The sequence below is a fragment of the Stegodyphus dumicola genome, chromosome 4, assembly GCF_044657685.1.
Source record: "Stegodyphus dumicola isolate Sdum_Otavi_A_Nest chromosome 4, ASM4465768v1".
In the NCBI taxonomy this organism is placed as follows: domain Eukaryota; kingdom Metazoa; phylum Arthropoda; class Arachnida; order Araneae; family Eresidae; genus Stegodyphus; species Stegodyphus dumicola.
In genome coordinates, this window is record NC_140771.1 from 112,440,043 (window position 1) to 112,584,221 (window position 144,179).

Consider the following 144,179-nt stretch of genomic DNA (forward strand, 5'->3'; position numbering starts at 1 on the left):
ATTATAATTTAGTAGAATACGATTGAAGAAAGTAATCGAAAAGTGAGCAATCGAAAATAATTGAAAAGTAAGATTGTAAGAGCTCTTGATGAGGTGCAAGAAAAAGGCTCAAATTTAAACCCTTTCAAAAGCAACTGAAGTAAGCTGTACCTTACGCATCTCTCAGTGTAAGTGACCCATGTCAAATAATTGTTAGTTACCATCCTTAGAATCTGTAACAGCAACTACGGAAGACGTTCGAAAATCACTTGTTGTCTTGGGTTCTTAAGCAGACAGAAAAATTTCAGGATTGCCCTCAACACAGCAAATGATAGTATTCAGAGGAGTCATTCACCTTAAAACTTATAAGATCTTCGAATATGTGACTGTTGCAAGAATTGGGATAACTTATTTATTTTAAAAGCAATTACTTCCAACCTTTTACAGCTGACTACACAATATAGTTGTTTTCTGAAATAGTAATCAGAAAGTTTGTGTTGCCACAAATATTTTTATAATTTAATCCGCTTTGTGACAAACATTTTCGTTTCGTCATGTTTCCACCTTGCACGCAGAGTTTAAAACATTCTGTTGCATAATTTAATTCCATGTTTAATATATAGCTTTTATAGCATTTGGAAACTAATGTGAATCAAAAATTCTAAGAATTTCATGTTAAATTTTTATTTTATTTAAAGTTGAGTTTATAAAATGTATTTTATTAAAAAAAACTGTAATGTTTTCATGCATAAATTTTTTTAATATTAAAATATTCGTCAAATTTTTGATTCAGTTAGAAAATAGTGCCCATATAAAGAATTCCATCTAATTTCAAGTATACACCATTAGCCAATTTTAAAATATCATGCGCGCAAGGTGAAAACATGACGAAACATTTTCTCCCAAAGCGGATTAAATTACAAATATATTTGTGGCAACACGTACATTTTGGTTACTAGTTCCCAAAGCAGCTATATTATGTAATCAGCTGTAAAAAGTTGAAAGTAATTGCTTTTAAAATAAATAAGTTATCCCAATTCTTGCAATAGTTACATATTCGATGAACATAATGGGGTTTAAGGTGTATGAGCCCCCTTAATTGGACAAGAGACACTATGAGAAACTTATCTGATGGAATCAGGAAAAACTGAAGGCTTATCAATGCCTTTGTATTTCCGCAATACTTTTAAGTTACACACACAGTTATGTTACCTCCATCCTAGTTATATTCTTGGTCACGAAGACATCCTGATTAAAGTATGCAAAGTCAAATAAAGGTTTCTACTAATACCTTAAATATATCAATACATATCGCGAATTGTTTGCCAATTGTGTGATACACCGTTAGGAATGGAATTCGTCCGTTTGTACTAGAATTTAAAAAAGTTATCTTTTTGTATATTGTATCAGTATTTTGAATTAGGTACGTTCATTATATAATTACGAATACATCTTCTGTTTTTTATCTATGTCATTAACAATAATTAAATTAGCTAAACTCTCATTATCAAATATTGTTTCGAATTCCAAGCAGCAAGTGTTTAATGCAGCAGTATTCTATAGCAAAACAAACATTTCGTTAAAAAATATTTATTTAGGAGATATCGTAATGTAGTTACACTCCAAATTCCTTCTCCTCCGAAGCATTTTCGTTCACTGTTCGTAGTAAACTACATCAAATTACGTCCACCGTGGATATGTGTTACATTCCTACACTGCGTTCTGTTAAAAAATCCATCACACCATCTTTACGCCCTCTCACAGAAATTAGTATCCTATTTTGTATGCTCTTTTGATGCATGGAAACAAAGATTGATACTGTTGCGTGCCTACGGGTTCGTTACGAAATGAATGCACAAGTCCGATGAAAAGTGAAGAAAATTTATTATTATCACAACAAATATGATTAAATGTCCTCAAATAATCGTGCAGTATCACAATATATCACAGTAGTTATCTTCTAACTACTCAGACGTTTAAAACAGCTAAAGAAAGCTAATCCGCGAATTCGCTACAGTCAACAAGAGCAGTTTTCTAAGAAAACTTTTAAAACAACAGCAAACTAACTACAATCACTGAATAAGTGATATTTATTTTATTAAATGCACGTGCTCTTGTCTTTTAATTTTCAGGCTTAGCTTTCCTTCAATATTCGTCACGTGCTACACTGCACGGGAAATAAAACAATTTAATTTATAATTCAACTAACATTAGCTATTTAAATACCAAATCCGTAAACTGCCCCCTTCCCAAGGACTGCATGTCCCGGGCAGTACAATCCCTGTACAGGAAGGCAAACTTATAAATAAGGCATAAATACAATAATAAGCATTACATTACAATAATAAACAACATGAACAATAAATGCAATAAATAAAACAAATCAAATGCTATCAAATACAAAATACAAATCAAATACTAATTAAATACCAAATACACATTTGGAAACAAAAGGACCATGGTATTACACTATTTACAATTATTTACGCTACGTACTATGGCCATAGTAATGAGCTAACCTGTCGTAATGAACGACTTTAGGTTTAGAGTTCGAAGACTTACGCATCCGAACCACGACGACATTCAGCCTGTTTAGGACTGTGTACGGACCATCCCAAGATGACTCTAATTTCGGACAGAGTCCTATTCGTCGAATTGGGTTCCACAACCACATCTTGTCTCCTTTGTTGGATCTATGTCCAGTAGCTCTCGTGTTATATCTGGACTTCACTTTCTCCGTCGCCAGGTTGACTCGCTTTCGTGCGGAACGGTGCATCACTTTAAAACGGGCCTGGATATCTTGGATGTATTCCTCAGGCGATGAAGGCGCATCCGTATGGCGATCAAGCAGGCGGTCACAAGGCAGACGAAGGTCACTGCCAAAGAGCATTTGTGATGGGGAATAGCTGGTAGTCTTGCGTTTCTTTTCGACCCTAGTATAATTTCGGCAGCTTCCCGAGCTGGGTCTTTCGGACAAGGCGTCGGCATTTCCAGGTAAGGATCCCTTCTGAAGATGGATAGTCATGTCTTCAGATGCTGAAAGCAGTTTGTTGTTTTTGAAGCCTAAGGAAAATTATATTTCCTTAAAAATTCCAGTCCGAGTATGTATAGATCTGTAATATCCGCCACATATGCCGTGTGATGGTAGACGGCACTTCCAAACGTGATGTTCACGTTTAACTTCCCAGCTATTTCGATCTAGTCACCAGACGCAGTCTGAAGGGTAACATAGGATGGCGTCCAAATAAGTTTATCTTTAAACTGTTCAGCTAAATCTTTCCTAATGATGGTAACATTAGCTTCTGTGTCAATGATCATATTGCAAGGAATTCCATCGAGATGCCCATTGATGGACAGTCCGTTACTCTTACCACTCACTGTAGAAATCTTTAGTGCTTTAAAACACGTTTTTTCATTATTTGGCAACCTCCGTTCCTTGATATGGTCATTAATTTGTTTCCTGCGTCATTGCTGATAAATGGTCTCAATTTTCGTACCCTGGGGTGCTCTGCAATTCTTTCTTACGTGGTCTTCAGCTCCACAGTTCCAGCACTTTGGTTTCTTATCAATCATTTTCCTTCCCATGGCATTTAATTGTCTGTTTAAATCGTATGCCTTATTTTCCGTGCTCTGGGGTATTCTGTAGTTCCTTCGTAGGTGGCCTTCAACACCGCAGTTCCAGAACTTTAGGGTCGGTTTTTTTTCACCACTATTCCGTCTCAAGGCATTCACTGGTCTTATCAACTCATTCGTTTTATTATCCGTGCCATGGGATGTTCTGCAATGCCGTCGTATGTGCCCTTCAGTACCACATTTCCAACATCTCGCTCCTACTCCGTATCAAAGCATTGACTTGTCTGGGTAAATCATCTAAACGAGCCATCAATTGATCCAATGGCTCGTGGACTCGTACAGCTCTGACTGGGTAGCGATCTCTACGAGTGTCTTGCTGGGCTGCCTCGAATTTCACGGCGTACAACAGAGCACTTTTAAGATCTTTAACATCCGCCATTCGTAGAGCTCTCTGTATTTCGGGCTCCCGGATGCCATCGATGAAATATTCCAGTGACAAGATGTCTCTTGTTTCTGTCGGGCACTCCGAAAAGGCAAGATGGGACAGCCTTTCTACATCCGTGGCGAGCTCCTGTTGTGTTTCGTGGGCTTCTGTTGGCGAGATTTTAATTGAAGCCTACTGTAGACTTTCAAACATTTTCCCCCAAAGCGCAGCTCCAGTGCGCCGGACAAAGCTTCGAAGTCTAATCTCTGGTTATCGAAAGAGAGCGTGGGTTCGTACCCCACTCCTGACACCAAAAATTGTTGCGTGCGTACGGGTTTGTTACGAAATGAATGTACAAGTCCGATGAAAAGTGAAGAAAATTTATTTTTATCACAACAAATATGATTAAATGTCCTGAAATAATCGTGAAGTATCACAATATTTTCATCAGTAGTTACTAATCAGTAGTTACCTTCTAACTACTCAAACGTTCAAGAGAACTTAAAACAGCTTAAGAAAGCTAATCCGCGAATTCGCTACAGTCAACAGGAGCAGTTTTCTAAGCAAACTCTTAAAACAACAACAAACTAACTACAATCACTAAGTGAATTGAGAGGTTTTCCTTCTTTTTATAAGATTTTTAAATCGCGCGCGAGAACTTTCTGGAACTTTCTCGAAATCAAAAAGATATATTTATTTATTTATTAAATGCACGTGCTCTTGTCTTTTAATTTTCTGGCTTAGCTTTTCTTCAATATTCGTCACGTGCTACACTGCACGGGGAATAAAATAATTTAATTTATAATTCAACTAACATTAGCTATTTAAATACCAAATCCGTAACAATACATTTGTTATATCCCATATGGATGCCATAAAACTATTCTTAATGTAAAAAGCGCGTGGGTCTAAGCGAGAAGATATAGGTTATCTTCTCACCGAAAGGAAGTAGAGATTAGCTCCGCACCGAACAGTGTGTACGACTAAATTACATTCCAAAAGATCGTTCGTATCATGAATTTATTCATAAAATGTTACTAGATTTGTTATGCACATTAAACTGCAGCGAAGAAACCTTTTTTAAAATTCATATTGTCTGTGTCGTTATATTCTTCCAAATGGGCTAGAACAAACTGTGCTCAAATTTCAGCCCAAAATATTAACATCTTGAGGTTCCACACATCAAGTGGATATCTGTAAAGACATTTTTAACGAGTTTATGCTTTTTTCGTGAATTTCGTTGTTAAAAACACCATTATTGGTGAGAAAAATCACTTCCCACACCAAAATATCAAATTTAATGTCAAAATATGTTACCAGAGGGCAGAACAGGTTCTAATCTGACTATTGATTCTAGCCCATGATCCTTCTACGACATTTTATTGTTAATTAGTTTGTTGTCGATGTGTTTTCTGAAGCCTGCTTTATTGTTTATGTTGGACTAAGATTACGTCAACTGGAAGGCATTCTTTTTGTAAAGTTTTTGGAACTTCAATACCACTTAGTGGGATACTCCTTTCTGCGAATACGGAGAGAAAGGCGACACGGACCATTATTATTTCCATTGTGTACATACAAGAACCTGGCACTTGAAGAAACCAGCGGACTGTGCCTGGGCAATGTGAACGTCTAAAACACTCAGAAACAGAATAGCCCTTGATAAAATAGAGAAAATCTTAAGATACTGCCTAAGCAGAAACAGCCGTGAATAATTTTATGTTTCAAATGTTCTGAACTTAAAGCAAATAACCAGAATAACGCTTAGTGCCTGCAGTTATCAATATGTAAAAATTGTTATTAGTGTGCAATATTCAACCTTGTTACTTTGGAGTCTTCCCCGCCGTGATGGTATATAATTTCGTTTGGTTCATGTCCGTGGTCAGAAGCCATCATAGCGGTGCACTCACTCACCACTTAAAGAGTTTTACCCACTTATGCTGATGTAATGAAGCATTTCCTTAGAGTCAGAAGTGAGTTATTGTGGAAACGGAACAAATAACATCCGTCAGTCGAAGACATGACCGAAACTGTGTCCTGTGGCATTTCAAGAATTTCTGAGCAAAGCTCCCTACCTTAGTTAAGATACATTAGGTAAGCTCCTTTGGGTATGGTATCTAAAGATACTGCAGCTAAAGTTATTGACAGGGGTCAGTTGCGGAGAGAACGCCGTGAAGTGCGGTTTTAGCATCAGTCATCCGCTACACAAATAATACAGTCTTTACATAGCATCTACATTTATGGGAGGAAGGACGAAACTACAGTATATGAGAAGAAGGGAAATTCTTTTTACAAGACTACAGCTGAGGAAAAGCATCTTGTTCTCTTACCAGAACCTGGTTCTGTTTATATAGGGCGTGTAATCCGGATTCTGTGTACAGTGTAGATATTACACAAAGCATCGCCAACAGTGTTACACAGAAAATGATTGAACTTTCCAAACTGGTTGCTGTTGGTGTGATGGAATGAGTGTCAACACTGGGAAGAAACATTATGCAATTAGACGTCTTGCGAACTTTATTGGTCATAAACTGCATTGGTTTGTATGCTTGTTGCACACCAAAGAACTGCCTCTTTGTCATCGTTTCCAGGAAATACATCTGGGACAAAACAGGTTTCTGGAACAATAGGAAAATCTCTGAAAACATGTGAAACCCTTCCTGTGACAGGCTATGTCCCTATTCCAGTTGATCTGTCCGAAATTGAGGAAACCGACCTCAATACTGACCAAAAGTACCTTCTTTTTCTTGATATTTCTAAGGTAGTATCCTCGCGGTAGTGCTCTTCAGACCTAGCAAACAGGGCTCTTTAGAAGAGGGTCCACTCAAGATGGCTCACTACACCCAACAGAATGTTTCGCCTTTATGTATCAACTGCCGAATCAACGGACGACTTGAAGCTACTAGCCAAATATATTATAAAAGTTTATGTGTCATGCTAGTTTGAAATAAAGAAAATCCCAAGAGCAACACACGGAGCATGTTATGTTCACGAAATAATCGACAAAAGTCCATTCTTGCCAGAAAATTTTTAGTTCACAAAATTATTGAAAGGAAGTGTTATTTTGATCAATCTGAAATCATCCTGTTAGGAATGATGGAAGATGAACGAGCACATATTCGTGAACTTGTCTTAAAGAATTCAACTGACATTGAGACTGGAACTGGCAACTGGAATTGAGACTTGAAGAATACTGAATATCAGAAAAACTAACTGGAAGAGGAAAATACGAGAATTTTTGCTTCCCAAATTGAATTTCAATGCAAATGAATAATTTGAGATGATTCGCTGAGACAATACATTAGCACCACCGGCTACCTTGAACTCAGCGAGGAAGACATAAGACTGATTAGAGGCAGTTCTCAGTTTGAAATGCAAAAGCTCTCTTACCCATTCTCAAGTAGTAGAGAGATATGTGAGATTGGTGACAGAAGCGTCATTGGCAACATGTGGTACAAAAGCTAGGGGTAGATTCATACGCAGTCGAATCAAGTCCCGGAACGAACTTACGAACATTGACACCGAGATGAATTTCTTCAGTTTTTCTTTTGGAACCTCAAGTACTTCAACGGACTTTTGGATCTTCAACACCTCCCTAGAGACTTTTAGGCGGGACAGATTATTCTGTTCTCAAAGCCTGATAAGGATAAAAAAGGACGGCTTCGTTCAGGCTGATCTGCCTGCTCCCGGCTCTAGGGAAGGTTTACGAAAAGCTAGCGGTAATGCGCTTGAAGTATCATTAAACAATCAGTGGTACAATCTCTGAGACCCAGTTCGATTTGGAGAAATTAGATCTACGTTAAATGCCCTTGTGTCCGCCGATAACATCGTGGCAAAAACATCGCGGACGAAAACAACGCAAGGCGAAAACGTCGTGCTACAAAACATCGTGGGAGAAAACATCACAAAGAGAAAACATCGCAGTTCTAAAACATCGTCGTCGAAAATAAAGCGGTTCAAAAACTTCGCAGTTTAAAAACATCGTCGTCGAAAATATCGTGGTAAAAAATAAAGTATCTACAAATCATCGCATGACGATAACATCGCAGACATGCTTTTTTCAGATTTTAATAATTATAAATGGATATTCCCATAATGATTTGGGAGCGCAAGATGTAAAGAAGGATAATTTTTACCTTCACATTTTTTTATTAACTAATAAATTTTTGCTGAAAAAGTAAGAAGGTAACTTAAGCATATAAAATTAAATGCACTTATAGATTATACTTCTCATGAAACATTACCAGTAAAAACTTTATAAAAAATGATTTGCTAATGGTCTTTGTGAGTTAACTATGTCAGTTTAAAATTCCATTAAGTGCTATAAGTTGCATTAATTTTCTAGGCTTAAGTTTCCTTCTTATTTTCTCAGGAAAAAATTTATTAGTTAATAAAAAATATGAAAGTAAAAATGCCATGCTAAAGCTTGAATAAAGCATGTCCGAGATGTTATCGTCATGCGATGATTTGTAGATACTTTATTTTGTACCACGATATTTTCGACGACGATGTTTTTAAACTGCGAAGTTTTTGAACCGCTTTATTTTCGACGACGATGATTTGTACCACGATGTTTTAGAACTGCGATGTCTTCTCTTTGCGATGTTTTCTCCCACGATGTTTTGTAGCACGACGTTTTCGCCTTGCGCTGTTTTCTCCGCAACGTTTTCGTCCGCGATGTTTTCGGCTGTAACCAAATGCCCTAGACATTATTCAACTTGAAGTGAGAGCAATTAAAAGCAACAAATGCCATGCAGTCGTTCTTAGTCTGGATTTACAAAGGGCATTCGATTCTTTGTGGTGGCCCGCCATAATAGAGGCATTGCGTGAAGCCCGTATTCTTAATAATCTCCTGCAAGTTTTCATCAGCTACCTCAGCCATCGGATCTACGCTGTGGTCCAAAATGGAGGGATAATCACTCGAAAGCAGACTCGAGGCTGCCCACAAGGATCATGCGCTGGTTCAGAACTTTGGAATGTTACTTTCAATCCTATATTTAAAGCTCAATGGCCATCACACACACGAGCTCTTGCATTTGCTAATAACGCCATGTTTATTGTTCAAGGGCATAGCAGAGACATTCTCCAGAAAACCTGCAATGAAGTTATAGCCGTCTTCCATCTTCTCTCTTGCCAGAAACGTTTTAAAACCTCGGAAGCCAAATCCAGGCACATTATTAGACCCATTAATAAAAATGAACGGTAAACAAGTGAAACGAACCAAGGAACTCAAACTCCTGGGCCTCTTTATAGATGAAGACTTAAGTTGGATACCGCACCTTCGAGAACAGAGGACGAAAGCTTTGCGCATAGCGAATAACCTTAAAAACATAGAAGGTTCTGATTGGGGGCCTAAAACCGCATATTCTCAAAATAATTTACAATACGGTAGTGGAAAAGAATCATTACGTACGGAGCGACAATATGGGCCAACCCCATGAATACACGTAAAATCAAGATCTTACTAACTTAATGTGTGAGCGGCTGGCTAAGTAACGTCAGATGCCGATATTAGCGAGTCTTCCCTGAATATTTAAAATTCATTATAATTCAGATTAGACTAAATTATTTTATTAAGATATTCAGTTTAGAAATTTCAGACGAATACCAAATAATTCCCACTAAAAAATAATAAAATTAAGAAAGTGTGAAACTAAACATTAAGTGGGAAGAAATAAAGTCTATATGAATAAAAAATATTTAAAACAATTTCCTGAAGAAATCGTATCTGTAAAACACTTCATATAATTAGTGAAATAAAAGAGAGAACGATTATTTATCATACATTTTAAAAGGAAAAAAGATTAAATAATTCTCTTTAGAGAACTCATATACATACTTTACAGAATTTATATATCACGAATAATAGAAACGTGCAGCCCCGTTTATAAATTTGTAGAGATAATGGCTTTTACTTTTAATTATTGGTTGCATCATTAGGCATCCAGGTTATTTTATTTTTCGCCACTTAAAATCATAGATGAATTCTGAAAAGATAGTTTTTTAATCAGTTGTTCCCATTTAACTATATAATAAATAATTTTTCTCAGTTTAGTTCATCATTTATTTGATGACTTTTAAATGGAATATTATTCTCTAAGAATTATTTAAGAAAATTTGGTTTAATATGTTTAGTCTCAATGACAAGTTATAAATCAAATTATTCAATTGAGAAATCATTTTTCAACCATGAGTAACCACCGTGTTACTTCCAGAAATTCTGTTATGCCAAATGGTCAAAATAATCTACCGATTTTAATAAATTATAGGTGCTAAATTCTTCATTTAAAAGAAATTTTTCCGCTTGTTCGATGATGCAAATAATAAAAACGAGAGCTTTAGTTTGCTGATTAAACACAGTTATGCGAAAAACATAGTTTCAAACCTAACTCGAATTTGAAAAAAACGCTTTACCACGTCGTATTTCTTATTTTATAAATCTGAGAAAGTGATTTTTGTTTCGAAATGCCTGGCTGAATAATCAGTATCTTTAAATATTTGGTCATTGACAACCAAAAATAAAAATAAATATGGCTAGAAATTCATTTCGCATATAAAGCACTTTTGTGGAAAAAAGATCTGAAAATGGCAGGGGTGAATGACATGCGTAAATGCTTATTTCTAAATTTGAAGTTTATTTCTGTTGCCTGAGAAGCGGTTTAATACCATTCTAGAGGAAAGTAATGGAAATCATGTGTCATAATACTCAGTAACATAAAAGGAATAATTTATGAATGTTACAGTTTGCTTTAGTTCAGTTGCTCTTACTAAGTGTGAATAGTAGATATCTGTTTAATAGAACGGTAATTCGTTTACGAAGTTTTCCGACCAGTCAATTGATTATAGCAGTTTTATCGAAGCATTATTATTAACGTAGCCCGAATTGGATGTTCTTGCTACCCAGTACTTATTAAAGCATTGCCTCCAGGAAATGGCGGTTATGTTTCATTTGACATGACAGATGAAGAAGTTAGCTCACTAAGACTGCACTAACAGGACAGGAAGTTTATCGTTTCCTAAGAAACAATTCCTGGATAATTCAAGTTGAGTAATCAAATTTTGACGATGAGTACCAATTGAATGCTATTATGGGAAAAAATAAATGGAAGAAACATCATAATACATCTGAAAAGGAACTATGTAACACATTAATATAAACATTTATATAAATATTCTGAACTATGTTATACATTATTATGACCCTTTATATAAATGTATTAAAGTATAAATTACATATATCTATCCTTTGTATAATACGGTAGTGGAAAAATTATTAAAGTATGAATATATTTTAATACATTATATATGAATCATTTATATAAATGTATTAAAGTATGAATTACATACTTTATGTATATGATAAGCATTTATATCAGCATTCTGAGTATTGAATACTTTGTTGTAAATGTTGATAAAAATATTCTGAAACTGGATTTGAATTTTAAAGTTTTATTTTAACTAAAGAACTACCTCGTTATTTCGTCTATTATATGACTTCTACTTTCGTCAGTTTCTACCAGATAATAAATTAGTTTAGATTATAAATAAAGTATTTAGTTTAAAAATTTACCAGAGAGCGTTTGGCAACCGTTACTTTGCATAGATTTTTTGATGTTGCAAAATACCTTGCAGAAACAGGGTGCAATTACTGCGATTTCTCTGACAGCAATTGTTTCAAAATATTCTAAGATCTATAAATCGACATCAATCACTTTTAAAATGTAACTTTTGATATGTAAAATATTTACAGTTCATAGATCAAACATGGTGGTTCAGTTGACAAATAAATCTATATGCTTTCATAATCGAAAATCGAAATCAAATAGGAACCGAAGTGTTCCTAATCAAATAGTGTGCGAACCATCAGACATCCATCTATCGAGCTGCCGGTGGAGAGTCTATGGAAATTCAGAAGGCACGTCGCGTCGCGTTAACACGCAACGCTAGCGCCATCTATCAATTAATCAAAATAATTTCCATAGCAATTAATGAGAGGGAGTCAAGATTTAAATTAAGTTTTGTTCATATGGCATACATTCAGGTAACTTGAACAGGTAATGGAAGCTGTTCATCTGTGCAGAAATTCGAGGAGATTTTGTTCCTATTAATTATCTAGTTTGCGCAACTGCAAGGTCGACATAAATATAAATTTTTTTTTAATTTATCTTCATTGCGTTGCTTTTAGTTAAGAGTCAGACGGGGCTAAAATTTATCCAACAGACATTAACGGTTACTAAAACACTTAAACACGAATAGTATAATTGTATAAGATTAGAATATATACATTATTATCCTCTGGAGAGTAATTTTTAAGTTAACGTTTACATTAACCATTTAACATTATGTTTTCTATCATCGAAAAATTTATTAAAAATACAAAAAAGGCGCATTATTTTAAAAGTGCGTACATTGATGCACATGTTCTGTAAAGGTGGAATCAGTTTTCTTAAAAACATTTCTTTTAGGATCACATTTTTACACGTAATGCAGCATTACGCATAATGTTTAATCATGCATTAAAATTTAAACATGGTTTAAGTAAACATAATATACCTTAGATTTTAAGTGAGAAAAGAGAATAATTTTCTTTCGATTGTTAATGGCCAAAAAAAGGAAAAAATAAAGGATAATTTAATGTAAAAAAGTAATATAAATATTATGATTGTATACCGCACATGCAAATTTACTAAGTGTTGAGTGTTTAAAAATGAAAAAAAAGTTATTTAACATAGAAATAATTTTAGTTTATCGTGTATTTTAAAAGTGTATTTATGTGAAGCTTAGCCTAAAAAAATGTGAATCTCAAAGTACATTTTAAATTTATTATATGGAGGTGTAAACCTGAGAAATAAATGCAAGATTCATCACTCTACACGCCAACCTGACATTTCACACATTCTTAACTAGAAACGAAATATTTCTAGTTAGTTTTCTAAAATGTGTCTTTTATAAAAAGTAAATAGTCTTTATAATGCACCTTACGTGCATGCGAAAAATGACTTATTTATATATGTGATTTCTTGCTGTGAAAATGTATTAAATTTAAATCATGAAGCAGGCTCCTTATTTTCACGGAAAGATACTTCTTGCATTTACTGAAATATATGGCACTGAAATAAGAATGTAAAATGAGTTGTTACAAAACATATTAGAGAATCATCTTCATGTATGGCAAATAAAAGAAATAACAAAGCATAGTGAACTGGTATGAAATGGTGTATTTGAGGAGTTATTATAGGTTATTTTACAAATTAAATAAATGACGGGTTTAAATAAAATTTCAAATACATAAAATGCAGGAAATTCTACTTGTGAAGTACAATGTATAAAAAAAAACAAAATATTAGCCAATTAAAATGATACAAATGATCTAATAAACAGATACCTGATCCAGAACGTAAGGAATTGTAAATAAAAATTTAATAAAAGAGAAATGAAGAATAACCCAAGCAGCAGGATGACGTCCTAATGACGTAGCAATCTCCCCGCGCATTATGTTGCAAAGACGTCGCAAGACGTCCACATATCCACGAAATTCCAGGCTTCTGCGACCGTCGCAAAGACGTTGATATCACGTCATTATCTACATTTCGTTTTAAGTAAAAATATTGCTTTCACGTCTTTACATACCACATTGTCGTCACAAAAACCTAGAATGTTAGGTTTCAACGGCGTCGTATAGCAACGTTTTAGTGACACCTTATTGAATCTATATTTTTTGCGACTTTTGCGAATTAAAAAGGTAACCATTACCTTATTAATTATATAATTTAACTTTTTGAAATTGCAAAGGCTCTTTATAACGCCTTTTTGTAAATAACGTCCGTTTTATTTAGCCATTGTGTTTATAATTTAATCGTTCCATTGTGTTTCTAATTGGAACACAATACGCTAATTGTGTTACATTATTATTTATTTAATTTTTTAATTCACTGTTTTTCTAAATTCTAACTTATATCTACTTATATCTTATTCGCAACATTTGAATAAAGTGCAGGTTTAATCTAAAACTACATATTTTAGCAAATGTTTAAATAGATTGTAGGGTTTAGATTTATTTTAACTAACATTTATTTTAAGTTTAAACTATCTTTCCTGTCAAGCCTTACTTTCCCCTGGAACTGCCAATGCCAGAGTATGTAAATTTTAGTAGAACGCGCAAGGATTCAAATTATCAGCGGAAGTATTCTGAGTTAAATAGAAAGGAATCGAGTTCGAGGTGTGCTGTTCTTACTTCACGAGCGCGGATGTAGTTAGACAGAAATTGAAGAGCCCCGCGTTTCGGCCTGTGTGCTTGCTCGGAGAATTGTTAATCGTTCAACGTGATATTCAAAGTTTGCTGAATTAGTAGCGGTATTGTAAAACGCGGTGAGGTTAGTTACTTTTAAGAGAGCCTCGTAGTTAGTCTTGTTATTATTTCTTTTCAGGTTCTTATTTTTATTTTACCGCCGGGTCGGCGTAGTTTGTGAGCGTCAAGAGCACGCAATTGTAATGTCTTAAGTTGAATAAAAAGGGACTTAAACCCTTAGCAAGACTGTCTATTTTCCAGTTTCAACAGTCACCTCTTGGTTGCGTGCAGGTTGGAGGCGCGCAAATCTACATTGGCGCCCGAACTCTTATCGAACTGAAATGGCCGAAAACCGGATGGAAGCCGCGGGACAACACCAAGAAATGGCAAGCCAATTGGAAGGATTTGGATACCTGGTCCAGACTTTGAGAGCGTCAATCAAGCCAAACGTCAATTTCGATGGAAAAAATTCGGTGGCGATATTTCTAGAAGGCCTAGAAAATCACTTTCAGCTCTACCCTGTGCCTGAAAGACAAAAAGTTGCCATCGCCACATCTGCACTAAGAGGACAGGCCGCGCTATGGTGGAAGAATATAGGCAAATTTTTATTAGGGGAATTTGGAAGCCAGACATATACATTTGAAAATTTCAAAAAATCGTTATTAAAGGCTTTCCCCATAGTAAAAGATCGAGCAAAGCTAGAAGCCGAACTATATAGTTTCTATCAACGGGATATAGAAGAGTTGACGGACTTTATTTTGCGAAAAATTAAGCTGACGGATATGCTGTATGGGAAGAAACCCGACGCGGAGATTATTGAAATAATCTTACCAAGATTGTTACCTGCTGTTCAAGACTACTTCGAAATTAGAAACCCAAGCACATTGCAGGAGCTCTTCGGATTGGCGGTGAAGTTTCAAAATCGCAGAATAGCGGAAAAACCTAGAGGGGCATCGTATTCTCAAAGTACCCGAAGGAAATCTTCAAATGAGCAAACCAGAAATGCAAACCGCTCTTATGGGGGAAAGGGTATTCAAGCTAACTCATCGAACCTCGAAGGTCAAGGCCCAAAAAGAAAATTCGAAAACAAACATCCGCGTACCCAGAAGGCAGAACTTGAAAGGGAAGCTTTAAACGAGTAGAGGGGCCTGTGAAAGCGAGGGTCCAGACTCCGGAACTTTTAATAAAACCCTCAAAAAGACATTTAAATACGGTCGTCGTAAAAAACTCACATCTACCAATTATACAAGTCCTGGTTGGCGATGTACCAGTAGAAGCCCTCATCGATACAGGATCAGAAGGAAATTTTATGAGCGAAACATTCTTCAAAAAGAATTTTTATAGGGTACGATTATTTAAAACCAAAAATACCGAAACTATAGCGGCGCAAGGAAAAACCTGTCACTGCATCGGGAAATTATCATTAAACATACAGGTAAAAGAGGAAAGCCTCAAAGTATTAATTTTTGTAGTGAAGAATCTGCAAAATCCTCTTATTTTAGGTATGGAGTTTTTAAGGGCCGCGAGGGCCAAATTGAATTTTCAAGACACTTCTGTGGTGCTGGAGATGGACCAGAGGGTGGTGAAACCTGTGGAACAACCGCAAGTGGACCTTAGCCATCTGAATGACCATGAAAGTCAAGCCATCCAGCAAGTGGTGAGTAATTTTTTTTACTTGTTTTCAGAAAAGCCTGGTAGTTGTCAAATAGTTACGCATCAGATACAATTAACTGCCGAAAAAACTTGTAGGACTAAACTATATCGTTATGACAAACAAAAAGACGTAATCATCGAAGAACATATTCAGGAGATGTTAAAGAGTAAAATAATAACGCCCATAAATACGTACGCGAACGCCCATAAATAGTACGCCCATAAATAGTACGCAAGTCCAGTCGTACTATGTAGGAAAAAGAACGAGTTTCCTCGTTCGGATAAAAGGGCTTAAAGTTTGCTATCGATTACAGAAAACTAAATAGTATTACTAAATTCCCAGTTTACCTTTTGCCGGTTATAGAGGAAATTATTAGACAGATCAAATCGACAAGATACATGTCTACTTTGGACTTAACGTCTGACTACTATCAAATAGCTATGAGACCCGAAGACATTCATAAAACCGCGTTTATAACAAAATCGGGCACTTATGCATTTTCACGCATGCCCTTTGGGTTGTGTGGGGCCCCATCAACATTCCAGAGAGCTATGGACATTGTTCTAAAGCCTGTCCTAGAAAAATAAACTTTAATCTATCTAGATGATATAATTACAACGAGTAGTACGTTGGAACAACACATTAAAGATCTAGAAGAAGTTTTTAAATTATAAAAAAAGATGCCGGTCTTACAATTAACGCCTCAAAATGCAAGTTCACAACTAAAGAACTTAAATATCTCGGTTATAAAATTTCGCAAAAGGGTATAGAAACGCAAGATTCAAAAATAAAAGCAATCAAGAATTTTCGACCGCCAAGAAACTTTCTTCTTTCCTTGGGTTATGTTCTTACTATCGGTCTTTCATAAAAGATTTCGCTAATATTGTTGAACCACTCTTAGTAATTAAAAAAAGAGAAGTAAATTTACGTGGACAGCGGAAGCAAATACAGCATTTGAAAGATTAAAAGAAGCGCTCATCAATGCCCCTCTCTTGAAATTCCCGGAGGGGGACGAAAACCTGGAAATTGCAGCAGATGCATCGGACTATGCGGTGGGTGCGGTTCTTATGCAAAATAGCCATCCTCTGGCATTTTTTAGTAAAACGTTGAATCATACACAAAGGAATTATACAGCTACAAAGAGAGAAACATTAGCCGTATTAATGGCTGTACACAAATTTCGAGTTTATTTCGGCAAAGCGCCAGTAACAGTCTTTTCGGATCATGCGGCTGTTGGTAGACTTTACTCGGGGAAAAACCTAACTCCCAGGTTAATAAGATGGGCTTTAAAACTCCAAGAATGTAATCTAATAATAAAATATAAACCGGGTAAGGAAAACAATGTAGCTGACGCACTTTCTCGTATAAAACTGGACGATGAAGGAAATGAAGTTAAATGCGCTGTGTTGACTTCAAAAATTTTAGATTCTAGAGATACGATTATCACTGAACTGAAAGCTGATCCTGAATTTGGAAATATCTATGCATATTTGAAAGACCCCGAAAGCTTTGAGCACAGAGATATCGATGCGATAAAAAATAAGAACCTGAAAAGAAATAATAACAAGACTCTAACTACGAGGCTCTCTTAAAAGTAACTAACCTCACCGCGTTTTACAATACCGCTGCTAATTCAGCAAACTTTGAATATCACGTTGAACGATTAACAATTCTCCGAGGCAAGCACACAGGCCGAAACGCGGGGTTCTTCAATTTCTGGCTAACTACCTCCGCGCTCGTGAAGTAAGAACAGCACACCTCGAACTCGTTTCCTTTCTATTTAACTCAGAATACTTCCGCTGATAATTTGAATCCTTGCGCGTTCTACTAAAATTTACATACTCTGGCATTGGCAGTTCCAGGGGAAAGTAAGGCTTGACAGGAAAGATAGTTTAAACTTAAAATAAATGTTAGTTAAAATAAATATAAACCCTACAAGATAAGTATAACTTACAAAATACCGAGCAGAAATAAAAGCTTCACACATGTTCAGAGCTTTCTGCATACAACATAATTGATCTATTAGTATTATCATCATTTTGAATAGCCGTTTGTTACTTTATTTTAATTATTTATGTATATTAAAACAATTATTGAGTAAGTAATATACGTTAAGTAAATTTTCATGAGCCTTTTTCAATCAACATCTGTTAAGAAAAATTATGTAAATTAATACATTAAATTCGAAATTTTCTCAACAGAATTTATATCAATTAATTTGAATTAATTTACATAAGCTAATTTAAATTATGTAAAAAATTGTGAATTTATATAAAAATTTTCACCTTATAAGCTAAAGTACAGCAAAATATCATTATTTGTTTCTGATGAATATACATTAAATATTGATAACTTTGTTACATTTAGTATGCCAGAAGAAAATTTACAGAAGGAATTTTTAAATTTTTAAAATATAAAAATGTGTTATTAATATTCTCATAAAGTTTTATTACTTTAGGAATAATTTGATAATAAGAAGTAAAATTCATTAAAGTACAAATATATTTCATTTTTATTGCAGAAAATAATATTTTAAAACTGCCATGTGCTAATAATGAAGGCTGCCAGGATAACTTTGGTTAAATATATCCAACGAAAATGTATCGTTAGAAATAAAGAACATACATTTAAATTTTCTGTTAAAAATGTTAAGGCTTTAATAATGAAGCATAAAATACAAATTACTATTTTTCGGACAATAAGATTTTAAACACAGTTTTATTACAGCCCTAGGGAAACATTTCTCCACCAAAAGAGGAATAAATGTGATTTGATGATCTCCAGTGCACCATAGTGGAAGAGCATCAAAGATCGAAAAACCGCAATCTTGAAGATCAAATCTCCTACGAATTGGATTGTGGCTTCAAAGAGGTATACCTCTAAAAGGCAATCGATTAATGATATTCCATTTAAAAAAAGTCGCGGAATACTTTTTTACGCGGAATACTTTTCGAATTTAATGTAAAAGAAAAATTTTGAGTGGTTGATATACGCTTAGGTGCATCTCATTTTGATTCCAGTTTCCCATTGATGCAAAAATACATTCGTTGAAGAGTTCTTTTTCATAGTAGTTTCATTGTCCTACATAATGGAATAAGATTCTTTAAGAACTTTTCTTTGAAATTCTGACTGTTATAATGTTATAACAGGTTACAAAATTAGACTTTTCTTTAAGAAAATTGAAGGGCTTGGAGCAAGAAGGGCCCAGCTCCACTTTGGTAGATTTTGTGTTCATGGGTCTTTTCTGTTAAATAAAACTCATTCTTTGTATTAGACTAAAACCCGATTGCAGTAGTCGTAAAAAAATCATTTTACTGACACTTTTAATGAGGTCAAACATTTGGAACATAAGTTAAAAATGAAGTTTTGAAATTTTTTTTAATTTTCCGAGCCCTTCAATTTGAAGATGCATCAACTTATTTATTGTAAAATGCAGATAATTTCTTTCCTGATATTTTAATGAATTCTTCACAAATTGCAAAATGTATCGAGAGGTTTATTTACTCTGGAAAATTTTATTTTGTATTAAACTTTAAAATTTACTTGTAGGATGCCTAAAGAAGTTTTTTGAATGTTGAAGGTTCTGATTGTCAATAATACTTTATCTAAAATTTTATAAAAATAGATTTGAATGAGAAATAGCGTATTTGTTAATTATGTATTCCCCAACCATCAAACAGAAAGGCGCGGAGGAAGAATAGGGCTCAATATTCAGAAAGTAAGACATCTCTTGACTTCCTTTCCTAATGTTTTATGGTATCAGAAGTGTATAAAATAAAATTTTTTTAATTGAAACTTCCTCTTGCCTGATATTAGGAATAAAATTACGATTGCTATACGGGAAAAAGACTCCAGATCAACTTCTGAGAAGCGACCGAATGTTTTGTAGGAAAGGACTGAAGAAATACCATTAGTTGAACCGAATACGTTTCTAATATAACAAATTTCTATGACAAACTAATTTTCTTAGCTTATCTGTAGTGTATTTAAATTCTGGGAGACCGAAAACTTTCATCATGGCTCTAAAAACGTAACTCTCGTCAGTGTGTGTGGCAAAAATACGTCTTAATGTCTTTACTCATATTTCTAAACAGGTTTAAGCAAAATCTTGTAAATAGTATAACATACGAGGAAAATTGGTATACTGCTAGCAGTGACAGCCTCTGTTACCGTGATAGAGGATTCTACCGATGTGTTTTAATGGTGATAAAACATTGCCTCAGACAGCTTTTCCCTTTGCCAGCTCTTAACATTTCGTTTCTTAATTTTTCGTAAAGTTCGTCTACTTAGTTTTTAATTTATTGAGTATAATACTCCAAAATAATTGTTAGATTATTTTCAAGGAAAATCAGTCATCAAAAATCTTATTAGCAGAAATGTAAGCTAATAGTGCCAACTGGAGATATTTTTGTTTTCAGCAATAGAGGCATATTTTTCGGTTATTGCTCTGAGGATTGAAGTGGTGTACCCATAGATCCTACTAATATTTTGTCAAGCACATACCTACTGATCCTCATACGAATCTTGGATTGAAAATGAATCAAAATGAAATATCCACAGTCTGTACTGCACATTTTATAATCATGGTCAATCTGACGTAATGACTTTTTTTCACTTTGCCAAATAGTCTTCTGTGGTTTAAACCCTTCAATGCATGATTTTTTATATTTTTACCAAACATTATTTTTCCTTCAGGGTCATGGCTTAAATAAATATGGAAAAATATTTTACAATAATATATTTATTAAATATTAGCATAAAATACTTAATTATTTATTTTTTTAGAAGATATCTACTTTATTTAAAATTTTATTAATACTTAATTCTAATTAATCATGTTCAGACTTTATAAAAATTAAAATTCTGATGAAAATTTAAATAAAAATGATGTATCAAATATTTTGTACATGTATATTTATTGTGCAATTTGTATTGTATGGAAAATTCCGAAACAATTTCTATTCTTATTTAGACATAATTTTACAGCTCATTTTTCACATCCAATAAATGTTTCGAGTTTGCAGTTTGCCATTTTACAATGAATGCGATTTTCGTTCCATATGGGAACATGTTGAATTTTATCCTGTGTGATGCAGGTTGAAGGAATGTTTGATGCAGGACCTCTCTGTTTAGTCACATTGAAATCATTTTGTAAAAGATCGCTCGGTCTTCCACACAGGAACTGAACCCATTTTGCACAGTTCAACGGATAGCTCAATCCGAAAGGCGGCCAGGGTTAGCAAATCCTAGGGGTTAGCTCCATTCTGTAGAGACACGCTTTTGTACAGCAGCCACGCATTTATGAGCTCAAGGTCTTAGAAGTGGTAAAAAATCGCGTATGCCACTTTCTTGATGCCAGAGTTATTTTTTATCTTATCTAGCTATTCAGCAAATCTACGCCCAACCGCCGATATGCTTGTTGCATCGTTTTATAACATTTGGGCAGTCCATAGTAACTCTCTCTTTTTCTTCCTATCGAATCTAGATATCTATTTAATGGGGAGTTTCCTAGCAAACATAGACAACAGGAGCACATTTTTATTGTCTTTTCACACTAAATTACATATTTCAGCTCCACCGCAGTCTGCAACGTATTCAACGATTGTTCTTCTCGAATCTTTTCAGTTGCTCTCCTGCAAGTAGCTTGCAATCTGGAATTCTGTTCCCACGCACAGTTCCCCCCCAAAAAAAGAATGTCTTCATCAGCTGAACACTTCATTATATCAATTGAAGTATAAAAGTTGTTGAAATACAATTTAAAATTTTGATTTTGAGGAATCTTCCGATAAAGTCTAATCATAAAATTTACACTGGCGCCCAATTCCGTATCATTTGCTAAGCGATTGTGAGGTGGATTTTCTTGGCCTGATTATACATCAAACTTGTGCGCAAATATATCGAGACCATATAAAAATAGTTTGAAAACAATTACTCAGTAAATGAACATAAATTTAAACAAATTAAAGGAATTTTCAGTACAAACAAACAATATACATACTACATAATTAAAAACATAAAATTAAAATTTTATGACTCTAAATAAGAACAATGCATGCAAATATCGAGTGGCTATTGCTGATATTGAAATAAAAGGTATTTTGAAGCCTTATAATTACAAATCGACTCTAAATTTTAACCTGATTCATATATGCATCACACTGCACTCTAGAGCGAAGTCTAATCATAAATGCATAGTGATCCATATATGAATCAAACAGAAAAGTTGAAATATTTCATTTAAAAACAATTATATAGTTAAATCTTAGCATAAAATTGAAAATTATATAACTTCAGCTATATAGAATAAAATATTTAAGCCTCTATTATCGAATTTATGAATAACATAAAGCTAATTTGTCCACTGAGAAAACAGAAATGAATTCTGTGCTGTTGGCACTAATGAAATACAGAGTATAGTTTTATGTTGCCATCTACTAGGGAAAAGAATAGCTAAACATTGATATGGATATAGTAAGATAAAAATCAGCCCAGTAAACTGTCTGCTTTGTAATTTTTTTAACTTTAAATTCAGTAAAAATTGGTATGATTCATATATGCATCATCATACATTGAAGGGTTAAGTGGTTAAATAATACTATATTTTCATACAAAACTCGTCCAGTTCTTAATTCAACTGCTTGCTCAGCAACGATGAACGTTGGACGCTATCTTCTAATGGCTCACACAAGGTTTTTATGGATGACTGATTCATTATGTGTCCCAATACAAATAAATCATCTCAAAAGGAAACTCGATCTTGTCGATCTTTAGAATGTGAGTTAAAATAACTCAACGTTTGGTACTGTAAAAAGAATTAAACTATATATATTAAGTTTATCATTAATACTAGAAGATCCGTAAAAGCCGGTTTGGCACGTGTCCCAAATTTCCCTGCTTTAACTCAATATACCTCGAAACTGAATATTTCTTACAATTATTCAAAGTTTACTGTGACAAATGTTTTATTTCTTTGTTAATTATTAAAATATATAATTATAGAAATCCCCAGAAGGGCCAATAGAGGTCATTTTTACACTCATAAGAAAAATGGCTGATTTCAAGAAAACTATTTTTTTCGAATTCCTGATGGCTTATTTTTCTTTGTTTTGCATGAGAAAATGCAATTTCTATGGGTATGACCTAGAAGGAAAACGAAAACAGCAGATGGTATTGTTTCGAATATCCTAGCACATTCTTACCGCATTATTTTGCATGCAGCATTTGAACATTGAGCAATCATCTTTTTGTGTAAACGATGCATAGAGGATTAAATGTAGAGGAGCACCTTGCCCTTCTGGAACAGTTAAATTCAAATAATAGCTGTGGCGACCGCAATGGTGAAGATTTTTCATTGCTCATGTGAAATTAGAGAATATTTTGTCCTCTCAAAGCAGTGACAGCGATGTCGAGAAAAATTCTGGCAGTGTGACCTTCTCTTCCTATGCATGGACAAGAAGATGAACAAGAATGAAGCAGAAACGTGCCCTTTCATTCTGTTAAGAGAAGTAACAGGAAGTACTCATCATCCAATGCTATTATTTGGATTCTGATTAACTTCAGTAGTGCCGCTTTCCCCTCAGACCACACATCAGCTCGCAGTATAGTTACAACTGCAAATGAAACAACCCCTTCTGGTTGTCGTAACATTGGGTCAAATCCTGCCAGGGGTTTGATGGTAATTGAATCAAAGGTGAAACACATTCAAACACATGCATTTGCAGAAGCGTGAAATTGTCTTTGAGATAAGAATACCTGGGACGTTACTCCGGAGGACATGGATACATTTTCGGCCTCTTTTATGCACGTGGTATATTAGGCCATTATAAACTTTGTGCAGTTGATTTGTGGAAGAAGTGAGGAACAACTGTGTTTAAAGAAATAGTGTCACACAATCGGTTACATGAATTCATGCGGTATTTCAGATTTGGCATCTGAAACAGTAGAACTGAGCACCTGGCCAATAACAGATTTTTCTCTTTCTTTCGACAATTTATAGAAGCTGATTTGAACCTGTTAATGGACCAGAAACAAATGTTGGTGAAATGTTGCTTGCATGTTATCAACAGCTGGGAAATAAGCCGGGTAAGTTTGATATCAAGTTCTAGTTAACGACTGACATAAAATCAAAATATGTCTTGAGCGATTATGAGTATTTGGGAAAATATGAATAGCATCCAAATAATATAAAATTTGGGGAGAATATGATAATCAAAAACCTGCAAACACATCTTATTCCAATATTTTGCGAATAAAACACAAAACTGCTGTGAGGATGCGGCTGAACATGCGAGCATTACCTCCTACTGCCCGCGACACTTCAATGCCACAGTATTCATCTGCGACACTCGGAAATGAAACCAACACTTTCACTATATAGGTGACCTAGGGACTAGTTAAAACAGGGGTAAGTAGTAATACCAGCGTTAACCGATGGTTTCTAACCTTTTTGATCAGAATTTTCACGCAACATGATTCTTATGACGTTTCCTATTATATAAGTACTCCACTAATGCCAGTACCCCACTAATGTGGGTAGTGTCAGGTTATATGTACTTGTTTTTCTTAATTAATTAATAGGAAAACACTGTTTCGTAAATTTCATTTAAAGTAACTTAATTAGTTTTTAAATGGTTTCAAGTATACATTTTACCTATGTATTAAGTTTTAAAATGCTCATTTAATCCTTTTACTGATCGCAATACATTTTTTATAAATCAACAAAAATGTTCGGAACCGCAAGATGAAACAATTTGTAATATGTTACGACTTGCCCGGATATCTTGATTCATGTAGTTAAAATGTTTCTTTAAATGTTACATGCTAATTACTAAATACTATTCTATCTAGTTTTCTTTCCCAAAATAGTAAAACCGATTTTTCACCTTCGAATATTAGATGTCTCCTGAAGGCTTAAAAATATATCAAAGGCCTACGCAAAGAGAAATCTGCCTTTCTAATCTGCCTGGTGCACCTGAAACAGAAACATCAGAGAAAGAATATAAAGAGATAAGCAGTAAGAAACTAAAAATAGAAAATATAGTAATAGTTAAAGAAAGGAAAGATAATAGCTACAAAAATTCATAACGAAAATAAAGAAATAAAATGGAGAAAGGAAATGATTTTAAAAGTAAGTGTAGATTCTGAAACATAAGAAAAGTAACTTGCGGTGATGCCTACAGCGATTCTCATAAAGAAGAATGGATGCAATTCTTAATTTGAAAATTGTGTGCACGCGTTAAATGTGTGAGAGGAACTAGTCTATCATTTAGACTAGAAGAGAAACACGCTAATGTGACAATCAAAATCGTAAAAACAACCTTGTATTTAGCGTAGGTATACCTACGCTAAATACAAGGTATACCTACGCTAAATACAAGGTTGTTTTTACGATTTTGATAGTCTATCATTTGTTTGCGTTAACTGCAGTTCTGATGAAGACTGACTTTTATGTTGATTGATTAAATAATTTCATATTTGTTTTACTCTAAATATCATTGTGACTATACCAAGTAATAAATTCATCAAATTTTTTAAATGTGTCGTTGATATCGTTAATATTTGCTTTACGTCTGTTGCGAACTACGCTACGTCAGGGGCAAATTGCAACAGACAGTTTAAATAAAATACTTCTTGTGATAAAATTAACAGAAATGCCGAATGTTTGTTTTTACCATATGATGAGTAAAACACTATCTTACAAAAATCCAGCAGTAATAATCACGGAATCATAAATATGTTTTAAAATGTAATACCGTTTTCCAAAAAATGTGAAAGATTTCCAAAAATAACTAACCCTTAGCTCCCTTACAGGTGCAACAGCAAAACGGTTGTTGCAATTCTTAGCGCCATGCACACGAATGTGTCGTAAACGACAACGCAAAGAAGAAGCCGAAAACACCACTTATTACTACGGCACTGCATGCAGTGTAATCCAGCAGATCATGTGCTGATAAAAAATAAAGTACAAAATATGGAACTCACAACAGGCCAGTTTAAGCATTTTACAAAGTCGTGGACATTGCTGCACTGAATGCTTGGATACTTTTCAAGGAATCCTTTCCAAATTCACGCTAAGAATTTCTTCCTGCGTTGGTAGAAGATCTGTGTGATGATACTTTGCGTAACAGGAACACTCCGATATTTTCCATTAGAGACCACGAAACGAAAAACTGAACTTTCCAATTGTGCAAGAGGCAGAATAAGATTTCCAGCAGCCGTAAATGATGCAATAAAGCAATTTTGTTGGAAATGTATTGCTGTCACTGCCAGGCGTGCATATTGTTCAACGTGCTTTGTTGTCTAGCGAATATTAGAACATACCGTATACTCTTTCACACTTTATGCTCATGTGAACTCGCCCTTTGAAAAACAATATATACTGATCGAGAAAATAAGGAAAGCTTACCGTGCTACTCTTTGTCAAGTTGGAACAGCGCGGCACGTTTTGCGGTAATACTTCTGAAGTATGATTGGAAAAAGGTAAATAAGTCGTTTATCTTTATATACGAATTGTATCTACGGAGATTCACTTGTTGAGCCTCATCTATGTAATCGGCTCGGATTTGTTGAAGATTTCGAGAGAAATATCTGTAACACATGGAAGAAAATAGAAATATTTTCACCATCTAATATCTGTAGACAGTAACATTATTATATTTTAGATTTTAAAGAAAAATTTAAAGGTGAAATTTTAAATATCATTATCATATTATGAAACGAAAACTTTTATAAATTTAAGTACAAGTTTAAAATTATAACTCAATTGTAAAGTTTAGATACCTTCTTTGCAATCATAAACAGCAACTAAGTTTTAGGCATACGTTAAGCGAATTATCACTACGGTAACAACTGAAGCTTGAGAAGGCTGTAAAAGAACTTTTATTGCAAGCTAAGAACACAAATCGCCAATCACTAGTGGCGAGGTAACTTAAAGTGCAATAAGTTTAGATGTAAAATTTGAATTCAAATATATCAGTAGGGAAGGTTACACAAATCAAATCACGTGAAGTTGATTCAAAACTTAAGCTGCATGGATATCAGCTATCAGCAAATATAATGCAAGGCCAAAGACTACAAATCTTATTTTATCTAGCAACCTAGTAACGTGACTTCGACAGACAGGAGATCTTACAATCTGAGGACCTCACCTTAAATACATGCAAACTAAGTTTGTATGTATTTAAGGTACATACGGAAAGGAGAAGAGACAGTAAAGATACAAAACATAAAGTAACTGGTTAATTAACATAAAGAAGATTTATACAGTAACACAATAAAACGTCTTCGCATTTATGTATCATAAATTTAATAGCAGTCTAAAACATTTTATATTTAACACATTTCTTAAACAGTTAAGTATATGAATTCAGAAGTCAAACAACAAAAATCAGCGTTATATTTTCAAAATTTTCACAGGACTAGTTTCGATGGTTTTACCCAAACCACCATCCTCAGCTGCAAAACCGCAAATGAACACGATAGGAAACAATGATTAGACAAAAAGCCTGGACAAGAGTAAGCAAGTGGCGCCATTTGTTGGTGAAACCAGAACTATAACATAATTTCTTTAAAGGCCGAAGGCAAAGATGGATTGGAATTAGGATCGTTAACAAAACAGAAAGATTTTTTTTGAATGTGAAATGCCTCTAGAAAATCCAGTTCTCCAATGGAAGATGTTTCTGAATAATTTTGACAGCAGAAAAATTGAAAGTGTGATTTTCGGACCAACAATGTTGAGCAACAGAAGACTTCTGTGTTTCCTTTCTCTAACATATGCCTCATGTTCCTTGACTCGAAATTTTAAGGCTCTCTTAATTTGGCCAATGTAAATTAAACCACACTGGCAAGGAATCCTATACATACCCCAGGAATTCATATCCGGAATGGGGTCCTTGAGTATGGAACTCGGAATTTTATTGATGGGAGAATAAGCGACCCGAAAGTTAAATTTCTGCAAAATATGTGCAACTTTATAGCTAATTATGGAAAGAAGGGAATGACAACAGAATTTTTATAATCTCCTAAAACAAGAGTGTACTTTTTAGTGTGTTGAGATGAGAATTTTTTAACTGCTTGATTAATAATGCTGGGTGAAAAGCCCCTGTCAGTAGCTATTGCTTTTAAATAATTTAGTTCGTGTTACGTGCGACCAGAATGTCGAGAAACGGAAGAGAATTGCAAGTCTTAAGTTCAAAATATAATTCATTGTTGAAAGAACTTTATTTAAATCATCTTTATTACCTTCAAACAGGTTAAAAGTATTGTCTACGTAGGGGAACCATACTGGGAAGTTTAAAGTTTAAAACAATTTTGATTCATAATAATGCATGTAGATATCAGCCAGGATCGGACTGAGGGGGCTTCCCATGGCTAATCCGTCAGTTTACTTGTAATATTTATTTTGGAAAACAAAATGCGTTTGTTTCAAGCAGCGTTGAGTGAGAGAAATTAGCTCATCAATTTCGATGCAAGAGAAATGAAATTCGCGAAGTCTGGTTTCTAGACATCTTAATGCACCCTCCACTGGAACACTGGTGAATAATGATTTTACATCAAAAGAAACCATGAGTAAATTTCTAGGAGAAATGTTTTTAACCTTTTTTACAAACCCTATTGAATTATTTTATGGTGTAAAACACCATAAAAAATATTTATGGTTTTACAGCTTATGGTTGGTTTATGTTAATGTTAAAAATTATTTATGGTTTTACAGTTTATGGTTAGTTTATGATTAGTTATTATAGTAGAGTTTATGGTTTTACACCATAAAAATTCAATAGAGTTTGTAAAAAAGGTTAAAAACATTTCTGCTAGAAATTTACGCATGGTTTCTTTTGAAATAAAATCATTAAATCATTATCCACAAGCGTTCCAGTGGAGGGTGCATTAAAATGTCTAGAAACCAGACTTCGCGAATTTTATTTCTCTTGGATCGAAATTGATGAGCTAATTTCTCTCACTCAACTCTGTTTGAAACAAACACATTTTGTTTTCCAAAATAAATATTACAAGTAAACTGACGGATTAGCCATGGGAAGCCCCCTCAGTCCGATCCTGGCTGATATCTACATGCATTATTATGAATGAAAATTGTTTGAAACTTTAAATTTCTCGGTATGGTTCCGCTACGTAGACGATACTTTTACCCAGTTTGAAGGTAATAAAGATGATTTAAATAAAGTTCTTTCAACAATGAATTATATTTTGAACTTGAGACTTGCAATTCTCTTCCTTTTCTCGACATTCTGGTCGCACGTAACACGAACTAAATTATTTAAAAGCAATAGCTACTGACAGGGGCTTTTCACCCAGCATTATTAATAAAGCAGTTAAAAAATTCTCATCTCAACACACTAAAAAGCTCACTCTTGTTTTAGGAGATTAAAAAAATTCTGTTGTCATTCCCTTCTTTCCATAATTAGCTATAAAGTTGCACATATTTTGCAGAATTTTAACTTTCGGGTCGTTTATTCTCCCATCAAAAATATTCCGAGTTCCATACTCAAGGACCCCATTCCGGATATGAATTCCTGGGGTATTTATAGGATTCCTTGCCAGTATGGTTTAATTTACATTGGCCAAACTAATAGAGCCTTAAAATTCCGAGTCAACGAACATGAGGCATATGTTAACACAGAAAAATATTGTTTACACTTTCAATTTTTCTGCTGCCAAAATTATTCATAAAACATCTTCCATTGTAGAACTGGATTTTCTAGAGGCATTTCACATTCAAAAAAATCTTTCTGTTCTAGTTAACGATCCTAATTCCAATCCATCTTTGCTTTCGGCCTTTAAAGAAATTATATTTTAGTTCTGGTTTCATCAGCAGATGGCGCCACTTGCTTACTCTTATCCAGGATTTCTTATCTTATCTAATCATTATTTCCTATCTTGTTCATTTGCGGTTTTACAGCTGAGCATGGTGGTTCGGTAAAACCATCGAAACTAGTCCTGGGAAAATTTTGGAAATATAACGCTGATTCTTGTTGTTTGACTTCTGAATTAGTATTTGTTCGGGGTGTTATTGTGTCTTAATTAGTTAAGTATGTGTTTTACAGTTCTTCGTTAAATACATTATCGAAAACAGTTTGAATCTTTTTCGAAGTCATTTGTCTAAAGATTTGCCTAAGGAAAGTTAGTTGACTTATTCTCATAAATGTATATGAAAACATACAAGTAGATATGCAATGTAAAAAATATACAAATAATCAGAATTTGTTTTAGAAATCTAAGACCTTAATCAAAAAATTTTACATCACATGTTATTCAGCTACAGTAATGTGTAAATGCTATGATTACTTAAACATAAATTTAAAACTCATCTAATTATTGATTGTCTAAAACTAAAGAATAAGGTATTCATTATTTTGAAGCATTAATACAAATGTATATCTTAGGTGTTGTCATGAATATAAGACAATCCATAACACTCATTAACTTGAAAAGAGTTTTCAGTTCCTTCGCACTTAATTGAATTTACATAAATGCTACGGGAGACTTCCTACATTTCCTTACTTCAGAAGGAGTCAGTGCAATAAAATCCAGACGAGCAAATTAATGCTTTTCTTTAAATATTTGCTTACCTGAAATACAGGTTTTCGGCTTAAATTCGCTTAGTTCTCAGATAAACATCCGATTCTATAAAAGGTTAAAAAAATAGCAGATCTGCTTAGATGTCTGCATAAAATCCTTCGGTTAACAAATTGATCGAATGAAAACAATTTTAGAATTTTCATATAAATATCTCAAACCTGCATTCAGAAAAAGAGTATAAGGGAATGAGAGAAGTCGGTACCTTAATGGATAAAAGCTTTGCATCTTTCTCTAATGTAATATACATTATTTGGCTTTCCAATTTAGTTAAGTGTTACTCCTTTTACATCATTTTCTCTATAAAAAGGCAGGCAACTCTACCTTTAAAATATATGATGTTCAAGAAGACCGCAACCGGAGAATAAAAATTATTTAAAGCATTTTTTTCCCTTCCCCAAGAGGTTTTACAGGAAAAAATCTTAAACAATAAAAAAAAATTGAAAATAAAAAAGTATATATACAAAGGAGATGGTGCCTAAAAAAATCCCCGATCTAGACCTTCGATGGCGGATATAAATGCACTTAGTGCATTAGAGCTGAGCTTAGATAACTTTAGTATGTAGATTAGGCGTTTTTTCTCTTAATTTTCAGTTTTAAACTTAACTGGAAAAGTTAGCGATGGAAGCACAAGGAGAAGTAGAGGAAAAAGAAAAAAAAAATCGAGCTAAGCCGGATAGCTCATGGGAATCTTGCATCTACTGAGGTATTAAACTGTAATTTCATAAAGAAGGTAAGGTTTCCATGAATTCAAAGAAATAAAATTACATAAGGCCTTTAATATTATACCTTAAATGTTTATAAAATACATTTATAACTAATGGATGCAAATATAATAGTTTACTAGTATAAAGAAATAAAATTATACTTTTAAATTCAATCCATTTTAAATTTACGATGAAAAACTACGTAAGGAGATTAATCTTTAACATTTTGCAGTTTATTGTATGGATTTTCTTTCAAAATAAATGGCTTCAAGAATACTTCATTTTGTGGCATTAAACATAAATCACAAATAAATAGTGAATTTTCATAAATTTAAATTTGAATTGAAGAATTCTAACTCGAACGTAAATGCGAGTTTGCTTACATATTATACACATACGTAGTTTTATAAATGCATTTTTTGAGTGCCTTTTTAATCTTCTTCTGCAGCTCTTGTGCTTTTATTTTTTAGCCCAAGAGGGCTTAGTCTGGAAACAAGATTTTGCGTTTTTCCAATTTAATACGCTGTTTTACCTTTCATTCGAGTCTGTTGCATTCGGAAAAACATAAGATATTATTATTTGATATTTAATCTGACTGTTATCAATTAATAAACTAAACTATTTAAAACTAATATGTACAGTTTTTAAGAACATTAATTTATTTTCTTTTTTAATTTGACTGATTTAAATAAAAATGAATTTAATTCATGATATAGATAATTAAAACATTAACTCATTGGGTACGGATTTATTTGAGAAAATATTTGCATGTGGAACGGATATAATTTTTGGTTGCTTGGAGTAGAATGTAAAAGCAGTACATTTTACGTAAGAATTTATTTATTTCTAAAATATTGGTGACATATGAATATATTTAAGCTGTCTTCACGTAATTAGAATTGCAAAACAAAAATAAATTAATAACAATAAAATAAAACTACATGAAATAAATTCAGGCTATAACAAAAAACCAATTACTAATAATTATGCAGAGTGTGATATTTTTCAAATCAAGTAAGTAAATGGAGTGCTACTTTGCATAGTTTGCACTGCCACGTAGTCTTTTTCCTAATAACAAACACGGCACCTTTTTCCAGGGTGTTGCCTGGACTTAGTTGACGGAAAGTGTGCCCTATTTTTCGTTGCCAAACGAAATGGTTGTATCGTTACTTGACGGGCGTCCACGACGTTTATAATTTGGCAATGACATTTGCTCCAGCAATTCTTCGGCAATAGCTAAACGAAAGGAAGTAATGCCTGCCTTGGTTGTGCAGTTGATTTTAGAATATAAAACACGAGCATTATAAAAGGCCATATCTATTAGATAAAAATTTTCTTATAACACTTTATACCTTTTTTCTTAACTGGGAAGCACGCTAGCAATTGGTCTTGTTTATCAACGCCTCCCTACCTTTATTATACTCAAGCACAGATGCCGGTTTTATAATATTTTCGCTATCGCCACCTTCATTTTTTCTCCTTTTGCCTATGTTTATCAAATCAGCATTTGAATGTTTCGTGCTAAGTATGTGAATCATCCGCTCCTAGGAGAAACAAGTGAATGACGTCTCTCAGACGTCAAATGTACCCAAGAGTTTAATTTTTGGTTTGACGTCTTAGACACGTCATCCGCTCCTGGGGGGGAGTGAATGACGTGTCTCAGACGTCAGATGTACCCAAGGGGGTTAAGCATTTTGTAGAATTATATTGCATATTTCCCGCTTTTTAATACACATAAGATACTTAATGTTCTCATTTTAACCTAATCCACAGGCAGTCGAGCAGTAAAGTCGCTAGACACTGGTAGTTCGACCTGGGATCAAATAAAACAATTGCATTTGATATACGTATGTTCTTCAGGTAACGTTATATAATAGACCTTTAAATTCATCTTTGTTGCTGAAAGGACTATGCAAGGCTTTGGCAATGTTTATTGTATAAGGCATTGTTTATGTGCTTGATATCCGTAATGCAAATTCTTTGAAAATGACAATCCATTTGGAAATGGCAGTATCAAAATATTATAATGAAATTAAATTGCTAAGAAAAATTTTTCTTATTTATGATTTTCTGCTCTTTTCATTTTCCTTCATATCCTTTTTATTTAATCAAAGAAATCATGCAAATTTAAGTTACGAGACAAAAGAGCTTTCAGTAAGTTGGGTTGTTGATGTTACTTGTTATTAGGGGTTGAGGTTTTGTTTCTTAGACTTGCTCGTTGTCTGCTTTTTTTAACCTGGCTGCTATGTAAATGGTAAGAAATTTATGAATTTTGCAAGTGAAAAGTTCGATCTCTATTTCACTTACAATGCTTAGTAGATGTAGACTATTTTCAAGTGTATATTTGATCTCGATTGAACTCTTATTTTTATGTACCTGGAGATTGTCTTTATCGCAAGCAAACACGCGATTGTTTCGTTGTATTTTAATTCGTATAGAGTTTATGAAACCGCTAGCAGTGGCAAAAGTCCCAACCTGTCCTCGCAGATATTCTTCATGTTTTGTTTGGTATGGTACTTTTAAATTTATCTTAACACTATAGAAGCATCTGGAATAAAAGTTATCAGTTAAATTTGTTCCACATTATCTAATGAAATGAAGCGCAATCTCAAAAGTAGCACACATAAAATGTATTTATGATTTCGCTTATAAGTAAATCAAATGATAGAAAAAGAATATGCTGATATTTAAGAAAAGCATCTTTAAAAATTTTGATTTCATTAGATGTACACTAATAATTTAAAGTCAACGCTAAATTCCAATTTCTTTTTCTTCATTACTTTGTTCTTCGTTTTTATTCAGCTTTAATTCCTGTTAGTAAAAATTTGCTCTCGGTTTGGATTGCGATTTTAATTTAAATTTACTACAAAATATTTAAAGTTCCTTTCATTTTTGTCAGATTTGCACAATTATTGTTTGCATTAATTTATACTTATATCTTTTAATATAAATCCTTTTTATACGCTTGGTTTATACTAATTGTCATTCTGAATATATTTGAATTCGCATAAATGTTTAACTATTTCAATTTATATCTAAATATATTATATGTAGAAATCAAAAAAGATCCTTGCTGACAGGGATTTATTTTACAATGTAAATGAAAAGTGCAGATTTTTTTCTGTTTCATGCCTTGAATATTGAAATGTGGTTACTAAAGCGAAGTAATCTATTGCCATGTCTGAAAAAGTGAAGGGTGTAAAGGGATTAGGATCAAACATTCTACTTGTTATAAAAAATGGGGGGGGGGACTAAAAAGCATTTTCTTAACTTAAAGGACGTTAACCCAAAAGGCATTTTGCGTCGAACGGCGTCTCGAAACGGCATTTTGCGTCGAATCACTTTTCAAATTGTTGCCACCAAATAGAACATTTAAAGAAATTAAATAAGGAAGAAACTGCATGAATGTATGCATGTTTTTTGCATTGTGAAAAAACAACAGTAGCTATTAACGTTTGAACGGAAAACAACAGAACTATCAGATATTTAATAATGTAGTCCTCCACTCAAATATTGGCCCCTGAAAGCCCATTTTTTGAATTTTCAGTTTCTTTTATTATCTGTTTCATATTATGTAAAACTTTAAAGAAATTTTGATTAAAATTCAACGATTTCAAAGTGAGCAGTGGCAATACTATACGGAGTAACACATATTTATCTGCGGCGCGCGACACTGTCTATCGGAAATTTTAAAGATAAACTGCTTTTAAATAATTTTAGCCCAAATAGGAGTTACCCCTGTAACAGCTTTAAATATTATTAAAATCTTGTAGTTTAAATAATTTAAATAGATGAACATTGAGGTATTTGTGAATGGCAATATTTGAAACCAGACTCGAGTGCCACGTGCGACTCTCGCACGAAGAATGTAATTTATTTTAAAATGTTAGAATATGTTTTTTTTTTCTTGTTTGTATGTCGCCATTTTTTTAATGTTAAATAAAAGTTATTGCTGTGTTCCATCATTGGAGTTGCTTCATTTCGCCAAAGAAGTATTACACCCCAAATGTTGTAGAAATGTATATGTATATATAAATGAAAATTCCCTTTGGGTGCGATATAAAATCTGAAAGCTTTCAAAATTTGTTAGTACAAAAAGTTCTTGAAGGACTATTGTTTTCGTTTGCGATTTTGCGTCGGAACCCTATAAATGCGTATCACTTTTCAAACCGTTGCTACTAAATACTATCGCCCTATATTATATTTGAAGAAATTAAATAATGAAGAATCTGCGTAAATGTATGTATGTTTCCCCCATTGTGATAAAAAAACTGTACGTAGAGCCTTCCAATTTTGAATGACGTAATCCTGTTGCGAATATGGGCATCTGAAAGCCCAAATTTGAAATTTGGGATTTGTTTTATTATCGATTTCCTATTTTGTAAAACTTTAACTAATTTTTAATTAACAAACTCAACGATTTCAAAGCTAGCAATGGCAACACTACGGCGGAGAAACCTTTTTATCTCCAGCGCGCGGAACTGTGTATCGGAAATTCTAAAGATATGCTCATTTTTAAATTATTTTGCGACTTTGCTTTTGAACTGAATTTTATGGTCTAAGTGCAAAGAACATGATATTTAATAAATAAAGGTAACACGCAAAACGCTAAAAAACGCCCCTTTGGACGTAATTTAAAATCTGAAACATTTAAATTTTTTTATATTTATTTTATTTAATTTTCAGAAAAAAATATTGCTTATTTTTCCCTTTGAGTGTGGAGTTGTTAACGCGGTTACAAACCTATTTAACAACAATTTCACTGTGAGTTTGAAAATTACCAAGAACATTTTTCGACATCTCGTGCATGTTTTTTACTCTCGTCCAGATATATAGTAAATGACTCAGTTTGCTTCAGTTTATTTTTAAATGACTTGCTTTAGATTATGTGCATTCAGTCCATTTTGAAAAAATGTTTAAATTTTAATATATCCAGCATTAAAAATTCATTTATCTGTGAAAAATAGTGCATAGAGTTTTATGTAAATCAATTCTACTGTTTTACTATTTTGCCTTTACTTGCACCTTCGTCAGTTCCCACCAGAATGCAAATCATTGGTTACTGATATTGTGGCTGATCTCATTTGTCTCACCTAATCAGAGTAATCACTTGTTTGAGCTGCATATGCGAGACAGTATACTTTGACATTGCAGAGGCTTTAATTTGTTAACGTCTCCGCTTAACATGACAAAAGCACTGTCAACAGACTTTAGCGATTTACACTGTCCCCTTCATCAAAGCCTCTCTGGCTTTACTCTGTATAAGGGCGGACGTGGCCCTATATGCTAATTAACTTAATAGTAAAGGGGTGGTGGCCACATCCTCCGTCACTATCACTAAGTCTGTCGATTATTCGGACTCTTGCTGCTAGTAAGATTCTTATATAATGAGGACAAAAACTTCTGTAAATAACCATTTCTATACCCTCAACATTAATTGTCAATTCGCGTAGTTATACTGTTAATAAAGCTCCTGATAGAATTACAATAAATGTGCTTTTTCATTCAATATGCAGTTTAAACAGGAAATCAACCTGACGCTGAAGACAACCAGCACCAGTCAATAAAAATAGAGTTGGTCCACTATCTCATCAGGACCTTCAGTGCTAAAAGGGCCTACAAGAAGCACACATTGCGCACTTCGTTCCAGACATTTGCAAACTGTCATTGATGCTAAACGAGGTATTTAAGGAAGCATTTTGTGTTATTCCTGAGGAGAAAAACTTTCAACTAGAAAAGTTCAAAATTATGCCTTACGCTAATATTAGACATAAATACCTTAGTTCTGCTTACAAATAAATTGTGGAAGTATGCGAAGAAATGGCGGAAATCCAGCATTGTAATTTAATCTTTGAATGAACTATCCAGGCTGCAGAGCATTAATTCCTCAGTAGACCAGCTGTACAGCTAATCGTTAAAAAATTAATACCGTCTCTAAGCAACTATAAGAGCTTATACTAGATGTCAAGTTGCTCAAATGTTTGTCACTTCCCTTCCGAACTTTTGTTTATTAATTTGAATTTTCATGCGCAGCGCTGGAAAAGTCACAGTGTGTTTAAGTGGTTCATAAACCTAAAAAATTAACTTGTAAACCAACATTGTGTATAATTATGATCATACTGGAGTCAGTCAGTGCTGTTCAGACGGAATAGTAGCTAGTGATACTGACTGCTGTACCAAACGACCCGGGATCAAAATCCGGAGAAAGTATGGATGTTTGTAAGGAAACCCTCAAAATGCCTGATGAGACGAAATACATTGTGGAGAGGTTGGTGCTAGAGAAAGGGGGTAAGAGACTCGTACTGCACTCCAGAGTAATCTTCTTCAGAATTCCAAAGTGGGGTAGAAGCTTATCAGTTAGCTAGATATAGTAGTACCTCAATTATGTATGTTACAACAAAGGAGTTGGCCTAGCTTTTGTCTGTATTTTTTGTCAGTCAGTAATTAAATCGAATATATAATTTATAAAAATTGGTAACTCAAAGTTTTTCTGTTAATTTTATTCATATTCCAATATTTATTTAATTTTTATAACCAAATTTCACATTAAGGTAAATTGCGTTACTTTAATAGCATATATTGGAGATCAAATAAGAAGGAACGATTTATGATGTTCACCTCTAAATCCACTTCTCCAAATTTTTACTCAGTCCCCTTTTGAACTGCAAATACTCCTTTCAATTGCACGTAAATATCGCGGAAAGCGGCTAAAGAAATAACAAATGGTGATGCGATATCCGTGATATGGTCGGTTAGCGCGTTCCTACCTCACACAGTAGATGCAATCATGACATTGTAGAGATTTTTTTAACATTTTTTCTTTCTTCTTCTTTCATTTTTAGATCTCCAAACAGCGGCGTTAAGTCGCCTTTGTTGGAAAAGTGGTCGCCAATGGTCGCATTTTTCAGCACTGACTGGAGATTAGGATTTTTTGAATGCAACTACGTAGACTAACTTAGTCTCTTTTTCCTTTCGTTGGCAGAAAAAAAAGTGGAAATATATTTCTGTAATGCTTCTCTAGTATTATTTCCTTTCGCCTCTGGGCACTCGGACTTAATTCTGTCGCATTTTTTCACTGCATCTAATATGGCCTGTATATCAAAGTAATATAATGTGTCACAGAGGTTTTAGTTTTTCCGGAGGAATTTTTTAAAACTTGTTATAAATAAAGAATACGTTTATGAAAACGGCATAAGAAAGGATTTTTAAGATTTGGCACTGTGTGAAAGTTTGAAGAATTGTTTAATTTATATTTATATGAGAAAAACATACTGAAAAAATTAATTTATTACAAAACCTCAGAATATTTCAAAAATATGCAATTATGTTTATGGTAATATTATTTCTGTGATTAAAAAGTAAATAATACAAATGTAATTAAACTACAGCATTTTTTCAGTACCATAGTAATAGAATCAAAATTATAAAATCTGCTTACATATAACCGCTGTTGAAAGCTGTGTTTTCTGTTGATTAACTGAAGAACAGCAATTACGCATGTTTTCTTCAGCACTGCTTTGTTTTTCTTGTAATTATAAACTTTTACAGATGATTTATAGCACCCATATAAATTAATGTTACAATCCAAAAAGCATTTTTCCCAGTTCATCCTACTGCTACTCTTTTCGTAGTAGGACGGCAAACAAAAATGTTTTGTCATTTTATTATTAAATTCATTATGCGTGTTAACTTTAATTATTAAATATCATGTTCTTCGCACTTCCGCCGCATAAAATTCAATTCAACAGCAAAATCACAAAATATTTAAAAAACAGCATATCTTTTGAATTCCGGAAGAGTGTTAAAGGGTGCCATACACATTTTTATATTCGCTATATAATTTCTTTAGCTCAAAACATAATTATTATAAAAAAGAAAACGTGTACAATGATTTTAATTTCATAAAAAAATGAATATTACTAATTAGACATCTCATGATTTCAATGCATATTTATTTAAATCAGTGGCATTAAAAAGTAGAAAAAATATTCTTAAGAACTGTGTTTATTGCTTTTAAATCGCTTTGTTAATTACTCAGAAATCTTCCATAAATTTGAAAGTGCCTCAGGTTTTAGTTAATAGCAGCGCGCTACCGTGAGGAAAATATAAGTATTTTATTTCCAGCTTCGGAAACACATTGCTTTCATAGAGCCGAATACGTAAATTAAAATCTTACATTTTTAGTAGTAGTCTTTAGTGCTGGAGATAAAAATGTTTTGTTTCGATGAGTGTTTGTTACCACTGTTTACTTTCAATTAGTTGAGTCTGTTAATCAAAAATTCATTAAAGTCTCACAAACTATGAGAAAAACAATAAATGAATTTTAAAATGTAAAATTTGGTGCACATATGCGGGTAGAGGACTACGTTATTCAAAACTTGAAGTTTTTAGGTACCGTCGTTTCTTTCACATTGAGAGGAGCCTACATGCATACATATAGATTCTTCATTATTTAATTTCTTTAAAAATAATACCGAGAGAAATTATTTGGTGGTAACAATTCGAAATGTGATACGCCGTTTAGTGTGAACCATCGCCCAAAATCCCAATTCGAGATTAATAATTCCTTTTGGGCTGTAAACTATTTTAGAAGAATTACTCGTCTTTAAATGAATATTAAAAACACACAGATATAAAGCTTGATTTTTATTAATTAGACTTTTTAGAAGAATATAAAGAAATCACAAGTATTGAAATATATAATAAACTTAATAATTCATTAAATGAGTTAAATCAACAAGCCCTCCATTTTACACGTATGAGTATTATAGGCATCGAAAAATGTGAGCTATTGACCCGATTTAAAATTCTATAACCTCAGAAAAACAGTTATTTGATGTAATATCAAACATAAATCTATCATTTCGAAATGAACTCTAAAATTTACATATTATTTTTCGATACAGAAATACGAATACAGATTATGATTTGGCTTTTATATATTCATTAGCGGTAAAAATCTGCTGAAATTTAAAATTTTAAAATAATTATTCCAGCTAATATCAAAATAATTATTTTCTTAAAACCAGGTATTATTCGCTCATAAAAGCTCATTTTACAAAGGCAGGTTATTCATTATTCTATTCAAATAGCGTTTAAAATGAAAGGTTACTAATTTTGCTTAATAAGTACGTTAACATTTCATAAACGTTGAAAAACGTATATAAATTAACTGTCACAATATATAACAAACATACAATGCATTAAATATTTGCGAAGATTAAATTTCATTATGTTTAATGCATATTATGTTGAAGACTTTTTTTATTCTTGTAGCTTTCTTTCTTATTATTCACACATTTCATAAACATTTAAAAAAGAATCGCTTAGCAGAGAAATGGTAAGAATTCGTTCCGACACATTTATTTTCTTTGCATAAATTTGTACTATTCTGAGAGTATAAATTCTCTAATGAGCCCGTGTCACTAAAAATTGTAAATTCGAGAAGAGGGATTTTAGAAGTGGGATTATAGTGGCTTTTGAATAGAACATCATTAATTTAAATAGGATTCAATTTTTAAACAAAGTATTAAAATAGAATTCCAAGTCATGCATTTAAGCCTTTTTTGCTCCATTTTATTGATTCTCTGAATAACATCTAATTTTCTAATCTTTCCAGAAACTCCCAAGCGTGTTTACTCCAAAAATTAACTCCACATTCATTAAAGCAGAATACTTTTTGTAAAAATGGTTTAATTTCGAGGACTTTAATGCTTTTTCGGCAGAGCATAAAAATAATTACTAAACTTGAAACTAATGTTTTTTGCTGGAATGCAAACAATTTTTAACACCTAAAAGAAAGCAAATTATTATACAAAATGTGTACAGCTAAATTAAAATTGTTAAATGATCTTGTTAACATTTTTTCTTATGTTTTATTAAATAAACGATATTAAGATAAGTGAGTGAAACGCACCTGTATATGTATATAGTAAATGATGATGGTGATGAATCATACATTGCAAGTAATTTTTATGACACTTGATTCTCAAAGATGCATATGAACACTTGAAGATTGGAGATAACATTTTATTTCGTATACATAGGCAGCATTATATAAAGATATACATCGAATAAAAAAAGATTGATATGTATAATGCTCTTATCTGCATATTGCTATTATGGATTATGAATTTGCTATTCTGGTTTAGGACTTTGGGAAGTTAATGTAGTATATTTCTGCAGCAGAGATGTAATAATGTGCCATATTCTCAGTAGTTTAGAAAGAAAATGGCTGCTGTGCAAAGCCTTGCTTTCAAATGTCTTCTTAGTTTATAAATTCTCGCCTCTTTTCAGGAATACGGCTTCACAAGATAAGGAAATCTGATAATAAAGCAGAATAAAGCATAAATAAGATTTTAAAAGCCAACTTTAATTAGAAATTGAAGGTAGACGAGCATCAGAAACGTTCAGCAATAATTAGCATGCAAGAACTATCAGAAATACGATGTGAAACATGAAAGTACTGTAAGAAATATGATAGAACGCTGAATGTAAGTATTGTAAATCTACTCTGCTGAATGCATTTGTAAGAATCCTATGCAAATAAAATGGATTTGCTTTTCAACTTTAAATTTTCAAAATAAATATTTATTTGCCAATTTGAGCAATTCGCTATTAATCAAATTTGCTAGAAGATTTATGAAAGTCTGATTAAAGCACTGATTAGCCAAAATAAGCACACTCAAATTACTACAGAAGAAATGATGAATATTTATTAAAGTTTAGGAAATAGAATGAAAAGACAGAGAAATATCGGAAGATAAATATTTTTAGAAGATAAATTTCAGTCAACATCGTTGGGGACGGGTTAATTAAATTTCTGATTAAGAAGTCAATAAAGAAGCGCTGTTGTGTGTATGCTCCTCTTAATGTACCGAAATTATAGAACACCGACTGAGAATCTATAAAATGCGATTATACAAGGGCTCTTGCAAAATGCTTATCCACTCGGTCGCAGGGCATGTTATAATTAAGTGGGTTTTTGTGGAAGCCTTGGACGTCAATAGTTCACTTTCCTATCATACATCGGGCATGTGCAATTAGATTTATGTTCCTCGAATACATGTCACAGCCTTTGCTCTCTAGATCAGCCTCTTTAAACAACTAATTTATTCTCTCTGTGTTATTATTTATAAACCTAATGGCGTTAGAAGTTAACAAATATTATCTAGATATCGTCTTTGCACTTTACCTGAAACATTTATGACGATGTAGTATCAGCGCGAGTTTAAAACATCTATCATTTCCCAAATCAAAATTCTTCATGCGTTAACTCTCTGACCGGCAAGGGCATATAGTTATTCCCTAGAATACTTTTTGTGATGCCTGTGAGAACGTATATATATATGTATATCTTGAACTATGTAAACGAAATTAAAGCAATATATTAAAAGTAAATAAACTCAGGCATAAAATGCGAGGGGCATTTTAGCATTAAAATCAAGAATAGATCTGTTTCTCATCGCACTTATCAGAAATTTCGGCTTTTATAGTGAACCTTGAACCTTGTGCCCGTCGAAGGACAGCTCGCTCATGAGAAGAACGTTTTGTTAAGAGTTATTTTACAGCCAGATGACAAGTTTCGTTAATTTGACTACACTCGGAAATTAGACAAGATAATATGCTCTGTATCACTCGTCATTCTAGTCTCGATGATCGATTGCGCAATGTCTTTAAAATTCAACTTTCATTCTTCGTCTTATGAAACTCATTCTCCAAAACCAAAGCAGTACTTCTTGAAGATGACTATGAAGGGTAAGCATAAGCCACCTTTACCTATCTAGAAATGATTTTAGTAGTTCTGCGGTGTAGTGCCTCCCCAGGGATTATTTGCCTTCCTCTAGGGCAGTTTTACTTGAGTATTACCTCTGCCTTCCCCACTCTGGTACTGTTTCTTGCACTCTGGTTACTGCTATAAAAGTATTCGAACGACACTTCATAAAATACTGCTGAATATTCATGAGCTCGTTTGAGTATTAAGCAGTTTTCAAGCATTCTATTTCTCGCTAAGATGCAAAATATATTGTATTAAGTGACATGGTTGAACATTCAATAGAAGTTTTCTTCTCTTCTGAAGTAAGATAAACTGAAATGAAAATCCTTCCACACAAATTATTATAATACTCATGCAAAGGTAATGTGCAATGACCTTATAAAGTCATTACGTTTACTTCGCATAAAGAAACGAAAAAAATCAACAATTTCTTAAACAGTTTTCAAATTAAAAAACCTTCCGATTTTAGCCAAAAGTGTTTCTGATTACACTAGGAATGTACGCAGTGAGTAAGAAGAAAATTTTTCTGTTATATATCTATTATATTTCCCTCACTTAAAGAGTGAATGGGGAGGAAATGTTTTAGTAACATGTTTTCAATTTTCCTCTCGGGAAAAATGATCTTCTGCTCACTCAACGTTAAGCACCCACAGTGGCTTATATCCTAATTAGTGTATTTGAGCATGTGGGTTAAATAAGCATACCCATAGCTTAAGAACGCATTAACGGATATCCAATTGCCTGATCTAGGTGGGGATGAATTATCGTCTGCCTCCCCAGGCGCTAATTGTAAAGTAATTAGATTTATTTCCTAACAGGACTGCCTTCTCCTAGATTCGAGCTCCTGTCCTCCTGATGTTAGCCGGACATGCTTTCAAACCACACCACAAAGATATGCATTGAAAAAAGAAAATTTTTAATACACGTTTTGCAGTTTTTATGAAAGTAATGGATAGCTTAATACTTATTAAAAACTTTTTGGGTAAATCTTGTTTATTTTTTTGTACTTATTTCCGTATGTCTTATTCCAAAATTTTGTAAAACATGATTTATAAAATTTTTTATAATATGAAATGACTGTATGTTTATGTTTTTAACCTGCAATTTAAAAGTACAAGAGTAAAACTGAAAGGATTGCATTAGAAAACAGTTTTTCTAATTCAGATGGCGATAAATCTCCTTAAGACTACTCGCCCGATTTTAGAAGATTTTGATTTTCTGTGGAAATGATCACGTTAAAATATATGTCTGTCTGTGATATTCAGTGAATATATGTCTATGATATTCTTTGAGGACAGTATCACTGTAACGAAATTACTCAATATTGCATTATAATTATGATTTTGGGAGGAAAGACGAATTAACTCTAAAACAGATCTAGAAAACTAAAGCAAATTCTATAATCTTAGATGAATCAGAACAGCAAAGAGATCAAAGGCAAAAGAAACGTGGAGAATTTCTACACTGCTTTTTCTCTTTTTTTTTTTTTTTTGAAAAAAATAATTAAAGGTATTCGTGCATCATTATGCCTGAAAAATGTTCACAAAAATGAATCTTTTTACATAGTTACTTCAGAATTCAGCAGAAGATGATCATACTACAGTAAATATGCGAAAAAATAATTATTAATCATCTAGTTATTTGCAGTGTATGTTGAAAGTTAGAATTCATTATGTGGAACAAAGCTTCATTACACGAGCGTGACGGGGTCTGTTAAAAATTCATTAGCATACTAAAATGATACATGAAGTAAACTACTAATACGGCTTTCGTTCTGTAGGCTCACTTAAAGTTGTGCTAAATTGTATTCAAAAGTGTTGATGTGTGGCATTCTGAAGATTGGGACTTGTCTTTTAAGTCGTAGACGAATATCCACTTTGTTTTGCTTTCCTCAAAAATGTGACTTCGAATCAAATAATCTCCGACAAATGGAATCTTTAGATTCATTTTCAATATCATATGAGCTAAATTTTAGTAAATGTCACCGAATTCACACATTTCTATTATAGAGAGCATGCTAGCAGTCTTACAGTCATGCTTAGCTACTGTCAATATTGAATCATGACTGCAAAAGTTCATGTAAGGCATATTACGCGAATTTTTCGAGAACGTTTTGAATTGAAACAATATAAAGTAAACAAAAAACAAATAAGTGATCTTATTCTCGTAAATGTAAAAAACCCAAGAGACTAAGATAATTGTTGCTGCAGTTTAAAGTATGAGGTATGTCTAACAGCGTCACTTATGAAGTTTATGAACATTCCAATACACCTTAAAGGGGCCGAAAAGTGGTAACAAATTCCATGATTTTGTTTGTTTTAGGAAGTAGCCAAATAGCCTACAAAGTTTAGTATCAGTAAAGAAATATTGGAGTTTGAGTGGGCCGGCAATAAACGCAATAATTTCGCCAGTCTCCTATTGTTCTATCTAATAGAAGATTAAATTGGGTTTTCTAAACCTATGAAGCTTTTTTGTGATTTTTGCGTTGATCTACGTCGATAGATTCATAAGATGAGAAATTCTGATGTGGACGGCACATGACTTCTTTGTACAACCTATTAAATTACGCACATTTCTGCTGCACTGCATTTAAACTCATTTCCTCCAATTATTCCAATTTAATTAACCATTTCTTCAAAGCAAATTGAAAATGACATCAAAAATTGCGAATTTTGAAATTAAATAACCCGGGAGTAAGGAATTAAAACTTCGCATAGTTTTATTTTCCGTGATGAGTATTAAGCTTTCTCAAATATAAATATAGGAACCAGAAGACCGCCTTAAATGTTAAATTTCACTATTTTTTTAATATTATTATTTTTTACACTTGACATTGATAAAGTTTTAATATTTTATGATGTAAAATACTTTTGTACTTGGAAATGTATGACTACAATCAAAGATTGCGATAATAAAGGCCGGGTAAAGATTTCTAAGCTGGGTAAGCGGTAGTTTTACATGTATAAAATACACACACACACACACACACACATATACGTTTGGCACTGCCGATTGCAATAAGAAAATGAAGATGCACAACTAGATATTATTGCACTCCCCTACACAAAATTTTAACGTTTTAAGGGTAATTCGTTTAGAATTATGTGATGTATATATATTACGCGCTGCTTTGGAAAATATAGTCCTTTAATCTACCCCTACGTTCACATGTCAAGCAAAAAAAAAAAAAAAAAAAAAAAAAAAAAAAAAAAAAAAAAATGGTCCGAATGGATTCAGCTAAAATGCATATTTCTCTGAAATATGATACCCAAAATATTTTACGGCTACAACATTTCTTCTGCTTTTTACAAAGAATTAAAAAGCTGAAAAACTGTGAAATTGCTGACCCTGCAATTGAAACGTTCGAAGTGATTTTTTAAAGCCTACGGAAATCAATATTTAGCAAACGTTAATGTCTCTCATTTGTGCAGAAAGTATTATGTACTATGTTATTTTGATGAAATCTGGAAAGGTGAGATCTCAAGAAATTTTTATTCCACAAATCTATTAATGTTACCATTTTAAAAAAATTAAGTAGGAAAACCTTTAGTATTTTGACAGGAAAGCCTTCATTAGCTAATTATATTTTACCGCATGATAATTCCCTTTCATATAATGCAACATTTTTCAAGTAATTTCCAAGCAGATACTGAAAAGCATAATGTAATAATTTTGTTCTTTGTCCTACTCGCCACGTCTGGCTGCTATTAATAACTTTCTCGCTTCTAAAGTAAAATTTTATCTTAAAGAACTGTTCAACTAAGGAAAGTTTTTGGTGTGTGTTGGTTGGCTGCACTGAAATGTCTTAGTTTTCTTGTAGTGTAATGCAAATGGAAACCGGTTTCTCATACAAATGTCCTTCACAAAGGAAATTCCCATTTTAGGCAACTGCATCACACATACATTGACGTATTTAGTAATGTAACCAAATTCCTTTTAAGGACACAATTTTTGGAGCATTTATAAACTTATCGAAAAGGAAGAAATGAAATATACGCTGCTTGATTTCTGAAAGGGTTTCAGTTATCTATAAACATACCAAGAGTCTTAAAAGATGAGAGAGTTATATATACTTTATCTACAACGATTCACGACGTTAGATTTAAAACTTTGTAGATACTTTGTTACGACTAATATTGTTTCGAGTGATGTAGTTAAAGTTTATCCTCTTTTTAATTTTTTAAACATCATAAATTCCAAGTTTGTAAAATTTCTAGTATGTATAAAATCTCTATTTAATTCTACTAGCTCCCACATTTTCACGTAAGCTTAAAATTTGTTACTTTTGCTTCAGCTTCATGTGGTTGTAATGATAATATTTAAGTAAAACAAGTTAAAAATCTCTATGTAGTAGCTTTCAAAAATTTTCTTTTTTTTTTAGTCCAAAGGGATTTGAATCCCGAAGGACTATTAGTTTCGTTTTGGCATTTTGCGTCGGACGGATAAATGTCGGTTCACTTTTCAAACTGTTGCCATAAAATGTTAGAGTCCTGCATTATATTTGAAGAAATTAAATAATGAAAATCTGCGTAAATGTATGTATATTTCTCACATTGTCATAAAATAACGGTACATAGAGTCATCGAATTTTGAATAACGTAATCCTCTAACGAATATGAGCATATGGAAGACCAAATTTGAAATTTGAAATTTGTTTTATGATCGATTTCCTATTTTTTTTTATTTTACTCATTTGAGATCATTTTATTTGATTTTGCTCATAGAACTGATTGGGCAAATTTCAGATATAAGCTGCCTTCAAAACTCCTACTGCCTTCATTCCTTTATGTAATTAAAACTTATAAAGCGAAGTTTAAATTTGTAGAAAGAAAGTGGCTAAATTATATTCATTTGAAGCTAAGGATGTTTATACACTTACAAGCAAAATAAATGCAACAAATTGCAAATTTCTGTCATTATGCTTTTATTTGGGCTTATATTCCCATTTTTTGACATAAATTAATAGCATATTTTAAGCCTTACTCATTTTAAACTATTAACGATAAAAATAAAGCAAAAACGCATTTTAAATATCCCTGGTAATGTTTATTATTGCTTTAAAGAATTCCTGGAGTTTTTTTATTTCTGTGTCATCTGCTTATAAATTTCCGAGAAGTTATCATAATGCTTTGTCATAACATACGGTGACATTTTGGCAGCAACCCTAATTTGGATACGAAGAACAAACGGTCATATTTATAGCGCAATTACCATTTTGGCACGCTCACAAAACTGCGACATGACTGCTATCACTTCTTAATACTGTGCTTTCTTCAAAGAGGATGTATTACAGGCAAGAAAAATTTCTCTGCTGGAGTGTTATATATTGACATTAGAAGTATTTTGATAATGAAATTTTTATATTTTTGTATCAGAAGAATAAACAGTGTCGTTTATTATGATTAATAGTTTTATCATGTGAATGTTTAAAAGTAAGATATGGTTTCGTAAAGGTAGTTTAAAGTAACTAATTAAACGAGAATATTTAATACAAAGAGTAAAACGGTTTGCTTATTTATACTTGCAGATCCATTTTTGTCCAACAATGCTAGTCCACCATTGGCAAAGTGGCTATGATCACTGAACACAAACAATTATATCAGATTTTCAATCTCTGTAAACGTGTTAGCTTTATTAGCATTTTTGTTATTTCAACACATGGGTGTCTTTAATACAAACCAGTACACGTACACACACACGCACATACATATATGAGTTGGGCGCGCTGCCTACTGCGCTACCGAGGCTTCACACACACACACACACCATATACAGGGTGATTCAGAATTCATCATCAATATTTGGTGGGAAGTTAGGGAAAAGGAGGAGATTTCACATAGGAATGCATGGCCGCATATGCCATGTAGTAGGGCAAAATGACCCCAGTTCAATGATTTAAACAACACATAAGAAGTAGTAAGGAAAAAAAAACAAAACATTTATTATCTTACATGTAACATTTTTTGCATCGCTTTTACAGACTTACAAGAGGTGCTCGAACTATTGCATGGACAACTGGACCTTCTGGAATATGCCTGGCATTTACATGCATACCTGCAAGTTCATTCCAAGTATACCGGTTCAAATTAATTCTGCAAAGTCACCTAGTCGAATGACGAATGGCTGCACTCGCCAAACAGCTATGTTTATGTATGGAAGTTGTGTACACAGAGCGCCCTCTACACCACCATGCAATAGTCTGCGCCCATACTCACTTATTATCTGCTATACCAATTGTCTGCTATTATACTAATTTTTAAATGTAAACAAACATGACCGCCATCGCAAAAATAAATTAGCTTACCCGCATTTAAAGAACTTTTAAATTGTTGATAATTTTACAAATATTGCATGCAAATTTACTAAAGGCATAAAAACCTTAACCGGAAGATAAGAACAACATAATTCAATCATTTTTAAAGCAAAAAACGCACAATTTACAAACATATAAGAATAAAGAAGCGGAGATCACTGAGCCGCGTAACAGAGTGGATGCATATATACATATATTTATATACTTTTGATGTAGCCGACTGCAGGCAAAATATGAGGTGCAATCCTATATACAAAATTTCAACGTTCTGAGGTTCTCGTTTTTGAGTTATGCGAGGTACGTACAGATGTCACGCAAAATCATCGTTAAATAGCATTTGATAGCGATGAAGTTTACTTTTGTCTATACATAGTTTACTTTTGGTCTCACTCGGCAAAAAGACGCAGGAGGCGTAGAAACTGATTTAATTTGCTGTGGACGCTATCCTGAGTCAATATATGGGATAATTCCAGAATTGATTAAGCATGATTTAATTCGCAATATTAAAAGAATGCGCTATCTTTGTTGCTGCGAAGCTTATTTTCCTTAAATTGGCAACATATCCACTATTCTGCTAAGTTTCAAATGTAAACAGGTATGCCAGCTATAGTTAAAAAATAGGCTTAGACGCATTTAAACAGCTTTTAAATTGCTGATAATTATACAACTATAACATGCAGGTTGACTAAAGGCATAAAAACCTTAACCGGGAGATAAGAACAAGATAATTCAATCATTTTTCAAGCAAAAAATAGACAATTTACAAATAATAGACATAAAGAAACTTAGCACACTGAGTCGAGTAACACAGTGTATATATATATATATAGATAGATAGATAGATAGATAGATATATCTATATATCACGAAAAAATCACTTTAAAATCCATTTTAAAGAAATTTTGGGGGAAAAGTGTAATTTATTTAGTCCTTACGTGCAGACGTCACGCAAAAACATCGTTAAATTGCATCCCATAGCGGTCAAAATGAATATTTTCGTTGAAATATGAGAACCGAAATTGTTCGCAATTACAATACTTCCTTTTTACTTCGTACAAGGAAGTAAAAATGCCAAAATACGAAATTTCGTCTTATTTAAAATATTTTTTGGAAGTATATGCATGAAAGGAAGAATTGCGCAAGTAAAAATATTTGTTGATATTGTGTACATATACATATTACTTTTATGAAATATGAACTCAATAATGTACGCTTTTTAGCATACAAATCATGTCTATTGATCGACGACAATCATTTAGAAATCACTGAGTTAATCTGCCAAATAAACTTATTTATTTATTAATTCGAAATTCTTTTTCATTACACTATTAAGTAGCATTTCTGATACTGTGGCCCGTGGACTACAAATGATTTCCAAAGCCTGCTCGTGTAGTCCTCTTAGATTTTTAAAAATGCCCTTTTATTTGCCAACGGAATTAACAAGATTTTACACCATTTCTTGCTGCTGGCATGTGGATATGTTCTCTGGCGTATCTTCCAGATGTATTCTGAAACTAACGGAAATAAATCTCTGCTTACAAAGTAGTTCTTCGAATGTTTTAATATTCATAATAAATTAAAGGGAGTTAAGATGAAACACATTAGTTACTGCTCTAATTTCAATTTTAAAATAGTTTTTTATAGGAAATATTATACTTATTGGAAGAGATTGGTTATTGATATTTTATCGTTATTTATATTTTTATTGTTATATTATTGTTGTTGTTATATTATTATTATTGTTATCATTATTATAAATTATGTTTCATTTGTCGTTCAACGGCATATATTCGTTTCTCGGAAATCTGATGTCACAGTTTGATACTTATCTTCCAAATGCTAAATATAACGAAATTTTATGGGTTCATGATCCTTACTATTATGGTTTTGAAAAAACTAACAGCTGTTGAATGAAAGACAACAGTAAATTGAAATTTCTTATAAGACCATACTTCTCTTGCAAAATAAGCAAAATATATGATTAATTTTTGTAATTCATTACCAATGAAATCTGAATATACTGAATTGAAAAAGGATGACTGTAACTTCTTTATGTTGTAATTAGAATACAAATAACTCATTTTGTGTATTTTAAGTTGAGGATTTTACCGCTACCGCTAGCTTTTACCGCTACCGCTAGCTTTGCCTAAGATCTACTCCAGGTTTTGCGTACTATTGAAAGACACTTAAAATAAGTTTTAATTAATTGTTAAAATCTTGAGCCTGTTTAAGTTAACTAAGTTTGGATTCTAACGTTACCTTATTTTAATTCTCGCAAATCGCACAGTTTCATCTGTCGCACAAGCTGTGCCTTTCTGTTCATTTACGAGTTAAACAAAAAGTTTATTTTAATCTTCTTATGACTTTTGCGATTTGTTTCAGATTAAATGATAACTCGCTGTTAGTCTATAGTAATGTCTTCAAGGCTTTAACATAAGCTTCTAGGTTACAGTAGATTTTTACGTGATGGCTAACTCAATTAAAGGACCAAAATTGCTGCCAACACCCTTACTTTATGTCCAAGCTTAAGCTTACCAGGAAATATCCCATCAAAGAACAGGTATGCAAGAATCGGCAGACTCATCCATGCCATTAATAAGTGTATCAATATTTATTTAACTTTTAGTTAATAAGGTTTTCAAACTCTGATAGCCTTAAATCATTAAAAACAATCACAACTTTTCTTCTAATAATTTATTTGATTAATATCAATATAAAACTAAATGCCATTTGATTAACTGTATTTAAAAACTAATATAGGTATGAGACTGGAATACATGCTTAAAAATTGCTTTCGAGAATAAGGTGGTCCACAGAACTTTCTAATTTATCAAAAGGTGTCTCCACTTGAGAAAAAATTTTGAGGAACGCTGCTGTAAAGGATTTATGTCATTCAGTGAAAAACCACGGAACGTAAGATTCCTTTCGTATGTATTATTCAAAAAATGTGATTTCCGTTCTTAGAAATTTCAAGGAATTTTCATGCATACAGTTTTCATTTTTCGCTTTTACTACCAGATAAGCATATCCACACTTTCCCAATAGCTTCTTAAAGAAAATTTTAATTCAAGGAAAAATTTTAAAAAAATCTGAAAGGTTTCAGATTGTTAAGTTTTTTTACTCTCTCGCTAAGCTTGCAGGCTACCAGTCTATTCTTACAGTCACTACTGCTAACCCGTTGTTTTCTCTTTTTTAGCTTTATTGTATTAAGTATTTTTTTTCCTATTTACTCCACATACAGTTCAACAACAAAATCACAAACTTTTTCAACTCTACCTAACAACATATATTTAATATTTCTGAAGCAGTGTTAAGTATTGGCATGGCACTTTTATACTCTTTTCAGTTTTTTCTTAGTTTATCATATCAATATTCAGTTTTCTTAGTAAAATGGATACCAAAATATATTTTGCCATTATTAACCATTATTTGCCATTATTGCAATTTTTTGCTTACATTATTAACTTTTTATGTGTCAAATTTATTGTATCAAATATAACGTTCTTCGCACTTAAGCCGCATAAAACTCACATCAATGACAAAATCACAAAATGTTCAAATACAGCATATCTATAGAATTCACGATATAGTGTTAGAGGTTACCATACATATTTCTATATTCGCTGTATTAGTTCTTTAAAAATTATCCTCTTGTGCACCCAGTTGCCTGAAATATTTATTATAAAAAAGAAAAATCTGATGTGTACACCACATGACTTCTTTGTACAGATTATTAAATTATACCCATTTTTTTCTTGCATTTCATTTAAACTTATTGAATTGAATTAAAACTATTTCGTTCGATAGTGCATAAGCAACAATAGAATAAATCCGCTTTTTAAAATTCAGTATACTATTTACAATAGCGGTACTCTGGCCCTAGGTTCACTTAACAGTGTAATATCTCATTCATTTTATAACACAGAACGAAAATAAAAATCATCTGAAGAATTATTTAATGATTGCCATATGTTCTAATCAAATAGTATAATAAATCTAAAATGATGTGTAAAAAAATTAAACAAATAAAAACAGTTTTTCACAGATTATTCAGCGCCGATTACCTAATGCGCATGCGCTATTCGTAAGCATTCTGCTTTGTCCGAAACTGATGGCGACAGTGTTTTCGACTAATATAAAAAAAAAAAAAAAAAAAAAAAAAAATTCTCCTCGAATGACATTAGAGACGTATTTCTCATTCAATTAATTACGCTCTTACTTCGCGGCAAGATTAAAAATAATAAAAACACAAGATATTCTCATTGAAAATTTAAAGATATAGCAAAACATAAAACACCAGGTACAATTCAGAAAATTGAAAAAAAAAAAGTTTTTACAATTAAAATTACAGTTTCTACGCAAAAACAAGCAATTCGGCCAGTGGGGAAGAAGAAAGATTTTTCAGCGCACCCGACTTTTGGTATCACTCGGCAAAAAGACACTGGAGGTGTAGAAACTGATTTAATTTGTTGTAGACGCTACGCTGAGTAAATATATGGGATAATTTAATAACTTAAATGATAATTACAGAATTGATTAAGCATGATTTAATTCACAATAATAATAGAAGACATTATTTTGTTGTTCCGAAGCTTACTTTCTCTAGATGGGCAATAAATCCACTATTCTGCTAACTTTCAAACGTAAACAAACATAGCTGCTATGGTAAAGCCGCACTTTTAACAACTTTTAAAACTTTAAAACTTTTAAACTGTCTATAATTACACAACTATAACCTGCAGGTTAACTAAACGCATAAAAACCTTAACCGGAAGCTAAAAACAACTTAATTCAATCATTTTAAAACAAAACTGCACAATTTACAAACATATAAGAATAAAGCCACTGAGCTCACTGAGCCGAGTAACAGAGCAAATATATATATACATGTATCTAGTATATACTTTTGGTGCTGCCGATTGCAACTAAGAAGGGCGGTGAACATCTTCATGTCATAGCAGTCCCACATACAAAATTTCAACGTTTTTGAGACTATTCGTTTTTGAGTTATGCGAGATACATACATATATTCGTACGTGCGTACAGACGCCACGAAAAGAATCTCTTCTGAATCCATTCATTTTAAATTAGTTTTCTATTCGTTTGGGGAAAAGAGTCCTTTTATTATGTATTTGCGTACAGATTTCACGCAAAAACATAGTTAAATTGCATTCGATAGCAGTCAGAATGCATATTTTCGTTGAAATGTTGTTGCGTGCGTACGGATTCGTAAAAGATTGAATGCACATGAAAGTTAATAAAATTTATCCTTATCACAAAAAAGCAATGGATTTTTTAAAGATATTCGTACAATATCGCAATATAACACAAGATTATATAGTAGTTATATTTTAAACTACTAAAATGTTAAATATAACAGAATCCAAAGCTCAGAGAAAGCTAAATCGATCTCAAAATTACAGCAGCTAGTAAACAACAACTCAGAAAACAACTGAACTGAGATGTTTTTCTCCTTTTATAGCTTTTCAATCAGTCACGCGAAACTTCTCGTAATTTCTATTTTCTTAAGGTTTCTGGAAAGCAAAAGAATACAATTACGATATATCTATTTATTAAATGTTAAATGCGCGTGCCCCTGTATTTTTGCCTTTTTCGGCACAGCTTTCTCTTAAAACAAGTCTTGTGCTGCATTGCACGGAGATATAAAACAGTTTTACATATAATTCTACTAAAATTGCTAAATAAATACAAAATCCGTAACAATTTATGATACCCGATATTTTTCACGATTACAATACTTCCTTTTTACTTCGTACGTGGAAGTAGACCATTGTATAATAATTTTAGTCAGTCCAATTAGGGTTATTACATAAGAATGTTGAAAATTTTTATTTAGACATCTCATGATTTTAATACATATTTATTGAAATCAGTAGCATTAAAAAAATATATATATATATTGTTCTTGCTTTCAAATCGCTCAGTTTATTACTCAGTAACCTCTATATGAATTTGAAAGTATATTAGATTTTACTGAAAAGCAAAACGCTGGCACATGGACGATATAAATATTATATTATTTCCGGGCGTGGCAACACATTGCTTTCATGCAGCCTAGTTTGTTGATTAAAATTGAAATTTAAAATTTACATTTTTCCGAATGGCAACAGTCTCACGACCTGGAGATAAAAATGTTTAATTTCGAACAGTATTGCCACTGCTCGCTTTCAAATCTTTAAAATTGTTAATGAAAAACTCATTAAAGGTTTGCAAAATATGACAAAAATAACAACACAAATTCAAAATTTGGGCTTCCAGGTGCACGCGTTCGGGTGGAGCACTACAACGCTATTAAAAATTTGATGGTTCTAGTTATTTATGTTTTTTTAAGAAGAAGATGCATACATTCATGCAGATTCTTCATTACTTATTTTCTTTTATATTGTTACTGAGAGATATTTGGTGGCGATAATTTGAAGTGATACGCCGTTATAGTGAACCAAGGAAAAATTCGATTTTGAGTCTATTGGCCACATTTTGGGCTAAAACGAGAATTCTAGAAGAGGTCTTTTTAAATAAAATTCGGTAATTTTAACATTTATTTCAAATTTTAAAATAAAATTTACTCTGTCACAAGTACATGTATAGGACTAATAAAATAAACTGAATAATTGATAATTTTCTACAAAAAGCGCTTCTGAAGTAAGCAGAGCACATCTAAGTATAATAAGAGAATAGGAATTTAATACATTTCTAGAGTAGAATAAAAATCCCAAGTTTCTGAGAATAAAAATGGAAAAAAAGTAATACTCTCAGAACTATCATAATTAAAGACAAATTAAAGAAAGAAGTTCATAAAACTCATGCTTCGTGTTCGGATCCGTCTTAAGCTGTCCCTTCCACTGGTATTTTTGCGATGACAGCTCCGGGACTATTTGATGATGATGGAGAATGAAAAATTTTCTCCTACTTAATTCTTTCATTGCATCGCCAAAGAAAGTAGGAGAGAATAATAAAACATAAAAACTAAATGAAGAAAAAGTTCCAGGAAACTGCTTGGACAGCAAAATTTTCAACTCGTCGCAATCTCTTCCATATACCTTCGGGGTTTGTCTTTTTATTCCTTGTCTGCTGAGTTTAATGAAAATTTGCCGTTGGTGCTTAGCTTGAGAGGTTAGAAATCATTTGCATCGACCAAATATGTGCATTTTGCTATATCCTGGGGAAATAAAAATGATCAAGCAATCCCAAAAGAAAAAAAAGATAATAATTAATCATTTAAATTGCGTAAAATATCAAAATATGCTGATGGAATCAGAATTTAGAACATATATATGTGCTTCTTTATTTTGAAGCATTTTGTGATACTTTTTATATGTTCAACAATATTTTACTCGGAAGTAAGTGAAATCATTCTTTGAGATATGTATATTTATTGCTTAAAAGATTTATAAGCAAATACGAAACAGCAGATATAAAAGGAAATTTGTGAGGAAAAATTGCAGTTTGGATACATGAGAAGCAATGATCTGTCTGATTGCTGTTCTTCAGGCGAACGAGTTTGAAACTGCTAAGGTTGAAATTTTTTCTTGAGGATTAATTTGACAGAAATGCAGATATCTCCTCATATTTCTTTCTCTTGCTGTTAGCAATCCTTTTTCTGTTCATTCATGCACCTTACTTTGAAATCCTCAAGAGGTTAGAAATTTAATAATTATTTTAACAATAATTAGTTTTTCTAATTTTAATGTTGAAGTCGTCAAAATATTGAATAAATTCTTATCTGTTTTTTGTAATTCATGGATCGCATGATATTTCGTTGACTGACGCCATATGGATTCTACCCAACCAACCAACAAACAAATAATCTTTTTAAAGAAATATTCTGCCTATGCTAGTTCATTTTTTGCTTTGAATGCAGATTTCATGAACAAGTTTTGATTTCTTCAATTTCATTAGTGTCTACATTTCAAGAATATATTTCAATGACTTTATTGAATCTATCCTTATTATATTATGAAAGAAAATTAAAAAGAAATTTTCTTGTGTTTCTTTAAAATTCAGCATAATATGCTATGACAGTATCTATCACGTTGTATACGAAACTTCCGTTCCAAAAATTTCGGAATTTGCTTGAAACATCTCTGGACATTTTCTCGAGAAATTTCATTCTTTAATCTTTATTGCCATCGAAAACACGAAAGTTTATAAAACAGTTATATCCCAATAAAAAGATAAATTGTACCTTTTTTAAGCATAAAAGTTTTTTCATTTCACCCAACTTGTAGAATCTAGTACGCTTAGCTATCATAAAATGTGACTAGATCTGCCAAATATTGATCCTCGAGAATTCTCGCAGAGGTTTGAAGATGAAAGCAACCAAGGAAAGATTTAAAAGACCCTTTATTGAATACAAAATATTTCACATAAAGCACGGACTTACGTGCTTACACAAATCACCGACCATTTGCGGTAAGAACGGAAAACATAATGTAGCACTAATTTAAAGATAGAGCGATCCTACATAATTCAATTTAAAATAACAGGTTGACTCAGAAACCTACACTAGCAGGATACTAACTCTACGGCAAGTAAAACTTCGAAGTACAGATGTGCGCTCACAGTAGCGAAATCGCACTCTGTCTAACCTTGTCGCTCCAACAGATTAAATTCTCTTGTTAACACTACTTTATTTATATCTTGGCGAGGAAACGCGAAGGAAAATCAGAAAATTCAGAAAAGGTTCACAAAATAATACAAGTATTAGTAAATATAAACAGAACTCCACAAATTATGTAAGTGACATGTACCTTAAATCTATAATTTCAGAAAAGCTTAGAAAAGTATTGAATGATTTTGAACTGAAGTCTCAAGACAGATATTTAAACTGTTGCTCAGCTGAGTTTTATGGTTAGAGAAATTGGCTATTCTAACACTGGAATCGTTTTCGAATCTCAAACAAAACATTTGTTTTACTTGTCCTGTTCCTTATTTGACCTGTACAATGTTGGTGGCCCCCTGTTGTTTATTCTTGGCAAAGGTCTCGATTCTAAAGGACCATAGGCTTTGGCCATACCTGAGGAATGGTTTACGAATAGTGTCCGACCATCAGATTAAAAAAAATAAATTCAGCGTGTTTGATGTCAGATATAAACGGATATCTATGACGTGGCATGTTATGTGTCTAACCAGTGGCTGCTTTTAACGTCAGGAGTTTTATTCGAAAGTGCAACTGAATGCTAGCTAATAAATTCTCTATCGCAAGAAGTGTATGACTATAGAAATAGTTGAAACTGACCTGAATTCATTATCAACAGAAAGAAGTTTGAATGATTCATCGCGGTAAAATAACTTTGAATACAGTAAAAATAAATATAAGTTTTTGATTAAAACAATATGTAAACAGAAGACTTTGTAATTGTATTCAGTGTGCATTAATAAATTAATTAACACGCTTTTGGGGGTACTGAAAAATTATGTAACTATTTTTTTAAAATTTCATTACTCAAGGAAATGAAACAGTAAATTAAAAATCGTAAGACACTCAATGTTTTTACTGCCTTCATTATTCTGCCTGATTAGTTTAGCTTCATTGTGTGTCTTTTCCTTAATAAAACAGTTTTTCTTTTACAAAATACGTTTTACTGTAATAAAGGAAAGACGACCTTCTATGCATTTCCTATGTGGAATCTTAAAACGTTATAAAATAATTAACTGAGGTACTTCCAAGAGCTTGAGAAATAATTAGAGTGAATTAGATTTGGTTCGCTTAATTAAAGCACTTGACAAAACAATCATGTGCTAGCTGCACGAGAAAAGTGGATGCCCTCCTAGAGAGCTTTCTAAGGAAAACTGCTTCGTATTCACGTTGTTCTCTAAAAAACTTCGAAAAATGTTCTTCATCATATCTAACTCTATCAACGAGTTAACTAAGAAAAATCCAATAATTCACATTATGCAAATACAGCTAAATTTATCATTCAGCTGTCTGTAAACATTTAACCGAACATAGCAAATAGCGTTAAAATTGATCGTTATCGTTTGAGTATGCACTTAAACTGTTTAAGCAATGACAAGGCAAAAATGAAACAAGCTTCCCACGTTTTTTCTGTAATAGTAATCACAGCACGCAAACTTTGAAATGCAATCTATTGTTTTCGTTTAAAATATAGCACTCTTATTTAGAAGCATAATTTCCAGTTTCTGAGCACGCGAGATGTAAATTCTGCTCGGCTCTTTCGTGTTACAGAAATTAACTGACGTCTCTTATTAAAACGAGTGACAACCGCTTTCATGGAGACTGTAATGAAGAATACTAGACTTAGTCACGCAACTAAATTGTTGTTAGCAGATTAGCATAGTTAATTTCGTGTTTGTAAAAGTCATTACTTTTCTGAAGCAAAGACTTAAAATTTGCTAGGTGAGAGATGGAGTTCTTATGAATTTAATTTCATACAAAGTAAGCAATAAATGTTTATTCTGTATAGCAGTTGAGAAACAAATCAAATATTTAAAAAGCAACTGACACATTAACACATTGCAGAAAACCTGAGGTTTCGAATACTCAAGTTCCTTAGATATAGAAAATATTTTGGCAGTAATTTTAGAGATATTTGTATTTTTATCATAATCATGAAACGCCTAATTAATATTCATTAAAGGAAATACAAATTTTATTATTAACTCATTTTTACATTTAAAAGTCCAATGGGAAAAAGGGGATGAAAAAGTATTCATAATAAGTAATAATATAAATTAATCTTTCAATAGCTAAATTTGCTGCATGTAATATAGAATTATTACTAAGCGATAAATAAACAGTTGGTTTACTGGTAGCTCGAAGTGATAGTCCATTTCATGTTCTGAGTGAAAATATTTTTAATAGTACAGCAGTTTGTCAGAATTGAAAAATAATTTTTTCCGATTTATCACAAATTCAGGGAAAAAAAGTTTTATTCATATTTATGTATTTTCTTTTACTATATATACGAGTATATGGAGGAAGAGAAAGTACATGTAAAAATACAAAAAATGAATAGAGCATAGAGAGAGATTAAGAAATACATTAGATAGATATTGCATATTTTGTACGTGCTTTAAACAGATTTAGGCCACTGCTCCGCATTCGTGTTTGTACTCAGCTCCTTAAATTATGAAAGATGCAAATCATATTTGGATATTTTAAGATTATTTTCGAATGAATTAATTCTTTTATGTGTACGTTTGCTGGAAAGAGCATTAAACCTTATTTTTTCATATTATAAACGAGTCTATTTGTGTGCATGAAATTCTTATTTTGAGATAAAAAATAAGTAGCAAAAACTGTTCATGGCCAATACAATTCCCTAGAAAGTATAGCAAAGAAATACGAGACAGCGGCACATCCACAGGAGCACTATTTAGGAAAGAAAATTAACATTATAATAAGCATGAAAAAAGGAAGCAAGCGAAATGAAATTGTCCCACTTATATGGAGACCGTTCTGGCCTATAAGAAGGTAAAGGCAGCCCAATCAAAATATACTTAGACCCCAAATTCGACAGTTAAAAAAAACAATGTATTCCCAGGGGAATCAGTAGCACTTCTGAACGGAATAAAAATACAGCATCACAAACTGCCTAAAAAGCATCATAAACCTTCATAGACAGTCTTTCAGAGATGTATCGCGATCCCCCACCACAGATTAAAATTAATCCAGACTTAGAGAAAGAACTTCACAAAATCAACATTTCTTTGTTACTTGATAAAGGATAAAGAGGAGACTGACATCCCAGACAAAGAAGTAGCTGGGGTCAAAATGCGCAAAACGTATGCGTATCATATCCTGGTTCGTATTTCAAGAAACTCATAATCGACGAACCTAAAGTTGTATGCCAGAACCGTAAGATCCGTAAGATGAAATAAATCCTTTTATAAGATATCCTAACAAGAATAACCATCTCAGAAAGGGAATCATAAACATAATGAACTTCCTAGAAACATGCAACACAGGATAAAATAGCATAACAAAGGTGTTCTCTGAGCAAGAAGTGATACTGAAATAACGCCGCATTTTCAAAAATGCCACAACATTTACTGCAAGAGGAATATAATACATACAGCTGCAACATAAGAACAATATAGCTAGCAATGAGACTTTTAACAGCAGAATCCTAATGAGAATCTACTAAGTTATCAAATTCTAGAACTCTGTCAAAAAAATAGTTTTGTAGAGAAGCCTAATAATTTCATGTGAAACTATAGACTATAACCTTAAAAATCGCACCAAACCACAAAACAGTTAAATTGGGGAAAAAAAAATACCTGTGCTGTCCTCGACAGCATATAAGTGCGAAAGGCAACATTTGTGAAAACATCAGTGTAGGAAATGTAATTGTTTACTTTTTCAAGATCTGACAAACATCTGGCTAAGGAAAACGTCGCTGAGAAAGCAACGCAAGAGGAAAATGTCGTGGTACAAAACATCGTGGGAGAAAATGAAGCAAAGAGAAAACTGCGTAGTACAAAATATCGTCGTCGAAAATAAAGCGGTTCAAAATCTTCGCATTTTAAAACATCGTCGTCGAAAATATGGTGGTAAAAATAAAGTACATACAAATCATCGCATGACGATAACATCGCAGACATGCGTTTTTCAGGCTTTAATAATTGTAAAAGGATACTCGCATAATGATTTGTGAGCGCAAGATAGAAAGAAGGATAATTTTTACTTTATTGTTTTATTAACTAATAAATATTTGCTGAAAATGTAAAATGAAAACTTAAGCATAGAAAATTAATGCAACTTATAGCACTTAATAGAATTTTAAACTAACATAGTTAACTAACAAAGGTCATTAATAAATTATTTTGTTATAAAGTTTTACTGGTAATTTTTCATGAAAAGTATAATCTAAAAAAGAAGATAAAAAGAAAGATAAGTAACTGCATCACCTTATTTATTAAAAAATTGCTAAGTTAATTACGAAATTACTTTCTTCCCTTTTGTTAATCTGATACTTTTATAGTGAAAATTATTCCCTGTTTTGTTTAAATTTCTTGTTCTGATTTTTTAAAACAAGTATTATTCAATTAAAAATATGAAAGAAAAAATTATCTTTCTTTCCATCTTGCGCTCACAAATCATTATGCGAATATCTATTTACAATTATTAAAGCCTAAAAAACGCATGTCTGCGATGTTATCGTCATGCGATGATTTGTAGGTACTTTATTTTTTACCACGATATTTTCGACTACGATGTTTTTTAACTTCAAGGCTTTTGAAGCGCTTTATGTTTTACAACGATATTTTGTACCATGATGTTTTAGAACTGCGATGTTTTCTCTCTGCTTTATTTTCTCCCACGATGTTTTGTACCACGAAGTTTTCGCCTTGCGTTGTTTTCTCTGCGACGTTTTCGTCTGCGATGTTTTCAGCTGTAACCCAAGCAACGCCTATCGGGACCCATTGTGTGCCCTGTGAAATGTAGTTATCTTGAATAGTTAGTGCTGCTGGACAATACCCCCATTACTAATGGTTAAACAATGCGTGATGTGTGTGCACCCCACTTCCCCGTATCCATATGTAACAAAATAAGGAGGATCAATAAATCATTGATAAACTCATTAGATACATTTCTAGAATTAGCGAGATAATTGTATCCCTTTAAACAGTATTTAAATACAGCACTTTATATCTTATAAATTGTATCTACGATTTAGAAAGAGAAATGTTTTTGTTAGATAGTAAATTCTACTCTCTGGTATTGAAGAAATTATTGTAAGTAACATTTGTTTAAATTACTGCTGCTGTTTGAGAATGTTTTTTGTGAAATACATAAAAATATAAAAGTATATTTGTATTAAAATAAAAGACAATTTATTTTCAGGAAATGTAGACCAAGAAATAAAAATGATAGTGTTCTTTAAATGGCAGAAATCCTCATTGCAATGAGAGGCAACGTTCATCTTTGCTGAGCAATATGCGTATGTGCTCGCTATAGCGCGAGGATAAAAACTTTAAACACTAACTTTTAGCTTTATCACTTTCTAAATTTTACACTGATTACATAATAATTTGAATGCATAACACTTTTCTGTAATTAGTAGTAAGATTTTCTTAAGTAAGTAATTACGTTAGTTTTGGTTTAGTTGATTACAGCAAAGCAAAGTACGGCTAGTAAGCTGTTCTTAGGTAAGTAATTAAATTTGTTTTGGCTTAGTTGATTAAGGCAAAGTACGCTACGTATATCTGCCTAATAGGAAGAATACATTCATGAAGGACTTTGTAAAAGAAGCTGCCTGTCATACATGTTACAGATGGTGAAACCAATATTCAGCGATTTTACCTCTCCGCCGGCGGTGGCCCTGCAAGTTAGATTTTCGTAAGATAATTCAGTAAGCTTCGTAAGCAAAATAAGTAAGTAAGTTTCATAAGAAAGATTTCATTAGGTAAATAAGTAAGAGTTATTTCTTAGTTTGTGTAAGTTCTTAGGTAAATAAGATTTTTTTTTTTTTTTTTTTTTTCATTTTAGCATGTTTGGTCCCATTTGGTGTTTCTACATTTGTATGTTTGTGTCCCCATGCTAGATTAATAAACCTTATACTAAAAATACTCTGGAATACTTATAGTCTGTCAATGAATGTTTTCGCCGAGACTAATTATTGACTATCAGATTCTCACCCTATTTTGTCTGCTCACTACCGATGTCTGGCATCGACTCGTGTATGTTAAATGTTAAACATCTGAAATCTTGGGAGATATGATTTCTTTTTTTAAATGTTAAATAAAATTGTTTTTAACTGTTAGCTGAAGTTTTGCAATTCTTAGAATTTTCTGATTACCTTCTAATAGAGTCTAATGGTGATAAAACATTTCGCCACATTTGATGACCTCAAGTACGAACTATACTGGCGCACGTTGCGTTGCAGCTACATTGGTTATGAATTCGCCCATGATTTTGTACGGAATACGAATATTTTGTACGCAACTCCAGTTATAAAATCTCGTGGTTCAGAATTTATCCAAATGAAGGATGCTACAGTTTTACGTGTTGCTGGAGGAGTTTTTGAACAACCTAGATGGATTTAGTGATACCACTGCGGTCTCGCGTCAGTACGGATGATTCTAAAGAATATTTTGGCGGACGTTTTCATCAACTTGTGTGTCTGTGCTGAAACTAGAACTGCTGAAACTACTTTTTGAATCGTCGGTTTTTTGAATATAGGTAAGGGTTAATTCTTTTCCCTATGATTGCTTTTTTGGAATTTAATAGCAAGTGTTTTTTTTTTCAAATTTTGTGGATTTTTGGATGATTTTTAGAATACCTTTAAAGGATACTTTTCTATTATATTCCGGTAAATCTGGCAACCGCATCTCATTGTTTTTTCGCGGTAATTTTTTTTGTATCAAAATTCTGTTTTTGAGTGTTGTTGTTTGATCTCGCCATGCTGCTCTTTAAATTAGCATCCACTGAATAAACATTTGATAGAATATTTCCAGCAGTGTGGAGTCCTCCAAAGTAATCAAAAATGCTTAAATATTCATGTTATGAATCTATATATCAGCGATTAAAGGATTAGACGGCGATGTATTATCAATTGAGAAGATGTCAGCGTTAGAAAAGGTAACTAATTTGAAACATATCGTATCTCCTTTACATGCGTTCTCAGATTTATTTACTTATGGTCTAAAGAATTGACCTGAATTCAGTTTTGCCAAGACGAACTTGAAATTTCACATAATACTGTAGCTGATTTAAACAAATATTTACGCCAGATTTGTATAGAATATATTTTGGGATAGTAGAGGAAATCGGAGGTCCTGGACTAATTATCGAAATAGACGAGAGTCTAATATACCAAAGAAAAGAATAATGTTGGTCATGTTTTCCCCCAACAATGGGCTTCTGAAAGGAATGAAATTCTTCCTTTCAGAATGGGCTTCTGAAAGGTAGGGAGATGAGAGAAATATTTCTGTTATCGGTACCCAACTGAGGAGCACGTTGTCTTTTGCGAAGCTTCAAGGAAAATATTAATGATGGAACCACGATTTATTCAGACTGTTGGAAAGGGTATGCAAAACTCATGAACTTGAAGAAGCTGGCTATTCCCATCTAAAAAGTTAACCCCAAATATAATTTTGTAGATCGCTCATACGCAAATTGTCGAGCGTTTATTGGGATCTGCCAAACAATGAAAAAAATACAACGCGGTACCGCAAGGCAACATCTCATGCCTATCTGTCAGATTTGTATTACGAGAAAGAAGCAAAAAGCAAGTGGGAAATATTATTTTGATTCCATTATAGAGGCAATATGTAAACAGTTTCCACATGAACAATGCCTCTATGCCCGTTCTACCTTTTTCATAATAAATTTTTCTCATTGTCTTATTATTAATTATTATGTGTTAATATATCATATTGTTCTTTTTACGATTTTACGGTATTGCGGGTAGATAAAGGAAATGTTCCCTGTGTGAAGGAAAAGCGAATTAAAAAAAAATATTGCGCGTTCTTTCCATTCATTGGGGTCCGTTTTCCTTATCAATAATGTTTACAGTATATTTTTACGAGGTGAATATTTTACATTTTGCTAATATTCATGTATTTTTGATTCTCGTGTGGACCATAACGGTCATAAATGCGTGATAGGTGTCCAACCATCATATCATTATTTAATATTGATATTTGCTATTGTTTTTGCAATTATAATCATATATCTTTATATATATCTTTTCTAAATTTAATAGTCATGTCGTATAATGTAAACCATACTGATGATTTTTCTACTGAAATATATAGCAGTTACGCAAGTATTGCATGTTTCAATAAAATTACTGCCTTTCTGAAAAACAAGTGCAGCATTAGATTAGACTTATGAGATTTGTTAGACTGGAATTGCAGTTTCCCCTTTCCAGTATAACTTCGGATTTAACAATATTTAACCTTGTTATTGCTACTGTGGATTCTGATACACTTAATTCTGTTATCATTTTAACACTTCCCGCTACTGAAAAGTATGATATCCTAAAACAAAGATTGTATGCAATATATTCTGAAAATTAAGCGCCGAAAATTCGTGCTCTGTTACATGGTCTTTAGCTTGGCGACCAGTGCCTTTCTCAGTCGTGCTTTAGCAGTTGATAGCGTAGGCGAACCCTTGTTAAGATCTTTGTCGCTTTGAAGGCTGCCCAATAATACACAATATATTTTGGCTGCGCTCACTGAACATGATTTGAGTTAATTTGCTACATTCTCTGATACGATTACTGAGGACGTATCTCACTCTTATATGAATACTGCAATTGTGATCCCTAAGCCAGGTGAATCTACTACAACTCGCAACTTTAGGAACTGAAGGTTAGAGCAACTACGAAAACTCTGCACAGCCCAGGATAGGCCCTGGCCTTCTCCAGACACCTCTGCCTTTGGGAACTATATTCGATTTTCTGACCTTTAGAATGTTTAGGGCCTTTTTAACGCAATCGATCCAGCTCAACAAGCTTCTACCTCTAAGTTTGGTCCCATGATCTTTCCCAGAAGATTTTCCTACAGCACCGATTTTCATGCATTATAGCCAGATGACCAGTACATTTAATTATCTGGAGTTTGAAAACTTTCACTACATCAGTTTGTCTCTAGAGCTCTAAGTTAGATCTTCTTCGCCATGATTCCATTCACATGTACCAACCCAATTTGCAATTAAAAATTCTTTTGTTAAAAATTTCCAAAGCTTATAATCATCACGTAAAATAAGCGCTTAAGTTTCTGAATCCCATACCTGTTTAGAATACGAGATTTGAATTTGGAATTATCTTATGATATATATTTTTCAGAAAGCTTTCCAGATTTTAAAGTATTACTTCTGAATTATGAATTTTACTCATCTAATGTTGTTCCTATTAAATAAAGTCTTAAAAAACTAAAAATGAAACATTTTAGGTTATATTTTAATACTTATTTTCATTATAAATATCAGTATTATAATATATAATAGATATAAAATTCTTAAAAACTAAAAATGAAACCTTTTGGGTTATGTTTGAATACTGATTTTCATCATTAAGAACTGTTGTTGGCATTAATTAAAGTACCATTTTCGGATGTCTAAATAATTTTACTAAAATCTAATCACACTTAATATAACGGTAGGAATCTTAAACGCAGAAAATAGAAATTTTAAGAACTTCCTGTAAGCATTCTCCGAAACGTAAACATTGTCACACGGACACAGAATCTCAAACAAACATTATAGTAAAAACAGTTATAACGTGTTGTGTGGACCTGAATTCGTATTTATCCACATAAAATTCACTATCGAATATTTAGAAAGAAAATATTACCTCCTTACCTATGTATATTAGTTGCCATAAAGTAAAATAAGAAACTTAAAATCCTGGATAAATATTTAACTAGACAAGGGAAAAACGAGTGATCCGTGCTAGCTGTAATTTGAATTTAGGCAACACAGTATTTGCTTAACAGAAGACTTGGTGCTATATCACTCAGGAAGTATAAAGATGTCTCATGTTCCAGAAACTTTAATCATAGTTGGCCATTTTCTGTCATGATCACCCGGCATAAATATGTCTGTTTGTGAACCGCAGCTTTTAATTTAAAATAGGCAAACTATATATGCCTATATGTAGTTTCGTATATATTTCTGTTGAACAATAAACATTACTGACTTGAATTTTGGAGGAAGTTTAATTAAGTAGATGTAAGTTTGTAGGTAACATAACCTCTATTAGATCCTACTAAGGAACCTGGCGATTTCTCGCACAGGCGTAAAGGAAACCAGCACAGAAGAACACATAGGAAGAATAAAAATAACCCTTTATTAATTATTCAAACGATGAACAGAAAAGGCACGTACTTCGTGCTTACAATAACACCGAGAACTGGAATTTAAGAATCCTTGCATAATAAATTCAAATCAAAAGAGTAGTTAGCTAAGAGTAGGACTAACACTTTAGGTTACACCTAACTAGGTTGACTCAATAATCTACCCGGCGTGCTAAATGGCTAAAAGGCGTATCAGCAACACCGCTTAACAGCAAGGACAGACTCATAACGTGCCCTGGCTAGCGAAAACACGCTCCACGATAAATTATATAATATGCGATAATACTGAATAAACTCCACGATTCACTCGTTTAAATACTCACTTCACTTAACTTTAAATTTGCATCCTGGCGAGGAAATGGGAGGGGAAGTTGAGGAGTTTAGAAAGATAATAAAAATTTGAATAATTGGTTCATTTAACTAAGGGAATCCGCACATCTTCACTTACTCAAAAAGTCATCTAAACAAATAAGTGGAATGAGTAAAATTTCTAGATTTTAATATCTTATTTAGTCCGAAGTAACTAGAGATGTCCAACAGATTCTGCTTGATCAAATATATTACCTTCAGCATTGCTGTAATTAGATTTATGTTGAAGAATCTAGACTTTCTTGGCACTGTATTTGCAACAAATACATAATTGAAATGCATTCGTGGGCAGCATAAAACTGTTTTGAAGGCTACATGAAGTTTGCGGGCCTTCAGTTTATGGCGCCTGTTTTAAGTAATGCTTATCAAAAATGCTTCCCTATATTCATTTATGCTACAGTTGCTACTATTATCACAGTAATGGGCATTTAGGACGTCAAGCACTCCTTTTGCCTTCATTTATACATTTTTATTAAAGAAAGGAAGACAATAAATCTCTAACTACAATAGAGAGAAGTTAAAAATATCTTGATATTTTGAACTGACAGATTGGTCTTCTATGAACCAAAAGTAACTAACTTTAATACAACTATATTCTGAAAGTTTCCAGTACTTCCTTTCCGTCCTTCTTACCACTTTTTCTAGATCTTCCTGGGCCCATCTTGAAAGATTTTTCAACTGCCATCTTTTATTAATAAACTCAGAAACAAAGGCAATACCCATGGGCTGAAAACCCACTCGGCGTTTGGGCGGAGCTGAATTTCGAATTTGGGGACTGTAGTATCCCTTATAACTCCCATTCCTGTCCAGGTGGAGTAAAGAAAAAGAAAAGCGTTTAAAAGAAAACAACGAGTAGACTTTTATTTTCTTCGGTAAACTTTCGATAAATTGAGAAACGTGCTCCGTATACGAAACAACGCTCGGAAATGCCTTCAAGAAGCTTGTTAAGGATTCGGCGCCAAAAAATTGGAATAAAAGAATTGTATAAATTTCCTTATTACGTTTCTTTGTGAGAATTCAGTAAACTTCAATCAAAATATAACAGTCGAGGTTTGCTGCGACAGTTGAAATAAACAAAACTGCGAGATAGAATGTTGATTCAACATCATTTCAAATGACAAGCAACAAAACAAACTTTAAAAATTATTATTCTGAAATTGATATTCGTTGCAATGAAAGCGGGGTAATATATAAAGAATGATTTACAAGAATGCAATGCATATTCTACGTTATTAATTCTTAAGGAGTGTCAGTATTATATATTTACATTGTGAATTGTTTGAAAGCATTTAATTGAGAGATACCTTCAGACATCTTATGCAGTGTTAATCAAAATATACATATTCTAACTATACTTCTTTAAATGATCACTTATAAACAACAACATAAAGTTCGTATTTATAATATTTTATATAACTGTGATACGTAGAGTGTTTTTTACACATTTTTCTGACGAAACTAAAAAGGGTGCTTGACGTGCAGAGAGATAAATAAATGAAGAGCTGAAGGACATTTTTATAAGGTCGTAAAACTGGAATTTTAATTAACAAACAACATAAAGTTTCCAATAAATGAATTAATTAGTTGTTAAATTTCGAATATAAATTTAAATGCCTTAATTAAACTAATTAAATATTAAAATGCCTTAGAATCATTGCAGTGCTTAGTCTTATAATCTGAATTTATGTTACCGAAGTATGTATGAACCTGTTATATTTCGAGGAAATCCCACTAATTAGTTCAATTAATTAAAAATATAGTTTAAAATTTAAAATTCAGATCTTTTCCAAAAAATCAGATCCTTTCCAAAAAATGCTGTATCAGAAAAAAATTATCTTTAAATTGGGCAATTGATGCTTGTTATATACTTTGTTTTAACCTGACGAAAGAAAAAGTTTTTGCAAATTATGCATTTTGCTTCTTCTTACGCGAATTAAAATAGGTATCAAATTATTAATGTGTACAGGGTAATTGAGCCATATGGCTGCAGGCTTTGTTTTTATTATTAATAGTGAAAATGCACTTTCATTTATAACCTTTCTCACATAAAATATGTATAATTGTATAAAAATAACTTCAATCTTGTGGGCAGAAGTTTCTGTAAAGTGAAGTCTAATCTTTTATATACTCTTCACTGAACAAAAATTCCAACTGATAAAATATTTTTTGTAGCAATGAATTAATTGCAAGCATTTACAAATCGTTCTGAATAATACTTGCAGATTGTATTACTAACTAATGCTTCCATACAGTCAACTAGAAATTTAATATTTCTAGTTGACTGTATGGAACCATGAAACCCAACCATATAACAAATCCGTTTATGTGGGATCGAACCCAGCTCACACTAGGTGTATGCAGCGGTCTTCACCTAGTCACTGGTGAAGCTTAATAAGTAGAAAAGTGGAATTTATAACCGCGAATAATAGCATGATGGTTGACTTCAAGTCAGTAGCATTTCATGTCATTGTAATCGGTTTAATGTAATCATTAGGTAAACATTCAGAGCACAAATGCGGAGGGTGAGTAAATAATTTCTTTGATTCCGCTCTTTAAAAATGCATAAATTTGCACTTTTAAACTTAGCAGATAAGTAGCAGATAAATTATTGTATAAAGTTTATAAACACTTGACGTGCTAAAAATGTTTATAGGCATGATATATACCCAGTCTTCTGGTGCTTTCTTCCTGTCTAACTGCCAAAATGAATTTTTTAATACTCTAAAAGTGTGCAAAAATCGATTAATTAATGGCTGCTTCAAATTCTGGCAAACGAGCGGGCACTGCCCATGCCTCATGTAAATGTAATACAGGGCAATAATATTTGGTGGCAATAATCTGAAAAGTGAAACAACGCTTATCGTGAATCGACGCAAAATACCAAAACGAAATTAATTGTCCTTCAGAGCAAATTGCCTCTTTGTATTAATAATCTCCTTAAAAAGCTGAGGGTACAGATGGGTTGGAATTGGAAGCGTTAACTAGAACTACAAGATAAATAAAATGAATAAATTATCTTCCGTTAAAATATATATGATCCTGATTAATACTTTAAAAACAGAGAACTTACTTTAAAACGATCTTTCAAATCATACGTTATATTTATCACACCCCTTGCCCACAGTTTTGAAGCATTTTCTATAAAACTCTTAATCTTATTTTAAGAAATTTATGCGAATTAGTAATATATTCAAAATATTAAGTAGATGAAGAAATATTGTTTTAATATCTCAATATATCAAGAAAACGCAATCTGAAACTTAGTTTTGCTGAATATATATGATAAAAATTAATTTTTTCTTTAACTGATGCTGATTTTCCCCCAGAAAAATTCATAATAAAAAATAAAATACAAATTTATTTTAAAGCGTGCTAAAAGCTCAGAAATATTAAATCTGATTTAATTATTTTTTATACAGTTCAGCAAATTAATTATACCCTTTTAAGGACAATGAAGAACAATTAAATTTTGAAACGAATGTACGTGAAATAAAACTAAGAGCAGCAAATTTAATATTTATTTTGTTAAAAATTGCAGTGAACACTATAAAACTCTTGTAATGATGTGTAATATATTTTCTACTCATATTCATATTACATGTTTTTGAGATCAGTGGAATGTTGACAATGACATTGCAAAATTTATTTTCTTTTCAATTATAATAATTTCTAGAGCCGGGACAAGGGTGAGGCACTAGCCTCAGATCAATGGCTAAGAGAAGTTTTGCATTAGCTGCGGAATTCCAGAAATGCGTTTAAAAAATAAATTATGATTATTAACTTCTTGTTTTGAAATGTTCTTGTTTCTTTCTTGTTTGAAATGTATCATGTGCGTTTTCGAAGTAGCACATTTAAAGCAATAAAAGAGAGCTATATTCTTTAGCACCTGCGCACAAAATCTCCATGCTATTAATAAAGGGGTTAACCTAATGCAATACTCATGAACTGGTTAGCTGGATCAAAGATTTCGTGGTTTTGTTCCGCGTATAACGTAAATATAAGCCAGTTTTCGCTAGAACGTCCTCCACGAAGGTATTAATAATCTAGACAAATATTTCTTTTACGCTTGCTATATTTAATTAAACGCAAACCTAATAGAAGGTATATCTCTTGCTTTACAAAAAATGAGAGCAATCATTCATGTGAAATATAAAATTTCAACTCTAAAGGTAAAGGTGTCAACAGAATATGAAAAGAATGAAGACAGAGGATTAATATATTAGACAGCCAATTATCAATCGATTAAAGAGCTAATTTTTTCAGAAAATTACTTTTTCGCAGTAGCTATTAAAAATTATGCATATTTTAATTTCAAAACTAAAACATAGCTACCAAAATATAAATGGGATAACTTCCGATTTCCAGTTTCGAGCTGATGAAAAATTAAGATTGATAAATTAAGTATTTTGAAAATGAGCATCTTAATATTTAGGTATCCAAATGGTATAAATGCTCAGATATTTAAGAAATAGCTAGTTTTAGTAACCATGGAATTCCAATAATTATGATAGCTAAAGGAAACATGTCCGTCAACGATAAGTCAGGAATGCGGTTCTGTTCACTCATATCAGAATTCGGAAACTGTATTAAGACCATTTTTAATGCTGCCAATTATTAATGTGATGCTGAAAAAAGCTTCGGGAAACTTTAAAGAAAATGTACAATATCTTCTCTTAGCTTTAAGAAACTTTCAAATATCACTCTGTAGAACATAAATTAAATAATTAAGTAGATTTTGAAAATAATAATTATCGATTTTATTTCATTACAAGTAAATAGCAATTAAATTGCAAGAGCTTAATTATTAATGTAATCTTTTTTGTATTAGTTGTAGCGTAGAATCATCAGGCTAATTGGAAGCAGGGAAAGATGAAAACTATGCAACCGCCTTCCCCGGGATTCGAACCACGGGCCTCTGGAATACCGGCCTAGCATGCTACCGTTACACCACGAAGGCAGGCTAGGGAATAGGAAACTCCCCTTTTTAAAGGGCGACTAGGGTTTTAGGGGACCTAGACGCCAAATCCTGGGTGCCAAGAATCATCATCCACAACCCTTTTAGTTCGGGCGCCATTTGTAAAGTCATTAGGTTAATTGGAAGCAGGAAAGATGAAAAATATGCAACCGCCTTCGTCGGGAATCGAACCACAGACCTCTGGAATACTGGTCCAGCATGCTACCGTTACACCACGAAGGCACGCTAAGGAAGTGGAAAAAATACCTTATAGTAGTACTATTTACATTATTTAAATGCAACTTGCTATTAATGGAAAAGGTAATTTTTAATGTTGCTATCACTGAAAAAGGTAATTTTTAATGTTTTCATTTAAAAATTGCAAATCATTGCATGCATTAATTTTCTGAATGCATAACATTATGATTAAAAATAATACAAGAATTATGGTATCATTTTGTATAGTCACCTTTACTGAAGATGTACGTTAGCAGATATAATGAATTTGATTCTATATTGGGGCACCCATTTACTTCTTTCCCTCAGGAAAAAGATATCTAGGAACGGTTCAGATATGTTGTTATGTTTTTATAGCTATACATATTTTTTGAAATTGTTGAATTCAGCATTTGATACACTAATCTGAAATTCTACTGCAATTTAATTGTAGGGAAATTTATTAAAAATTTAGTTTTTACTCTCTTATCGTCAAGTTTTTATTAATTAAGAAATAATATTTGCGTTTTTTTTTGCTCACGAAACTGACATAGTGTTTCCACTAGAGTACATTGCTTTAAAATAGGCACTTCAGGCCATAACGATTCTCCTCTAATTTGCACATGTCGTCATCATCGCTCAGAGGGGATTAAGAGATTTTAGAAAATCAGAGGACTTTGCTGTGTACCCAAGTAAGGAAGACATGATCTTCAAGCGTATTCTAAAATAACGTATAAGGTAATTTCTCTCTTTCAGCATGCCTTCGTAGCTTCGAACTCGGCTTCGAACTTCGAACCTTCACACTCGGCTTGTCTTCGAGAGGTCCAAGTTAGAGTTCAGAAGAGGACATTGCTCATTGTTCACATCTCTTGCTTCAAAATAACCTAATGACTCTACAAACAGACTATAATTATCGAAGTTGTATTTGGCGTGCAGTTTTAAGTTCGTGTAGTATATAGAGAACCTCAGGGATATCAATGATTTTACATTCAATTCTTGAAAAATGTATATGCAGAATTTATCTGATAACTGTTTATGAATAATATACAACATATTTTAAAAACTCACGAGCTAACGTTAATTAGAAATGATATTTAAGTTCGAGATTATTTCATTCTTAAATTAAATGCCTTACACTCATCTGTGCAATGAAATTGTGAACAATGATGTTTATGTCACAAACACATAAATTCATCATTCATGATCTCACATCCTAACTCATCTTTGCTTAAATAATGTATTCTAGTTGCATTAGCAGCGGTGAATTCTCAGAAGGCAGCAGCAGAGTACCATAAAAATTCTAATTTACATTTTAATTTACCGCATAGAATCTCTTCACAATAAATAAACTTCAAAGCACCATGAGACTTCAATAAAGGAATTCACATAACAGTCATTCTAAGTCATTTTCAGTTCCTTTAACAACATAAAATTTAATTTCAATTTCTGTGCAGTTAGTATGTGAGTAAGTATGTAAAATTTTGTAAGAATGTTTTGTAATGTTTTGTAAGAATGTGCAGTTAGTATGTAAAATTATGTAAGAATGAACAGTTTTCTAAAACTCAAGCAAAGAGATTCAGATTCCCCAAACAAGAACATATTTTTTGTTTTTAAAATGTTTTTCATTAATATTTGTATTGCCACTTTTCATTTTAACGTTACGTATTTCTTATTAAAGGTACTTTTGAGTAAACAAGATACACCGAGAGAAACTTCTTTATAAAACCTGGTCGCCTGGAAATTGCACAACGCAAAAGTCTTGTTGTGACCGTCCTTTGTTTTGGCCTAAAACAACGTTAACGAATTGTGCAAATCTTACTCCTTACTGTGAATTGTATAATGAAAAAAAAAAAAAAAACAAAAAAAAAAACAAAAAAAAAAAAAAAGCATATTTTACATTAAACTTATAGAACTGCCTTCTAGCGCACGATAATTGATTTTTTAGAACTATCTCCTTTGCCTACACACCATACTCTCATTAATTTGTTCTTGCATTATATGCCTGAAAATTTGAGCACGTATACATTTAACTTTATTCAGTAAACCCTTCTCGGCCGCCATTTGCGAAACGCGTTCGCTTAACCCCATGAGTGAACTTTTTCCGTTCAAAAGATTTTTCGTGTCCCTTGGTATATATCAGTTTATAATTTAAATTGGTTAATATGCCAAACACTAAAATTTCATTTTTGCGCGGCAAGTTGCATAGCGTCGTTTGCGTTGTCATACAAATGCGCTCTTACAAGAGACCACTAAAGCGCAAATCTGCTGTTTTGCAAGTAATCCAACATAACATACTATATGAAACTCATAAAATTCGCATGAAAACTAGAACGAATCATCAGCCGTGAATGCTTGCTGACATAAGCCGTTGTCTAGAAGTTGTCAAGCGTTTTAAAAGTTTTCATTCGATTGAAAATGAAGCCAGTGAAATTCCATGAACTTCAGAAAAAACTAGGGGCCAAGGATTTTTTGATAGGGAAGAAGATGGAAAAGAATTAATAGAGAATAAACGATTGAGAAATAACGCATAAAGTAATTGGATGGTCACATAACAGCAATTACCAGTGCAAGCAGCGATAGTGAAGATATAGCGCCACCATCTTATAAAAAGTTAAACAAATTGTTAAAAAAGGAACAGGAACTGTAAGATTTTGCTACGGTGATTGAGCCAAATGAATAAAGAAGAGAATGCTTTACGACATGCATTGAAAAATTATGCGCTTCTTGCTGCGAAATATTTGGAGAGTTGTTTCAATCTGTTATTGTAGCAAAAATCATCAACATTAAAAAGAAAATAAACGTATCATGTACCTACTTATTAAACAGTAAACAGTCTTTTCTGTTAACTTTTGTTTCATTTCCCTTTTAATTGCAAAAATATTTAAGGTTTCTTTAAGTCATCTTACTGACTTAATTTGAAGTATGCCTTACATATTTTTAACCTACATAGATTTCTAATGTTGTTTTGCTAACCATGCTATTAGATTATGTCCTGGAACTATCTTGAAGTAAATTGTGTTTTGTAAACAAATGTCATATTCCTAAATACTGACAAACGAACAATCTGCCGCCGGCATACCAACACCCATCTTAAATCGGACCTGATCTGTTTAGAACTTAGCCACCTTTGATCTAAATTCGTGAAGCCTCAATGGTCTCGGGAAGAGTTAAACATGGTCATCAGACGATTTAATGACGATGTTAAAATCAGGGAAATAGTGGGGTCAGAAACCTGTATTGTTGAACAATCTGCGAGTTAAATCATGATTTTCTTGTCATAAATTAAATTGCTTTGATTTCCGACTTGCGGTTTGGGAAGATAGCTATCAGAAAAAGGTAACATTCTAAATGAAGGGAATTCGAATTTAAAGCAGCAAACTTTATGAAGGTCAAATATAGATTGTATGAATTAGCAATTTTGCGAATGTTACATTTGTTACCTTTTAGTAAAAGAATATATTTGTCAATTAAGAGGTAACTTGATTATATCCTGATGAATAATTAAAATTTTATCATTATCTAAAAATGTATTACGTTTCGAAAACTTCTTATTTTGCATTAACTCATGCACACTTAATTTTAATTATTTAAATTATTTCTTTTAAATTTAATTACCATGAATTTGTTTTGTTTCTCATCATGATAAAATTCGACACCTTTGCCGTGTTGAAAAGTTTTCGATTGCTTCTTGAGAAAGAGCAAAGAATTTTCAAATATTATTTATTATTTAATATTGTATGAATTTTGTTACATTATTTTACTTTTATTTCAGTTCGATTTAATAAATGAAATATTATGTATTATTTTGTCCTTTCCTGTTATTAATTTTACCACTATACAAGATATTAATTCTGTGTTATTTACCTCTTTTTTATTTAAATTAATTTAGTGGCATTTTGTGCGATAATTATTAATTACTTTACAAATTTCTAATCCATAAAGACATTAGGAGCTTTGGAGAGAATAATCTCTAGAAACTGTTTCTGCTTTGATCGGAAAGTGCATCACGATCTTTATGTTATACTGTAATAAGGTATTCCTACCTTGTTCACTGGTTACCTTTCGCTGCAAGGACTTCTTTGATTTTTCATATTTACTGCTCTGAGGTGGAAAAATTGATAGTCTTTACAATGTCACAAACACTAACTCTTGGTGGAAAATTGATACACTGCATACTAATATTACGATTTCTTACATTCCCGTAAACTTCCCGTTTGTTAAACTTCAAGAAAACACCCATTAAATCCTACGTTTTCAATTTACAGCAAGCATACTTACTCCTTTCGTAGGGAACTGTGTTTTACACTGCTGGGTATCACTCTCAAGAACCTTAAAAAATTCAAAACAACAGAAAAATATCAAAATAAAAAAAAATCCATTAGTGTTTAGAGTGTAATTATTTCCCTTCCCCAAAGCGTGTCATACTTTTTCAGCAAAGAATGTTCAGTAACACTGACGACTTAGTATTAGACAATTTTGCTGAGCACATTTATACAGTATTTATTCACACAAGAGTAAGACAGGAGAGGTGTGAATTATTTCGTAAGGGCATTGCCAAAAGTTTTCTTTGGCTCTTTATCTTAGTGCTGGATTTCAATTAAGTTGACCCATAATAATATTTTGCATTTAAATACGTCGTACAAAATGACATGAATATGTCTTAGATGAGGGATAAATAATTTTTTCTACATTGACTTTTGAACATACTGATTTTTAAAAAATGTGCAGACACTTAAAAGATAACTTTACGATTTTACCTATTTTTCGAAGAAAAACAGCCGAATGTTTATTTGATTTATTTGCATTGTAAAGTTTTCAAAGTATGTTGCAATTACGAACGAATATTCACGCTAAACGTTTTCTGAAATGGGAAGTAAAGGAGCATGCGTTCATCAGTGTGGTGCGGACGGAAGCAGTTGTAGAATCCCTTTGACTACAAGTATAATAACGGGAACGTTAGTTCCTTGGTTCTTTTAGAACGCGTCATTAAGATGCTTAACTGATGTTTCATTTTGCAAGATGAGAAGGCTAATTTTAATTAATATTCATTTTTATGTTTAAAAATTGTTGTTCTAATTTAATATTTTAACCAAATGAAAAAAATTAACTAGTTGGTATTTTTCAAACAAGTCAGAAATTGGCAGATAATTCTAAATCGCAATCCATTTTGAACCAACAGATCATTATCCCATCAGAAACTAAGCCACAAAACATTATGAATGCTGAAGAATTAAATGAAACAAACGATATATATTTTTGTAGGAAAATGTTGACAGTTTTGAAGTAAGCCTTAAACACATAATGCTATTTTTATGATAATTATTTTCTCTATTTCTTTTTCTTCATTTAACCAAATACACTGTGACAACCTAGTACATTGTTAATGTACGCTTTCCATCCAGGTGGCCTATGGATTGGAAAGTGAATTAGTGCAAGTGTACGCATAATCACTTTTAGAACCAATGTTGATTAGATTCCGTATCTTAGTAACAAGATACGTAATCTCGCCGAAATTTTGCAGATTCGTAATCTCTCGTTAATCTTGCGGAGAGCAATATTTATTGCTTGTAAATTTTAAATGTTGCATTAGAATTTCGTAGTCTTATAAAGTATCTACTATTAAAATTTAGTAAAATTTAATTTTTGTTATGAATATTAATAGCCGTAAGGAAGGTTAAGCAATTGCAATTTAATAAACATACCAGTTTCACCTTACAAAAATATCTCCTATTAATAATTAAAGAATGCTCAATTGTCTTATATTGGATTAAAAAAGTTCATAAAAACGCCTAATATCTCTTTACTACAGTTTAAAGTAATATTCGCTCACTCAAACCTTGCATACTTCATTAGTTTTATCGACTATTCACTTGTCTATTTCTCAAAAATAATTCGCTAAATAACGAACTTCTGAATTACGTTCGCGTTAAATGATTGCAATATATGTTTTCCAGTGATGATCCGTTTCCGTTCTAGCACTGCTTTTAACAGAAAATTTGATGCTAGTTATATCTGCTAGTTTTTAATGTATCTGATTTCGGTTTGGATGTATATTGGAAGAAAAGGAGTCAACGTACAAAATGGGAGAGTCATTTTTAATTAAAATCAAGAAAATATCACTTATTCATGACATTTTGAGGAACTTTGAAATTTCGGGGCTAAACTCATAACGCTCAGAGCGATAAAATAAATTTTAGATAATGTTTTAATATATTCCACATCCTCTATAGGTAGGTCTGTAATGCTCTTAACCAAACCTAACCTCAAAGTGTCTAAGCAAACTAGTTTCTTGTAAAGAAAGCCTGAGTTTGATTAATCTTGTAATATTTCGCACTTCTTATCGCGCCCCTTGGTTTAAATGAATAACACGTTCGGCTAGCAGTCGGTACGTCAGTTGTTCCAATCTCCTCACTGCACATTTTTCATGTTCCAGAATCGATAAATGCAATGACTCTACAAGTGGCTCCGAACTAAAAAGTGGTGGAGGATAAATTCGTCGCCACCAGTACTCGGTATTTGGGTCCCTCTCTCCAACTGCCATTTAGAAGGAATAGCATATAAGGTTATTTTCTTCCTCTTTACCGCTGTTACATAGCATGTCCGGCTAGCAATCGGGAGGTCAGGTATTCGAATCAAGGTGAGGGCATTGTATATTTTTTATGTTACTGCATCGAGAAACGTAATGACTCTGCAACCTGCGTCACATAACTGAACAGCACTAAAGAATTTATTTGGTGTTTAAAAAATTCTAAAAATATACTAAATAAGGTTTTCTTTCCATAAGGAAGGTCTAATTTTCTAAATTTTACAAGATTGAAATGGTCATTCTAGAATTTCGAATGATCTATCAATAGAAAACATAGGAAAAGTGAAAGTGACAAGTGACAATAAATAAATAAATGAGTAAAATACAAAAGCTTCATATAAGCCCAAATAAGAGATATGCAGAATTTAATTAAATAATGGTGGAAATAAAAAGAATGAGTTACACTGCTCATTGTATCCTTATTTTACATTTTATGAAACTAACACTTCTTAATCTGTCACAAGCACACTTTACGGTTCATCAAATTAGTAATTTTCGGCAATAATCAGATATTTGCTAAACATTTATGCACAGTTCACAACGTCTGAAAATGCATATTTTATACACTGAAAAAAAGAAGGGTCTTAAATTTTCTTTTGCTCTGAGAGCTTAAGAAACATCTATTCTAGAATCAATCAACTTCCATCTTTCTCAATAGATCGATGGTTAAGAGCGGGAACCCTAAAGGGAAAATACAAAAAATGAGCTTTTTCTATTTCCACCCCCACACAGATCAGTTTAAGAGAGAAAAATAAGATTCGATAAAGACATTCCAATTCAAGCAACTACGAACACAAACTTTTGTTTCTTTCTTTCTTCAGTATTCATAGCTTTTATCAAAAAAATTCAGAAAATCGTTCAGAAAAAGTATAAAGAGGATTAATACAAAATACCACATCATGAATTTTATAACTTATGAACACTTTGTTTTATAAATTATTTTCAAGCACTCTTAATCTGAGGATGGACAACTATTAAACGGCGTTGCTCCGCATAGTCACTTACCTGTCGCACTTAATGTTTTTTTTTTCATTTTACATCTTGTGAGCTTATGTTTATATTTGTAATATAAGAAAGAAACTATGGAGATTATGCATTTAAACGTTTTGAGAATACTTCGCAAAATTTCTTTTTCTCTTTCAATTCCGATTACAAAGATTACAAATTATTATTTACTGCTTTGTTTTTATTTATGACTAGTTAAATTTTAATTATTTTTATGCTAGGAATTTGCTTTTGGAAGTTGCGTTACTTCCAAAGAAGGCAGAAATACTTTTGTCACTTCATGTGATATTAAATATTACTTTTCTGGAAAACGAAAATGAGGTATAATTTAACAATGAAAGATACGTATGTACATTCTCTTTTTTATCAATTACATCTAGTACCTGGTTTTTGAATTCAATCGAACTAGGAATAAATAATAATGGTGATCCAGTGATACTAATATAACTTTCCAGACTTCGAAGTTCTTTCTTAAAATTTTATACCGTTTTCCCAAATCCTGCATTTCCAGTGTGATTTCAAATTTAGTAGAATTCTAATATTTCAAGTAAAAAAATAAAGATCTTTTTTAATAAAACTTGTAAGGAAACACTCTATTTAGGATCTCGGAATGAAATTAAAGCATTTGGATTTGAAGAAACAATTGATATCTTTAATGTAACTTTTGCAAAGTATCATTATAATTTGCAGAAAACCGTATTTATTAGGTTCCCGAATGTTTTGTCCCATTTCAGGCTTTATGAGATGAAGCTTTTATGAAAATCATCTGATTTCAGTCTCTCTATCCATGGAATAGGCGAATCAAAATCCCGTTTCAGACTTTCTTTTCAGGGTTCATGTTAAATCTCAAAATGTGATGGACGGTCACATAAATGTTAAATGTTTGAAATGACGCCAAATTGACGTTTTCCGTTAATCTTTGAGATTGATTAAAGGTAAGATTAAGCTCTTGTTTTCAACGGGCATTCTATTGATCCCTGGGAGTCCATGAAATTTTAAAAGGAGTCAATGATAATCAAGGGATTGACTGGGAATCGAAAAACACATATGTACTGGCAATTTTTCGACATAGATTAAAAAAAATTAAGTTGTTTTATTTCAACGAATCGGTGTCATGTAGTAAGAAAGAAAACATAAAATAAATATAAGAGAAAATACACAAAAACTAATTAATGCAGTTTAAAAAGGAATAATAATTTTTCATGCAAAACGCCAATACAAAAAATGGAAAGCTCAGGATCACAGAAAAACAATGAAAATTTCGAAGAAAGCAAGAACTGATACTAATATTTACCTGCAAAATTTAAAAGCAGATTTCAATGTTCGTTTCCAAGACACTGAACATTTAAATCTTGTAGCATAGGACCACTGAAATGGGATATACTTGAAATTACGATACAAGAAGAACTGATTGCATTGAAGTAGGATGCTCAAGCGCAAGTCCTATTCAAAAAATGCGTAAGCTAAGTTTTGGAATTTAAGAGTAATTCGAGAGAAATATCCCCCAAATAAAAGTTGTTACGGAGCAACATTTTTACTGTTCCCTCTTCTTAGCTCAAAAAATCAAACTAATAATTTTATGCCCAATACTAAAAAAAATTATATCAATACATAAAAAACACAGCTATCACGTTAATTAAAATTGAAGAATCATTGAGTTTGCTTCTAAAAATTTCTTTACACTTATAAAAACTTTAAAGTCATTTTGATACAAAGAATAATAAAACATAAGTAATAACTCATTCTCTGTCCCAAAATTTTATTTCACATTTTTCCTCTTATTATTATTTTAATGTTATTTACATTCAGTTATTTGTATTATGAGCATATTTTATGTTATATATTAGAGAGAAAAATATTTGTCCGCAATTTCGCAAAACATTCAGCTGGGAGACATGAACTGCACACCACAGAGGCATAAATGCAGTAATTAAAGGATGAGAAAAGTATAGTAGCAAAGAAAATTAAACGTATGTATACAGTACGCAAAGAATAGAAAAAGTTTTAATGACAGAATGGCGTTATTAGAAGCACTGACTGGCCAAGAGGAAGAAAAACAAACAAAAGAGACTTAGCAATGGATACTAACTCCCTGCAATGGACTCCTAACTGAAATGGTTGCCTTGTACTGATAGTCAATATTCAACACCAGACTATCTAATTGTTCTTGGAGTAATATTTCCCATTCCTCAAGGAGCATCTGTATCATTTGTCTAGTGTCTTTTGGAAGGTGCGGTCACCCCACCAGGCGTCTCCCTGAAGTACTCACATGTGTTCAATGGGATTTAAATCAGTGGAGCAAGCTGGCCATTCTATTCTGTGAATATATTCACTTTCAAGGAGCAGCCTGAGTCCTATGTGACCGTACACTGTCATCCTTGAAAACATAGCCGGGACCAATGGCACCCCCGAAAAGGCAGGTTTTGATGGTTTGTTTACTATTTGCACTATATCTATAATCCTGAGTTACATGTCCCAAATAAACAGATCCAGATTCTGACAAGAGAACAGTATGTTCTTCCTCTATCCTGTAGAAAGAATTTCCCTTCTTATCATTACACTATAGTTTTTTTCTTCCTGCCATAGTCTTTGTATACCCAGTAGATGGTATACAAAGACTGTATTATTGGTATAGCAGCTGACTGACTGAAGATGACACCATACCTTACGACGTTCTCTCCGCAGCTCACTCCGTCAATAACTTTAGCTGGAGTATCTTTAGAAACAATTCCCAATTCCTGAAGTACAGAGGATTGAGTAGCAGCAGCTGACCTATCCGATACTTTTGCTCTATCACAAACAACAGCTACATTTGGCAGAGGTATTCGCATTTGGACTGTCTTGGACTGTCTTGAGGGGAATTTGAGAATTAGTTGCTTTCAGACGTATGTCTTCTGGACTAACCTAGTCTTCATTATCATCTTGCGGGATGGCTTCTGAATCAGACACTAAGATGGCATTCGCTTCTAAGTCTCTAATCGTCACAGAACAAACACGATTTCCCTTGCTTTAGGTTCCTGAATTTCCTTTCTTTTTTGTTTTTCTCTTATGCGATGCAATTTTCGGCTTTCAGAAATATCGATCGACCCAACCGCCATTTTTCTTTTACGCCGTTGGTCTGTTAAGAAATTTCGCTCTATGCTTGAAATCTTCAAAGGATGAGATATTTGCATGCAAAGATATCAAAGTACTGTTTGCATGATCAAAGAAATCTTTCTTAATTTTATCAGCCCCCTTCCGACCCTAAGAAAATGCGTCATTGCATGAACATTCGTGGGTAAACATGTCTCTGTAAGTTATATTAGAGTTCAACAAAATTACAAAAAGATGCATTTTGAGCAAAAACAATGACTGATAAAGCAGGATTGACAAAACACACCGAAAAACCAATTAATTAACAGTAAAATGTCGTTGAAAGATCATGGAAGCCACGGGATTGCGTGTATCAAGCAAGAAAGAATAGTCAAATTGGAACCCGTTCTGTCATTTGGTAGCATAGTTTTGTATTAAGTTTGATATTATATTGTGAGAAGCAATTTTTCGCGCAATGGCGTTTCTGACAACGCAATTCATAAAAAAGCATAAAACTTCTCAGGCAATACGAATAAAGAAAAAGTTTTTTTTTTTCGCTTCACCCTAATATACATCATTTTTGCATTGAAATGCCTTTTATTGTATGTACTCATCACAAAAAGCTCTTTTCAACAGTTTCATAGTTGTATGCTGAGAAATGAATTTATTGTGTGCTTTTAGGACGTTAGTGTAGTATCAATGTTTCTGATGGTAATGCCTACTTAAATAAACCTGAAAAATCTGCTTTACTTCATTACAACACATCCAACGATTCATGAAAACCGTAAGTGATGCTACTATGACCATTTTAATACTATAAATATATTCGCATAAAACTTATGTTTCGTAATGGAAGATATTGAATCATGTATGTCGAAATGGAATTTTTGTAACCGCCTACCAAACAGAGATAGTAAACAATTTTCAAAAAGAAGATATTCCATCTTTTTCGATTTATGATAAATATTTCCCACCAACTTAAAAATCTGATCTTTCGGATTCATTTGGTTGGCATCATTTTTGATATCCTTACCACGAAAACTGTACAAGAAAGAAAATATCGAAAGTAGTTCGATTTTAGTTATCTCCTCCATAAAGCCTAAAATGGGAAAAGCTCAGGTGGAATATGAAGAATGTAATTGTGAAATACAAATATCAGGTCTGCAGAGAAAGGAACCATTGGATGGATTTAGCAAACTATCGAATCCGTTCAATATTTTTATTGATAATAAGTAGGATGAATGCATTGGCATGGATATTTAATACTATTACTATTAATATTTACGAAGTAAAATATGGTTCCGCTCGTACACAACATTCTTAGAAGAAATGGATTTAAGGTTTTGCATCTGTAGTTGTGTACAACTGTAAATATTTTCTACTTTGAGGAAAGAACTGATTTTGAATAATAGCCAAAATTCTTTTACATTACAGCGCTACATTTGATCTACTTCAAATTAACTACCATTGTTCTTACTTCTATATTTTATTTATCACGAATTATCTAAATACCTCAAAATAGTATCTTAGTTTAAACATTTTTATTTCAAATAAAGTTAAAAAATGGAGATTGAAGAATAATTATATCAAATTAGTCCTCAGCCATTTTATTAACGTATCAGAGTAATTCGTCATCTTTATAATATTGTCAAATGAACTGAAGATTCATTTTTGACAGAATATTCTTGTGCAGTCAAAACGGAGATCAAATTTATTTTCCGTATTTGAATATGATATCATTTAGGCTTTGCATGTCAATAAATGTTTCGCATTTTCCAAAATAGATTTTATGAAAAAATATGCGGGCAGTTTTTACGTACAAACGTATATTTCATTGCAAAGGTATTATAACGTAAAAATGAATAAGAAATAGCCGAGACGTTACCTTAAATCCCTGCGGAGCGAAACATGATGTAAATCCTGCAAACGTATACATTTGTTTTTTACTTTAAGTAAAGTTATCGAATGTAGAAAGCATACTTTAAACAGAAATGTTTTTGCTTCGATATTTGTAATGAACATGCGGATAGTATATGCCATAAAAATAAATTTTATATTTTGAAATATTTACAAACTTCTTCATAATTTGTAATACACAAATATTAAGCTTTACAATTTTCGTTTAGTTGTCAAGTATTTCTTAATTTTAGATCTTTCCTTAAAATATTTAGAAGAATGAGATTTTAAGTAACTACAAAATCCCTGATAAAAAAGTTCTATTTGTTAAAATCTCATAAGGGGATGTAGTCGTTTCATACTAAAAAATATTTTTTAAAAAACGTTTTACTATTTAATAGTGACATATTTTTATTTCATATTAAATATAAAAAATCATTATAATTTAAATTCTCTTTATCTCTATTTATATTTTTGAGATTTTTTCACCCTTTCATCTCTTGACTCATAACATTCATTTCAAGCTAGGATAGACCACCAGCGATCGAGCGGAAACGTCGCTAAACAATTATAGTTTGGTCCTCTGCTCGAGTGCCAACAAGCGGGCTGGTCGCATGGGCGCCCTAGTAGCTTTACCATGTGTAAAGTGTATACGATAGAGCTTCTCTAGAACGTTCTCCATGAAGGCGTTCCTTCCTTAAGACAGATAACCCTCGAGTGCTTTTCCGTAATCAAATATACAAAATTTTTCGAGTTAGGTATTTTATTTTTTCAAAACGATTTTGTAAATTCTGTAACAGATTAAATTGTGTTCATATAAATTGCAGGCTATTGGATATACTAAATCATATTAGCAAACTGTATTATGTTTCGCTCTTTATCAGAACTATTATATTCATGGATATATTCATGGGTGGACATTTTAAGGTAAAGTACTACTATTTACCTTATATACATGAGGAATATCATGAAACCGCTCCAAGCAACACATTACGGATAATATCCTGTACTTAATTATCGATTATTCATGGATTCAGTTATTCGATCACTGATTGTGTGTCTGCTGGGTACGCAATTAAATACGCAATTAAACCGAGTTACGACAAACCCCGTATATAGCGTACCTGTGATATAAAGAAAGAAATTGTTTGTTCCGATTCCATTTCTAAGTGTATAATGCTATTTTATATGGCCGTAAATAATGTTCTAAATCTCGGGTCTCATATGGTGGCCCGCGAGCCGCAAACGGCCCCTAGGTAATTTTAGGCGGACTCTGAAGACATTTCAATTCTTATTTGTTCTAAATTTGGTGATGCAAAGTTTTCAAGATTTTAGTAATTGGAAGTTCGAGTTTGTTTTCATTTCCATTAAAAACGAATATGTATAAATCACACAAAATTCTATAAATGGAGCCAATTAACTTGAAGTGTGATATAAATTTTATTCAAAGATTTGAACATGCGGATTTATTATCTTTTGTTCCCACTTGTTCAAACCTTAATCAATTCAGTTACGAAATTTACGCTAAGAATAAATACTCCGTTCGAAAGATAAGAGAACTTGAAGAATATTGAGACAGTGACCTTGATTTGGCAGATGATGAAGACCTTGTCAGTTCTATTGACTTAATCGAATTACCACCAAATACAAGTGATGATGTTTCCGGTTGTAAGATATACATGACATTGTACTGGAAGATACCATTCCACACGATGTTCCAGGTTCATTAGAAATTCACGGATGGAAGTGTAAAGAAGAGCTTATAGTCCCAAAGAAAACGAAATCTAAAAAATAAAATTCCATACCGAAGTGGAAGAGAAAGCGTGCATCATTTAACAAGCCTAGTCATCAAGAGGGAGAATACAAGCAGCGTAAAATAAAAAAGACAGAAAGAGCAAATTGTAAAACAACAGTATAAAGTTTTGAAATGTTCCTCACAGATAATCTAGTAAACCATATTGTACAGCAGAGTGCATCTTATGCAGCTCAAATTACCAGTCACCAGTTTATTTTTCTCTGAAGACAGTTTCAAAACTTTTGGGGACTTTTACTGTTAATTGGATATATGTTAATTGGGTATCACTCTTTACCTCAATAGTAGATGTACACTGGTGTGCAAAAATTAAGGACGAGACGGTTTTTTTCAATATAACTTTGTACAAAAGCTTTCCAAATCAACACATTTAATACCGTAAGATGCCCAATACGTAAGGACATGAGTAATGTAAGCAACACTTACTAAAAGAGAAATCAGAGGGATAAAAAGAAGCTTTATTGAAAAAGTAGCATGGAGCGCATTGCGACTGAAGGCCGAAACATCCCTGTGATGGGTGTCCAACAAGAAACATCCGGTCTTTAATAGGGGATATGATCTCCCCTGACTGCTAGGCAGGTTTCACAGCGTCTGCCCATGCTGAGAATGAGGGTGTCAATGAGTTGTTGAGGCATTGCTGCCCATTCGTCTTGCAGCGCCAAGCGAAGCTCCGGAATCGTCACTGGTGGTAAGGTACGAGCTGCCAAGCGTCTGCCTAGAAAATCCCATACAGACTCGATGGGATTGAGATCCGGAGATCCTGCCGGCCAATCCATACATTCAATATCCTCACTCTCTAAGAGCTGTTCGGCAGCTACTGTGCGATGACATGGTGCATTGTCGTCCATGAAAAGGAACTGCGGACCCATAGCGCCTCTAAAAAGACGCACATATGGAAGAAGAATCTCGTTACAATAACGGGTCCTGTTGACTGAACCTGCGTCGAAGATGTGAAGGTCTGTACGACTACCAAGCATGATGCCTCCCCAAACGAGAACACCGCCACCTCCATACCTGTCCCTTTCAATGATGTTCGAGGGATGATTGCGGCTTCCCCGCTCTCTTCAGATGAGTATGCGATGAGAATCGCTACTCAGACTGAATCTGCTCTCATCTGTAAAGAGTACTCGTCCCCATTCATTGTCTCTCCAATTCCGGTGTTTCCGGCACCACAGAGAACGCCTTCTCCGATGGGCAGGCGTTAGACGTACACACCGTACAGGGCGTCGTGCAAACAGACCACCACCGTGCAGTCTTCTGGCCACGGTAAAACGCAATATCGGTCGTCGAGTCGCCTGTGTCGTGTGTCTAGCGATTTCTCCCGCTGTCTGCCGCCTGTTTCTTCTGGCCTGTAAGGCAATATACCGGTCATCTGCGGGTGTGGTTTCTCGTGGACGACCACTGCTAAATCCCCGGATATCTGTTCCTGTAGTTTGAAATTGTCTCCAAAGTCGTGAAACGATGCTGTGAGCAATTCCGAACTCTGCAGCCTGACTTGTCACACTGTAGCCTTACTCCAACTTCCCAATGATTCGACCTCGGGTAAAAGCATCCAGATGTCGTCTAACAGATTGATTATTCGCCATTTCTCGCTGAGGCAGCAACTCGGTGTGATTTTAACTGCTATACGGCGTGCAATCTCTTTGCCAGAAATACTGATCTTACACCGACAACATGCTTTACACTACTCAGACACTCCCCCATCACGTCTACCTGCATATCTGCGCATGTGCTACAGTACATCACCTTACTTAATCTCCTGATTGGTCTTTCTGTCCGCTCTGCCTCTTCGTTCAGCTGATATGCTAATTTTTCGACTTCGTCCTTAATTTTTTGCACACCAGTGTATTGGTCAGAAGAAGGCATAAATATTGGAAATGTAAGAAACTAAATAGCAAGGCATTATTCTATAGGAATAAAGAGAAACTTACGTTTTGATGATATTTTGCATCAATAATAAATGGGTACAAGGACAGATTATTCAAAATAAACCAATTTTGGATAAGTAAAATACTCATACAGTTTGGAGTATTTTCGTATAATTTGAATATAGATGAACAAATGGTATGTCTCATCATTTTCTGAAGCAACTTATCAGAGGAAAGTCTCTTTTCTTTGGCTTCAAAAAATGGACGATATGTTGTAGTATGACTGGATTTTGTTACCTCCCAGAAATATATGAGGGTCAGCTAAGCTGTAGTTCAGAAAAAGGGACGGATAGATTAGCATGAGGGTAATATTAAATAAGTTTTTGGAACCATATACAAACCAGAAAAGCGCTGGTTTTGTTTCAACAATTTCACAAGTTTTGACCTTAAAATTTGTAAAAGAGAGAAGTATACCTGGGACAGGGATGGTAAGATGTAAAAGATGAATAAATGCTGTATAAAAACAGATAGGGAAATGAAAAATGAGTAGGGCTTTTGTTTAGAGGTATGAAAAAATAGATGGGATAATTGGCCTTGCTTAGAAATAACAATAATGTTAGGATGTTACCAAATCATTTAAAAGTCTTACCTTTAAGGCGTGTGCAAAAATTATCTAGAACTGAGAAAAACATTAGTGATAATTCCACAGCCTAATGCCACTGAAAATTGCGATAATAAGAATAAGAGGCAAGAAATAGTCCTTTCCTGTTTGTACTAATGCAGTGGATATGAGCCCAGTTAATGAACATACAATATATTTATTACATTACTTCTGAAAAATGCCTTTATTAAATCTCGGAACTATAGTTGAGAGGTTCTATTTGAATTTACACCCTCTGCCTGACATGAAAAATAGTGGAAAACCAACATAAAGTGTGAGTTCAAAGAAGAACGTACTGGAAGACGTCAATGTCAGCAAAAATTCTGAAGAACATTAATTAGAAAGAACATTAGATAAGAAGGTGGAGGAAATATGCGATTTGTAAATAAAAATGCTGGGAAATAGTGTATAAAGTTTGATACTGGGTTACATGTAGAAAAGTGTTACCGTATTGCGCTCTTAAAAATTTACTCTTATACAATTGTTTACATATGATAGGGCGTGATCTCCAATATGGTGGATCGGTTACTAATGAATAAAAATCCTAAATTTGTTTTCAATAATGTAAAATTTAGTGCACCGTGTTTGTTTACATGCAAAAAAGGACCTATATTTGAAAAAAAGTTAAAACAAATCTGGCAGTTAATGGATTAATATTATTTCCTCGAAGAGCAGAGAGATCAATAGATATTTGGGATGTCCTTCCAATTATAGTTTTCTAGGACAGGGGGTTCGAAAATTCATAGCTCAAATATTTTAATAAATTTTTCAGAAACAACAAAAAAATGGTAGAATTCAGCAGATTTAAAGTAGTGAAATTTGTATGTCTGAATAATTCACAAATTCAGTAATATTTAAACTGGTTCTTTGGCAGTGTCGAAAATTTAAGCTAAGAAAATATTTCAAAACAACATTCGTAATGTATTAAAAGTTTGTAAAATTTCAATTTATCCTTAAGAACTTAAGTAAATTCCATGCTTTAAAATTAAATTTAAAACATAAAAAAATATTTTAAAATTCAAATGTTATAATACATTACTGGTCCAATAAATACATTGCACGTCCTTTTATAAAGAAACTGCAAGAGAACGTGTATACTTATCGATATAATTGCGTTAAAATAATTTCATTTATTTAAATTATCCTGGAATATGACACTTTCAAATTAAAAATAATTTAAATGGCATTATTCTTTATAACACTGTTAAGCATCTACATTTAATGTGCAACCTTATATTTTCTATTAGTTAAAATTCTGAATTATTTAAATTACAATAGCATATTATTTTCACAATGTATCTGTAAACAGAGTATTGCTATTCTCAAAACCATTTTCAGAAACGCTGCGCCCGTGGAATGCAAAATGACAAGCGAAGAGCTCATTTCTAAATATATTTCTGAGACTCTCATAGCGAATAATCAATAGACAAATACAGTGAACAAACAAACCTCCTCTCACATACACAGCTGGGGTCCCCTGTTGCCCAGTCCATTCAGAATGCGGGACGAGTCGTCTTGCATTCCATTTACCGGATATTTCCTAGACAGCGATGTCGAACTACTCCACCATATCTTCTAGCCTTCTTTTGCATGCCATTTGGGTACTTTTCTCTCTCATAAATGTGTTCTCTATTTTCTTCCTCTGTATTTTTTTATTTCGACACAGTATGGAAATGTGAGAGAAGGACCCACAGATTTTGTACTTTCCAGTCTGAACTACAGAAAAAATCTAAACTCCAGATTTTGTACTTTCCAGTCTGAAATACAGAACAAGCAGTACTTATGAAACAGAAAAATTGATGCATGCACATTGAAAATAATTCGTAAAATATTTTTAAATTTCCAAGTTCAAGGAAGGATTCCATCGGAAAATATGAAATATGTTTACACATACCATATTTCCTTGAGTATTTTTTCCCTCTCTTTTAAGCACTAGGTTCTGAAAATATGTGAAATATTCGCATACTTTTCCTCTTCTTCTGTTGTGCATAGCTTCTTCTCTTTAAGGTTAAACTATTGGTAAATTGTATTCCCTTCATTAATTTTATTGTTATTCAATTTGCATTTGCATTTTGACTATTAGAATTGCATCTGTTTTATTTCACCTTACATTTATTATTTGAAACGAATTTTGTGCAGATTCTTAATTAAGTTACCTCAATCTGATAGATGTTCGCACATTTGAAAGTTTCCAAACAACTTCATGTCATTTACGTTCATGTCATTTACGTTATGTCAACTTCAGTCATTTACGTTCCAGCACATTGAAATCCAGGTCTTTTGTGTACACCCCCTTCTTCGTTTGTCTGATCTTTCTTTTGGAAAAACTCATTCATGTGAAGTACCCCTGGCGGTTTACAATGCAACTAAGCCGGACACTTCACCCTCCCAATTACCGTCAGGTATTGTAAAGTTAATATTATTATGTAGCTTTCTTTAAAAAAAATAAAATTGTTAGAGTTATCAGTAGTTTATTCATGACTACTTTTTATTTGTTTTGTCTGAAACTGCATCTTTGGAAATTAAATTACTCGCATAATTAATTCTCCCCTCTCCATTATCCGACAGTAAAATTAGTTAAAAAAAGGAAAAAACCCAGTAATACTCTTTTATTCCTTCATTCCCTTATTTTTAGGAATGATTTATCACTATCTTTAGCATTTATTCACAACATCATTAAATTTTATTAAAACTTATAGCTAGAAACTTTAGCAAAACACATAAGGAAAAAAGACAAGGTAGAAACGTCTTATCAGAAAAAAAGCAAAATACTTTTGTTTTTGTAGTACTTTCTCTTTGCAGGTTTAAGAGTAATTAATTCTCCCCTCTCCATTATCCGACAGTAAAATTAGTTAAAAAAAGGTAGCATATCCAGTAATACTCTTTTATTCCTTCATTCCCTTATTTTTAGGAATGATTTATCACTATCTTTAGCATTTATTCACAACATCATTAAATTTTATTAAAACTTATAGCTAGAAACTTTAGCAAAACACATAAGGAAAAAAGACAAGGTAGAAACGTCTTATCAGAAAAAAAGCAAAATACTTTTGTTTTTGTAGTACTTTATCTTTGCAGCTTTAAGAGTAAAACGCCTTCTTTAAAATATATTTCTATTATGACAGCAGAATTTTCGATCATTATAAAAATATCATTTTATACTAAATATTTTTACAGTCTTAGTGTTACAACACGATGTTGATAAACTTGTGAGTCTGACAAATACAAGCACGTCTGTTTTATGCATCTCAATTTTCAGTTACGTGCAATGAAAGCAACTATTTTATGAGAGTTTTTCCTAACAGGCATTTTCTCAAATAAATCAAAGTTTAACAATATGATTAAGATTTTTTTATGAATATTTTATTTGAAACTAGGTAAAAAATCCAACTAATATTTAAAAGTGAGAGCTTTATATTTAATTTTATGATGTGCTCGAACTTTACAGCAAAATAAGTGAATAAATTAAACTTAGAATCTCAATAAATAAGAAAAAATAAAAAAGAATAAAAAGAGTTACAGAATTATGTATTTGTGACAGAATCTAAGTAATTTTGTTAAATATATATAATTCGTTTTGTTTGTTTCTGCTAACGTTGATTAGCGATTAATTATAAATAGTTATAGTTTTGATATTTAAAATCCTTCACCTAAACTCGATGAGTAATTTAAAATAGTATTTTCCCATTTATAAATAAGATGTAAAGGTAAATTAAATGTATATACAAAATGTTTCGTAAAACTTCATACAAAATTTATAAAATTTCACTTTCTTGTGTCTCTAATTATGTTTCACATGTCTGATATTGGTATTAGATTTTAAGAAAAAATAAGACTTTATGCACTGATAATTTCAGTACAATCCATAAATGGAAAAGATTGAAGTATTCTGAATAGTTTTTGATCATCTTCGTAATTTTGTGAAGTACGTTGTTTCAAAATCAAGACCTTAACTAATTTTGTCTCAGTTATATGAAGAAAGGAGAGAAGACAAAAATGTGTGTACAGTTGACGCACTTCAGAAGGGTTGCCATCACACCCAACAACATCGGATGCAAATAAAATTAGCTCCTTTGGCCTTTTATCGCCCGTTTAGTGGTTTATAATTCAAGAGATGCACAATTCTGCAACTGCGCCTAATAAAATTTAAGTTCTTTTAAGTACTAGACATTATTTTCTTGTCGAAAACGCTTTTTTCTCACAACTGCAGCCTTTAATTTTTAGTTCGTCGGGGAATTACTGAAATGAGCGGAATAGATTTAGTTTTTATTTCAAGTTTCAAATCGTAAATAGGTTTAATTATGAAAAGTAGAGAAATATAAATTAATCTTTCGTAAATTGTAATGAACATTTTATGAAATTATTTTTTATATAAGTTTACGAATGGAACCAAAAACTTGTACACAATTTGCTTTCTGTTACACGTATAAAATTTTGTAAAAGTTAATTAAATTAAATTTTTAATTTTATTACAATTTAATTATTTAATTTTATTGTAAAGTGTAATATATACTATTTTTAATGTAATTACCATTTAATGAATATAATTTACATTTCAGAATTCATTAAATTTAATAAAAATTGTATTTTATAAAGATAATTTAACGTAACAGTTATAATACTTTTAATTAATTCGTTAATAACATTGTTCGCTTCTATGACCGATTGAAACTTAATTGATAGCGAATTTCAGACACTTGTTTATTGCAAGGGAAATTAATCTAAAATTTTTAAAAACGTAAAATGCCACCAAGCATACTCGAATTTCAAGAATATAAAAACGTATAAACAACAAGCAAAATTATAATTTAGATCAAAATTTAATATCTTATAATATAAAAAGAGAAAAGTACTTAGAAATCCGGATACGTTCCAAGCACAGGCGACGCCGGCAACCGTTTGAGCGCTAATTAAGTTAATTCTCTCAATTCGAAGCTAAATAAATGTATATTTCGCTTTGAATTATTTACATGCTTACCTAATGCAATATGTACTGATTGTTTAGAGTGCCAAAAGTTATCGAAATGTACCTCATGTCAAAGCTGCATGAATATTCACAGAATCTTAAGTTACTCTCTGTAACAGCTTGTAAATGTTATTAAATTTTAAATTATTTTAAAATATAGCAGTATAAAGAATTATCCAGAATTCTCTTCGGAGTTTCGATATTCGTAACGATTTCCAAAAAGAGGCAACTGCAAACAAGATAATTCGTGTATATCACATCAGATTAAAGAGGACTAACTGCCTCTGTGATACAAAAAAGACAGCTGAGACCAAAGATTGTCATGTCACATTTGCATATGCATATTTTGACGATAAGCGTAACATACGCAAAATTCTTCGAAAAGTTCTTACATAACGATATGCAACTTTATGCTGTATTTGTTATATAACTAATGTACTTCTTTTTCGAAAGCACAAAATAAATCCTGTACTATTAGTAACATCTTCAAGAAACAGCGCATTCGATAGGACAAGAATGATCCATTTAAAATATACTAGTACTTTGGATTAATTAATAAACAGTATAAAACATATTCATAGATTATTTGGTTACGTTACCTGATTATGGCAAAACACAAGAGGGCTAACTGCCTAAAGGAAAGTAATACAAGCTATTCAGCCAGCCTGTTCTTTTGGGTTCGAAACAAGTCGAGCCACCAGCATTCAAGGCTCTTAACACTCGGCCACTGGTAGGGCTTATATTCAAAGACAATTGAGTAATAATCAGTCTGTGATGTATTAAGGTATTTAAGCTAAGAAAATGATTTGTCACGTCTCGGTTATAACGCCATCCAGAACAAATATATATAGTTAATAGTTATACTGACTGCTAATCCAAAACTAAGAACGCGAGTTCGGTATCCGTGTGAGCCTTTGAAGTTTACGTACACTTCCTGTAATAATTGCTTGCAACGTTCTCAGGAATAACACAGTAGAACAACATATGGATTCGGCCGTTCTAGAAAAATGCCTTCGTGTAAGTAAGTATTTAGATTTTAGACCTGGATTCAGCTCTTTTGTGAAATTTTAAAGTGGATCAGTGATAATCATGTGGTTGATAATTGACTTCATCAGCATAATCAAGATTCCATTGGTTATGAAACATATTAATAAAACGTATTATTCAGCTTATTGAGATAACGTTTTATCATATAGAAAGTATGTGATAAAATGAATGCAAGGGGAACAAACACACAAAAAAATTAATATACTTTGAAAATCAATAATAATTTTTTTAATATAAAAATTCTTTGTGAAATAATAGCAGTATAAAAAATTAAAAGTGTAAGAACATTAAAAAATACGAAGAACGCAAAATTATAGTGGTAAACGAAAAATACATAGGAAAATTTTTCAACGATTTAATAGCAGAATTAAGTGGTCTTATAATATGTATTCAAAATTTCTACGATTTTCTGTTTGAAAATTTGTTTATATTTTTAAAAATAAAAATAAAAATAATATAAAAATTTATAAAACGTAAATTAATAAACTATTTTTTGCAATACTTTTATTCGTTTCTGAATGTAACTGATATTTTCAAGTTATTGTTTTAAAATTACCTTTATACTTGAAGAATAAAATGACGTCTTCTATATACATGACAAACATTTATTTAAACTACGAAGACGTTGAAAAGCAGAGTAGAAACATGATATTACACAGCGCTTAGCCCTTCTCTCTTACATGCAATACTCACCACTGACTTCAGGCTAACTGCCTACTAAGTATAAGTATTACGCAGCAGAGAACTTGCTTATCATGCGCATGCGCTAGGGAAATCGACGTCGGTTGCCAACATACCCCCTTTCGACGTTGATTCTCCTATTCCTGAAAAATAAAACAAAATACATATTAAACAGTATTCAATCCTACAATTGTACAACAGTTTTGATGTTTAACAGGAGTCAGGGGTTTGGTTAACACATCAGCTCCCATTTCACTGGTAGGTATGTACTTCACATCTAATTCACCGCGTTCATACACTTCACGCACAAAATGATGGCGAATGTCTATGTGCTTTGTACGGGAATGAAATACAGAGTTCTTTGTAATTTTCTGAGCTCCTTGATTGTCGCAGTATATTGTTGTTGGGTGTTCTATGTTGTAACCCAGCTCCTTCAGGAAACGACGTAGGTAGACAGTTTCTTTGGCGGCCTCAGACAGAGCCATATATTCCGCCTCCGGTGAAGATAGAGCTACACTGCGTTGTTTTCGTGATTCCCAGGTTATAGCTGAACCACTTAATATATATACAAAACCGGTGTAAGATTTTCTATCATCGACATTTGATGCCCAGTCTGCATAAACAAAGGCGATGAGTGGTTTTCCTGTTTTCGTATAAATTAGTCCTTGATCTTGTGTTCCCTTTAGATATCGAAGTACTCTTTTCGCAGCATGCCAATGTTCTTTTCCCGGATTGTTGTTAAATTTACTTAAGAAATTCACGGCGTATGTGATATCTGGCCTAGTAGCTACTGAAAGGTACATTAATGATCCGATCAGATTTCTAAATGGAACATTTTTCATGTCAGCGATTTCATTTTCGCTTTTAGGACTCATTTCTTTTGATAATTTTTTGATGTTATCTATAGGTGAAGACACAGATTTAGCATTTTGCATGTTATACCGATTTAAAATATCATCAACGTATTTCTTTTGAGAAATTTTAATTGAATTCTCATTTTGGTAAAATTCTATTCCTAAGCAATAATGTAATTTTCCCAAGTCTTTCATTTTGAAAGTAGAAGCTAAACTATCGCGAATTGTTTCATACGTTTGCTGAGAATCGGTAAAAACGATACGATCGTCTACATAAACGATTATAATAGTTTCACTGTTAGGCGTCTTTTTAATATAAACACAATTATCTGAATTAAGAGATTTAAATTTCATATATTTCAATTTTTCATCCAACTTTTTGTACCACTGACGTCCTGACTGTTTAAGACCGTATAATGATCTCTTTAAAAAAGACACTTTATCTGAAGTAGTTTCATCGCGAAAACCTTCGGGAATTTCCATGTAGATTTCTTCATCTAAATTTCCATTTACATAGGCCATTACAAAATCTAATTGGTAACCTTTGAGATTGTGTTCTACTGCGTAGGCTAAAACTGTTCTTATGGAACTTAATCTAGCAACAGGGGAAAAGTTTTCAGTAAAATCGAGACCAGGGATTTGAGCGCACCCTTTAGCAACTAGCCTAGCTTTGTATTTTTCGATAGTGCCGTCATGATTATATTTTAATTTAAGAACCCATTTACTACCAATAACTTTCTTGTTTTCAGGTCTTTTTACTAATTCCCAAGCCTTTTCTTGAACAAGCGAGTTATATTCTAACAGCATGGCATTATGCCAATTTTCAGCATATGGTCCATTTAATGCTTCTTGCACCGTAGGATTAATGCTTTCCTCAACAGCATTTTGAGTTTGTTCATTTTTATTTACAACTGTATAATGATATTCCTTTTTAGGCCTTCCTGGCAAACCTGTTTTTATTTTCTTGGGTCGACCAGGCCCCCTTTTAATCAGGATAGGAAGCATTGATTCGCTATCTAAATCACTTCCGCTTTCCTTTTCAGCTTCAGAGTGAAGTGGCGACTCGCTACCGTCCAGAGGTGATGATTCATCACAACATGTTTTATTTATAATTTTTTCCTCCGGAGCGAAAGGCAGATTTATTTCTTGCTCCGAGTCATAACTACAGCAGTTTTCAAACTCATTAATAAATTTTACATCTCTGCTTATTATCACTTTACATGCCTCGGGATCCCAAAGTCTATACGCTTTTGATTCATCAGAATAGCCAATAAAAATACATTCTTTAGATCGAATATCAAATTTGCCTATTCCTGGCCTTTTATTTAGCGAAAATGCTTTTTGGCCAAAGGTTCTGAAGTGAGAGACAGCAGGTACTCTGCCAAACATCACTTCGTAAGGTGTTTTTATTTCGTGTTTTAAACCTCGCGTTGGGCAGCGATTTCGAATGTAAGCAGCCGTATTGACGGCTTCGGCCCAGAATTTCTGAGGCAAATTGGATTGCAATAACAAACATCGCGCCATTGAAACTAAAGTGCGATTTAATCTTTCAGCGACGCCATTCTGGGCTGGCGTGTAAGGAGTGCTCATTTCGTGTTTTATTCCCGCATCATTAAGAAATTTATTAAAGTCTTTCCCTAAATATTCTAGCCCGTTATCGGTTCGCAGGATTCTGATTTTAGAGTTAAGTTTATTTTCAAAAGATGCTTTAAAATTTTTGAAAGCTTCTTTAACCTCATCCTTAGATTTCAGAAAATAAACACGAACATATCGAGATTTATCATCAATAAATGTTGCGAAATAAAATGATCCACCGATTGATTCAGTTCTCATGGGACCACACAAATCAGAATGAATTAGATTCAACAATTCAGTACTTCTATATTCAGATTCTTTGGGAAGAGGGGTTGCGGTTTGTTTACCCTGAATGCATACCTTACAAGTAGAAAGAGAGTCATTTTGAGAAAAAGAAAGACCTCTAACCATGTTATTTATTTGTAGTTTTTTAAGATCATTTTCATTTAAATGGCCAAATCTTATATGCCACTGATCTATTTCTTTAGCAATTGATACAGATTCAAATATTGGCATGACAAAATAAAGATCATTTTCGCGTTTAGCCAAAATTACTATTTCGTTATTAGAATTAATTATTTGAGCACAGTTTTCTTTGAAAATTACTGAAAGATTATTTTCAGTTACTTTAGACACTGAGATTAAATTATTTTTCAAATCAGTTACACACAATACATTTTTGAGTTTGATATTTTCAGTTTTAGAACCTATGCGAACTTTAAATTTAACAGTTCCTTTTCCAATAGCTTTAATAGTTTTATCAGCAGCTAATTTAACATAAGTATCACCTACCTCGTGAATTTCTTGAAACAGTTCCTTGCTGTTACACATATGCGATGTTGCACCACTACCCAGACAAAAAATGTCTTTAGAATTACTATTAGTGCATGCTACGGCTTTTTCTTGCTCCAGGGAATTCTGATATTCTGCAGACATCGCAGTTTCACTCAGGTATTTGCTTTTAGTTTCTTTATTTTTCTTCATACATTCCGATGCTCTATGCCCATAGATATGGCAGAAGTTGCATCTGTAGTTAACTGGATACTGTCTTCGGTTTGCAGACTTATCTGGTTTCGGTTTAGGAATCGGTTGTTGAGTATACTTCCGATCTTTCGAATAGAACGCATGTTGTGGTTCAGAAAACGTTGAATCTTTATTTTTGCGAGCGTTAGCTTCTTCCAACAGTTTAATTTTCAGCATTTCTGGAGAAGGCAGTTCATCACGAGATTCGATTGCTATTCGAAAGCTTTCATAAGAGTCCGGTATGCTATATAAAAGCAATATTGTAAGCAAATCATCCGCAATGTTTATTTCCATTTCTTTCAGTTTGTCCACAAGAATGAAAAAATCATTTAGATGAACAGTCATTTGTTTAGAATCACTCATTTTTGTAAAAAGCAATTTTTTTAGAATTGTGGCCTTTCTAGCTGGTCCCTTCGATTCGTAAATAGAATGCAATTTACGCCACAGTTCGTGACATGTTACACAATTCTTTACTTGCGGAAGTTCGCTGGGTAGGATGGATAGGATTATATCCGCTCGTGCTTTTTGGTCAGTAGTTTTCCATTTAGCAAATTCTTCATCACCAGGTTCTGGTTTCGGAATTTTCCCAGTTACATAGTCCCAATGATCATTTTTAATCAGTATTGCTTCCATTTGCAACTTCCACGTGTCAAAGTTGTCCTTGTTTAGCTTTTCAATTGACACTGTATTAGTCGTCGCCATTTTCATTTCAGTCGACGCAGCTTGGCTTGCCGAAAGAATTTAACAATGGTAGTTGCTCTGCACAGTTAAGCGCTATCTGGGCCCATAACCTATGAAGAATAAAATGACGTCTTCTATATACATGACAAACATTTATTTAAACTACGAAGACGTTGAACAGCAGAGTAGAAACATGATATTACACAGCGCTTAGCCCTTCTCTCTTACTTGCAATACTCACCACTGACTTTGGCTAACTGCCTACTAAGTATAAGTATTACGCAGCAGAGAACTTGCTTATCATGCGCATGCGCTAGGGAAATCGACGTCGGTTGCCAACAATACTATATATTATTGATAGCAATATAAGAGATTCGATGACGAAAACAATTCGTTTAAAACTGGCTAAAAGTGATCGATGGAAGAAAACGAAAGAGAACGGTTGGAAATATCTGTTTGAGGCAAGGAGGGAAGATAATGATTGGATATCCCACGTCTTTCACTTTGTGATCACTGAGAAGAAATAGCTGCAATTTTCCCCACTCAACGTTGGTGTAATGATGATGATTATAATAATAATATAAATATTTAACTTTATAAAATTTTATACCAATATTATATTTCATTTTGCTATGATGATTAGCCAGTTTTAATAACTTACTTGATACTAATTTTAAAGACGGAAGTAATGAATATTTAAAATATCTTTAATTACAGTCGTTTAAATTCAGGTCATTAAATTTTATTGAGAGCACTTTGCTTTTGATCTCATTAGCAGGTAAGGCATATTTTGAAATATTCGGCGCATATATCAAGTTTCAGAATATCAGAAGAAGGCTTAGAAATAATTTCTGCAAGAAAGAACTAGAAAATTAATTGGTTCGGAATTTCATGTGCACTTTAATGTGAAAGGGAATTAACCAATCTTATTCTTTAAAATTTTGAAACTTACATTCAAATTTGATTAGACACTATAAGCATCAAAATGTTCACTAGTCGAATTTTAATTGGAAATTTGTGAAAGAAATAAACGTGCTTTTGCTAATTTAATCCCGGCTGTACTTTAATTAAAATGCGTATACGAAATAAGCTACAGATGATACTACTTTTATTTTATAAAATTCCTCTTCTGTGTTGTTTTTCTAAGTTATATAGTTTACCTACACCAAATTTTGATTTGAATTTTTTATACTAGCAAAAATTTTAATTTATTTATGCAAAAATAAAATAGTATCACGTTATATAATGTGTCTTGTTTATGAAATTATTATCGATTTTACTCTTTTATATGCACAATTGTTAGTCATTTTTTCTTCAGTATATAATTTGTATTATTTTAAAGAAACGCGCTGCATTTGTACCATCAATTTTGAAGAATTTGTAATTCAGGTGGATGATGGTCTATTTTTTAAACCACTGTCGCAAATTTTAAATTTCGCTGTCGATTATAGGTTGTAAAAATTTGCATAACAGTTGAATGCTTTTAAATGCGCATTTATTCTGATAATTCTTAAAATTTCCTATTATAGTGAAATGTAGTTAAATATTAATAATTTTTACTTAAATTTCTGCAATAAATGTATTTAGATCGAAATTGTAGTGAAGAATTCATTGCATAGTGTTCATGTAAACACCGAAATAAAGGAAAAAAAAAACAGTTATTTGCTTATTAGTGTCAATAAATCGAACTGCATACCGCAACAGAATTTTCATTTCTCACTTTTAGCTATTTAGTATTCCCATTAAGGCTGTGGTATTGCAATATTCTTAAAGTTTTGTAGAATCGTATCGTAATATAAAAGATATGTGGCTATCGTGGAGTATCACCTCAAAAATTCCTTTTTTTAGAGCTTGAAGAAGGAAATTTCAGAATTAGAGCCAAATAACATCTGCGTGGATATGATCTATCCTTCAAAAATTTATATTTAATCTTAGTTTCTCAATTACTAGAGGTAAATATGAAAGCAAATAATTCTATACTTGCTGCGAATCAGCTTTTTACTTAATGCATATTTCTATAACAATTTCAGTTTTTATTTATGACTAAACAAACGAATTCCTGTAATTTCCTTATATCCTTGTAATTTATTAAAATCTAATCGAAAAACTACTTCTGAAATATCAAATCAGAAATGATATAAAATATTTTCCACGTGAAAACTGAATCTGCCTGAAAATAAGGATTTGAGTATAATAAAATTGTATGTAAGGCAACAAAATTTAAACGGCACTTACTTTCTGTTTCTTTTACACTTCCCCGGCTAGTCATTACATTAATTCTGCATGGAAATATAATACAAGTATATTGTAATAAAGTACCGGATGCGATAGTAGCCATAAAAGTCATGGAACTGATGTTCTTGACCTTTTTCTCGGGTTACATGCTTCTTCACAATTTCCTCCAACAAAATACTCCTTTCCTGAAAAAATATACTTCACCATCCTTCGGGTCTTATCTCAGCTACACTTGAGCAGCTCTTGTTAAACATAGAAGTCACTTCACTGGCTAAGTATAAAAGAGAAAAGTTCTTACTCCTGAAAGTAAATTCTTCTGGTGTAAAAATTTACAATTACATAGACCTTTCACAATATAAGTGACGTAACGCCATCGTTAAAGGAAATAGAATTCAATGTATATCCAGAACCAAGAAGTAACAGTACCCTGAGTAATGAAGGAAAATAAAGCCAAGGTACTACAGATATTGCTCTATGTTTAAGCAGAGAATTCCTCTCCTCCCCCTAGAGAAGTATTAAATTCCATTCATTCCTAATTAAACCTGACTGTAAAGTAAATACATCATCTAAATTTACTATGCTGTTATGAATTTTGTATAGATGCAAATTATTTTAGTGAAATTATAGTATCTTTAGTATAATGCAACATTAAATGCTTGAAAAAGGGACACCCCTGCTATAAATGCCCCGTAAAAACCCACAGACAGAAACCCGTACAAGTGTACGGGTACCCGTAGGCCAAATCCCCGTACAAACCCATAGAAAGAAACCCGTACAGCTGTACGGGTACCAGTAGGCCAAATCCCCGTAAAAACCCATAAAATGAAACCCGTATAGTAGGCCATATACCCGTAAAAACCCATAGAAAGAAACCTCCACAGCTGTACGGGTATCCATAGGTCAAATACCCGTAACAGAGACAGAGAACATTTGTGCATTGTCATACTGGGAAGAGCTGAACGATTACTTATATGGAAAGTTCCATAACAGAACAGTGCTTCTGTTGAAAAAATAAATTATATCAAGCTATCAATAGTTCTGTGTGCTCGCTACAGAAGCTTAAACCAAAGAATATGTATTGTTAAGAAGGAAAGCTTCACAGCAGCAGAAGTGGCTCCCTCCAAACGAAAAGGGACACAACTGCGCATGCGTGAAATATCTCTCGCCAAAAAGCTCCAAAGCTCAAAGCAAGGAGGTTAGAATAGAAGGAGGGAAGGTTCAACTTAAAAGGTGAAGCTTGACGGCCATGTTACTGTTATCACTGTGACTTGTGCAAGGAAGTCTGTAATTGTAACATTTTTTTCCCTTCTCTTTTTGAAGCATGTCAGCTTATATTGCATATGGATGCACAAATAAATTTTCGAAAAATATTCCTGGGATTACTGTTCACTCGTAAGTATTGATTTTCTTTTTTTTATGCAATTTTATAAATATGTTAAAAAATATCACAATGCCATGTTGTTTTCTTTCCTGATGTGACAAAAATGACTTAATTATAATCGAAACATGTTAAATACATTTTAATGTTTTTGCTTACAGTTGGTATCTTCGTTCCTTAACATACAATGATATATGCTAGAATTTAAACTGTATAATTTGAATGCTTAGATAATTCGTTTTATAATTTTCACGAAAAGTAAGAAATCAATTGTTACTATTTTTATGAATTGTGAAGGTGTTAAATAAAGCAACGCTTTTCTTTATGCATTAATTACTGTTCATTCTTAAGTTTTGTGAACTGTTACGAATATAATTTGTGCATTTGATCAATATAAACTGTTCTGTTGTTAAAATGATTTTGCATAAGCTTACAAATTTCTGGGCAGTATAGCGATAAATGTAAGTAAATTATTTACACAATTGAACATGTGGAAAGATATTTCAAGGTAATTTCTGTGAGATTCATAAATATGAAACGCGCATAAACTGAAATCATTGAATTGACATAAATCTGTTTTATTTTATTAATATTTATTTTCTTGTTGATATAAGGTTATTGGTTGTGAAAAGAATCGATTTAAAACTTTCATTTAAAAAAAAAAAAGCAACATGTTACCATTTTTTTAGATAATTATCTGTTATTAATTTCAGGTAAAAATGATTCTTTAATAAATTATAATAATATTGGGAATAAATCAGAAATATCAATTCTTAAAGAAACAATTGGAATGTATAATACCCAAGAAGTTGCTAATAAAACCTAAACAAATTCTTGAAATTATGCAGAATAATAATTTTTAAAGGCTTTAATGTTATGCACATGCATTTAGATTTCGAAATATTTCTTAATGATTTTCTGTACTTCTGTACTGTAAATTACAGGTATCATCTTTATAACTTTAAAACAAAAAAATAACAATAGCGAAGCATTTCATTATAAATTCAACATATTTTTACTGGAAAATGTATGCATAGAACAGCTTACAAACACGTACGTTTTACTACCGTATTGCAATGTTTTGAAGTAACAAACATGGACGCTGCTTGTTCCGTGGAGTTTCATTCCCCGATAATGGAGGAAACTGCGAACTCTCCCTCCTTCTATTCTAACCTCCTTGGCTCAAAGCTGATGTCGAAGTTCGAACAGGTTCGACGGTCACGTTTATCAAGAGTTTAAAGCTGTGTGACTCATTTTTTTTTACATATTGACAGATATAAAATCAGACATCAAACTGCGATATGGATAATACAAGTTCAACTTGTAAAGCTAAAAAGCACGAAAATTCGAGTTTAAATTATCGCGAAAAGTCAAAGAACGATTCATCTTAACCCGTCTTCCTCAATTTCCTGTACACGTGGCGAAAGATGAAAAATCTCGGCCAGGTACATCAGAAAGGGGAAAATTCTCGCCAACATGTTCCGTCGCCGAATCCCTTGGCGAATTGTCCCTCTTCTTTCTAGCGGCGTAGAAGACAAACTGGTTTACATTACGTCTATGGAGCCTTTCTTTCATTACATAGACTTTCTTTGGCTTAAACGATGTCTTTGTTCTACCTTTATAAGTAAAAACGGATTTTGATTAGTACCAGCTAAAATAGGAAATATAGTGTCATTTGCTTTAAAATTTATGGACTACGATACCCAAAATCGCGAATCTTATCAATTGAACATAGAAAAGATCAATTTTATAGTTTCAGATAAGATGAATGAGACAGCATTTTTTCAGCTGTTGAGTATGTTTTTTTTAACACTCCGTCCGGCGCGCGTGATCTCTCAGATGCAAACCTTTTACAATCTTTGTTTTTCTACCGAAAACAGGAATTCACGACCTTGATCTTCACAGTATCTGCCCTTCTGGTCACGTGCTATTCAGGAATGTAGTTGTCTTTGAGGGAGAAGAGGGAAGGAGTACACTTTTGGGAGTTTATTCGATGCTGTGCATTCATCAGATGCACGCGCCCCATAACGGTTGTCCCTTACAATGAGTACTTTTGGAATTCCCTTACGATGAGATTTGAATAACCCAGCAGATTTAGAAATCGCGCAGAAAATGTTATTTAGTGATAGAGAAGAAGAATTAAATGATGAAGAAGTGGACGAAACTGAGGCTGAAGACGATATTTTAGAAATATGTGTGCTACCTTCGGATACTGAAAATGATTTTAGTGATTCAGAAAATAAAGGTGATGATTTTAATTCTGAACGTAATAGTTTTATCGGTAAAGATGGATCAACAAGCTGAGCAAAATTAGTGGTATGTAAAAATGTTAAACGAAGGTCACATAATATTATAACTAAATTACCTGGCGTAATAGGTACTGCAAAAAATGCAAGAACTATACGATTCTTGGAACTGTTTTTTTTTTACAGATGAAGTACTAGACATAATTGTCGCTAATACAAATAAATTTATTTCTTCAATTAGAGGTAACTTCAGTCGAGAAAGAGACGCACTCGAAACAGTTATAATCAAAATTAAAGCTTTCATTGGTTTACTATATTTAGCAGGTCTGTTACGAAGCAATACGCAAATTTTAGAATTGTGGTCAACAAAAGGAATGGGAGCAGAAATGTTTCGGATAGTAATGCCTATAAAACGTTTTAAATTTTTGCTTAGATGCTGTAGATTCGACGACAAAGAGACAAGAGATGTACAAAAGAAATAGAGAAACTAGCACCGGTAAGAGAGATTTTTGAATTATTTGTAGAAAACTGCAAGAAAAATTATTGCATGGGGCAAAATGTAACTATTGACGAAACGTTAGAAGGCTTTAGAAGAAAGTGCCCTTTCCGTCGGTATATACCTACAAAGCCTAACAAATATGGAATAAAAATATTTGCCATGGTTGACGCAAAAGTGTTATATACATCAAATTTAGAAATATATGCCGGGAAACAAAAAGAAGGATCATACAATGTGAGCAATGCATCTTTCAGATGTCGTTCTTCGATTAGCAAAACCAATTTTCAACAGAGGACGAAACATAACAGGCGATAATTGGTTCACATCAATTGACCTAATAAAAAATTGAAAGATAAAAAACTTTCATACGCAGGTACTTTGAGAAAAAATAAAAAAGAAATACATCCTTGCTTTGTAAATTCAAAGAGGCGTGAAGTTTATTCAAGTCTCTTTGGTTTTAATGAAACTTGCACTTTGGTGTCATATATGCCAAAAAAAAAAAAAAAAAAAAAAAAAAAAAAAAAAAAAAATGTTTTGTTTGCCTCGAGTGTTTATATGGATGACTCCATTGATTGTGAAACGGGAAAGGAAAGAAAACCCGAAATAATTACTTTTTACAACGACACAAAGTTTGGAGTGGATGCTCTTGATAAAATGTGTGAGACATATAATTGTGCTCGTAACACCAGAAGCTGGCCAATGGTTGTATTTTATTGTATGCTGAATATTTCAGCAATAAATGGACTAGTGGTTTATCTAGGGAATCAGAATTTTGTAAAAAATAGAAGAGAGTATCTAAGAGGATTAGTAAAAGAACTGACAAATGAAGAAATCACTAGACGCCACACTAATTTATCAAGAGATTTGCAAAGGAAGTTGGAAAATTACAAACCGCCTCTAGAATATAAAAATGCCGTAAAATGTCCAAACGTTACAAATAAGCGAAAACGGTGTTCTGCATACAACGGATTCAAGAAAAGCAGAATGACGCAATATTCTTGCACGAAATGTAATGAGTATTTTTGCTTGGAACATGCCGTTATGATGTGCAAAAAATGCTCTGAAAAAGAGCCTCAAATAGAATATCATTCTGATGAATAAATAAATACATATTTCCTTTTTTACAAAATATTCTGTCACTGTTTTTTGTATTGTATATATTTCATTTTGTAATTGTATTCCTGTATGCTGTATTTTGTAGTTCCTAAATTCTGAAATTTGCATTTCATTAATAAAAAAAAATTTTTTTTAAGTTCCAGATGTATTCTGGAACTAAAAAGAAAAAGAAAGAACACTTATCAAATCATATAAAACAATTTATATTATTAACATGCGATGTGCATCTGTCGGATGCAGCGCGTCCGACGGAGCAAAACTCCAGGCGCGCCCGACGGAGTGTTAATATGAATATAAAAAAACTACTTTGATTTCAAAATTTTGTTATTTTCTATATTTTTATACTTTTTTATCAATAACATTATAAGGTATTTTCTCCCTCTTTTCAGCATGCTTTTGTGGTGTAACGATTAGCATTCTCGTCGCATATTCCAGAGGTTCAGGGTTGAGTCCCGACGAGGGCATTGATCATTTTTCACGTCTCCAGCACCAAAATACCCTGCTGACTCTACAGTGGTGTCCGAACTAAAAGGTGGTTGATGATGATTCTTCACCACCAGAATTTGGCGATTGGGTCCTTTAATCCCCCATTCGCCCTTTAAAATGAGGAGTGTATAAGGTATTTTCCATTCTTTCACCATGCCTTCGTGATGTAACGGTTAGCAGACTTGGTGCGTATTCGAGAGGTCCAGGTCCGAGTCCCGGCGAGGGCATTGTTCCTTTTTCATATTTCCTGTTTCGAAATAACCTAATGGCTCTACAACATTATAAAATACGTTAAAAATAATTAAATCTAAATAAATGTATGTATGCAATATTGGAACTTTTGAAGAAAGGACGGATGGACTTTTAGTAATGGTGAAAGAGATGCAATGGGTAAAACAGGTTGAGAACAACTGTTCTTCGTACTTTGTATTACCACTATTTCATATGACCACTTTATACACTTCATACTTTGTCCTCAGGTTTCATTCTTCTCTTGCAAGGTTCTCAACATTAGGAATGATGGTATATGAGTTTACTTAAAACTGAAGTTTTGCGAATATATTAGACACTATATTTGATCCATATGTTCAAAGCACCGCAACTTTGGGTATCATAGTCCATAAATTTTATAGCAAATGACACTGTCTTTCCTATTCAGTTTAACCATTTTAATTGGTATATTGTAACTTCTGTTCCACATCATCAATATGCACAGAAAACCTGTCTACAGGGTTCCAAAGATATGAGTAACATTTCACTTCAATTCTAAACGATAGCGCCTTTTCCTCAGAGTTATCCAATGTGAAGGTAAACCATTTGTACATTAAACCTCTCAATCCTAGTTTTTATTAGCAAGAACGCAAGCAAACAACGGTAATACACAGTTGACAGTTGAGAATAGAGTCTGAACACCCGTGCGGCTTACTGACACTATTCGGGTCTAGTCCAGGCTCCGCAACTATCCGGGGCAACAACTCATGGGCCCCATAAGATTATACATTCATCCTGTATCATAATATATGCTTACATAGTTCATAATACTAATTCAGAAGTCAAACAACAAAAATCAGCGTTATATTTTCAAAATTTTCGCAGGACTAGTTTCGATGGTTTTACCGAAGCACCATCCTCAGCTGCAAAACCGCAATAATATATGCTTACATAGTTACATAGTTCATAACACATGCTTACATAGTTACATAGTTCATGGCAGACATAGTTCTTAGTACATGCTTATATATGCTTACATAGTTCATAACACATTGAGCCTGTTACATAATACAAGCTTACGTAGTTCATAATAATTTTCATTGGCTATAATACATAAATATTTCATAATATATCCAGTACTTAGGCTATGCTGAACTCTACTAAATCTGCATGAAAAAAGAGAGAGAGAGAGAGAGATTGACTGGTATCTATTCCACACTGCACAAATATGTTCTCAATGTCTCCAGTTTCTGCATTATCTTGCATATTTTGTTGCGAATTGCTGGCTGTTTGAACAGATAACGCTTATGAGAAACTGCCTGTTACAGAAGCTGAACATGCCACTGTGCGGTTAGAGGGCGTTGGGCCAAGTAATGGTCTGGTTTACCCATGGCTCCACAGACACAACTTTCGGTATTTGCAGTACCTCGCCCATAGTAATAGGAGGGGTAAGGCCCGTGCCCCGTCACAAATCTCGTAATTTGTGGGGATAACTCAAAGGTAATGCACAGTGTTCTGTCTAAACATTCGCATCTTTTTTCCTAGTTGTGTAGAACTTTCAGTCCGTCTTACTTTTCAAAGAGAAATTTTAGGCGTCATACGGCAATTCATTAGAACAGGCTTTATTTCGAAGGAGTTCAATTACTATTCTAACCCAGACATTTTTTCCAGCATCAGTGCAATAGATTTCACTGGCTTTGCCTGAATATTTACTTTTGAAATTCAAGTATTATTATTTCTCCAATTTAGTGAGAAAGTTCAAATTTGTTAATCATACTAGCTTAATCGTTTAAACGTATTTTTTAAGAGCCAACGAAGATACTGCGTTGCGTATATACTACGATGTATCCAATGGCGCCTTATTATTAGCATTACTTGAGAACTTTGTCTCAAATAAATTCATAAAACGTTATAAATGATCTAATTTCAATGGAAAATAATTAAAAGAATTTTTTGGGGTTTTTATAATATTTTATATTGATTTTATTCGCATTGTTTTTCAACAAATATTGAAAGGCAATTGGCATTGCTTTATTCTTTCTGTATTTCATAATATGCTGCTTTTTAAAATTTTGTAGATATTCTAATTTTGGTTTTTCAGAGTCTTTCCCCCGAACTTTAGCAAATTCGTTAAATTGGGCCAGTATTCTTCGCGCAGATACGATAATTTCGCTTGGCATTGAAAGGGTTAAACATATTTTATTTTAACTATGCTTACATGGGAAATCATCTACTTAAACTAGATTATGCGGTATGATCTAATGGGCTATAAATTATGGATCATTTAATTATTTTTTGTGTCTGCCGTTTCACAACTTTAATTAATTTACTATTGACCAAAATTTTAGGAATTAACAAATCTTCTAAACGAACGCACTTAGATGACACTTAGTACCTTCATATTTTATTCTATTACTTTGGTACATCTAGAAATATATATCTTAAATCTAAATAAAACCTGCCTTTGTAAAACTGTTTAGTAAAGTTACTGACTTCAAAGTTATTTTCCCAATCAGTATTATGTATGAATATATTTAAAACACTACTGTATGAAATATATAAGTGCTATTTAAAACACATTAAAATTTCCGTACCGCTGAAGCACATGTTTTGTATTCGATATACTTGGAAAGTAACGGAGATTTTCAGAAATACTTCAAATATGATATTACATTAAGTATATTTATGCAGCTAAAGATGAAATATGTGCGACAAAATTTAATAACTTTTATTATAAAGTTACACATAAGTTCAACAACCGCGCATTTCAGTAACTGACTATCAAAAATTCAAAATAATATATGCATCAAATCTCTGAAGTTTATTGGAATATTTTATACTTCTAATGCCGATTATAGAAAGAAATTCGAGCTCATTTTTTATCAAAACTTAAAAATTGCTCTAATCTTAACAGACATTTCGATTTAGAAGGATCAAATTCTTTCAGACTTTCCCTTCGCAAGAGCAAATCCAGATTACACTAACCTTTATTATAGATGATATATTTTCCAATTTAATATGTTTCACTTTGAAAGAGTTCGGTTAAACTACTTAAAGAGAAAAAAATTCTGACTTAAAGATCTCAATTATTTTTGTTACATATGTAGTAAACACAAACAGGCCCCCCCCAAAAAAAAAAAAAAAAAACTTAACATTCTTTATGTCTGTAAGTAGATATTTAATAATATCAGATTTCATTAGAAAGGCTGTCACTATATGTATTCAAGTAATTTTTCCAATAATTTGGATATGCTGATTCTGTCTAACATTTGCTGCTTTTTCGAACGTACGATTGCTATCATTTTCATGACTTGAAAGTCTCTTAGATTTATAGTTGTTGCAATCGCTCTCCAAAGTTAATCTTAATTATTATTTTTGCTACGGAAAACAGACAATAAATATTTCTCGTATTTCTTTATCCTTTAACTTAAAAACCTTATGAGTCCATGGATAATTTTTTATTGTACAGAGGGACTTTTTTTTATTTTAAGTTTTCAAACTCATTTATTTACTTATTTGTTTAATTTATTGTTAAATCCATGATGACACTGAAATGCATTCACGGCAGTACCAAACGGCCTTTCGTTATTACCAAATTATTCGCAAGAAAGTGAGAACATATTAAGGAGCAACCCAAGAGAACTTAATAAATTTTGAAGTCTGTGATAATAAGCTATAAAGCTAATTTATTTAATTGCTCCCTTCCGCCTTGCAGTCCATTCATTTGGGCGCATCATTCGAGCCGTGCCTGTTCATTGTCTTTGCCGAAGGGCTCGAGTAGCACGAAGCCTCACTACAGTCCAGTTTACAATAATTGGCTTTCGTGGATATCTCTAATGCATGCTGTTCGCCTAAATCAATTAGGCTTCAAATTACTGGCGTGTGAAACTATGAGATTATAAATGGCTTATATCAGCATAAAATTTAACAGCTTTATGTCTGCATGAAAACCGTGTTTTCCATTTATATTCTATAGAGAATAAAGGATGGTTGGTTTTGGAAATATGTTTTATATATTTCTGTATTTTTCGGAGGAGCCATGTGCACCGCAATATTATCATTTTTTGCGCACTTAGTTTAATAAGTTTTTATTTTGAGGCACGGAAAGCAAATTATATTATTCAACAGTAACTTATATTTTGAATTCTTATACATGCAAAGAATAATACGTATCGGAAATTTCATTAAAACAGTCATAAACCTCCACATAGCAGTCTATTGCAATTGCATATAGTGATAGAAATTAATTTACACTCCTGCTCAAAAAATTAGCAACGAAGGCAGAACACTGCATAAAACAAAAACTATTCAATTGAAGTGCGTTAAATTGATGCAAGAGGTTAGTGTTGCATTACTATACCACACAGCAAACGATAAAATACATCAAAAATACATGTATTACGACCATCACATAGCGAAAGACCAAATGGGTTGGAAGAATGTGCAATTAAAAAATTCACGCTAATAAAAAGTATGATATCCTTTAAGCTGAAATGGATGCTTGACAACGGCAATAGTGTCGTTAATCGTTTTGTTTTCGCAGTAGCGCCCATTCCTATAGTAGTGCATGCCGGAACTCGTGGCTATTGCCTGGCGACACACAGCTACCTATTAACCGTCGCTCCAACATGTCCCCCACATATTCTATGGGGTTCAGGTCTGGTGATCTAGCAGGCCACGCCTGATGCGAAATTGTTTCAATCTCCAGGTTACTTCGTACAACTCGGTTTTTATGCAAGCAAGCGTGTCGTCCTGAATAACGCGTCGGTACCCATTGCGATAAAAGGACGCAGAAGGGGGAGTAGAATTTCGTCACGATATCGAACGCCTGTGATGGAACCATCAGGCATCTTTCAGAGATCGATGCGACCGTTAGTTGCTAACCCAGTCAATACAAATAACCCTCCTCTTCTATAACGGTCTCTTTCGACGATGTCTGCTGCCCGATAACGTGTCCTTGTCCTCTCATTACATCATTGCCCTTCGGGAATCGTTCTCGATAACAAATCGAGACTCCTCCGTAAAGAATACATAACTCCATTACTCTGGTGTCCAACTACGATGTTCACGATCTCAACTCAACCGTGATCTAGCATGCTATAGGAACAGATACCACAGGTCCTCGGGTATACAGTCCACCTTCATGCAGTCGACGTGACACAGTTTGGAAGTTGTCGTGCTGTTATTAATCTACTGTACCTTGCACATAGCAACAGGAAATGATATTTTGACGTTGTAGTCCTTCGGCGTCCAGACCCATGCTTCTACAGGGGTTTTGATACTTTATATTATTTCGCAGCCTATCGATGCCACTACGATGCACATTCAACTCTCTCGCAACAACAGATTATCTAGCATCAGACTGCAACATCCTTATAACTCTATGATGTATTTCCTTAAACGGTGTTTTTGGTTCATGAGTTTCGCTTTGCCTTTGTTTTCTTCGGATTACGTGGAACTATCACTGCTTGCAAAGGCCGTACGCGTAGGAGCGGCATGCCTCTTTCTAAAGCGTTGAGGTATGACTACGGGATCGGGTTTCATATATGCTTTTCATTTCCCCGTTTTTTTTCTTTTCACTAGAAAACTTTGTGAAAAGATGTTTTTGATAGGTTCCATGTAAAGATTTAAGTATAATTCAAATAAATAAATAAATAATAACTGCCTTGTAAAACGTGAGCATAGAAAAAAATACAAGTTCTGTATTTCTGTTCACTTCGAAAAGCCTTTTAAGTTATCAAGTCAAATTGCATTATTTCATTTTTTAGGGGAATCTTACATGTAAAATTTAACTATATCTCCTGAGAATTATATTAGGAATTAACAATATTTTGCTTAAATTTCACAGGTTTCTAAAAACATATTGTTGATCGATTGAAGGTGAAGCCTTTGTTAAGAAAATACGTGCGGTATATCAAAGCATAATCTTTAAGGGGACTCGGTACCCCAAAGTCAATGAAATTACCGATTTTTCAATTTTTTTGCTGAAAATGTACCTTAATACACTTACTACACTGAAGAGGAATTTTGAAATGATCTGACGATAATAAATGCTATAAAAAGGTTTTTAAAATTTTGACACACCTTTAAATACCACACCCCCTCAGTGTTTATTTTTATTTATTTATTTTTTTTTTTTTTTACTTCTTAATTTTTTCAGTAGCTTACTAAAAATCAGTGTAAATGAAAAGGAGTGTAATTAAATATGACTCCAACTATCAAAAAAACCTATTTACTGATATATATATATATATATATATATATATATACGTATATACTGATATATTTAAATACAAATTAAAGGTGGAAAAAACATTTTTTTCACTTTTAAACTGGCAAGTTTATATATTTATACTGAGCTCAGCAAATAATTTTATATGTATTATCAGTCAACAAAAATGCCATATTTATTCAAAAGTTGAAATTATCTGTGATTAGATACGAACAGAAAGAGGTGGTGTAATGAAAGTGATCAAATTTCTGACCGTAGCATTATTGAAATAGTGCTGGAACAAACATTAAACATTTTAATTAATTAAAATGCACATAAATTAATTTAAAATGCAATTTATATACGAGAACAAATGGCTAAAATAAGAGAAGAAATCACATAAGCTAATGAGTGGTTTTAAATAAAATGTTTTATATCCGTTAAAATTTCAAATTTTGCTTTTTAAAAAAATGAATAAAACGACAAATTAATATTATTAATAATGATTATAAGCGTTTTAGAAAATATATTATTATTAATTCATGCATTAAAATTGTTTTGAGCGTGTTTTAAAAAACAAAAACAGGTAAAGGAAAATTCTGCTTGCATTTTATAATATTTTTGCAATATTTCTAGCCAGATAAGGTTTTAAACAAAAGCTTGTAATTTATATTCATATTAATCAATTTAGCAGTATTAAATTTTATTATATATATAGATATATATATGTATTGAAATTCAGTAATAAAATTTTTAAGAAATTGGAAATGATTTAATGACCGTCCAGACAGTTTACATTATTTAAACTGCGATTTCTCAGTTTGCAATTTTTTAATATCCTTTTATTTAAAGTCCTAAAACTTGTTCAGATATGGACCAAATTATTTAATAATTTTACTGCTTATTTAAAATTATATACTAAGTAGAATCAAGGATGGGATTTGAAAAATAGTGACAAGAAAAATTATTGGAAGTAAAAATGTTACTGAAGTCATATTTTTTTAAAGTTTTTATAATAATGTGCTTTTTATTTTTTTTCTCAGAAACTAATTCATTAATTGGAAAATCGATCCGTAAAGTTATTAAGAACACTATTATGAATACAATAAAAAAATTGAAGCAAAAATATTGAAAATTGTGGAAGAAGAAAGAATTTTTAATTGTTGAACTTTTTTTAAAAAATTTTAATTAAACAAAAATTAATAGCAAAAAAAAATTTTTTCAGCTTAAAACCATTTTGTCTCATAAAACCGTTTAATATTATTCATAAAAAGTAGATGAAAGTGCTTAAATAAAAAAAATCATTCAAAAGGTACCGAGTCCCCTTAATCGTTAAACTGAACTTGCTTCTCTTCACGTGGTTTAAGGTAGAATATTAAACTAAAATAAACTTAGTGGCGTAACAGCCCTAATGGGCCAAGGCCTGAAGTGCCCGAAATTTGCTTTCTTGACCGTGGGCCCCGGTGTGCGTAAGCATATAAACTGAACAAGTGGTCAGCTTGTCACAGAACCCCTAGTGTTTAGTCCCCAAGCGAATTTAGTACTCATTTTATCGACCCAAGTTATGGAAATCAAGGGATATAAAGGCTGAGTCAAACTTGCCCAGGCCGGGAATCGAAACCCGGACCTGTGGTACTGCTGCGTGCTGAGCTAGCCACTGCGCCACCGGGCCTAACGTAGAATGTTGGTTAGACATATTTTCCTCTGATCATTGCTGTTCCTCATTATGACATTTATCAGCTATCTAAAAGTCATTCTTTATATTTACTGCTTACTTACTTTGTATTGGTATTAAAATGGGGAGATAAGATCTTATAAGTATTTATTCACAGCAGTTTTAAAAGCACCTTATCTTAAAAACGGAATTGTCTGTAAACTAAATAAGCAAAAAAAATCTACACCGTTATTAAAAATGACTTCAGGTATGATTTTCTTAATAAGTGATTTAAATGCATTTATGAATTATTAAGCATTATTACATCTCCTCTTTATGCACCTGTAAAATATACTCATGTATGACAAGAATTCACTAATTCTTTAATGAATTTCTCATATGTTGCAATTCTCTGTTAACTATCTTCGTTTTAGATTAAGGTAGCATCCTAATCATTTAATTCTCTCCCACTCAAGTTATTTTGCGTTTGCACACGGGAATTCCTTTTACTGCCTCCGTCGCGGTTGACCTAAGACTCGCGGATACGCTTACCGTGTTTGTAGCAAGAGTTGAACATTCTGCGGAGAAAGGAAAGCTCATGGGAAAATGCATTCCTGTGTTTACTCACCTGCAGTTGGATTCTGCACCTCTGCTAGCCTTTAGCCCCTGAGGCCCTCAACTGGGCTCCTGCACTTTTATCTGAAATTCTTCGAATGCTACAGACACTCTTGAGAGAAAGTTTCCTGTTCATTCGCAAGGGGCGGGTTAGAAATTTCACTCTTGCAGAGAAGATAATTGTGCTTTCAGTTTTCTTCACATCAAATTAAGTTAAGCTGGCTAACTCGACATTTATAAAATATTCCCATTTCGGTCTCTTTATCTTCCATTTCACTTGTATTTCAATAAATCATTAGTTCTACTGTTTTTATTTCTCTTAACTTCCATGTTGGTTTACTGTTTGCTTATTTCTTTGGGTCGAATTGTGAAATTAATTTCTAACCACCTCTCACCGAGTAAATGTTCTCAAACTATTGCATACAGTATACGCCACTTAATGTAATCGCATGTAATGTTATCATTCGGATATTGTTATCGAATTATCGAAGTCCCAGTCTATCGTATACGAAATCTTGGAAAATGCATCTCTCAGACTTTTTTATACTGAATTAAAGTCGACAAATAAATTTAATATGCATAATAAAAATAACCAGACTACAGGAAAATACTGGCAAGTAGAGGATCAAGTCTCCAAATATCTTGGTTTTTATTTTAGTTAACCATATAATATTAGGTGAAAAAAAAAGGTGGGTTTATTTAGGCACAGCTTTTCCAATAACTCTATCGATTTTGAGAGGATCAGACATTGATTCTTTTTTTCCAGGAGCAAAAAGAAAAATATAGAAAATTATCTGAATTATCAGTGGAATTTTTATTTTTTCTGGAGGGAAGGGGGATTCTTGAAAAGGTCTATGCCAAACTGAGGTTACTTTCTTCTCTAATTTTAAATTTTACATTGGCTAAATAAATTTGCAGAAACACTATGAATCGCTCATAAATTAACTTTAGCATTAAATGCGTTACGGACAGTTCATAAACGAACGCTTGTATTTTCCAAATTAAACTGCTTTCAGAGTGCCTATTTATATGTTTCTTACCATTTTTATAATAAATTATTTAAATTCTGTTGCTGTTTTGGAGGATGTTTTTCCTCATTTCTTAATATTAGCATTTGGATAAGGTTATTAAACTAGCCATACCAAATGTGTTAACATTAAGTGAGGTCTACTGTATGTGCGTTATACGCTATTTGGTAAAGATTTCGATATTTCATGGCGAATACTTTAAACAGAATACAGATTTTCTTATGTAGTTCATTACTTGACGATCAAATTATTCACCACAAAGTACCAATCATTGTACTTAATATAAGATTTACACACATTTATCGACTAAATCATTAAGGAAATCTTTATCAAAATGTAAAGAATGCAGATTTTTTTTTCCAAAAGTACTGAATTTTTTCAGATAGCAAGTGTCTGCTAAATAGTTGCCTGCTCAACCACTTATGTGGAGATAAGATTTGAATGTATTAACAGTACCGGAGAGAACGGGAAAGTTTGAAAGAATTGGTGATGTAAATACGCATCGCATATTCTCCTGCTGTTCTGATTTCCCAGAATAATCTTCCTACTTATATTTTAAGAATTAAATTTCTTTCTTTAATATTTTCTTCTTTTCTGGAACAAAAGGCAAACGAAATTTTGCTTCTTAAAATTTTCTTCTTTGTAATTAAATATAAAATGTTGCTCAGTACAATAATTGTATTTGGAATTAATTGAAATTTATGCAAGGAGAGAAGCGGTAGATTTGATCCAATATATAAACGGAATTTAGATTTAAATTATAGCGTGGTTTTCAGCTTTACGTTTTGTTATTTCAGTCATATATCATAAAGAATATTGTGATGGTTGGAAACTTTATTGCTTGTATTTTAGTACATTGTTACGAAATGTACAGGCGTGGTGAGATAGCTTCCCCGCAAAGAATTTTTAGGGTTGCCATAAAATGGCAAGAGAAAGCAGGGTTGCCCCGTTTGGCGACAAAATTGGCGATATACCATGGATGGATGGAGAACCTTCTGGAACGAATTCGTACCGGATTAGCCCAGAATGTTCACGAACACTAGCCGAAAGCTATATAAACCCAGCTGGTCCGCAGTCAGTTAGTGTGTGCCTTGTCTAGAGAGCTGTTAGTCAGTCATTGAAAGTGTGCCTCGTCGAGAGGGCGATTCAGAGTGTCTCATCTAGTTAGTCCGTGCAGAGACGATCGAGTTGACAGCCGGCCGGCGAGTGCCAGGTGGGTCGTCGAGTGCACCGAAGGAGTCTGTTAGTGTATCGCGGTTCGTGCATCGTCGAGAGAGCGTGTTGGCTTCCGGGAACGACTGAACCAGAGTCGGGAGCTGTGCTCGTGTGTCGCCGAGTGCATCGCGAGTTGCAACGTGGAGAGTTCCGAGAGTACGTGGAGTTCCGAGAACAACCAAGCAGAGTCGGGAGCTGTACTCTAGTGCTTTGCTGTGAAGCTGTCTTGCTGTGAAGCTGTCTTGCTGTGAAGCCATGTTAACTTTTAAGGTCCTAATAAACTCCCGGGGCGGCCTCATTGTTGGATCAAACCATCAGGGAGTTGTTGCCTCTACACAGTGGAGGACGCGGGGCATATGCCTGTTTACCTATGTTAGACACCAGGCGCCCCCGTCCTCCGTCACCTGTCACCTGTGAAGCTGTCTCAATAGCGTCCTTCGTAGAGTTGAATGAGTAGGTCGCATTACGGAACCTCCTCGTTTTACCCGTGCATAAGCGGTACTGCAATAGCCAGCTCTACAAAAGCAATATTTTCGTGAAGCGGTAGATCCAAACAACAAGTAGATATAAAATTCATCGCCGTACGACAAATATGGAAATTGTTAGGATTTTTTAAAGTTTTCGTCGACTGAATGAATCGCCTAAGCCTTAAATAGTGAATATAGTTGTTCATCCAGCAGCCGTCGCCTGAAGGAATATAAAGTGTTTGATATCAACGGATGCGCAATAAACTCCGGAACATTTTAAGTCATGATTCAAGTCACGGCGATCATTAGAACGCTAATTATCGATTTTTTAATGAATTATCACGTGTTTGTATGAACTTTGACCTTCTAAGGAAACTCGACGTGCGCCCGGTTCCCAGCTGCCCCCCCCCGTGGATTCGCAACAGCTCCCTCCGCAAAGATTCACAATAAAGGATACTGGACAATTGTTTTACCGAGTGCTGCATGAAAGCCAACACCGCTACAATTCGGATATCAACGACATCAGTCTTCTAATCAGACGCGAGTTACAAGTTTTTTCAAGTTTGGAAAAAATCGGTCCACTAGAACCGATTTTACGCATTTTTCGTCTAATTTTATGGACTTGGTTTTTATACCGATCCCCACCAAAACAAAGAGCCAGCGCGACTGCCGATAAGTGTGCCAATTAATTAATTAAGAGCAAGACAGTAGGTCAAAGCAAAACGTATGCAGTGCGTACATCTGTGTGTATTATCTTTAAGAGTGCGTGATGTGAACTTTATAACACTATTGTTCTTTGTGTGAAGTGTGTCGTGTTATAGTATTTGAATTACATGTACATGTACAGATGAAGCACAGAGAAGCTTAACATCCAAGGTAGGATTGCTTGATCATATTTATATTATCTTAATAGCCGTAATAGTATTTAATATCAGTATAAATCTTTAAAATATTAATATTTAATATCAGTATAAAATTTTAAGTCTCCAATTATTAATTAATGCTAACTAATTACCACAGCAAATTTTATATATTCAAGTTATTTTATGTAATGGTCAATCGGCTATTATTGTGAGTGCTACTCTGAACTCTAACTACCTGCAATATGTATCTTTGCACGTATCAAATAAGTCTAATACAACTAGTGTAATTACGGCAAGTAAACATGCTGTAAATTGCATAAACCTGCTAATCACATTTTAAAATTTGGTATTACCTGTACTCTTGTCAGTTATGTATAGTTAGCGCAAATACACAAATTCCCCATATTCTTGCCCTAAATTAGTATTTCAAACCCTCCCATTCTTGCATAATGTTCAGTGGGTCCAGTGCTACCTTCTCAGTACTCTTACAGCTGCTACAGTATAATAAGTGTCATTACTGTATTTTTAATTAGTGCAAATAGTAGATGTGCAGTATTTTCAAAGTAATAGCATATTTTCACGCATGCGTAAAAGTGAGAACTGTTATTAGATAGAGACTGTCATTCGTGTATTCAGTGCAAACAAGATTAATTCTATAACAGTGTCTGTTACAACTACTAGTTAGAGATTTTAGTTTCAATCAGGCAGCCATTGGTTCGAGAGTGTTATTAGTTAAAGACTGTTATTGTTAGTTAGAGACTTTTATTAGAAATTGATATCAGTCTGTTTCAACAATTAATTATTAGCCTGCTACAACAACAGCGTCAGTTTTAACAATTAGTTAAAGACTTTATCTAGTTTAAAAAAATCAGTCAAGACTATTATCAGCTAAGAACTGTTATTATTAATTAGAGTCTGTTGTTAAAGATTGTTATTAGTGAAGCTATATCAACCCCTTTATATCATGGTACTACAATCTACTGTATCTACTGACGAAGATATAACAACGTCGTCTAGCGCCTTAGACCCGACCTCTATCTTAAACTCAGACATAGCTCATGCTGAAAAGGCAGGCCTCTTCTGCCAGGAAATCAAGAGAGTAACAACTACCTACCGAGGTGGTAAATTTCTGATCCGAACAGAACTCAAGGAACGTATTCTTACCTCACTAGAGGCTCTACAGAAGCTAGCCCTAAAAGGCCCCGTATACACAGCAAAACCTACAAAAGCCGACACAAGTACCAATACCTCCACTCTCTTCTGCTGCGAATTAGCACATGCAAATAACCAGTATCAAACAGACCACCAAAGCCATAACGTGTTCGCTGAAGCACCACTGCCTAATCCGATCAGAGGTCCATCCTACGCGGCTGCCGCAGCTAAGGCTAAAGATTCTAGTCACATAACTACGCCCCGGCACACACTATTACTATATCCTAAGGACGCCACCTGCTCCACCAGTCAAGACCTTAAGGCTAAACTCAGCCAGGAATGCCCACTCCCCAAGATAGGAGTAAAGGTATCCACAGTCAGAAACCTACAAAAAGGAGGTCTAGCCGTTGACTGTCACACGAAGGAGGACCTTGACAAGCTAAAAATATGCTAAACAGTGCAAGGGACAAGAACTGGTAGAGACCAAGCTTCCCGCCAGCATATTTCACAAGTGCACATCTGCGTAGCCACCGAGGGAGTGGCTTTTAGGATGGACGAATGGGCATCCAGTAATATTTCTATCATGTTACATGATCTTTCGTGTGCTTTAAGATTTAAACAAGATAGTTGAAAATATTCTGCCACACAATTTTCTGTAATAAAATAATTAAAGCATCGTCGATTTCTTTTGAAAATTTTCATTGCGAAGTTAGATCAAATACCTATAGGCAATTGAGAAGATTTCACTACCTGGCTGAAAGAATTTTAAATAAACAAAACACAGGTTGGAGTCTCAGCAAAACTATCAGTCTGAAATATTCCTTAATAAGTGGTAAATAAGATGACGAAAGAAATACGTGATAAACATTTGAACCCAAATGCTATCTTTACATGCTGAGAAAAATATTTACACCAATAATATATGTAAATAGAAGTCAGCACTTTTATTGCAGCAAAACTATCAGTCTGAAATATTTACACCAATAATATATGTAAATAGAAGTCAGCACTTTTATTGCAGCAAAACTATCAGTCTGAAATATTCCTTAATAAGTGGTAAATAAGATGACGAAAGAAATACGTGATAAACATCTGAACCCAAATGCTATCTTTACATAAAACTAAGCATATGAGAAAAATATTTACACCAATAATATATGTAAATAGAAGTCAGCACTTTTATTGCAGTCTATATGAAAAAGATGTTCTATAATAATAGCCAATGCAGAAACTTATTCAAAGTGAACTTTCCTAATTTTTCATTTGTATATACTCGTATTTAGTGTGTTAAATTTAACGTTTAATAATTGCTCACTCTTATGTTTTGTCTGCACAAGAAATACTCATCATACAGAATAAATTTATTTTATTCACAACGAATATATTCAATTTATTCACAACGAATATATTCAATTTATTCAATATAACTTTTAATGTTAACAATGGATATACTCAGGTCATATTCAATATGTATTCTGAATATTACACTTTAAAAATCAAAAGAATGCAAGCATTCAAATAAGAAAACACTAGATTCATTGTAACACTTCCCGCCTTTCTCAGCTCAATTTAAATAAAACTTTACACTTGAATTCTTTTAATCCACAGGTGTTAGTAAATGCATAATATTCGAGGCTAATTGTATCTTGAGTCATTTCGTCAAAAGCGATAATATGCAGTGAACATCAATCCAAATGTTAATGCGTGATAAAAATCGTGAAAGTGAAATGTCAGCGATTAATTAAACTCATAAATCGAAAGCACTACGGGATTTTGTACTATTACGCCATACATTTATAACTGCGAAACAAATACAAATTAAAACGTAAACAACATAGGCTCACATGCACGAAGATTTAGCGTCACAAGAGCAATAGAAGCTCATTGGTCCATTTTCGAAACTCCTCCCTCAGTGGCTACGCTGATGTGCACTTGTGAAATATGCTTCCCGCCACAAGACTTCCAAGAGTTGCTATCCACAGCGTCCCACATGAAGTCCAGGAACGCGAAATAGAACGAGCTTTGTCATCGGAACACAATGCTACCAAATCAACAGTCAAGATCCTCTACCGCCTCCGAGATAGAAGAAACACAGTTAAATGGGTTCTTGAGTGCCAACCTACAGTCTACCAGCGAATCATGCAGGCTCCCAGACTCTACCTCGGCTGGCGGGCATACCGAATTGCAGACTTCTATAACACCAAGCGATGCTACAGATGCCAGGAACTCGGCCAGACTCAAAAGGAGTGCTCCAACAAACATTATTGTGCATACTGCACAGAAGAACACGACATCCGTTAATGCCGAGCGCAGCAGCCCGCGTGTATCAACTGCGCAGACTATAACTTTAGGATAAACAGGAGCATCCCCTGCGATCATCCAGCCTATGACGTCAACTTCCCCTCGTACGGAAGATACATCACTAATATCAGACGCAGTACCAGATACGAGTGATTTGCCACAGCCCACCCACTCAAATAATGCAAACACCAGACATCCAACGAGAAGTTATGAAATGCATCCAGATTAATTTACAAAGAGCAAAAGCCGCCGCGTCAGAATTGATCCAACATACAATCAACCATCAACCAGATATACTATTGATTTAAGAACCCTATTGCAGAGCAGGGAAAGTCGCCTGTTTGCCACTCTGTTGGAAAATATTTCAGCGCAAAGCACAACAGAATGAGCCACCACCAAGAGCAGCAATCGCCTGCTGCAACCCGCTCTGGTCCCCGCTGATAATTACACAGATGCAAGACCATGTAGCAATCCTCCTCAGCTTCTCAAATTCACAGATCATCATTTCCTCCATCTACAGTCCCCCACCGGATGATATCCACCAGACCACCATGAGCATCGAAGAAGTAAAGAGACAGTGCACTACATCACATGTTATAGGCGGTGATTTTAATGCCCACAACATCATATGGGGTTACCCAGCTACCACTCCAAAAGGGCAAGTCTTGGAAGACTTCATATTGGCCAGAAATCTGCAAATCATAAACACCCCCAATGCGCCACCCACATTTGACAACACGTACCACCACGGATGGCCAGATGTTACAGTAACTACTAATGATATAGCCGATAACCTACAAGACTGGATGGTAGCACATGAGGAGAGCTTCTCGTACCATCGCTACATACACTTCAATATTGCAACCGACACAAGGATCAGCATCTTTAAAAGATACAAACTTCCGGGTAACAAATTGCGAGTACTTACCAAAGTTTTCTCTCTAACATTACAGCAAGAAGAGCAGGAGCTAAGTCAATACAAGAGCCCTAATGATCTGAACACTTATACCGAGCGGCTGCTTGACACTCTACGGAGCATTTGCGATCAGCACCTGCCCACCAGGGCAGCAAAACGTTTGCAAGGAATTTCCTGGTGGACAAAGGAACTGCGAGAGCAACGGCAAAAGTGCAGGGCTTTACGACGTCGCCTTCGCACCAACATTAACGAAGTCACCAAGAATGCAATACTAGCAACCTTTAGGAAGGAAAGAGCGCATTATAAAAATAAATTCTTAAAGCCAAAATAACTAGCTGGCGTAAGTTCTGCACAGAAAATAACAACCCATATGGAATTCTGCACAAGCTTGCCACCAACAAGGTCTTTAAGCCTGATCAACTCTATGCCCAAATTGCCAAACAACCCATTACCACCAACATAGCAGAATCCACGGCAGCCGCAACCTTAAACACAGTCTTCCCAGCATACGACCCGGACGATGACACGCCAGAACAACGCCACACAAGGGGAAACACCACTATCCCAGAGACTTCAGACGACGAACCATTTGAAATGGAAGAGATCAAACAAATCTTTCGACAGCTTCCAGTCAAAAAGGCACCAGGTCCTGACGGCCTGAATTATGCAATAATCAAGGTCGCCTTCAAAGCTCGACCCACTTACTTTAAAGCTCTGTTTAACAAGCTTCTACGATGTCAAATCTTCCCTACTGCATTCAAAAAAGGACAGGTTGTCCTGTTTTTAAAAAAGCATAAATCCCCGGAAGATCTAAGATCCTTTAGACCCATATGTCTGTTATCTGCATTGGGTAAGATCTACGAAAAACTGCTAGTCAACAGGCTGAAGCACCATCTATACCGACAAAACTTTCTTAGCCCACATCAATATGGATTCAGGACAGGCACATCTACCATCCATGCTCTAGAACACATTCGAAAACATATAAACGACAACAGAGTCAACAATCTACATACTGCATTTATCTCTTTAAACTTCAAAGTGCCTTTGATACCCTCTGATGGCCTGCAATAAAGCAGGCCCTCAGGAAGACAAAGTGTCCAAGGAATCTGTTCCGGTGCACCGGAACAGAACAACTCAACCTGACTCTTTCGCTTCTGGAACTATGCCAAAGAATGTTGAATTCAGTTGAACAGTCAGACTCAGACGAACGCATTCGCAAGGCAGGTGCTATGCTGTCTATTCTTCACTATTTTTGTTCTGTTCTCGTAATTTATATGTCATTTTCTTGTTTATACTTGTACTGTGCAATTATTTAATATAAGTTTGTGTTTAAAACGAGGACGGGTATCTAGTTCCTTCACATTACATCGCAACATAATATTTTGGAGGCACAGGCGAGATTAAAGGACTTTTGATTTCGGTTTCGTCAGCACTGCAACGCTGCATTTGATACAATAATGGATACTACTGGATACTTTTAGCTTCGAACTTCATTTAAAGACCAAGCAAGATAAGTATTTTTTTTTTCTTTTTTACAAGTTTGACTTTGGTTTTCCTCATTGCCCCATTACGTCGTAATGGAAGACAAGGTTAAGATTGCAATAAATAGTAGAGGTAGAGCGAAAGCTGCTCTTACTAGAATTTCAAATTTCATTAATGATGATAAACAGTTATTCGAAAAATACGATTTAATGAATAAACTTCAAAAGATTGAAAGCGTTTATTCTGATTTTGACAAGGCAGACGCAGAACTTCCTCCGGAAAGTTCTGAAATGGAAGAATTTGAGAAAAAATATTTTGAAACCAAAGCCAAACTACAACAAGAACTTGAGAAATTAAATGTTACTGTTAATATGCAAGTGACTAATGTTAATGAACGTCAAATACTAGTTTATAGTGCTGCAAATACTGCTAATAATTTTAAATTACCGAGAATAAATATGCAATCTTTTAATGGTAATTACAGAAACTGGATGTCTTTCAAGGACTTACATGTATCATTAGTGCATAACAATGAAACTTTAAGCAATATTCAAAAATTTCAATATCTAAATGGTTTATTAACTGATGAACCGGCTTCTATTATTAAACATATTCCCATTTCAGAAAATAGTTACATGGAAGCCTGGGGAAAATTATTATTTAGGTATGATAAGAAAAAACAAATTGTCACATCACTAATAAAAACTTTCATGGAACAATCCTGTGTAATTAATGCAAACTCAATTAATTTGCGAAAAATTGCCAATACTTCTGATGAGATTATCAGAGGTTTAAAATCTATTGATCCAAAAGCTAGTGAAAGGGATGTTTGGCTAATTTATATTTTATTACAGAAGGTTGACAACGAAACATGTAAACAATGGTCTGAGTTTTGAGCAAAAGTGGAATTTCCTACTTTTGAAATGTTTATTTAATTTATAAATGATAGATGTTCCTCTTTAGAAATTTTCCACGAAAAAGAAAGGGAAAAAACTCAACCTAGTGTTAAAAGATTTTCTGTTAACAAAAGTATCAAATGTATTATGTGTAAATCAGATCATTTTCTTTTCAAATGCCCCAAATTTAAAACATTAACTGTCAAAGAAAGAAATGAATTTGTTAGGAAATATAATCTTTGTTTAAATTGTTTTTCTAGTCAACACAAAAAATCTGAATGTATGTCTCAACATCGTTGTCATTATTGCCAGTTATTGCATCATAGTACTCTGTGTGAAAATCAGTTAAAAGGTTATTCCACATCTGCATCTCTTTCTGAGGGCAGTTTTCAGTCAGAACAACAAAGAAAGAATCCAACCGCGAATGAAATACCAGACATTGCCTGTACGAATGAAAACAAAAACGAAACAGTAATTCAAAATAATAGCGTTCAAACAACTTTTGGCTTATTGCCAACTGCGTATGTAAATGTAATTGATTCGATGGGTCAAAAACGTAATATTAGAATGCTTTCTGATAGTGGTTCCGAATCAACATTATTATCTGAATCTTGTATTAATTTATTGGGATTTAAAAGGAAAAATGCGCGTTTTCCTGTCAAGGGTTTAGCTGAGTCAGAAGTCGCAGTTACAAAAGGTTGCGTTGAAATCGAGTTGATGTCAATCCATGATACATCAGTGAGAATGCCAATTAAGGCATTTGTATTAGATAAACTAACTGCTGCGCTTCCAAGCCAAAAAATAAATGAGAAAGACTTTTCGCATTTGAAAAATGTAAAGTTAGCTGATCCATATTTTCACATTCCGGATAAGATAGATATTATTCTAGGATCTGACTACTTGTTTTCTATTTTACTTCCTGGACAAATAACTTGGTCTCAAAGTGATTTAATTGCTCAAAACTCAATTTTTGGTTTCCTCATATCCGGAAAACTACCGGAATATCAAACGAAATCAAATTCACTTTCAAACATGCATATTTATGAAATAAATATTGACAGCGAATTGAAAAGGTTTTGGGAGTTAGAAGAAGTACCAAATTCAACTGACACTGTATTCTCACCTGAAGAACAATTTGTTGAAACACATTTTCGGGAAAATTACTCAATTAATTCAGATGGTCGTTTTGTGGTGAAGTTGCCATTTTTAAAATCTAAATCTGAATTAGGTAATTCAAAACCAGCTGCACTTTCTCGATTATATGCTATGGAACATAAATTTAAGGAAAACTTGGAATTTGAAACCCAATACAAGGATTTTATGCATGAATATGAAAATTTAGGTCATATGGAATTGGTCACACAAAACTGTATAAATAGATTTCAAAATGAGCAATATTTCCTTCCCCATCATGCAGTGATCAAGCCGTCTAGTACAACTACCAAATTAAGAGTCGTTTTCGACGCTTCATGTAAAACTTCCAGCGGTAAATCATTGAATTCAATCTTGGGTGTTGGTCCTAAATTGCAACGAGACATTTTCGAAATTTTACTTAATTTTCGATTTCCGGAAATAGTCTTTTCAGCAGACATAGAGAAAATGTACCGTCAAGTTTTAGTGTCCGATGAGGATCGGAACTACCAACAAATTCTTTGGAGGTTTAATCCTAACGAAGAAATACGCACATGCAAGTTAAACACCGTAACATATGGTTTAGCTCCAGCTTCTTTCCTAGCCACTAGGTGCATTAAGCAAATTGCACTAGATTATTCACAAAATATTGCTGTTTCTCATACTTTACTACACGATGTATACATGGATGATTTGCTATCGGGTTCAAGTACCGATAGTGATGCAATATCACTTTGTAAGGAAATTACCAATATTTTACAAACACACGGTTTCCACCTACGAAAGTGGAATTCTAACTCAAATGCATTTCTTGCAGAATTTCAAGAACATTGTTCAACGGACACTAATTTAAAAATAATTCTTAATGATAAGGAAAACACGAAAGTGTTAGGATTATTTTGGAACTCTTCAACAGACACATTCATTTTCAAACCCGCACTTGCACTCACCTCACCGCTGACAAAAAGACGCATTTTGTCCCAATCGGCACGCATTTTCGATTCATTAGGATTAATTTCACCATGTACTGTTGTATTGAAAATTTTTTATCAGAAGCTCTGGCTTACAAAAGGGGACTGGGATTCTCCTATTCCACAAAGTCTTGCTGAAGATTTGTTTAAATTTCAGAAATCTTTCAATGCAGTTGAACATTTTACCGTTCCTAGAGGTGTCACGCTTATTTCCTCTGACACATTTGAATTGCACGGCTTTTGCGGCGCTTCAACACTTGCTTACGCTGCTGCAATATATTGCAAACAAATACACGGAAATGAAATAAAGATTTCTCTCTTAGTTTCTAAAACTAAAGTCGCACCTATCAAACAAGTATCTGTTCCTAAATTGGAACTATGCTGTGCTCATTTGCTTTCAAAGTTATATCGTGCAGTCATGTACACTCTCAAAAAATATAAGTTTGATGTTTGCGCTTGGGTTGGCTCCAAAGTCGTACTTTCCTGGTTCTCGGCACATCCCCGTAAATGAAAGACTTTTGTTGCAAACCGGACGTCTCAAATAATCAAAGTACTTCCAACAAAATACTGGAGGCATGTCCCTTCCGAATAGAACCCAGCAGATATCGCTTCGCGTGGTATTGATCCCAAATGTCTTCCTAATTGCACCTTGTGGTGGAATGGCCCAAGTTGGCTTTTTTTGGATTCGTCTCACTGGCCGAAAGAGGAATTCGCTTCCAAAGAAATCAAGGATCTAACAAAGAAAGCTGAACAAAGATCTGATCCTATATTTTCATTTCATAGTGCTACATCAAATGAATTATATAGTGATTTATTCGAAAAATATTCATCATTTTCTAAGATTATACGCATTTTAGCATATTGTTTATTCAGTAAGTGCAAAACCAATAACAAATGTCATCAAAGATTCATCAGTAAGTGCAAAACCAATAACAAATGTCAAACACTTATAACTGATTCCTTTTTTCCACTCACTTACACGGAAACTAAAAATGCAGAAATAATCATAATTAAGTGGGATCAGAAAGATTATTTTAATGAAGACCTAAAATGCATTAAAAATCAAAGATCGTTGCCTAAGAAAAGTCAGCTACACTCCCTTCATCCGTTTATAGATGGAAACAGTCTTTTACGGGTGGGAGGGCGTTTACAAAATTCAGAATTGTCTTTTAATCAAAAGCATCCAGTGATTCTACCTGCTAAACACAAGATAAGTGAGCTCATCGTAAAAGAAAAGCATGTGACTTATTTACATGCTGGTGCTTCATTACTGTTCCACATTATCAAACAATCATATTGGATAATAGGTAGAAAAAAGCTCATTAATAAATGTGTTCACAAATACATCAAATGTTTCAAATTTAAAGCATCCACCGTATCTCAGATTATGGGTAATCTACCTAAGCATCGTGTAACACTCGAGAGGCCTTTCTTCAACTGCGGAGTGGACTATGCCGGTCCTATTTCAATCAAATTCAACAAGGGTCGTGGAGCAAAATCAACCAAGGGTTACATTGCTCTATTTATTTGTCTCGCTACTAAGGCACTACACATCGAGGCAGTGAGTGATTTAACCGCTGATGCATTTTTAGCTGCTTTGCGTCGCTTCAGTGCTAGACGAGGAGCTCCAAGTCACTTTTACTGCGACAATGCAACAAACTTCGTTGGGGCTAATCGAAAGCTCAGCGAAACACAACGATTGTGAGCTTCACTTCCTAAGAACGAAGCCGTTGCTCACCATTTAACTCAAGCATCAATAGAATGCACTTTATACCTCCAGCATTTCCACATTTCGGAGGAATTTGGGAGGCCGCAATTAAATCAACCAAATATCACTGTAAAAGAGTAATCGATGAAACTCTACTTACTTTCGAAGAATTGACAACTCTGTTGGCTCAGATAGAATCCATTTTAAATTCTCGTCCCTTATGTAGTGTAAACAATACTGACATTGATTGCATTAATATTCTCACTCCTTCACATTTTCTTACAGGAAACGTGATCCTATCTTCTCCTGAACTACCTCTTAGTAGTCCTTCCAATATACGGAATAGGTGGGATCTCTTTCAAAAGATGCGGAGAGACTTCTGCAAATAATGGACCAAAGCATATCTATCTTGTCTTCAAACCAAGAAGAAACGGAAGGACACTCAGCCGAATATAAAAATTGGAGACATCGTCCTGTTACTAGATGATAGTCATCTTCCAGGTTCTTGCCCACTAGGACAAGTGGTTGAACTTCATCACGGTACTGACGGACTGGTTCGAGTGGCCACGGTTAAAACTAAAAACTCTATTTTCAAAAGAAACATTCATAAATTAGCTCCTTTGCCCATATATCAGGACTAATGCCTGATAGGGTGGGAGTATGTTCCGGTGCACCGGAACAGAACAACTCAACCTGACTCTTTCGCTTCTGGAACTATGCCAAAGAACGTTGAATTCAGTTGAACAGTCAGACTCAGACGAACGCATTCGCAAGGCAGCTTCTATGCTGTCTATTCTTCACTATTTTTGTTCTGTTCTCGTAGTTTATATGTCATTTTCTTATTTATTCTTGTATTGTGCAATTATTTAATATAAGTTTGTGTTTAAAACGAGGACGGGTATCTAGTTCCTTCACATCACATCGCAACAGAATCTTTTCAATATCTTCACTGACTATCTCCACGCCAGAAGTCTAATTATAGTCAATAATAACGGTGTCGTCACTAAACAGCAGGAAAGAGGGTGCCCACAGGGCTCATGTGCCAGGCCCCTACTGTGGATAATCACGTTTAATTCCTTATTAGAAATCAAATGGCATACCCATACCATAGTGATAGCAAATGAAGATGATGCGGCATTGCTAGTCTCTGGCCTCACAAGAGAAGAACTCGAACGAAATGGTACGGAAACCTGTTCCATATTTTCAGATAAATGCAGTAGACTTAAATTGATCATTTCCGCACAGAAGTCAACGGCAGTAGTCATCCCACGACCAAGAACTAATCCAACGCGACTGCCGTGTATAAAATTGATGGGACGAAATCTAAAGATCTCAAAAACCATAAAGTATCTCGAGTTACATGGGATCACGGTCTCACATGGCTGCCCCACCTTCAAGACATAATATCTAGACAAGGAGGGGAGTCAAGACAGCAAATATAGCTAAGAAAGCCAGACAATTCCAGGGAAGCAACTGGGGGCTAAACCCTCACATCCAGAAACTGCTATATCTAACGGTAGCGGAGAGACTTGTTCTTTACGCATCGGCTATATGGGCGCAACCAATGAGCAGTCGCAAGAACAAACTCCTGACAACAATACAACGGCCATTTGCTCTAAACATAAGTAGGGCATATAGGACAACGGCATCAAGTGCAATAATGGTCCTTGCGGGACTAACACCCCTGCACATAAAGGCCAGCATAGAAGCTGCATATGAGCGCCTAATTAGGCTAAAACAAGATGCCAAATTTGCTGGCACCGCCTTCCATACAACACAGTATGAATTACCAGGGAGTGTGCAGTATGTGCACCCGGCACACAAAAGTAAAGGCATCCATGTTGTGACAGCACAACACCCAACGCCTCTCAGAGAAACTCCACGTGTGAACTCACGATTCTACACCGACGGATCAAAGCATGACAATGGAGTGGGATGCGCCTTCGTTCACTTCAAAAATGACCGAGTGGAAAGCAAATGGAAAGACCATCTCGCTACACACAACAGCATTTTCCATGCAGAATCTGTGGCAATAGCTGCTGCAATTCAGTATGCTCAGGACATTAATCTAGCAGCAACCGAAATTCACACAAACAGCATGTCAGTGCTACAGGCAATCATGAATCACCACCATACCTCACCCACAATTATAGCAATCCAACAGCTCTTGCGTAACAATATGCAAACACACATCAAACTAATCTGTGTGAAAGGACATGATGGCATACAGGGTAACGAGATGGCCGACCAGTTAGCAAACGAGGCGGCACTCAACAAAGACGCGCAAGAGGTGACAACTCCAATCCCGACTTCGTATTTAAAGCGAACGCTAAGAGAACTAAGCAAAGAACAGTGGCAACAGGAGTGGGATAACTGTGATACAGGAAGAAGGACACATAGATTCTACACAATAGTAGATAACGAACGTCTCCAGGCCATTGCACCCTTGACAAACTATATCACGGGGCACGGCCCATTTCCATCCTATTTTCAGAGACATGCAATTTCGATGACAGATATATGCGTCTGCGGGGCAACTGGCTCCCCCGACCACTACATATTTGAATGCAGCCTTACGTCCAACTTTTACCTACCACTCCCAGCCACAAATATAGAATTATATAAACGATTCATCATTAAGCACCCACCAGCGGTCAAAAAGATCTGTCAAATAATTAGGCAGGTCAACGTCCTAGGGCAAGATATCTGCCAACCAAACTAGCGTCAATTATAACGTCTCATAAAGCAACCACAGTCAGCTTTTACTACCAAATCATCAACAGAATTCTGACAGTCTCTTATACTGACAATCAGCTGAATGCAACTCACAATATGTTTAAATTATGTGCTGCGCTTATAACATAACTGCACTGTAACATAACTGCAGACATAGCTGCTTACTGCGTACAGTACTCACTTACGGCGTATAGATCAAACTACTGACTATGAACAGACTGCTACCTGCATTGTGTCTCTGTAGTAGTTACAACGACTGAAATATCTATAGAAGTATTTACTGGAATAACCACAGTTATTACAACAACTGCAAGTTATATATCAGTGTATAAGGTACTGTGAGCAGAGTAATTGGAACGCCCTTACAAATCGCGTACAGAACTTATCAGCAGTGTACAAAGCTCAACACTGACTAATCACAGGCTACTACTTGCATGTCCATGCTAGTCCATGCTTAACTGAACATTGTAAAACAAATGTGTATCCGACTTTGCAATGTGTATACAACAAGCATCATGTATCTATTACAATACTAATATGCACTGTATCTATTACAGTACTAATATGCACTGTGTATTCTACAACATAGTGTTTCTCCTACAGTCATTGCCAGTACTGTATTACATAAACGCGTTATACAAACTATCTGCAATACATATGCACTTCATTCTGCACTGAAGTTGTCAAATTCTGCACAGTATCTGCTGTATATAATGCATGTAATTACTATGCAACTATCTACATTGCGTGTGCATTACCTGCAATACCTTACAACCTGTTGTGCATCTGACTTTGCACTGTGCATTTGTTCTGTGAGCAATGTGTATATAAAAAGTATTGTGTACCTACTTTAATCCAATAAACACTGTGCATCTAATATAATATAAAATAAGCTCCGCGCATTCTATAACGTAGTGTCTCCACTACAGTTATTGCCTGCACATCATATCTGTATTACTCAAACTATCTGTATTATATCTGCACTGTATCTGACATATGCATAATGTATAATTCATCTATATCTATCAATATTGTATCTGCATTACCTGTATAATCTCATAGCTTCGCATAGAAATATATAGCTTGGCAACATAGCATGCATGGAGCTGCGTACTATAATTGTGTGTATACAATAGTATAGTTTTTTTTTTTTTTAAATCTGTTAGTATAATTATGTTCATATAATTGTGCACAATTGTGTTATGTATCGTAGTATAGTGTTTTAATACGTTAGTATAATTGTGTTTGCATAATTGTACACCATAACTGTGTTGTATAAAGTAGTATAGTGTCTTATTTCGTTTGTACAATTGTGCGCAGTATAATTTCTAATATCTGATGCTTTACAAGCATAGTGTATCTGTTTTTACAATGTGTATCAATTCTGTAAGCATTATGTATATAGAAAGCGCTGCATATCTATTCAAATTAAATAACTATTGTGTACCTGATATAATGTGTTGCATAATGTATTCTACAGCGTAAAGTTTCATCTGTAATTACTGTACCATCTAATAACAAAATTTAATATTCTACAGTGTGCCTGCATGCTTTATGTATGTTTATATGCGCATTTTACATGTGATCTATATGTGTCTTTAGTGTAAGTGTATACTATATATTAGCTTAATTATGTTTCATTATAAGTATGTGTTTTACTTGTATAAGTGTGTGCAAACTAGTATCTAATTTCTATTATTCTATAATGTGCTTACATGTTTTATATGTGTTATATATGTGCTTTTATATGTGTTTTACAAGTGTTTTGTATGTATCTTTATATGTGCAACTGTATGTACTTGTATGTGTATGTATATGCTGTAATTAGTGTTTAACAGTGTCTAACAAACCAAGATGTAACAAATCATTCGCCTATCGATCAAAACTAATGTATTCTTAAGACGCCTCTGTATGGCCATGTACAATTACGTAAAATTCTTCAATAAACTCCTGAGGTGGCCTCATGAGGCTCCTGGGAGTTGCTGCCACTAGATAGGGGAAGGCGCGCGACATATGCCTGTTTACCTCTGTTAAACATCAGGCGTCCCCGTCCTCCGTCACCTGTCACCTGTGAAGCTGTCTCCACCGTGATAGCCTGATAACGTGGAGGCTGTGTCGCTAATCGTGTCAGCGTGTTTATAGTAGTTCATCGACGACTGTAAAAACGTGTTTTGGAGCTGTCCTGACAATACTGGCTCATAAAGTGTGCTTCGATATTTCATCAAGTGTCGTCGTTATTCACTCCAAATCTACGAACCCCGTACGAACGTGAAGGAAGAAAATAACAATATTCAATTAGAGCTTTGTAGCACAATTTTTTTCTTCATTCACGTATTTCATTTTACCTTTTGTTAATGTTACTGATGTATTTATTTAAATTATAATTTTACTTTGCAAAAAATATGAACTGGCTATTTCTTAAATCAAGTTTCTTTTTTTTTCTGCATAATAAGTTTCCAAGTAGCATCACTTGCGAAAAAATAAATGAACGATTTCTGACAATCAGGTTTTAGAAATTCCGCTCTTCGCAACTTTAGATTTACACTCAAAACTCATACTGGGCATTCTCTTTCAAGCTCTGTGTTATATTGCTAACTTAATTATTCTTTTATACTTCCGCGTGCTTTGTTCATTTCCATGTCACAAATAAATAATATTTCTATGCGGTTTTATTAAAATTATTATTTTTTTAATAATCAAATATTCATAAAGAACAAGTATTCAAAATTAATTCTACTCACATTTACGGAAAATATTTTCCTGAAATTTGCCAAGCTTGTCTATCCTTGGTAATAATACATTATTTCTAACTGCATTGTTTGAAACTGTATTACTGGCTTTTTTAAAGCAATTATTTATTTATTTTTTATTTAAAATTTATTCAGTGTCTTAACGACTTTCTTTCCCTTGCCTGTCAAATTAATCGTCGAAGAATTTCAATTCATGCATTAAAAAATAGACCACAAAATAATATTATATATTAAGTTTTGGTTTTTCAGTCTTTAAATTAAATTAACCATTTATCATCATCTTCCCAATTTTTCAACTGATTTCTTTTATTGTCAGTGTATGAGGTATTTCTCCCGCCTTCTTAGCATGCCTTCGTGGTGTAGTGGCCAGCATGCTCGACGCGTATTCAGGAGGGCCGTGGTTAGAGTTCCGGCGACAGCATTGCTCATTTTTCAGGTTTCCTACTTTCAAATAACCTAATGTCTCTACAGTGGCGCCCGAACTGAAAGGGTGGTGGGAGGTGTTCCTCCACCCCCAGGATTTGGTGATTTGGTCCTCTAATCCCCATTAGCCGTTTAAAAGGGGGAGTATATAAGGCATTTCTCCCACCTTCTTAGCATGCATTCGTAGTGCAGTGGTAAAAACGCTCGGCGCGTATTCGAGAGGACCGTGGTTCGAGTCCCGGCGAAGGCGTTGCTAATTTTTTATCTCTCCTGCTTCGAAATAAACTAATGTCTCTCCAAGTGTACCACAAAAAATGATGAATTTTCGTACCAAAACTGTTGAGGAGACATTTAAATGAATGAAATATTGATTAATGCCTAGTTGAGTATCATTCATAATCTCAATTAATAACTGTTAAAGTTTATAGCTAATATGATAATAGCTGAAGCTTAGGCACATCCGTTATTTTAGTTGATAGTTTTAATGCTTAATCATTACATATTTACCAAGAGATATTTTATTTTTTACTAACAGCATTTTCTAAGCAGGTTAGGGTTTTGCTTTAAAATTCATATCAATTATAATATTTGCAAATGTCTCCAAACTAAAATATGTCAATTTTATCATTATAACTGTTATTGCATCTAATAAACATCACCCCATTTATTTCTTTTTCTACAGTAAACCTACACACGTTTTTTATATTACTAATGCCTTACTGGTGGAAACGAGGGACCTTGTTCGTTGAGTAAAATATAAATGATTCTTTTTTTAATAACAGCATGGAATTATTGTAAACATGCAATCCAATAAAATCATGAAGTTAATTATATCGCAGTTTTACTCCTGAGAAAAAGCATTTGTTTTCAAGAATTCATTACAGATTTACTACTTTTAAATTCTTTAACACCTTAATAATAAAACAGTAATAATAAACTAATTTTGTACTGAGTCGCTTTCTACCTCTAACTAAAAATACAAGTTTTTCAAAGCATTCCTTTTCATATCCTGCTAAAATTTGCATTCTAATTCGCAGTCATAGTTTGACAGCTTAAGGAAGAGGAAACAGCATTAAGTTTGAGGCTTTGGAAATAAGGAGAATATGACTCAGACAAATACATTTTGTGATCCAGTTTCAGAACGTTTCACATTTTGCGCTCCCAAAGGCATTTTTTGAAACACGAGATAGATGCAGCTTGAATGATGGGAAGAATGAATCGAAATATCGTCGTGAATAAATGTTTCCTTTTTGTTAATTTTCTTTATTTGAATTGTTTAAGATTAACATTTAACAAGAGATTAACAATAACATTTTTATTCTTTTCTGACACATAGGTGATAAATAAGATTTAGTTTCCTGCCAAAATTATTTTATATGTAATTGGCTTTAGCTACGTAAGCAGTCCATTTGGTCTTATACCTTAAGAGTACTCCGATAGAGTTAAAAGCGTCTATAATTAAAATCCCTCTTTGGATGTATTTGATTAATAAGTATGCTTTTAAATGATCATTACTTCTTCGTTATTGTGCGAAAATGAAGTTCTAAATTTAGAAATTATAATTTCAATTGATAATTAAGTATTAAATAAAAACGTCACGAATCCTTTCTAATTACAGTAGCGTGTATTGAAGCTAATCTGATAGTTATAGTAGTAGAAACGAATGCCTGCTAAAAGTCACTAAAATTTAATGAAATGAAATATATTTAATTATTGTGTTATAGTATTACAAAGGAACGTTTTCTATTCAGTAACTCAAAAATGAAATGAAATATTTATATGAATTGTCTTTAAAGCTTTACATTTTAAGAAAAACAACAAGATACACATACATTAATATGATTAATATATTAATATGACGCTAATTTCCACCGCGCGGAAAATGCTTAATATTTATTCAACTTAATAACTTCAACTCTGTGTCTGGAATTTAAGAGAGCATGTAATAACGTAATATTAGTTTTTATTCTTTATTAAGTTTTGTTCGAGTACTAAGATGTATTATTATTAATTTTTAAAGTTTTATGAGATATATATGCTATTTTAGAGCACATTATTCTAAAGAAAAGTGGCTTCTACACGGTATCGGTACTTCAAACGGTAATGAATTGACCATGTACGTAAAATACAGATTTCTTTCGAAGAACAAATATCATAATCATGGATAGTTAAGAAAAAATTGAATTTAAATAAATTTAATATAAATACAAATTTAATTAATTATTTGCGCCATTACTGCAAGGAATGAAATTTAAATTTAAACAAATTTAAATTTTAACAAACATGTATATACGTAAAAAAGCAGATTTAAAGTTAAAATAATTTAAAAATGTGCAAACATATAAAAGATTTAATTTTCGAACTAATCTACAATATCATTTAAATCAGATAGCATAAGCAAATCAAGTGCAATACCAAACCATGAAAATAAATTCACCAATTTAGCAAATTAAAATTAATCTAATTTTTTTTTTTTTTAAATGCATAAGTGAATGACTGTTGAGCAGGCAGGAGACAGACTTATCAAGCGGAAGTTGCCTCCATACCTAACTCTTCAATCATTCAATTCGTGTTTCGTCATTCATGCAGGCAAGGGTAAAAGTCAAAACCAAAAGTAAAGAGTGAAGTATGTCCAAAAAGAAATACCAATAAAGTGATACCTTTAGAAATTATCCATTAGAAATTAAAGTTCTAAAAGGAAAATACCAATGAAGTTTTTTGAGAAATAAGCAATGTAAAGTCAAGTGTTAAATTAAACTTTAAAAAAAAAATAATTTTTCAGAAAAATTAATTTAGAAACCAATGCATTTTAGAAACCCTTGTCTACAGAAACCTCCCCGACACGAATATGCATACCAATAAAAAGGAACTAGACATAATTTATATAAACCAATAAGAAACAAAATGAACTAATTCATAATTTTTAAAAATACAAATATATACTTAAAAATATAATTTCATATCTAGAAAATGCTTAAATACTACATAAAAAATATTTAAAAAAAAGTAAATAGTAAGTTTTAATTCTAGCTTACCTACTATATTAGCGTATGGGGTCTGCAAAAGTATTTTCAAAGTGATGTAAGTGTGTTCTTCAAATTATATAGATGGCGCTTATGTAAGTAAAGTTGAGAGCCAAGCTGCTATCTTTGTTATATTAAAAATTTTTTGCAAACTTAAATATTAAAATAATTAAATATAAATTTAGAAAAAATTAAATATCCTAAAAGTATGTAATTTAAGTTTTAATTTGAACTGATCAACTATTTATGGTAGGGAGTTAAGTAGCTGAGCCAATCAAGAGATGTAAGTTTGCTTTGCAAATATCATAAAAAGAGTACTAAAGTAAAGTAGAGTAAAGTGGTTATTGTGAATTAATAAATGTAAACTGTTTGTAATGTGAAATGTGTGTTCTGTTGCAAAATTGTGTAAATATTGCAAATAATAACGTTAAGTGAAAAAAAAATTGTGAAAATTGCAGATAATTAAAAAATAATTAAGTAAAACTGAAATGTTTTAAATTTTTTAGAAAAGTTTTAAAGTAAAATTTAAAATTTAAAATGTCTTAAAAATGTCTTAAAAAATTCTTAAAAAAAATTTCAACAATTTTTTTTTTTTTTTTTGTAAAAAATTTTTGAAATGAATTCCTTAAAAAAACCTCTAAAAAATACCCAGAAATCTCCCAAAAACTCCTTAAAAAGGTTAATTAAAAGTTATATTTAATGAAAGAAAATATTGAAAGTTTAATGAATTTGATTTCAACTGGTATATCAAAACTTAACTGAATACTGGCTAAAGTATGGAAATTTAGAAGAAGAAGATTAAAATCTTCAATAAATTCGGGCTATAATTGAGACTTTTGAAAAGAGTTGGCCCTTTATTAGTAAAAGGAAAGAATCCAGTATTGATTAAATATACATGTTTACAAATTTATTTACAATAAAAATTTACAAGATAATTCCTTTACTCTCCTATATTCTCCATTACCCTCCAGCTAAGGTTTAAGGTAATGTTATCATACCAAAAACTGCCAAAAAATTAAAAAGTAAAGTTAATGCCTGCCTTTTTAATATATAAATTAATAAATTTTGGTGGTACTTGGTTATCAACTTGAATATTAATTAGCTTTATTATTTCTTCCTTTAAATCTTCTATTTCAAAACACATATTTTTTATTCTGATTATTTCGCTATGAAACGTGTTTTCTATTACTTTTCTAGAGATATTAGTGTGCCAATTAATTAGCTTAATAGTATGAAAATGGAAATTCCTTCTTTTATCATATAATTTAATTTTGCTGTGTTTAATAATTAGCAGGTCTAAGTATTCAATAGTATCTTGATTCGTATTCGTTTTATTAAGTGTTAAACTATTTGGGTAAATTTTGAATTGCTCAAAAGCAGAATTATTATTGAAAGTTATAATATCATCTATGTATCTAAATGTATGTGCGAAAAGCTTTAATTAATTTTTATCTAAACTTAGTTGGAATTTATATTCAAAAGTAAAAAGAAATAGGTTACAGATTTGTGTAGAACTATTTGCTACCATAGGAATTCCTCTCACTTGCTGAAAGATCTTATTATCGAATTTAATGTAATTATTAAATAATGCACAATTCAGATAAGTATTCCATCTTTCAATACAAAGGATGTCAAGTATGTCAGGAAAAAGTTGTGGGAGTTGCATTAAACTAATAAAAATTTCTTCTAATGGTAGAGAAGTATAAAGGTTTTCAAAGTCATAGCAGTTAATGTTCTTGATTTTTAAACTTTTAAATCTGCTGAGAACTGGAGCATTATTATAAATAATCCAACTATAATTGTGTTGTTTGTTAACGAGTTGTTAGATTAAATTACAGTTTTTTTAAGTTTAATTGCAAATATGTAATCTATATTCTTTTTATAATTATTTGTACCATTAGCAATAAATCTAAATTTGAGTGGTGATTTATGAAATTTTGGAAGAGCATATAGATTTGCTAATCTATTGTAGTTAGATGGTTGTGAAATTTGCAGTTTCTTATGAAATGCTTTTAGCTTTTTTGCAATAACATTTTCTTGTATATTGGTGAGTTTGAAGGTTTGGTGTTGCACTTGATTTGTTTCTGCTATCTGAATTTAAATGATATTGTAGATTAGCTCGAAAATTAAATATTTTATATGTTTGCACATTTTTTAATTATTTTAACTTTAAATTTGCTATTTTACGTATATATACATGTTTGTTAAAATTTAAATTTGCTTAAATAATCATGGATAGTATATAAATTTAAAACAGGCAATGAAAGAGAAACCCTAAGCAATTATTTTTTATTTTGCTAAATATAATTAATGAACAGCTAGAATTTCTCTGTGATTTTTAAACACTGGGATCTGGTTGTAAAATTATCATTGTTAAGATGCTATATTTATCCATTTATCATCCTCATTCTTTATTGAAAAGTCTCCAGTGAGAGTTCAAGTGTTGACGTGTACCGCAAGACGTATGTCGCTAGAACTCTATATGTATTCAATATTATTTAAATTTGAAGAACGAACAAATAATCCATTATAGCAACGTCATCTCTTTTAAACATCATATCAATAACCGAAGTGCAATGAGATGCCACATTATTATCCATAAACGCATTGTCAATGGCATTTCGCCCTCGAAGCATTTGGAGCATAATTATTTCACCAGAGTAGCATTTATTGGTTACAGTAAGCGTATCAGTTACGTTGCCCTTTGCCAGATTGGCTGATGACCACACTGTTAGTCAATTTGAGAGTGGTAATTATAAGCCTGTTTAAATCCTGTCAGTAATTTTAAATTCCTTCATACGTCCAAAGACATGTCTCCCGTGAGCTTTGCAGGAGTGAACAACGGCTGCAAAATTAGCTATGAGAATAAAAATCCTTATTCTACAAAAAATTTATCTAATCCTTTATCTTCGCATCGATTTCAATGGTGACGACGATAAAAGGTTTTCAGGAATGCAGCTTTATGACCTTCCTAACAAAAGATCTAATACTGAACAGTCATCTCATTATATTTAAGCTAAATATCCGTCTTAGCGGCGAAATTTCGTACCAACTGAGTAGTTAGTACTGAGTAGTTACAACTGAGTAGTTAACTGAGTAGTTAGT